Below are 125,224 nucleotides of genomic sequence, written 5' to 3'. Positions count from 1 at the left end.
ACCGAGAATTCAGTCATCGCTACCAAGCACTCAAATTCAAAGTCTGCATTGTATCAGGAAGTACCCAGACACATTTGTCTTTGCCTTTGCGACCATTTGATGACTTTCAAGAGCAGAACACTTGTCTCGAGTGTACAGGAAAAACATCGAATTTGTGGACTGACGCACCAGACAGCGAATCCCTGCCGCCCTGCCGTCCGACTCTATGCTTCTACCAGGCAAAAGAACGATGATGCGCACCTTCTCATGACTCGTTACCAAACCGCCAAGGTCGACTTCTTCCCGCCTCCCCCTTGCCTTTCTCCGTAGCCGCTGAATGTCCCCCCTGAATCTCTCCCCAACCCCATGCTCCTCCGTCTCGTTTACTTTGATGCTTCCACGTCTAGTAAAAGACACCCAAATCCACAACCGCATCCACCTCGGTGCTCTGCACCTCCGCCGCCGCGGAACTGGAACCCGTCTCGCCGTTGTTCGCCAAAATTAGGCTACCGCCGCTGATAACGTTGGCTGAGCCAGCCGACAGCTTGCCGGACAGGGCGGCGCTCTTGAGGTAGCTCTTGAGGGTTGCGGGGGACGAGCGCAGGCTGCTGTCGGCGGCCAAGAAGTAGGCCAGCAGGCCCGAGATGTGCGGCGTGGCCATGCTGGTGCCGCTGGCGATGGCGTAGCCCGTGTCGGACGTGTCGTAGGACGAGTAGGTCGTCAGGCCGGGCGCGTAGATGTCGACGCACGAGCCTGTGTTGCTGAAGTAGGCCACCTCGTCGTTGATGTTGGACGCGCCCACGCTGATGATGTTGCTGTTGCTGCCGCCGAGTGCGGAGGGCGTGTAGCTGCAGGCGTTGTCGGCGTCGTTTCCGGCCTGTTTCACCTGTCAGTTGGATGCTCAGGGGGCGGGTCGGTGAGTGCTTACGGCAACGGCAATGTGGACGCCGGCGCTGGAAAGCGACTTCAGCGCGCTCTCGACAGACGTGGAGCGGCCGGAGAAGCCGAGCGACATGGAGGCGACCGAGGCGACAAAGTTGCTGTCGTCGGAGCGCGAGTCGTGCTGCGAAGCGACGTAGTCGAGGCCGCTGATGAGCTGTTTTCCAAGTCAGTCAGCATACTTTCGGGGAGAATGCGGATTCGACTTACACCAGACGACGTGCCAGAGCCCGAGGAGTCGAGCACCTTGACGCCAATCAGGTTGGCGTTGGAGGCGATGCCAACCGACTTGCCGGCCGACGTGCCCGAGACGTGCGTGCCGTGGCCGTTGTCGTCGGTGTTGGACGAAAAGGCCGTGAAGCCCATTTTGGCACGGCTGCCGAATTGCTCGTGGGTGGTCCTGATGCCAGTGTCGACCTGACTCCTCCGTTAGACATTATCAGGGCGATATTCAGGGGAACGGAACTCACAATGTAAATGTCGACACCGGAGCCCAGACTGGTGTCCGAGTAGGTGTAAGTGTACGCAGCCTGCGAGACCTGGGCCGTGCTAGTAATCTCGTTGGTCTGCGAGATGCGCTGGAGTCCCCATGGGGCGCTGGAGCGGGTGGCCTTGATCTTCAGGTCGACGGCCGTGTTGACGGTCGAGACTTCGGTCACGTTGTCGAGGGCCTTGATCTGGTCGGCAGTAAAGGCGCCAGAGAATCCCTTGAAGTAGCTGTTGGTGTACGTGGCCGAGACGGACTCGTCATCCGTAGTAAGACCAAGCTGTCCCAGAACTGAGGCAACGTCGGCAGTCGAGTCCAGAATGACATCGTAGTTGGAAGTATCCCGTCTCTGGGGAGCAGCTTGGGCGCCGAGGGCCGCCGCGAGGGCGAGAAAGGTGGCAGACTTCATATTGGAAAGGCGTGCTGCGGCAAAGATGGTTCCTCGAGGAGTGACTTGAGTGACGGAGAAGGTGGCGAGAGCGGGATGACTTGAAAGTAGACCATGGTGAATACAAACAGCAAGACTTTATACAAGTCAAACAAACCCCACCCTACCAGTCCGTCCTGCAGTCAACATAACCACCTCCTTCTATCAGGTCATTCGCCGAATGCCCAGAAACACCATGTCTCCCGTGCTTCTACACGACGGAGTCCGTGCACATGCAGTTCGGTTTGGGTCATCTGGCGCATGAGGAACTAGTACAAGGCACCATGAGCACCCAGTCGCGTGGGGAGCAACATGGGAATTCCCAAATGCGAACGAATCGCTTAATCCGACCAGTGGACAGCCAGCCACATACAAGGCCGTGGTTGGTAGACTAGGCCAAAAGTGACATATTCGATGGTCCTCAAATGGCCATGGATCGCGGGGCTGGACTGGACTCACGTCGAGCTGCGGGGACAAAGGTTAATCCAGACCATCGACGGCGCACAAGAATGGGCACGACCATAGAGGGGTAGTATCCTGTTGGATGGGGCGAGGTTGGGGGCGGTTGGCGGGCCAAGACCGGAGCAGTTGCGGAAAGCTCGAGGCATGCTCATGCAGGTGGAACTTTTGTCCACGAAGTCCTTTGGTCGAGCGGATCAGCAGTGCCAAGAAATATCTGGACAGCAGAAAAGGGCAGGTATCATGGCTGGTAACCCCATGCTGAGTGCGCCATGGGCTCTTGATCTCAGCCGACGACTGATTTTTGTGATAAGAAAAATTCGACGAGGCGCGACGATTGGTGCAGACTGCATGGTGTTGGCGCCAGACGCAGTACTTGAAGTGGAGTCGCACTGCAGGGCTTCCCGTCGGATGAGGCTATCAGCCGCTGACGATGTCCGCACGAGCGCCAGACGAGGCCCAGATAAGCAATGCTGGGTTAGCGTGCCGCACCCACGCTTTTGGGGATCCACGCCAGAGTCACGCGAGAGAGCGCCATTGCGGGGAGTGACCGAATCGATCATATGCGTCGTGCAAATGTATTGCAATTCGGCAGCGAGGTGGTGGCAGCGCCTGTTGGGAGAGGCGTCCAGTATTCGATCAGAGGACTGGTTTGCTCATGAGGTGGTGACGGGCGCCTCGATAACGGTCCTCGCCTAGTTGGTTTGCATTGTCGGACCAAAACTTGCGAGTTTCCACATCAAGCATCGCGCGCAGGGGTGTCCCGCCCTCCGCCCGGTGCCTTGCTGCCATGTGCATAAGCCATGCCCGTACTAAAAGTCTTGGGCACGTCTTTTTGCCATCGAAGCGCTCGTGTTGGTAGACAAGCTTGCTTGGCAGGCAGTCTAAACAGACGGCGTCCCTGATGCAGCTGCCAAATGCTGCGTGCCGAAGCGCAAGCGATGGCGAAACCATCATCTCGTATCTAGGACCGTGCCGAAAACCTTGTTGAGCCTTCTGCGGGAGGAGCTCGATCTTGGAGGTGGCGTTCCGTACTTGCCTGTAAAGATTTAGCATTTGCCACGAGAATTGAGGAGGTTGAAAATGAAACGCCCATGATGCACTGGATATCCAGACAAAAGGCTACAGCTGTGACAATTGACCTGTGCAAACTGTCAATCCTTTTTTGGCAGCTGTTGCAGTCGTTCCAGAGTCTTCAAAGTAGCTGGTTGTTGGTTGCGCAATTCTCGATGCAGGTGGCATATCAATAGCCAAGACTCAACACGTCGAACAGTCGATATTAACTGATCTCGCAATACGAGGCCTTTTCGTCCATTGAGTGATACGAAGATGGCTCTGTTTGGAAGCTCCAAGTCCGCTTGGCTCTGCAACTTTGCGCCGTCGAGCCTGGAAACAACCACGAAAGGAATCTCATCCGGAGCTCTTCAAAATTGGAGGTCAGGGACCAGCCAGTGTAACGTCAAAGGCTTTGCGCAATTTTCCCATGTCATTTTGAGGCCAGTCGCTCCCACGACAAGAAACGGGACTGGATCTGTAGCTGCCACCGAAGGAAAAGCGCGCAGACGGAACGACTTTGCCACGCGAGTTGAAATCAGACCCGATGACTATGGCGCACTGAAATGGATGGCGGGACACAGTCGCTAGAATTTGGGACTGCTGCAAACGACTTTTTGAGGGATAGCTTCACAAGATCCAAGGTCGTGTTAGACTGTAGGATCAACTTCAGTGGCTATAAGGGTCCCAGCCACCGCCTTATCTGATGTCTCGGTAGACTTTGTTTGCCAATCTGGTGTGACCATGGTCGCTTCGAGCAAGGTGTGTTGCGAACGAGGTATTTGCCATTGACACAACATCCCACGCGGGATAGAAACAACTCATGACCAGAGATTGAAAAGGAGGGTACGAGAAAGGGAGGCACAAAGTGATGAGGATAGCAAGACGACAAGTTTCAGACGCTTATCGGCCATTGTCCCGCAGGTCGACAGCGAAGTTCTCCTGGTTACTTGGGCGCGTCGACAGCGAGTCAGACTTTGGCTGCAAAGTGGTGTTGCAGTGCCATTTGGCGCTCTTGATAAGATGTCTGCTCCGGCAAATGGGACTGTCAATGGCAGTCGAAGCTGTGTGACGAAGGAGATGGGGACGGCGAGCAGTGAAGTTGGAAGAAGAAGTGTGGTCCGAAAAGATTGTCTGGGAGAGGCCGGCAGCGAATACGGACCGGCTCTCCGGACGGCCGACCCGCGCGGCCCGAGGCTCAAGTCGAAGCTTTCGGCTGCTGCTGATCCCCCGCTTTCGTCATTCCCCCAGCCCGCGACCACAACCATCACCATGTCATCCAAACACACCCCTCCCTTTACAAACATCTCCAACCATGTCGACCTCATCCCTCCGCTGCGCTCAATCCGCTCCCCTCCGCCGTCTGGCGCAGCAAAAGGCTCACATCGCCCCGGCCGGCACTCGCCTCTTTAGCTCCACCGGCCCTCGTCCTCAGCGCGAGGTTGGCGATGCTTACATCCTCAGTGGTTCGCGGACACCGACGGGTGTGGTGAGTCACTTGTATACATCAGCATGATATTCCCTCTGACGATTTCAGTTCAATGGCGCCTTCATAACCGTCCCCGCTCCCAAGCTTGGAGCTACGGCCATCAGCTCCGCCCTGTCGAAATCCACCGTGCCGGCCTCATCCATCAAGACCGTATACATGGGCCAAGTCTTGCAAGCTGGAGCGGGCCAGTCGCCAGCTCGACAAGCCGCCATATTCGCCGGCCTGCCATCGTCGTGTGAAGCCACGACAATCAACAAGGTGTGCGCGTCTGGCTTGAAAGCTGTGACGATAGGGGCACAGGACATTGCATTGGGGCAGGCAGATGCCATCGTGGCTGGTGGCATGGAAAACATGAGTCGCGTGCCGTACTACATGGCGAGGGCTTCGCAACAGCCGCCTTTCGGTGAGCAAAAGCTGGCAGACGGACTCATCAGCGACGGGCTGTGGGACGTCTACAACCAATTCCACATGGGCAACTGCGCAGAGGCGACGGTCAAGAAGCTCAACATCACGCGCGAAGAGCAAGACGAATTTGCCATCTTGTCGTACAAGCGCGCGCAGGCCGCCTGGTCCGCCGGTCACTTCAAAGACGAAGTCGTGCCCGTTTCGGTGCCAGGAAAGAAGGGCGACGTGACCGTGACTGAAGACGAAGGCTACAACCGCCTCAAGCTCGACAAGGTCAAGACGCTCAAGCCCGCCTTTGTCCGCGACGGCTCGGGCACCGTCACCGCAGCCAACAGCAGCTCGTTCAACGACGGCGCCAGCGCGCTGGTCCTCGGCTCCAAAGCCATCGCCCAAGCCCACGGCTCCTCCTCGCGCGTCCTCGCCCGCATCGTTTCCTACGCCGACGCCGCTGTCGAGCCCGTCGACTTCCCCGTCGCTCCCGCCAAGGTCGTCCCCTTGATCCTCGAAAAGGCCGGCCTCAACGCCTCCGACATTGCCGTGTGGGAGTTCAACGAGGCCTTCGCCGCCGTCATCAAGGCCAACGCCAAGATTCTCGGAATGGGAGTCGACAATATCAATCCGCGCGGCGGCGCCATTGCCCTCGGCCACGCCATTGGAAGCTCCGGCGCGCGAATTCTGGTGACTTTGCTGCATCAGCTCGAGGTCGGTCAGTATGGCGCCGCGGCTATTTGCAACGGCGGTGGAGCTGCGACAGGCATTGTGGTTCAGCGGGTTGCCCACAGTGACTTGTAAGCCGTCGATTTTTTGTCGGCGTGGAGCTGTTGGGATTGTAAGGGCGGAAGGCGAGGTCGCCCCATTTTGTAGGAGGAATTTTGGCGTCTCCCTGTAAGCTGTTTGGTAGTTTGTGCATGTACCTGTCGGTTTCATGCAATCCAAATCCCAGCCTTCGCTGGACTTTTTGACAAGTCTCGCTCACCGCGCAGCCATCCAGGAGCCACCCATCGCAAAAGAAATGTCAACTCCGGGGCAGGTTTCTCGAATGCTCCCCGTGACTGTATGCTTGGACTTTTTCGTTTGCTGACCTGACATCATGTCTCCGAATCGTTGAAGTCAAGATGCATGTGTGTCGCAAGCGTTCAAGCAGTGCTGCCTTGCAGTGAACATCTCATTCGCAATCCACTGCGGCGCCATGTGCCGAAGAGGCAAGGGAACTACATATCTGGAAGCCTACGACAATCGGATGACACCTCGCCATTGGCCCATCCCAACATCACCGCATCCCCCCGATTCGCTCTCGCCACGTCACATTTTGCTGTCGGTCAGTAGTCGGTCAGTCAGGCTGATCCCACCTCCCACATCCCTCACATCCGTCGGCGCGTTGCGTCCACGTGGCGATGCAATGCATGCGCCATGCGACTGCCGGTCGACCGGTTCTGGGGTAAAGCGTGGCTTGCATGGTTTTGAGGTGGTGCCTCCTTGCTGATGAGTGACTGCCGAGTTGCCTCGGTCGGCTCTTGGGGCGTGGTTTGCGTCTGTTGTGACCGGTCCGGTCGATTGGGGAAGTGGATGGTTGGACGTGGATGGACGCCCTTGCTTGGGTGCGTGGATTTGAGCGCTGTGTAGCAGCTGCAGGCAGGCGCGATGCGATGCGATGCGACTTGTGTGTCGTGTTTTCGAGATCGTGTCTTTGGGACCGCGTTTTTTCGGATCCGGCATCTTGTGTGGCTGGGAGCTGAGTTTGCAAATTGTGTACAGTGGGTGTCTGGCAAGAGTTTAATGGTTGGTACGATTGCTTGACTGGCTAGAAGTGAAACAGTAAATGGTGAGAGTTCGGAGTCTTCAAGGAATGGGCTGCAAAGACAAACAATGTGACTATCAAGAACGTGGGCGAGTCGTCGAAGTGCGTTCATTTGATGCCGGGCATTGTTGTTTACCTCTTGTTGCTTGGTACCCGACTTCTTGCTTAGTTGGCTTGAGAATGAAGATGTATCATTGGAAGAAAAAATCGAAATCCTGAATGAAGCTTATTGGCTTTTATATACATTGATTGCGCTTTTAGGAGGAGTGGAGAATAAGTGTTCAGATGAGTTTGATCTCTCTTTCCTGAAAATCTTCCAGTCTGTGCCTTTCCTCGAAACAACCAGTTCCAATCCTCTTGTACACGCCTTTAGTTTCTGTTTCAGCCAAAAGGAGACCTTCCATGTGGTCGATCAGAAGGAAGTCGCACTCCCTGTTTTTATGCCATATACGGTCATTCTCTGTGTCGAAGCAACATGATATCTCAAGCGTTGTGCCAGTGTAGTGAGTTGTAGGAATGCTTGAGACAAGAACACCGTCGTCCCATCTGCTGTGCCAGATCTGTTCACCGCCCCATATCTCTGGACCGTCCCACAAAACAAACCCCATGGGCCCTTTGATACGAAGTGATCCGGAACTGACCAATCCATATCTGTTTTCCTCATCCACATATTTCAAGTTGATCTCTAGAACTTCTGCAACGGCATCATGACACACCGGACCGAGATGCAAGCGGTCAGTGCCGTTCAAACTAGCCCAGCTCCAACTTGGCGCTTGGTACTTTGCTGGCCGTGTATGTGGTTGAAATGGAGACCAGAGCAAAGCAGCTGGAAGCTCGCCTTTGAAAAGTCCAGCCACGTATTCATCGTCCTTCGCCTTCTCCATCTCCCGAGCGACCGCCGCAAATGCGACAAGCTTGTCTTTATCGGGCCTGGTCAAAGAACGAGAGCAATACTTCTGCACCAGAAAATTCATCTGCTTGTTGTCCGTGAAAAACGGATCCGGATCAATTTCTTGGTCCTCACTTGTGGAGCCCTCGGCACGACTCACAGAATGACACTCCCACCAGATTCGATCAGTGCCAAAATGGAGCACCCTTGGTGACAAATATCTTTCTTGGAAAGCCCAGGCGCGTCTTGAAAGAGGCGTAAGCTCTATGCATTCGAATTTATCCAAGACCCCGCAGATCTGATAGTAGCCAAGCTCGTTTTCTGGAAAACTTGTTGCAACCAGTGCAAAGCAAGGATCAAGGAGTCTGGGGGGTCTTTCCGCAAATGCACCCTCGTAAGGATTGGCCGCCCGATCAATGGAAATGTTGAGCAAACAGTTCTTGTATATGTCTGCCATCGTTCTGGCATGCTCTAGCCAGTCGTTGTTAATCTCTTCTTTGCTTTGTATTATGCAAAGACTGTCAATCCAAAGGTATTTTATATCAAGCCTCTTGCAGATCAAAATGGCATCTTGAAACGATTTTGGAAGCTTCGCGACCGGTACTGTGTCCATTAAGTCATCCAGATTTCCTTCCGACAAGGTAAAAAAGTCATCTTGGCCCCAGCAGTGACTTAGAGTCGCGTAAGGATGACGCAAATTTTGATCGCGAGTCTCAATCAAGGACGGCTCTCCGTTGCGCAATTCGAGAAGCCGTTTAGGATAGAACTCGGAATTGGAATATTTGCAGACTTTGTGATCTTCTCGACACTTGCTTAGCCATGTTTTTGCCAAACTGATGACGGCTGGATCACCAGTGCTTGCCGGGGAATCGGGCATCCTTGCAAGGTCACGAAGCTTCCAAGAAACCATCGAAACATCTTCCTTTGCTTCTGACACAATTTCATCGATGTGGGTAGGCTTGATCCATTCTGGGAGGGGAAACAAGGCGAAGTGTCTTTCTTCAGATTGACCACGATCCCACACGATACGCAGGTGCAGTCCGATTTTGCCAAATTCTCTTCGAACTTCAGGTTCGCATTGGCGATAGTATTCCGCATCGAGCTGGTATGCAATCTTCCACAGTTCAGACCCAGCGGTCTTAAGATCGTCCGGAAGTGTCTTGATGTAACCAAAGACGTCCCAGCAAATCTTGCACCCCGAATTCGCGGATTCTTGTAGTTCACAGAAAGTGCGGTCTACACTGCCTCTTCCGAGTTCGAATCCCTTTTGGCAGCTTATACTCAGTCTCCCATTTTGATTCAGGAGAGTTGTGGTGCAGAGTGGGCAAAGCATTTTGAGTGATTTGGTGGACTGATCACGTGGGGAATATGCTTGTGACCTTCGCAGGACTGGCCGTAACCAAAGAATTTTGCTGGGAAAGGTTATCTTCAACGTCACAATGAGTTCATGAAAGTGTGATTGTTGACTCACAGATTGGTCAGAGCCCATAGAATGCCTGATTTTCGAGGTGATGCCTGTCTAGTCGTTCTGGATGACGGCGAAAGGAGTTGTCAGACAGACATTCCTGGAAAGTGCCGAGCTTTAAATAATTGAAGGAGGTACGAGTCTGCGAAAAAGCCCCTCTTCTGTCGTGTAATACGGGGGCCAAAATAACGATTTGCTGCGAGCGTAAGCGGATCCCATAGTAAGCACAGGCGGCAATAAGGGGGTCAGCCATTCTATCAGTCAGCCCGAAAATCGAACCATCCTCCGAACCACAATCAGCACTCCATCCCCCTCTCTGGAAGATCCCAGCGAGCAGTGAAAAGTTCATCTCGTATGAGTTGCTCGCACGGCCGTGCGGCCAACAACAAGGGGAAAGTGATGATACTGATGACGGCGAGGCGCCGCAACCTTTCGTCCGACGTTTGCGACTGCGAGAGCATCGCGGCCAAGGATGGCCACGTGAATCGATATTGATATGTTGGTTCCTTCGATGACGAGAGATAGATAGCGTGGCTGGTCAGGTCGATCGACGCCTTTGCGGACTTGTGCAGTCATCGTTCAGTAGAGCTTGGAGCTGCCGCGCAGGATACCATTGTCGACCACCGAAGGAGTTCAGCCTGGGGTGAAACTTACTGTCTTCACTGCTCTACCAAACGTCAGTCAGCCCGTAAATCTGATCGCAGCAAAAACGAGCTACCAAACACAAGTGCATCCAGCTGAGGCACTGAAAAAGTCGAGCCAACGAAGACAAGTCGGAGCCGCACGAGTCCTACCTGGCGTACCACAAGCAATCGCCTCGTCACGAAGACTCTCCCAACTCACTTACTCACCATCTGCATGCGCGCGCAAGCGCAAGCGCAGCGACAAACACAGCCGGCATCGACGCCGAAGCCTCGGTCAAGGCCTCAGCACCAGCAGCTTGCCACCAACAGCTCGCGCTCCAGCAGAATCCAGAAGCGGACATTGCGCGCGTGTGCGACAAAGCGCACTGTTCCCGTCAAGGAAAGTCGTCTTCGGTAGTCGGGTCGTCGGAATTAGGTTGGGGCGGCGGGTAGATGGGCGGGTAGAAAGGTTGCATCACCGGGTCGGGACGAGTTGCTTGTGTTGTCGGGCGGGCTGGCTTGGTGGTGTTTGCGGCCGGGTTGCTGACTCGGCGGAAGGAGGCCATGTGCGCCGCTGCGTGCGCTTAGCGGGCGGGCGGCTCTCTACTGCGGGCGAGAGAGGAGATTGTTTGTGAGGTTGTGAGGTTGGAAGCTGTTGGTGCGGGGATGATGGCTGGGCTTCATGACGATGAAAGAGGTGGTGAAGGTAACAGTGATGCAGATGCTTGCTTGCTCCAAAGATGTGCATTTGATATGTTCCTGGTTTCTCATGTCAATTTGCCCACTGCATGCTGCAAAAACGACAGACCAGGCCATCCTCCCAACGTCTGTATTTCTGAACGAGTGTTTTCTTGCCTTTCAAAACCCTCTCGTTCCTCTGAGTGTCCCAAGTCTCGGAAAGAATCCCCGTTGCCTCGCTCTTGTCCCGTTCTCGCTATGATCATAAGTCATGATGTCCCATAAGTCATGTCCCATGATGGCCTTGACCCCTGCCTAGCCACTCCGTCAAATGCATATGCTCCCCGACAACCCGGTCATATGCCCATGAATGTTCCCTAGTGCTTGTAGAAGAATGACGACAAAGCGATGGGCTGATGTAGAAATATGTACAGATGCGATGCGAGCGTGCTGTTTCAAAAAATGTGCATCCATTGCGGCGTCCAAGTGAGAGAATGTGGACGACCGAATAGAATGTAAAAGTGGCATGGTCAATATCGACAAGAAGCGAAGAAGAGGAGGCGCGAGGTCGACTCGGCCAGGCCAAAGAGCCTGCTCCTTAGTCGACCGAGTAGACCTTCAAGCTGTTGATGAGCCAGTAGCTGTTGGCAAAAGCGCCAGGGTTGTTGGCGACGTAGTCATTGCAAGAGCTGTAGCCAGTGGTCGAGGGACAGCTGCTGCTCGACCAGACGTTGCCGGCCCATTGCCCGCAAAAGGTTGTGTCAAAGACAATGTTGTTGTTCTTGATGTAGTTGTCGAAGCTGCAGCCGGCAAAGTGCGCCATGGGCGTGCCCCATCCGGACGGCGCCGGAGCACCGTTAGTGATGTCGGATGGCACGCTGCTCCGCGGCCAGTACCACATCTGGATGCTGCCGCCGTTCCAAAAGGTCGCGTACACACCACCACCGGCGTTGTTGAAGCCGGTACCGTAGCTGTTGGCTGTGGAAGAGTAGACGGGGCAACCTGGGGACAATGTCAGGAGACCTTCTTTGTTGGAGTAATAACGTGCTGTGGGGTGGGCATGCTATCGACGCTACAAGGAAGAGGGATCTTGCTTGGGGTCTTGGCTAGTGGACGAGCTTACCGTTGTAGCCACTATTGTCGTTGCAGTTGCTACTGCCGGATGACCCTGATTGGCCGCCCTCGCCGACCGTGACGGTGCACCCGGCTGTCGTGTGCAGGGTCATTTGGTTGGTAGATTGGAGATTGACGCCCTAGTCCAACCAGACACGCAATGTCAGTCATGGGGTTCCTCATGGTCGCAACTCCGGATCGCCGAATGGGGCATCTCACCTCGATGATGTCAATCTCGCCATTGTTCGGCCAGCTCGGCCCGTACATCCAACTGTGCACCCATGTCAGCCATGTTCCTCTGTGCGATGTGATGCCGCAACTTCAATCCGCGACAGTGACAGACTCACAATGCAGGCCAGCTTCCACAGATGCTCGATGGCATGTGAGCCAAGTCCAGGATGAACAGTCCGTGAGTGTACGCAGCACTGCTCTCGATTCGCACACTGTTGCGGCCCGTCGAAGTGACGCTGGTGGAGTCTACTCCCATGTACACTTGGCCATTCTGAATTTTGTACAAGCCCGAGCTCTGGGCAACTGACTGAGAGACGTAGTTGACGAAACCTCCAGTTGGGTCAGCAGTCTGGGTAGAGGTTAGCGTCGAGTGTGGAAGTCTTGATCAGTGACTTACCCCGAGAGCTTGGACGACAAAACTGTCAAACCAGTTGGAAGAATCGTAAGTTTTGAGCAGATTATAAGTGACGGCGGCGTCCACAGCAGCCATGCTGACATTTTGAGTGGTCGTGGTGCCGTCGAAACCGGAAGATCCAGCAGAAGTCGACAAAGTGTCATCGACGGCTGGCAACGCCGTAACTCCAGCGGCGAGCAGCAAGCTCGAAATCGTGACGCGAACCATATTGACAAGACCCTGGGGTTGCTCCTGTGAAAGGCGGTACACCTCGGCAGCGTAGCACCCGTCAAATGAATGGAACCTGGACGCAAAAGTAGTGTGATATGAAAGGAATGTCAGATGCGCTGGGGAAGCTCCCTGTCCTTTGCTGGCTTGAATGAATGACTCCGGACTGGCGGATTGGAAAGCTCTTTATACTGCTCTCTACGTGGCAACAAGAAAGCGATTGTTCACCTTGGACCTAACTAGACCCCAGGCGGCTGAAAGTAGGTCATCCATGTCGCAGGCCAATGTCACCAGCCAAAAGCCATGTGCGACGCTCTTCGGAGCGGTCCATTTCGGACCAAGAACAACCAGCCGTGGCGCTGACGGGATAACGGTGCGATGCCCGGCCAGTTGCTGTACTGAATTTCGTTACCACGTCATGGGGATAGTAGTCATTCGGGGCCGAAAGGGTCCCAGACCATCCCCAGAAAGGCACAGCAAAAGAAGACGGACTAACGCGGGGAGCTCCATGGCTGAACCTGCGTCGGTGGCAGAGTTGACGTCAATGTTCAGCGAACTCGTCCAACGTTCAGTCTTGCCAGGAACATGAGCATAATCCGATTGATGGAGAAACGTGTCCAGGGCGCTGGTACAAGTGTTTTGGAAGACTGACATTGCACTGACTCTGCACCGCAGACAAGTTTACAATGCTGGAAAGGAGAAGGCGATTACCGCCACAACAATTCCATTTCGTCTGTAACGTTGAAGAACCATCAAGATGATACCCGCGCAGTTGCAAGCATCAAATGCGCCGCGTGAGCAATAGAGGTTTCTGCAACTGGCTTACTGGATTGCCATGGTCAACGTGGACTTGGCCAGCGGCGGTCTAGAAAGGAAGAAACTATTGCAATTGGACAAAGACTGAAGAGAAAGAAGATGAAATGGCCAATGAGGAGCCTCAAAAGACCTTTGCTTACCGGGAAATGTGCCTTTTTGCCTAAAAGAGACGTGTAGAGAAGAGCAGTGAAGGATTGCTTTGACGGCGGCTCGAATAGGACGTGTATTACGCAACAAAAAGGGCGTCCCACGCGACTAGATGTGTGGGAGAAGAAGCACCAAGTCAATAGCGGTCAATCCAACAGGGCAAGGCACGTGTAGGAACTCATGACCGCAGCGCTCGGGGGGACGGCATGCGGACGGGCAGAATTGGCCGTGTCCGGGACCTGAGTGGCTCTGTCAACACAAAAGGATGACGACTCGGGCCGCGTGATTAGTCACGGGCCGTCTTGCGGGGAAGAAGCTGGCCTCTGTCGACGACGGCATTACCACCTTCTGCATTGGAGCTTCGGGCGCCATGGCGAGCCAAGTCGGTGAATGGTGAAGGCTGAGACGGAGCAACTGGATTGCAGAATGACAGACGTCTGGCGTTGGTGTGGCACGTCCTGACGTGTGTATGGCGTACTGCGTGGGTGGTGGATTTTGTGTGCGTGGTGTTGAAGCGGGGGAGGAGTTGGTGGTCGTCGTTGTGGTTCGGCTGGCGCCCCGGATCGACTTGCCCCACGGCCCGTCCGCCAACTGCCTGTCGCGACACGGCACCTCAACACCATCACATCCACATCCACCAAGCTCCACACGCTCATGTCGCACGCTTCCTCTCGATATCACATGAAATCCAAATCTTTCGCTTTCTCGCTCCGTCGCTCCGCATCGTTCGCGCCCGTTGCTCAGCCCTAGGATATCTCATTTCGCCTGCCGCCCGACTCATCCGCCTACGTGGCTGGCCTCGCGCATGATGCTTCGCAGCGTGAAGCCCTAGAAAGGGCTGCATTCGACGTGAGCCAGTCTCATCCACCGCGTTGGCTCGCACGACCCCCTTGCGTCCACCCCGACAAAGCCCTACGGCAGCCCGGGGTCAGCAGGGCACACAGTGAAACCAATCGGACAAGTTTCTCTTTTGGCTCAGGAACAATCCTCAAGTACCTCTCGAGTCCCATCCACCGCGGTCACTGGCTTCGACGCCCTCGATGACCTCCAACACATGGCGACCATTCTTCGGTCAGCGGCCCTGTCGATTCAGCAACAAAAGGCATGTAAAACGCGTCGCCAGAGACAGCGCTAGCCGCAACTGCCCGCCCGCAAAGGATGCCTGGAGGCCACGGCATCACAGCAGATGAGCAGTCGCAGATTTGCGCGCTCACATCTGCATGGTCCAGCGGATTCGACAGTGTGCGAGCTGCCACGGACTCACTCTGGGGGCCTGCGATGCAACCTTGTCACGCGTCACAAGAAAAGGTTGGTATACCTTTTAAAAACGTTGCAGCAGTCTCTTGTCCGCGCACACCAACAAGTTGACTTTCTTCAGGGACTACGCTGACAGCATTGGCTTACTGAGAGTACTTTGGATAGGGCTCCCGGGGGGCTGCGTGGGTACGAGAGACGCTCTGCATGGCTTGGTCCCAGGGGCGATGGCCTGTGGAGGATCTGCATCAGTCTTACCCCGTCAGTCTCGCGGGGGTGATGCTCTGGGCCAGAGAATGTTGAGACTGGAGCCAGAGACGTGGCGGGGCAGTAGAAGACGTCAGCGCGCGCTGTTCCGGAACCGTGGACTACAGCCATTCGAGGAGCAGTCGACGAATCGAAAAAGCAAGCTGCGCGGCGGAACCAACAGCGACCGGGGCCTTGGGAGGACGGGATAAATTCGCGCACATCTGACGGGGTGCTTGCAGCAGGAGCATGCGCGCAACATGTCGTGGGCCAGGAGAGAAGAGGGGGAGAAAGGCGGTGGAACAGTGAGGCGTGGGCATGATGGACGACGAGCGACCTGGAGCCGCGCGGATTGGCAAAAGGCCCCAGACGACGCGTACCTGCATTATCCTTTATCAATTCTGACTGGAGACTGCAAGGCACATCACGTCGCCGGAGTCGCCCAACAGCGGTTCTGTCATTTCCGAGGCGGAGGACGGCATTGTTGGGCGGATAACAGCGTCGATGAGGGGGCCGAAAAAGAAAAGGAAATGATGATGATGTGGACGGCGACGCTGCAAAGTTCCGGTCAGTCAGCACTCAGCATCAGCAACGCACCCACCGAGCGACATGGCCTCTTGGTGTTCTTGTCCCCAAGAATCTGGAAGCATCGAAGAAGAAGAACAAGACCAAGAAGTCTGTCGAGCCGGGAAGTGGATTTGCACGTGAGCGGGTCCGGGGCAGGGATGAAAGGAAATGGGCCTGCCGGACCGCCGCCGCGCCTGCAAGGTCCCGTCGTTGCGAGCAAAACATCCAACCAGCTCCAACGCCAACGTCGTTGTTGAGGGCGCCAGCACATGAACTGTCTCTGCTGCTGCTGTGTGCCTGACTCTGCAACGCATCCATGGTGGTGTTTTGAAAGATGACAGCTGCCATGCCACGTCCGCCGGCTCCACCATGACCGCGCCGTCCGCCTGCTTCTCTTCCTTCTCGTCGCTTTGCAGACCGACCGCATGGGGGCTGCATACTGCCGCCTCGCCCTTCCCCGTCTGCCAAAGATCAGATGCCGCCGTTTGCTGTTCTTCCTGCGCCCTTGGCGGTTTGATGCGCACTCTGTTGCGGATCCCGCGATTCAGTTGGCGCTCATCGCTAGCCAGGGCCGGCGTGGGTCCGCCACCCTATACGGCCCGGCCATGGCTCCTTTTGCGCCAACACTGGCCGCGGCACCCTCGCTCCACGTCCTCCTGAACATGCCATTCGTCCGCTGCGCAGCCACCGTGAGCCGCGTATGAGTTCATGGCCCGGGATTCGTCATCCCAAGTCTTCGCGACGGCCGTTGCTCCCGCTTGCCCTCTTTCTCCCCTGACCTAGCCGCTCAGACTCCTCATGGCCCTGTTTTAATATCACTCCCCCGGCCCCCTCGAAAGCATCTTTCCTCTCCAACTGCTCTCCTCCAGAATATCGCATCACTCTTTTACGCGTTATTCTATCAGTCACTCTCTCGAAACTACGAGTCAAGCAGTCAATCTTTGCAAACCACGCAAACCACACTCTCTACAACATGCGCTTCTCCACCATCGCCACGGCCGCTATGGCTGCTACCGGTGCCGTCGCTGCCCACGAGCACAACCACGCCCGCCTCCACAACAGGCGCGCTGCCAAAGAGGCGTAAGTTTTCTGTGAATGACTCGCATTTGACGGGTTTGGCAAGGGTGCAAACACTAACTTTTTCGCAGTGAGCTTACTGCCATGAAGGAGCGCTCCCTCGGAAGCGTTCTTCTCGCCGTCGCCGACGAGGCAAAGATTCTCGCCAAGGGTCTCATCGCCATTGGCGAGAACGCCGTCAGCAGCGCCAGCTCCCAGGTCTGGATCGGCTCTGATGGCAAGTGGACCAACACCTACCACAACCAGGCCGACGAGGACGTCGTCCTCGTTGTCTGGGGCTCCGCCGGCTCGTGGGTCAACGCCAAGACTCCCCTTGTCACCGTCAGCATTCCCTCCGGCCAGAACAAGACCCTCTCCTTCGCCGATGGCGCCAGCGGTGCTTGGGCCGTCATGTACAACGACACCGACCTCGTCAACGGTCAGATTTCCCAGACCTGGGGCGAGTACACCTTCGGCTCCTACGGCGTTGTCGACGTTTCCCGCGAGGTCAACATGGTCGGCCGCAACATGACCATCGTCACTCCCAACTGCGTGACGGACATGGAGACCTGCGTCTTCGTCTGCAAGGACACCAGCTCCACCTCTTGCTGGCTCGAGTACGAGCTCAAGAACTGCGAGAACGGCAGCCAGGCGGGTGCCAACAAGGGCACCTACGACGGTGCCGACTCCGGTGGATGCGGCAACATGGGCGACGCCGCCGACCTCCACACCTACCTCGGTTAAGAATCCGCGCATTCATGTCTTATGAGAAGCGACGGGGACAAGAAAAAAGAAGGACGGAGGCAGGGGATTTCTTCTAGCGGCGCATTGAAAGGCGTTGGTTATTGGCTTTTCAACTTTTCTCATGAGACCAACGTCCGCGCCGTTCTGTGGGAGAATTTCCGCGTCGATATTCCTTTCGACCACTTTGCACCTCTCCGCGCACACCTCGAGCGAGCATTGTTCATACATCTTAGCATTTAGCCCACCTTTTTTCACACCACCTTTCTGTGTACATATTATAGTTTCTTGATACCATCCGAATGACACTTCTGCCATCATCAACTCCATCCCTCGCAACTACCGGATCTCCGATTTCGACTCCAACTCGATACCCCAGGCGCACACTCCTCTGTAAGGTCTCAGTCGTCGAAAAGCGATCCGGCTCGCCATCGCGGTCACTGTTGCTCTCCTGCCTCTCCTACCGGTCAGCGACGAGGCGATCAGGAGATCCCAGTCACATCAATCTAACTCATCACAACGCACAGACAGTCCACCACCACGAACCTTCCACCCACTGGCCCCCTGACGGCCTCCCCTTTCTTTGTCTCTCTCCTTCTTCCCCACCCAATTATATTTCCGACTACCGGCCACGCTGTGCTCCTCCCACCGTGGCGCGCCCCCCGTTGCGGTTGTGATCGCTCGTCTGCTCATCTTAACGTCGGCACCGATTAGATATGTAGCGAGCGCGGCCGTCCCCCTCATTTCGCGTCCGACTTCTTTTTGCGCTCGCGCACGTCGTCAATTTCATGGCATCGCTGCCAAGCGGAAACGTCTCACACCGCATGCCGACACACGCAAGCTGGCCGGTCTTTGGTCTCTTGGGGACTTGCCGCTGTGCAAGCGATGTCTCGTTGCAGTCGGCTACCTCCTTGGCTCTGTATGTCGGCGACCCCTGACACGCAGCATGGTCCGCCGGAACAGACAGACGTGGAGAGTGGCATTTATCGTCTCGGCACCGATGTGGAAGGTGGTCATCTGGCAGGAAATTGAACCCGGCGTGCAGATAGATGGCGGTGAAAGACTCGAAGTGCAACTAGCCTTTCCCCCATCCCTCGCAGCCGCTAACCGCGTATAGCAACTTTGTCGCGCGGGAATCCTGCCAGTCGGGGCGCGGCTGTCACAGTGTCAACAAAAAGTTTAAAGTCAAAACAGACGACCGCCTAGATAGAGGGTCTCGTGGCTCACTTTAGCGAGTAGGCTGTGGCTGAAGAAACTATGCATACACATGGCGCCCGAGCTATTTTGACTCCTGAGGCGCCGCCACCGCCATCACCAACACCAGATTGACAATAGCAACCGTAACCATAGTCCCAGGTACAAAGCTGCCAAGATCTGGAAACCACCAACAACAGCAGCAACAGCACGCAAAACCGCGCAAACAAGCAACGATAGGCGTTCTCTCCCCCCGTTTCCCTTTTTAGCTTCCGCTCATCCATCCCTCGACGGGTGCTGCTGCTGCCGAATGATGCGAGGTGCACTGATGGGATGGGCGTGTCCATCGCGGCGGCGCTGACTGCTCTCGGTAGACAGTACTGCGCCTGGTCCGGCCATCTTGTGGTCACTTCACCATCTCTGCTCATCACTAGGTACATACCCATCAGTTTGGTGTGGGAGCGGCGAGGTGGTGCTCGTGTGGGCTGCTAGCCAGCCAGCCTGCATGTCTGCATGCACGCACGTTGACGCTCCTCCCGCCCGTTCGCCTGCCTGCTCCTCTTGCCCTGCATGAGGGATTCATTTCGCGAGCGAGCGCTGCATTGATTGCATTTTACCGTCGGCCATTAACATCATTTCCTGCCGTTCGACTCGATGCAGTTTGGGTGGGTTTGTGCTGCAGCGGTTGCTCTGACACCGCGACTCTTTGACAGACAGCCGCATTGCGCACGCCCTCCGCGCGCGCGCCGCTTCTGGAAAAAGATGATCCGATAGAAGAAAGGGCGGGCGGGCCAGACCATTGGCACATCTGCTCAGGGGTAATTCCTTTTCTGTCTATCCATCGAGGACGAGCACCTACTCCCGGCGTGAATCCCTGACTCGACGTACTAGGTATGTGCTTGCCGTCAATCATTATTGGCCGTTGATCATTGGTGGGCTGGGCCGTCTGGATATTGTTGTGAAAGTTGAGCCATTCCTCTTCTTCGCCCTCCAGCCAACCACTCGTGCACGAGAGGGCGCCGAGGCGTGGCGAGCGCTTCGTTTTGCAATCTGTGGCGATGCCGTTGGCCGCGAGGGAGTGCGCTCGTGGCCCGCGATTCGCTAGCGTCTTCTGGGATTTGGGTGTCCTTTTGAAGACTTTGTAGAACGAGACGTGGTAGCAAGTCATGGTACGTGAAGGGCGCTAGAGGTGTCGACAGCGTCCATAATTGCAATGCGCAACCACTGATCATTAGAGGCCTTCGTGCACGTAAAAACTCGGAGCAGTCATCAGCAGCACCAAGACACCTCAACGCGAAAAGACGGCGAGCAACCGTTGCTGAGAGCCGCGAGTCTTGCCATAGTACAGTGCCAAGCTCCGGACCCTGAGCGAAATGACAAACACCTTTGCAAAATCCTGGCTCCTTGTGGCGTCGACTAGCTGGACGCCCGCCCGCACTTGCGAAGAGGGAACATGTTCCGTTGCTCTTGGTCTCCGCATTGGTGAACACTCGCTTGGTGGCGCGGCTTGGCGGTCTGGCGGGGAGTCTGCGCTCTTCTTGCTGCATTGTTGTGGCTCCGCTGTGTTGCGCTGGTTTTGGTGACTTGCAAATGGCATGACATAGTGGGTGGTGGAAACGGTAAACCTGGGACCTGAAGAAATGGATACTCGCCTTGTGCTGCACGACTTTGTCACTAAGTCGAGACGCATGTGTGGAGGGAGCATTCAAACGCCTTGTTGCCCAAGGAAAGCCACGGGGAGCATTCGAGCATGTGTACCATGACTTGTACTTGATGGTGACACTATCATGGCTGCGAAGTGCACCAGGCTAGGTTGCTGGTCGGTGGCCGGAGACAAGCTTGCTTGAAAATCTGAAATTGCTGTTCACTAGTTGCGTCCAGGCCACGAGCAGGCGGCTCATGGACTTGGACAAACGAGGTCGCAAGGTGGAAAGTGAATATATTTCCTCTTTCTATACAGTCATTTTTTCTCCCGCGTTCTTGAACTTACACGGCCATCGAACTCTAGGCGTTCAATAGCGCCATATTGCATCTGCCGCTCTAATAGGAGCCATTATTGAAGGCTGGTGATGGAGCCTGATAATGTCAGCTCCTTGCTGAATGGCGGCCGCCGTCGTGATAATCGTCGGCCCATCGCGCCTGTCCGCCTTGCTCACGCGAGCAATCTTTCCAACGAAGCTCTTGCGACTCGCGCCGACGAGCCATGCGAATCCCTCCAGGCCTGGCCACGCTCTCAGCTCTCCAAATCTGCGGAGCAGCTCGACGTTCTGCTCGACCGTCTTTGCGAAGCCGAAGCCCGGGTCGAGGATGATGCGCCAGCGCTTGATGCCTGCCGCTTCGGCGGAGCGGATCCGCTCTTTCAGCTCCTCCGCCACTCCCGCGACGATGCCATCTGGGTAGTCTGTCATATCACCCATCGTTTGCGGCGTTCCGCGCATGTGCATCAGGCAATATGTGCAGCCAAGCTTCGCGACTGTGGACAGCATGAGTGGGTCCATTGTTCCAGCGCTCACGTCGTTGACAATGTGGGCGCCCGCTTGAATGGCGCGCTCGGCAACACTTGCGCGGTACGTGTCAATGCTGATGGCAATCCCTCCGGAGCTGGGTAACAAGCGGATAAGCTCAACGGCAGACTTGACGCGTTTCCACTCGGCCTCAGGGTCAATGTCCGGTGCGTTGGGCCGCGTGGATTGGCCGCCAAGGTCGAGTATTGAGCAGCCGGCGGCCATGAGACTCTGAGCAAGTTCCACTACTGCCTTCTCATTGAGGACGAACTGGTCCCGCTTCTTGGGGGCTTTGGGAGGTCTCCCGTCAGGCCTCGCCTTGCTAAAGGTTCCGCCGTCTGAAAATGAATCGAGGGTCAAGTTGATGATGGCCATTCCAAGAGTCTTGCGATCCTTGCGGAGTGCCATTATCGGGGGCAGAGTGGGCGAGAGTGGAGTCATTGTCGAAATGGCTTCTGACGACGCTGGTAGCATTTCAAGATGCTCAGACAACGTGTTTGCTCCATCATCGGGCAATGGGTAAATATGGTTTGGGATCATCCTGCAAGACATTGTCAGCCCGCGACGAATCATCAGAACGCAGACTCCATACTGGCATAAAGGTCGCAGGACAAATTCTCGCTCAAGCATGAGCGGATGGGGAATCGTAAGCCGGGGCTCATCAATGCGCTGGTCTTCGTAAAGAAGGATGTCTAGATCAATGGTACGAGGTCCTTTGTCAATGGTCTTTTTCCGGTCGAGCTCCTTTTCAATTTCTTGAAGTCTGTCGAGAAGCGGGATCGGTTCCAAGGTCGTCTCAATCTATGACATTGTCAGTATGAAAAGGAGATAGATGCACTGTCTGTGTTAAGCGGAAAAACGTATGGGGCACCCGATTTGGGATCAATTCTCAAATACAGAGGTGGGAATGATCTGACTGCAGAATCCCCGCTGTCTCTGGTAGGTAAGGGCTCAGAGAATGAGGTCGAAGCAGGGAGCAAGGCTTGCACTGTTTGAGACTAACCTCACAAGCCCCATTGACAAAACTGTCCTGGTCTTCGACATACATGGGTGCCGTCTCCCAAAGACTGCTCGTGCGGAGAATCCTGATGTCGCCGGCTCTTTCCATAGCCCGGCATGCTTTTTCAATCATGGCAATGCGATCTCCCATATTGCTACCGAGAGCGATGAAGGCCTTCTTCAGCGTCTGGCCCGGCCGAGACGAGCTGGCTGGCTCTTCTGCAAAATCAAACTCTCCATTTTCAACAACGTCGCTGCGGAGTCTGCTGGCGCATGACAGATTCCGTAACGTGACCTTTGGAGATCTTGGTCGTGAAGACAGATCCAAATTTCTTCCGGCGTGGAGTCCATGGAGTCTCGGGGTCTGGCGAGCCGAAAGTGAGAAGGCTCTATGCAAAGGACGATGAGTGAATCTGAGGCATTGTCTGGCAGACATTTGCACAATGATTGGCGCGAAATGGTGGCGGAGGTGTAGGTGGTGTACGGGCGCCGGACGGTCGGCCCAAAAACTCCGACGGATTTTGCTGAGTCAGCGGCATTTCAACATGTTTGGGCAGCCGATCGTGTCACCTTACCGCCCGCTTTTGGACCATACCCGGACGGTCGTGTCGTCCCCTCTGTTGACTGCCGAGGCTCGTTGGCCATTATGGCTGACCTCCACCATCCAAGCCGAGGACCCCTTCTAATACACCTCTCTTTTGCCCCTCGGTCTTTTCCACCATAAATCTGAGCAGACTGCCCTTATCTCACAGTCCAATTTGTTCCATATCAATCGTTCACCATGGCCTCACCTCGTACGTTCACGGCTCCTTGTTTGAGTGTCCTTCGGTATGGCTAACGAAATGTTTAGAGCAGCTCCGTACCACCGCCACCGATCTGCTCAAGATCAACCACCCTGTGCTCCTCGCGGGCATGAACGTGGCTGCCGGCCCCAAGCTGGCCGCAGCTGTCACGAACGCAGGCGGACTCGGCGTGATTGGTGGAGTAGGATACACGCCGGACATGCTGCGGGAGCAGATTGCGGAGCTCAAGGGATTCTTGAAAGACAAGAATGCGCCTTTCGGTGTGGACTTGCTGCTCCCGCAGGTCGGAGGTAGCGCGCGCAAGACCAAGTAAGCTACTTGTAGCTCTCTCTTCCACCGGTGTACTTACAGTCGCAGCTATGACTACACCAAGGGCAAGCTCGACGAGCTCATCTCCATCATTATCGAGGAAGGCGCAAAGCTCTTTGTCTGCGCCATCGGTGTCCCTCCCAAGCACGTCGTCGAGCGTCTCCACAAAGCCGGAATCTTGTACATGAACATGATCGGTCACCCCAAGCACGTCAAGAAGTGTCTCGAACTCGGTGTGGATCTCATCTGCGCGCAGGGCGGCGAGGGCGGCGGTCACACGGGCGATGTTCCCACCACAATTCTCATCCCCACAGTCGCGAAGCTCTGCGAGGGCAAGAAATCGCCTTTGACAGGCGCGCCGGTACAGGTCATTGCTGCTGGTGGAATCTTCAACGGACAGTCGCTGGCTGCTGCTTTGATGCTCGGCGCTTCCGCTGTTTGGGTCGGCACGCGCTTTGTCCTTTCGGAGGAGGCTGGCGCTCCCAAAGCGCACCAAGAGGCTGTACGCACCGCCGGCTTTGACGACAACGTGCGCACCATCATCTTCACTGGCCGCCCGTTGCGCGTCAGGAGCAACCCGTACATCACGAACTGGGAGACCAACCGCCAGGCCGAAATCAAAGAGTTGACTTCAAAGGGTGTCATTCCCGTTGAGCACGACCTCGAGAAGCTGGGCGACGAGCTTGACGACGATACCATGGACAATGCACGTCCATTCCTGATGGGCAAGGCTGCTGCGGTTGTCAACGAAAGGAAGAGCGCCAAGGTCATTATTGACGAAATGGTCGGCGAGGCCGTGGAGCAACTGAGCAAGGGGAGCACTGCCATTATTCCCAAGTCGAAGCTCTAAATCTCTCATTTGGAGGAGGATCTACTGCCATCTACTACCATTTCTGCCATTTCCTGTCGATTCTAGCGCTTGCAATGTCAGCATTTCTTTGGATCAGTCTTTGGTCAGTCTTTGAATCTCTCAGGTTTCCAATTGTATGACATGGGGATTGTATGACAAGGGGGTTTCCACCTCTCATGAAGCTTCATTTGGTGGTCCTTCACGAATACCCCAGGAAATCTGTCTCCCATGAATACTCGGCACAAAGTACTTGCCCATCAAAGGAAAAGTGCGCGCGTGCTTGAATGACTAGGTGACGACGCTCTGAGCAGGAACTATGCAAGCCCTCCTTCTATTCGCCCGGGCGACTACAAACTTGTCATGACTGCCAGGCCAGAACTTTGCTAACCAACTGCTCTAGGCGCGATTCGATTGGTTCGCAAGAGAATCCAATTGAGGCGCGTCCTTATCCAAATAGTAAGCTCCATGGAACTTCCGCGGGTCGCAAACGCGTTGGCATTCTTGGCTTCCTCCTTGATGCTCTGCTGCTGTCTCGTCCGTAATGAGGGCGGGGAAGCCTGCGCATTGTCAGATCGGTCTCAGCATCTTGCACAAGCAGATACAAATCAGGCAAGTGCTGTCATTGCGTGAAAATTACCCGAAAAGAAAATGTGTGCCCCTATTCATTACTTTCACACTTGCTCTTGTCTAGTACATGGCCTTGGCAATTCTCTCTTGATGCGCATTTGCGGTCTTCGACACGGCCTAAACACATCTGTTTTTCTATTCGAAGAGCGTCTTCACCAGTCAGTGTTTTGTCATGGCTGACGAACAGCGCAAAATGCACCAGTCTCTCAACCCCACAAATGCCGTCGGTTGATTGTACCACAGAGCCACGCTATAGTTGTGTCCGTACGATGCCATGGAACCAGCGGCCCCCAAAAACACAAGCCTGTCGTGCGACAACCCACCTCGTATAGCAGCAGGATGAGATCCAGCAGCCAACAGAACGGATCTCCACGGCTCTCGAGCCAAAGTAGACCGAGAGCCAGCAAGCCTCGCCACTTTTCTCACCCGTCTTGAGATGGACGCGCCGCCCACGTTTTCGCGTCTGAAGCCCTTGCCGGCACTTGGAATTCTGTCAAAATTCCTCACAATCGTTGCAGCCAATGCTGCCGTTGGTGTCGCGCAGAACCAGAACGGGTCCGTCCCGAGATGCTACTACCCAAATGGCGACATTGCGACAAATGACTACGCCTGTTACCTCAACACCACCGAGTCGTTTTGCTGTACACAAAACGTAAAATGCTTGGACAACAAAATCTGCGACAGCATCGATCCGGTGCACTATCGCTACAATCGCGGCACTTGCACGGATAAGACTTGGACGTCGGATGCATGTCCAAACTTTTGCGTGGGTAAGTTGCCCTCTCTTGAACGACTAGGACAGTAGCTCAGACTGACGCGCCTCCGTCTTCAGGGCAGAGTGCAGATTACGGCTCCGGCGTCGTGAAGTGCCCCGGGACTTCCCAAGTGTGCTGCGACAACGGCAATAACGACTCAAATGCGACCTGCTGCTTCGACGACTCCTTGTTCAACTTGCCGGGAGACTGGGATGCCTTTCGCACCATCAATGGTACGGCATCTACAGCCGTACTCGACATCCAAGCCTCCACAAGCATCTCCACAACCTCCACGACTGCTTCTGCAACATCTTCACCACAGAATGACAGCGAAGGTGTTGGGGCTGGCACTATTGCAGGTGCGGCGATTGGCGGCGTGGCAGGCATCAGTGTGCTGATTCTTGCTGCGCTGCTCTACCTAAGGCGCAGGAAACGACTTGGTCGCGGCGGTGATTCAGAGACTACCAGATCCCGACTGATGCTACCATGGAGAAAGAAAAAGCAGGGCGAGTCTGCGGAGCTGGAAGGTCGTACAACACTCATTCACGAGCTGGCTCCCACCGAGTCGCGGCATGAGCTGGGTGTCAAGGAGTCGCCGGCGGAGCTGAGCGGTGCGGGAGAGAGCACAGTGCATGAGATGGAGGGCTCTTCTCCGTTGGGTAGGGACAGAGACGCGAAGACAGTGGGCGCGGGGAACGACTTCCAGCACTGAGATGAGTCTTGTTGTAATATTAGACATTTAACTTTATCGGCGTCTCTTTCTCTCCCTACTGATTCCTCTGAAGACTTAGCGACAACGGCATCACGACGACCCATTACTTCACGACCCCTACAGCCGCACGGAACTCAGACCGCACTCAGAGCCCAAGACCCGCAAACAATGCCCCGAAGACCAAGACAACACCTGCATTAGAATACGGCACGGCTACCACATTTGCAACACCCGTCTGCGTCGCCGAAGCATTGGTCGCAGACGCAGATGCCGTTACTGTCACCGTCGCAGCAGCAGACGAAGTGCTGCTGGGGTCTCCACCGGTACATCCACTCTGGCAGCCTTTCTGGATCTCGCAATGGTCTGAAGTGTTTCCGCAGAACCTGCTTGTGATCAGCAAGACGTCTCTCCATATTTCCAACCAAGAGTTCGCAAAAAAGAGAGAACAGGAAGCAATCATACCCAGAGCTGCTACAACAGGGCCCGTAGTTGAACACGCCAAACTCGGCCAGCGCATCGGGCCCAAAGCTCGCGTCGCATCGCGCGTTGTTGTTGTCGCTGCCGCACTGCCCGTCGCAGCGCGGACTGGTCCCCTGGTCGCTCCAGCTGCACGCCGGGTTCCCCAGCGTCGTGCTGTTGGGGATGGCGCAGTTGCCGAAGGCCGACTGGCAGCCGTCGCCGCAATAGCGCTTGTCGCCGCCGCAGAATCTGATGGCAATGGTCAACGGGGCGCAAAGTCGAGAAGAGAGGATGGAGCAAGACTTACCCCTTGCTGCTGCAACATGGCAAGATTCCGTCAATGACGCAGGACATGTTGCCGTACTGGGGACCGCAGTAGTCACTTGTAGTTACAGGCTGCGGCTGTGTCGTCCAAGTTGTGTTTGCGTTTGTCGTCGCATTGGCCACGGTGGTGTTGTTGGAATCGAGCGTGCCGTTCATCGCTTGACCAGCCGCTGAGGCTGCCAAAGCCAGGGTCGCTATGAGGAGCGACGGAGCAGGAAACGCGAGCATCGCGGAGAAGGTCAGTTGTAAACGAGTGAATAGGAGACCAGTCAAGCGAACGCTGGAAGACGCTGGAGTCTCTCGTCTGACTGACTGGGCAAGACGCGGACGAAATGAGGCAAGAATTATGACGAAGTAAGACCCAGAAGCTACTTTAAGCAGGAGCGATGCTGAAGAGTGACATGAGATCCAGCGCAACCCAGTCCAATCCAATCCCCCTCCACCCGCACTCGCACAACGACTTCATATCAGGTCAGCGCAGCGACAGGCCCGTCCGGGCGCTCGCTCAAGCCGTCTCAGGAAACACAGAGCCTCGTGCTGCGCATGCATCAAGCTCGTCGACGGCGTCCGTCTGCGTCATGACCGCTAGGTTTCGACACGTTTTTTCTGCTTGGCCTGGGTAGCCACTGCGCTGCTGCGCTGCTAGGCCGGACGCTGTTGTCACCTCTGCCTGTCTAGTCCCGAAGCGGAGATTGCTCGTTGCGTCGCCAAGACAGCGCTGGACGTCTCTGGCTGCGGCTTGCTGATGACTGGCTTATGGCATAACCCCGCAGCTGACGCCTGCATGGCCTGAGATGCTGTGCCACTGTGGAGGCGGGAGGAGAGGCTTTGGGGTATGCCTGTGGATAAGATGTGCGCGAGGCTGGAGTTGGGGGCCCAATGCCCACTTCAGCTCACAGTGGGCTACCAAAGAGAATTCCGACCAGCCAGAGCTTCATGGCAAGTCATGCAGTATGTAAGCATACGATTGCTCCTTGTACCTTTCCTTCTTCTGGGTGGATTCTCTCCATCTCCTGGCTCTGAGGAGCTTGAGTGCTCCCTATCTTGCTAACTTTTATCGTAGCCGCCCATGAGCGGTAGTTCTTTTCGTCATCCACTGTGAGCCTTGTTCAATTGATCACTGTGACACTGTTGTTGGAACACCAAGTGGGTACAAGGCTGGCCAGCGCAAGGAAGAACCGTCTTTAAACAGTTGGGTAAGCCTCTCACTCCATCGGGACAGCTGGGACCGATCAAGTAGTCCATCCTCAACATTTCTCAAGCCCTCGAAGGGAATTCAACCAGATGGACCCGCTCAGTGTAATTGCCAGTTGTATTGGCATCTGCGATGGGTTGAGCAAGGTCTACGCACTTGCCAACAAGCACATCCATCGGGACAAATCGCTGCGCAAAGAGCTGGGTGTCTTGGTCGCCAAATTGCCTCAATACAGAGGCGTTATTGAAAGCATCAAAGTTCAAGCGGAGCTCGACAAAGATAGCGAAGATCATTTGCGCCTTTCCGCGCTTGGCCTTGCTGATGGACCTCTTGAGTCCTGCAAATTAGCAACTCAGCGGCTCAAGAAAAGACTTGAAAACTTGCCACACAAGATCGTGGCCGGCAAATTCATCTTTGGAAAAGTCATCGATGATGAAACGGCCGAGGCGTTGAAGATGTTCGAAGGGACATTGCCGGTTCTCCAATTGGCAGTCGTTTCTGACCAAAAGTAGGTGTATTTTAATCGTGCCGACCAGGGTGATACCACCGATTACAAGTTCGGAGCCGACTGACATACAAGTCCCTAGAACGATTGCTTCGAAGGTTCTTGAGTACATGAAGGATGTGGGAAAGGAGCTTCAGAGCTTCGTAACTCAGCAACAAGACAAACAGAAAGCAGAAAGCGAGGCCAAAGAAAGACAGGACCTCAAGGACTGGCTGACACGTCTCGATTCGACGACGACGTGTCAAGAATGCCTCAAGGGAAAGTCGGAAATGTCTGGAAGATGGTTTCTGGACGAAAGATTTGGCCCCTGGGCCAAATCCATGAATGTCAACGACCAAAAAACAATCATGTGGATGCGAGGAGCTTCGGGCATGGGAAAAACGACGCTTCTGTCGCTTTCCATCAGATATCTCTTGGAGGAGATTGGCCTGAAAACGGATGAGGGACTCGCCTATTTTTACTGCTCTTCTTCAATATCCGAGTCCCAGAGCGCTGAGAACATGGTGAAGTCCTTCATTGAACAGCTATGCGTTCGAGGACTCCCAGTCGCCTGGGATCACCTACGGGGGCTTCGCGAACGCTGTCAAGACAAGCAAGATCCAAATGTCGTCAGACAACCTTCCATTGACGAGTTGACGAAGACTCTCCAAAACATTTTGGCAGGATGCGGAAAGGTCGTCTTCTTCCTGGACGCACTCAACGAAAGCGAGCACCACGATAGCCTTGTCAAGGTGATCAAAACGCTCTCGTTCGCTTGGAATGTTCGAATTTTGGTTTCGAGTACCCAAGCACTTGACCTCATCGCCCTTCTCGAAGACGCAGGTGTTGATCACGGCTCCAATTTTGTTGATCGAGTGGATCTACAGGCCTCGATGGTAGACCTGGACATTGCGGACTACATCAGCACGGTCATCGCCAGGGAGCGACGACTCAAGAGAGTTTCTTCCAGCGTGAAGCAGCAGATATACATCAACATCGTTACTAAAGCAAAAGGGTCGTAAGTGAAAGGATGGACCATCCACTTTTGATGCCGACACTAATTATCGCAAGCTTTCGTTGGGCTGAGTGTCAAATCAACGCGATTTTCCAACGTTGTCGGTCGCCGGCAGCAATCGAATCCGCCTTGAGTTCGATGGCACTTGATCTTGGGAGTTTTTACATGGACATTCTCGGGCAATTTCCGACAGATGACTCTGGACCTGCGCGCATGGCACTGCTCTGGCTGGCTTTTTCGATCCGACCGCTTTACATCGACGAACTTGCAGAGGCAATGGGCCTCGGTGAGTCGTCTCAGTTTGCCGACCCGTCGGGACGACTGTTTCGCGAAACAGCGGAGGACATTCTGAGGAACTGTCGTGGTCTCGTCGACTACAATGCAACCACGAAAACCGCAAAACTGGAGCATGATTCCGTGAAACAGTTTCTCTTTTCCTCACGACTTGGGGACAGTTCAGAGTACAGCTACTTCTTCATCGATCAAGTTGAAGACCTTGGGCTCTTGTGCTCGTTGATGCTCCGATATCTCAACTTGCCACGTCTGAGCTCTGGGTACTGTCGGAAACGTGACTTGGACGCGCGATTTGAGGTTTCGCCTCTTTTGCGGTACGTCTCAGTCGCTCTCCCACAGTACTTGGAGTTCACAGCATGGGAATCCAGCTCTTATGGCGGGATGGTGGTGGACGGGTTGAAGAGCTTGATCGAGTCCGCGCATCTCCCGCGCGGTGGAAACTGGGGAACATGGGCTCAAGTCAACGCCAACCCCGGAAGTAACATACCACAATCCCCAATCTCACCGTTCTATGATGCGGCGAGCCATGGTTATGTCCGCATCTTGAAACTAATCATAAGCTGGGAGGGCGACAAAAACATGGAAGTGCCAGGAGGGAGGTTTTCTTCGACACCTCTCCATGTTGCGTGCGCCCGTGGACGTACGGAGGTCGTGCGTTTGCTTTTGTCGATGGGAGCCAATACAAAAGAAGTAAATGCGATCGGCACAAGTGGGATAGGATGGGCCCAACGGTGGGGCTTCAGTGAGATTGAGCAGCTCATGTTTGAAAATGGAGCTCCTGCAGAGCCTGAACAACCGGAAGACTACGACTACGATTCAGACTGTTCACTTCACAAGCCGCGTCTTGAATTGCCAGAACTGCCAAGACTACGGGTTCCAGAGCGGGATGATACACGTTACCGACGTCATGGAGTTTTGCGAAGACGGCACGAATAAGGGTGGAAAAAAGAGTTTGTGAAGAGACTCGGACCTACCCCACATATAGACCTTCCAATTCATCTTGAATTCACTCTTCCATAACAAAAAGCCTTGGACTGGTATCTCCTCTCTGAACACTGACACTTGCTTTTCAGTGAGCACTTCTCGCGACTATCTATAGCTGCCGGGTCAGCATGGGAACACTCAATAACCCCTAGAAGAGAAATTTAACTTACAGATGCAATGCTGCTGGGTTGAAATATTGGTTGCCGAGTGCAACTAAGAAAGATTCAAAATTGCAAATTTGGATATTGGAGGGCTTCCACAAAAAGGAAATGTTTGATCGGGATTGACTTGTTGATTGAGTGCCGATGAATGCCAGTGCCGGCTAATAGATTCGCATCTGCTCTAAGATGCACAATTGCAAAAGAGACTGGATACCTTTGACAAGGAGATAATGTTTAATTATGATTGTATATTTCCAATCAATGACTGGGTTTGCCAGACATTTAGAAAGTGGAAGGGGGAGAGGACAGACAACGCATAATGTATGAAAGAACGATGAGATGGGTACGCAGAAGTCGCAAAGGACAGCAGCGGTCGGCGTACTTCACCTCGCAGCGCCTTGTAGACTCTTCTTCAGCGTTTTCGGACATTGAATCCAGAAAGTAAGTCCAAGCAGAGCTCGATGAATTCTGTGGTGACACATACTGATGATTAGCAATGTACATGTAGACATGGCCGCGACGCGTACATTTCGTTTCCTGACCGCGACACAAGTCGCGCGCATCCACCTCCGATACATAGCCAAAGCACTCCCATCGCAGCCCGAGATGCTGGAATCGGCGGTCGCGTCCCCGATAAATGCAAAGTTGTACGGGGCCTCCTCAGACGTCTTCCGGCTTGCCGGCATTCTGTCTGTGAAAGTAATTAAAAACCACGCGTTTCCTGATGGCGACAAGCGGACGGCCCTTCGCGCGGTCGACATTTTTCTGAAAATCAACGGACATCAGCTCAAGGAGCATTCGTGGTCCAGCGCCATGTCCGAATCTGACATAGTCAAAAAGTTGGAAAGCGCCCACAGGGCAGTCGCCGAAGACAATATGGGCGAAGAGGAGTTGGGCGATGTGTACGAGGAGTCATCAGCCCCGATGGACAAGGAGTTGGATGTAGAGACGGCTGAGTACCAGAAGGAAGCCGAAGAGCACTAGAGACTTCTTTTTCCATGAACAATCTTAGCAGTCCTTGAGTTGCTCAATCACTGGACCAAGTCTCTTCTCCGTGTCATTCATTAATTTCGCGAAACCGTCTACGCAGAGTCAGTCAGCAATGTCCGTCGACTGAAAGAAAGCTTACTGTCGGCCGTTCCATTCAGCGCAATGCAGTCCGAGACCGGGGATGCCCACAGCGTCGCCGCGCTCTTTTCGCCACTGCAATGGCGCGGCACTGGGAGAGGCTGTGGAAGTTCCAGGCGGGGATACTCAAACTTGTCTGCGCCGTCTTGGTCACTTGATCTGTAGACTCAAATGCGCGCCAAACACTGAGGATACCGGAATCAAAGTGGCGCGAAGTGTGATGGAAGGTCAAGGGCAGCGTCTCTGCGCCGGCAGCGTTTGCCGCTGCTCTCAACTCATCGCCAACTCGCCTGTCGATCAAGACGTAGCTCTCATGCGCGTCGCCGATGAAGATTTCGATGATACGGCTGGCTTCGGATCCGTCTTGGTCATTGCGCGTGACGAAGTGCGCCGTTTTGCGGTGGAGAGCGCGGCGGAATAGGCTAGGGAGAGCGCGGCTGGAGGGACGCAAGATTGGTTTTCTGAAGGACTGCAACATCGCAGACGACACGAGGGGGCTCAATGTCATGTCGAAGGAAGCTAGTGCGAAGGATGATGCGTTCGGTGCGCTGGTGGTCGAAACGAAAACTGATTGTGGTTTGTGTTGTGCGATAGAGGTGCCCGCAGCGGTGCCGTGGTTGAGGCAAGAGGCCCGAGCGTCTGTGGTCTTCCAGTTTTTGCGCGGCTCGATGTTGAAGCATCACAAACGTCCCGAACGTTCCACTTGACTGTGCTCTTCAACTACCTCACCTTATGGCAGCTGAATAACGGACCCTACCTTTTGAATAACTGACCCTACTTTTTGAATTACTGACCCTACCCCCCTGTTTTGGCTTAGCCAGCGCGCGCTTGCGCACCTTGCGCCCACCTTCCGACGTTCAAAGTTGCAATCCTGCGCCCTCATTGGCGCAATAGACGTCATAGGTGACTACTCCCATCTGGATAGACCTGCCGGCGTTCAGACAGGACCTCCACCTCTTGATCTAACCAACCGCGCAACTGACCGCACGACTAACTGCAGGACTGGCTATCACTAGCTACATAACCAGCTACGCAACTGGTAACCTCACTTGCTACAAGACTGGCTGCGCGACCGACTGCGCGACCGACTGACTGCGCGACCAACTGATTGCGCGATTGACTGACCGCGCGATTGACTGACCGCGCGTCTCTGGCTGCACGATTGGCTGACTATACAACTGGCTACATAACTGGCGGCGCGACTGGCTGCGCGACTCTGGCTGCGCGACTCTAGCCGCGCAGCTGCTGAACGCGATAGCTATGACGTCAGAGGTGATTATATTGGAAGGTGTATTGGCAGTCATTAGGTGATAGAAGTGTGGCAGGCGCGTTGGCAGATGTGTCAGTGCTCGCGTTGGTGGGCGTCAAGTGGGTGAGTAGTGCGGACTGAGCTAAAAAAGGGGGTAGGGTCAGTCATTCAAAAAGTAGGGTCAGTTATTCAAAAGGTAGGGTCAGTTATTCAGCCGCCCACCTTATTCACTTCTTACAGGTTCTGGCCAGTACGGTAGAGATCTTTCGTCTCAATCCTCCTCATCTAGGTGGCTCACGCGCCTACTCAGTACACAGCAAGTTGCTGACAGCAACTTTCTTTCAACTCCAAGACAAATCCAACTTACCCCACACCCTTGGATTACAAACCAAAGCCCAAAAAGTCACGTACGCATTCTGCTGCATGCTGTATAATCATCGAATTCAAATTCCTAACTAAGCAGATAGCTGCTGACATGTCAAGGTCCCTGACACGAGTGGATGCAGAGAATTATTGAAAGCGAGCCCTGGACCGGAAAGTATCAGCAACCAGAAGGAGCAAGAAGTGTGAGTGGAGCGCTTACTGATGCTATGGTACGTGAGCAAATATTCTCAGAGTATTCTGCGTGTAGCCACCCTTTGGACAGCGACTGGTGTGACTTGTGATGGTGACGAGGAAGCAAGTTGCAAACATTGTAGCCATGCTTCTCCGTAACGAACACGCGTCCATCATCTCAACCCAGATTTGACGCGTTTCGGAGTCTTTTCCATTGTTCCGGTCGTACGGATAACTGTTGGTGTTTGAGGATAGGCGAGTAGGAAGATTTCGAGAATTCTCTCGAGACTTCCGTTCAGCTGACGCCTCCAATACAGATATAGCCTTGTGCGAGGTAATGAGACGGAAAACTGCCGTATCAGAGGCCCAGCTTCTCTGCCTGCCGCTGTAAGTGGCAACGATGCATATCGGTAACAGCGGATGGGATGTCGGAAAGGACTTCATCGAGTTCCTGGTCAATTCGTGCCATGATATCGGCGTTCCTGCAGGCATCCTTGTCGAAGCGCGACGTGTGAGTCCAAGTCTGTACCTCAATGTCTCGCAATTTTGCGGCGACCTCGTTGACGCACACCTCCTCAGGGATGCCCTCCTCAGTTGGAAGACCCGCGTTCTTGAGGGCAAGGGTAAGAGAGCCGTACGCCATCGAATCGCACATAGACGTTCTATTGTCTCCGGTCACCCTGCATCTTGTCTTACCACTGCGGCCAGCGGCGACGAATTCTTCGAGCTTTTGGTGATATATGGAACAGATTGAAAGAAGTACTGTCTGTCGCACTTCAATGATGCTTTCTGTAAGTAATCAGCTTGGCACACTAGATGTAGATGAGGAGGTGACGTACCCATGATTTCTGGAGGAAGATACAGGTCCTTCAAATTCGGATGCAGGACATCGCCCTCCTTGTTCATGAGCCGATAGTCAAAGTCAAGCCGCGTCGATTTCACCAGATGACGTGAAAGATTCTCGAAAGTCTGCACTAGACCAAGCTCCCAAGCAATCCAAAGCCATTCTTCGTATCCAGTCTTGTGAAGGTATTGACGGGCGCTCTCCAGCCAGGATTTGAACCACGGGCGGAGAAGATGCGTCGCTCCATACTTATCTGTCAGGACGGTGATCCCGACAAGCTGATGAAATTTCATCTCCGACTCCTGCGGTACCTCATGAAAGCGAAGATGGGCAATGCTGAGGAGAGTTGCCAGTGCCTCGGGATTATCATCTTGAAACTCGATGCCCTCGTCCCGACTACGGCTAGACTCTCTGAAGCGACCGCTGAACATTGCCTTCCAAATATCGCTGGCGAGTGACAAGGCTCTTGAATTGACGAGGAAATCCTTCCGTACTGTGTCGTGCTCCACGCTGTCGTAGATGAGGAGGCGAACATCGCCATCAGGATCGAAAACTTTCACGGTCGAGTCTCCCATGATTGACTTGTTGCCCGGGTCAAGTTCTCAGCGGCAAATGTTTGGTTGCGAGTGTCGCCTCAAGCCGTTGATGCAAGCGCACAGGCTTCAGAGATGCAGGACAGTCTGCAGTGACAGAAAGGCGAGTAACGATGGCAGCGATCAGATGCGGTCGACGTGCAGGGTAGGAGAATGATCGCTGGGCGCAATCAACGAGATGCGACTGTGGGCGCAGAAGCAGAGGTGAAAGACATGAGCCGCGTCGTGCGCACAGCTACTCGAAGGAGCGAAGCCGGGAAGGTCGTTTTTGCGGTGATGCGAAGGTGATGCAGTAAGGATTGAAGACGAGAGGTGTGGGATGATGAGAAGATGAGGTGGAAGGGTGCCGGTTGTTGTGTGAGGCTCCTTCCTCCAAAGCGACTGCCTTTAATGCGTGGAAAGAACTTGGAAATGGCAGGCGCGTCCTCGCAGGCGCGCACACCCACGCTGCAACACCAACTCAACAAAAAGATACTTGTACCTTGTCCTCCACCACATCATGAGCTGGGGGGAGACTGTAGTTGCTCCAGCTCACAATTTTCTTTGCCTTCGCCAGCTTGAAGACCATTTGAGTGTCTCGAGCCGAAGACTCTTCTAATACCACGTTACATCGAATGACCATTGCAAGCAGCCAGCCTAAAATTTCGCATTTCTTTGAAGGCTTTGACCTACACGACCTGTGAACTACCATTTGAGGAGTGTCGACATGCCCTAACGGAAGAGGGACATACTGACCAAGCCGAATCTGAGTCGGACATGCCCGCGATCTCCCGCTCGAGCTACAACTTGAGATGCCCCGGGAATTTCAGTGTCGGTCGCCTGTTCATCATGAAGGAGATGGGTCTCATCGAAGACACGCGGATCCAGTTGTGTACACCACCCAGACGCAGACGCAAGATACTACCCAAACCTACACGTCAATTGAGGAGGCTATCGCCAGCGAGATGAACAGAACACTCCGGAGGGCTACTGCCGGCGAAAGGGACGCAACCACTGAAACCGCCCAAGGTTCCCCACCGACTTCCTCTCATCAAGCGCTGGTGCGAGGATTGGGAAGCAGCCTTGACTTCCAAGGTGCAAGACGTCGTCTTGTGGCAATGGATGGCCTCAAAGCAATGCCAATTCCAAGACGACGAAACAGTCTGGACGCTCAGTCTTTTGGGGAGAAAAGTCCCACTATGCGCACAGAAGCCTTGATTACGAATATCTTTACTCACCTGCTATGCAATGCCTGTGATGACATCGCGAACCAATGGTTGACCGAGACTCTGTAGCAAGAGTCGTGGCACACAGTAGAGAACGATCGCGGACACATGGAAGTCTATGTTGAAGTGCGCGGACAGGAAACATGAAAGCCCTGCAGATGCAACGATGGGAAAGCGACTATGTACCAAAAGACTTACAAGGCGCATAGAGAATTCGAGCCGGACCTTTAAAATGGCGAAGATACATAGGGTTGTAGGTGTGCCACGATTTTTGCTACTAAGTCTCGGGCCCTCGCACATTTGCTTGATCGATCAGACTTTCATTAGCGAGCGAGGATAGCAGATTCCTGATTCTTCTGATCTCCGCAATCATTGAGACCATGTGCAAATTGGCCCTGTGCATTCCCTGCTCTTGTGACACCTACCTCATGTCCTTGACTGTCGCTCCTTACCAGAGCAAAAACCCATCCATCAATGATCCTGACATCTCAACCGGCCTTACCTCTGACGTTGACTAGTTGATGATTTCTGACTGCCTTTTGAGATGACGGTTATGGCTGTCGAGCAGAGCGGATGGAATCGAGTTGACAATTTTCGACACCGAGTCTTTGATTTTGTCAGAAGTCGACGCATTCTTGCAGTCTGCAAACGCAGAACATCGTTCTTGGCTGTAAGGCGTGCGAATGGCTTTGATCTGGTCATGGAATTCATTAATGCTCGTTGTGATCTCGGCCTCTCTCATTTTCTCGAGGCGGAGTCCAGCCTTCTTCAAAGAGAGACTTAGGGAGCCGAATGTCAGTTGATCGCAAACAGGGTCGCACTGAAATTTGCCGGAGCCGCTGATATCGATGTATTTTTGAAAGACAGTGTAGACGGCGTCCAGCATTTGTGTAATGGTCTTCGCCCGCACGGCCAGGATGTTCTCTGTAGTCGATTAGCCTGATGCACCCGACTCAAGAATGGGCCACATGTTTCATAGATGTTACTTACCAACAATATTAGGAGGAAATTGGTAAGATGGGGAGAGCAGGTCGAGGCCTCTTTTGCCTGGTGCCAGACACTTTCTGTCCCGAACCCGTACTGTGCAGACAAGGTGAGCGACAAGGCGCTTGAACAGTGAGATTTGGCCAAGCTCCCATGCGACCCAAAGCCATTCCTCATAGCCGGGTTGCGTCAGACGACTCTCGTGTTTTGACACCCACTCTTTGGCCCACGGTTTCAAAAGGTGCGTTGCTCCATACTTGTCCGTGAGAATGGTAAGATTGACAAGACGATCAAAGTCGAGCGATTCAGGCACTTTCTTGAAACGTAGGTGGGCAATGTTCAACAAGATGCTCAGGCTGATTGAATTGTCATCGTGGAAACAGATCTCATGTTCGTTATCGGACGCAGAATGGTCGAATTGGGATTCCTTGAAGCCTCCGTTCAGCATTGCATTCCAGGCTTTGCATGCATTTGACATTGATTTCGAGGACACAAGAAAAACCCTGGTAGTGTAGGCCCCGTTCGTCTTTCTTTCTTTCACCAAAAGCCGGATGTCTCCCAGGGGATCGAATGTTATGACGCCTGGACGAAATGTAGGAACTGGCACTTCGAAGTGGAATACCTCAGCAGGATCAGGGCGAGCTGCGTCTGGAGAAGCGTTTGCGGAAGTCGAGGAACCAGACTTGGATCGCGTACTGGCAAGATCTGTGCTGTGCATGTTGAGTACAGGAGCTTGAACCAGAGTTTGGGCATGTGAAAGTCTTGTGCTTGAGGCATTTGAAGCACTAGCCCCCAAAAGAGACTGTCCATTGTCAGGGCTCGCGGTGTCCCGACCAAAAACCCTGTTGATTTCGGCTATGAGTGGCTCGAAGAGGCGGGAGTCTTGGTAATCCGTTGGGCTGGGATTGGGATTGGGATTGGTTGTTGATAGAGCCATGTTGCTGTTAGCTGAGGTAGATTGCTGGGTACGCAGAGAAGCGAATGCGCGCGTGGTTAGAGTGCCCCAACCCAACTTCACCACTTGGGCGATGATGGGGCTTGAAGAAGCTGGAATGTCGAGACCATTCGCGGTGCTGGAACTGAGGTCGAGTGGAGTTTGCCGAGCGATCTTGAAGAGCGGAGGCAGATGGAAGGCGGCGTAGAGCCCTAGAGGGTGCATGAGAAGCGGATGTGAAGTGAGGACGAGCGTTGGGAGACGCGACAAGGTTAATGAGGGAGTCGCGAAAACACGTGATCTTACTAAGCATTCTCAGCGCGATCGTATTCGGATTGTTTCTAGCCGCCCGCGCTGCACAACACCACGACATCCGAGCACTTTACGCGTCAACGCTTGGCCAAAATTGCCTTGCCCCATCTCTTTAGCGACTCAGTCTTTTTGTGTTTCTCGAGCGAAAGAGCATAGTAGATTTCGAAGATGCTATTTTTCGTCCTCCGCTCGACGTGTGCCGGTGCGACCAACGACGCGCTTTGCTTTCTATTTTAGGCAGCTCCAAGCGGACAACCCAGTCTTGCAGGGACACAGGGGACACAACGGAGCGATCCGGTGTGCGTGGCGGGCCTTCGACGTCCCGCTCCCCCGCAATTCAATCTGTCTTCAAACTCCCCGTACAAATCTTCAACATTCACCATTGGCGACTCTTTCTGGCGACGACTTGACGTAAACGCAGCGGTCCCCGTCCGAAGAGGCAAAAACCCGGCGATGGACTTCGTCTTGATCCCTGTCTACAAGTTCCTGAAGACCATCTGGACCGGTATCAGGGAGTTCGTCAGGCTCAATTCGGGCTACATTGAAATACTGGTGCGCGCCAGCCGGAATCCTGGTCTTCCTGTTCTGTCACCAACCCGGCCGTATTGGCTTGAAAATCCACCATATCCTGAGCTGGTCAACATTCAGTCGCGTCGCCTGCCAAATGAAGCTGACATTGTCATCATCGGGAGTGGAATCACGGGCGTCGCTATAGCGCGAACCCTGCTTCTGGAGGCCGAACGAAGAGGGGAGAAGAAACGGATTGTGATTTTGGAGGCTCGGCAGATTTGCAGCGGAGCCACAGGCCGTAATGGCGGACACATCAAAGCCCCAACCTACGACGGCCTTGCCCTTTTGAGGAAAAGGTTCAGTGTACAGAGGGCAGCTGAGTTGGTCAGATTCCAAGCGAAGCACTTGGAAGTTTTGACCAGGCTTTGTCAACAGGAGAGAATTGATGCAGCGGAGTGTCGCGAAGTGGAAACTGTCGACCTCTTCTTGGACGAGGAGTCTTTCAAAAAGGCCCAAAAAGAAGTCGAGGATTGTCGACACATTGTCCCTGAGATTCCCTTCAAAGTCTGGAGGGAAGAAAAAGCCAAGGAGGTAAGTGAGCTTGGGCATTTCCGTTGCAGTATTGACGGTTATCCAAGCATTTCCATGTTGGCGACCATGTCCATGGAGCGATATCGTACAAAGCCGGTGCCCTGTGGCCTTACCGGTTCGTGACCTCAATATGGAAAGACCTTACACAACAGTTTCCTTCCAGCATATCCATCGAAACCAACACACCAGTGGATTCCATCGAAGTAGATGAGTCTACTACGCGCCCTTTCAAAGTTCAGACTCCGAGAGGAGACCTTCGCTGCCGCCATGTTGTCCACGCAAACAACGCTTTTGCAAGTCATCTGATTCCCGGATTGAAGGGTAAAATGACTGGCCTGCGAGCCCACATGACCGCACAGAGACCAGGACTGCACTTCGAAGATTGCCAAGGCAACCGGTCCTGGAGCATCATCTACGGCAGTGGTTTCGACTACATGACGCAACGCCCATCCTCTGGAGCCGGCGCCGGCGACCTGATGATTGGCGGAGGCTTCTTCCGTTCTCCCAAAGCGGGACTGGACCAATTTGGAGTCTGGGACGACAGCAAGCTCGAGCCGATGACCTCGACGCATTTGAATGGAATCTTGCCGACAGTATTCGGTCTAAACTGGGGCCCCGACTCACCCGAGGGACGCTTGAAGCAAATGTGGTCCGGCACCATCTGCTACACAGCAGACATCCTTCCATATTGTGGTAAACTGGATCCGCGTTTGACCAGCCGGAAAACCAAGCAGCAAGACGCCGGCGAATGGATCTCTGCGGGCTACCACGGGGACGGCATGGTCCACGCTTGGCTTTGCGGTACTGCGGTTGGCTTGATGATGTCTGGCTCAGAAGAGGAGCAACTTGAAGAGCGACCTGGAATTCCAGCCGGTCCATTAGCAGAGTGGTTTCCACCAGAGATGCGTATCACCAACAAGCGCATTCAAAGAGCGAACCTGGCCGACATTGCCGACGAGATTTGAGCAACGACGTTTCCCGAAAGCACGAGCCACGACAAGGTTCAAAGGACGGCAATGGCAATTCTGTGCATTAGTGAGGGCTTGGACCAGAGCTTGGTTTCCTCTCCGAATTTCTTAATCCCGTTCATCTTTCTTCATGTTTCTTGATCATCAACATTTCCTATGTCTTCATCGTCGCGCGTTCTGGTAACATCTTGACGGTCATAGACAGGAAAGAAGCAGGAAGTGGCTCACATTCCCATCTCAACAGAGATACGAGCAAATGTTTGGCTTTTTCGAGCAAGAAATTAATTGACAATTCAGACTTCTTTCAGGTCTTTCCTGGGCTTCTGCCTCTCGCTCTCTCGCCCTGTCTCTTACCGCATTCGTCCACCTTCTCACACCACTTGCGTCCAGCTCTACCAATAATTCCAGTCAATACCACAGTCAAGCGACACAGACCGAGTACCGCAGCCACGCTCTCGAGTCATCTGACTTAGTCAAACATCCAGGCCATGGCCATTCTGCGTTCCTGAAACGCAAACTTCCGTCATATTCGCACACCTAAGCGCTTGCGCTCCGCGGCGGAATCTCGTGGCACCAAATCGCGGCGCACGTGGCGAGGCAGACAACGACAAGTCCCAAGGGACCTGACGACCTCACCAGCCACGCGGAACGTCTCCTCTCACAAGGGCTCTTTTCCGACAAATCCGAGAAGAGATACTGAATTGTATTGCGGCGGTGCTGCTGGTGCTACCGAGGCTGCGAGACAGATGTATCCACCAACGACGACAGTGCCGACGAAGCGATGAAGATGTGCGCGCGTAAATCAACAAGACCAAGTGCCAGGTACAATCTGTCCGCCCGTTCAACACAACAAACAAAATGATTGGCTGCGCTTCAGGATTCCGCCAAGTCTGACGACGCTGACCACTGCAAGGCGAGGAAGGAAAGAAACGTCAACTCCAAGACTCGATGACCGACATTTGAGCTGATGCGGAGCACTGAGATCGCCAAACGATGAAGTCCGACGAGACGACCACAGGGAGCATTCGAGCACCTCGCCTTGGAGTTGAAATTCTTTTTGTCAACTGTGCTCTGCTGCCACTTCTGTCAGGCGCACTCCTTGGTTCCTTCCTTCTGAGGAGAACTCACCTAAAACCACCTCGCCTCAGAGCATTGTGCCGACTTGAGCTACTGAGTCGCGGGCACAGGCGCAGGCTCCGCAACAGCCTCAGGGCCACGCTTCTCCTTAATGTAGCTATGGTACACACCATAATTTTCGTACTGGGGTGGTGGAGAATAATTTTTATAGTCAGAGTAGGGGATGTAAGAACCATATCCGGTGCCCTCCTCAGCATCTGCCGCTTCGGGAGCAGCTTCAGGGACCGGCTCGGGCTTCGGAGCGCGCTTCTCGATGTTGGAATAGTCCCCGTAAGAATCGTACGGCCGGTACTCGCCGTAAAGTTCGCGTTTTTCGACATCCTGGACCGCGCGGGCTTCGACGGGAGCCGCAAGGACGTCAGTGATGGAGCCTAGGGCCAAGAGACCCACGAGGATGTTGACGAGAAACATGATGACTGATTGGAGCAGAAAGATTGAGAAGATTGTCAGTAGATTGAGCTTTCAGGCTTGGTTGTGGATCTGATCCGGCAAAGCGATGGGAATTGCTCGACTTTATACACCTCGCCGGTGCTCGACTTCCCCCAAGGGTCTTCACGATTCCAAAGGATCCTGCGTGCCTTCGACAGCCTCGACTCCTGGTATCCCGCTGATGGCTTGAGCATCCTTGGTGTAAGCGCTCGACATGTCTCCGAGTTTGTGCCTGATGTTTGGTCAGCCAGCACGTCTTTCCATGTAACGCTCCCAGGTACAAGCTGCACAAGAAACCTCGAGATACAACCCAGACGCCCAAGGAAGCAATCCACGTACGTACCTTGATGTTTGTGGGCCTCGGCTGCATGCCCCCACGCCTCCACAGATGTCATGGCAACTCCAAGGCGGTGCTGGGTTGCCTGAATGCTCCCTGTGCCCATCCTACTCTGGGCCCAAACGACTAAGTCTTCCGGTGGCAAGGCGATTGAATGCTCCCTGTGTCCATCCTATTCTACGCTCAAACGACTAAGTCTCTCGGTGGCAAGCTGCCTGAATGCTCCCTGTAGCAATCCTTCTACTCGCTCAAACGGCCAAGTCTTTTGACATCTAGGCATTCGAATGCTCCCAATGCGTACGCTCTGCGACTTCAAGATGACAAGATTTGCCGTATGTTGCGCGAATTTGGTACCAAACATCGGAGTTGCTCCGCCCGCCCCCGAACTGCCTTGTCGGCAAGCCATGAGGTCGTCGTGTTGCCTGGGTCTGTGCAACGACCACACGATTCCTTCGTCAGGCGGAGTGACGGTTTGTACCATTGAGGAATCTGAGAAATACTCTCCGCGCAGCTGCCGGTGATGTTCTGGGTCAGACCACCGCTGTCGAGTTCCGAGGCTCCTACGACTGATGACATCAAATCCGTCGCGCTGTGTTGAGACAAAGAATACGCCTCCGCGAGGTATGACAAGGCGGAGCCCCCAACTGCCCGACCAGGAAAACGCGCTAATGCAAAAGTGCCATCGCTATAGCTCTTTTTTGAGCTTGACACCACGCTGTTTATGGCATGGTTGGAGCTTTGCCATCTGGTACGTGAGGCTGGCATATCCATCCTGCTTTCTCTGTTTGCGCCTTTGTGAAAATCTCACGTCGGTTTGTTTGCGCTGTCAGAGCTCATGGTACTTGGGGTTGTTTGCGCAGTACTGACTGACTGGGCCCTAAGAGTGCGACTTGACCTGTCATCTGTCCACACGCCGGAAAAGCTTCTCTTTCCCCTCCTTTTGTCCTGTTTCCATGCGTCTTTTGGAAAATTGCAGTCCAAACTCTGACAGACACAAAAGCAAGCCTTGTCGAAACCCATGCGGTCAGTGGTCAGCATGCGGAACATCGTCCCAAGGCCCGGCCTAACACAAAGAGAGTGTACCACAGCCGGCGCGCGTCTATTCTTAGGTCACGTCCCGAACAGCCGCTTGGACGACGTTCGAAGAAGCTCCAAGGTTGCATTCGAGAATCCGCAACACCACTCGGGGGCATGTGGTCGAGCGGCGTGAGGCTGTCGAGCTGAAAGGCACAAGCATGGCACGAAAGCGGGTTTGTGACTCCAAGCGGGCGCTGCCACTGACGCGAACGCTTTGCTGGACCTCGGACCTCTGTTTCTACTGATGCTTCTTTTTCCCAATCTTTGAAGCCCCCCGCCATTGTCTCCGTCGAAACTCTTTCTCCATCTCGCTTCGACATCGAGAACAATCAATTGTTATGGCTGGGAAATACTCGCGCCTCAGCATGGACGAGAACACGAAGGGGGAAGACGATGAGCGGCTGCTCCCAGACGCTGATGGCTCTCCCGGCCCCAGGAACAAGACGACAAGCTGGCCCCTGTCGTCTCTCGTCGCTATGTGGGTAGCATCGTTTTGCTTTGCCGGGTTCGCCGGCGCGTTGATAGGGGTCCGCCAGTCGCGGGACCCGCAGTCGGTCATGAGCAAAATCTCGGAGTACTGTAGGTCGTCGACAACTCCTTGGACCGATGCCTAGGGTGCTAACTGACAGCCGACAGCTCCAATCGTTGACGAGCTGGGAGTAGAGTTCAGCACGATCCGCTTCAACGGCTCGCTCATGAAAGAAAATGTCTTTCGAAAAGGCCCCGGGCCAGAGGTCGACGCAGCATGGGAGTCTCTGGGCGTTGGTTGTGCGTCGACTCTCCGCCTCATTCCCCAGCCCCAAAACCAACGACGTCTTTTTCTCCTTCGTTGACTGACATTTCCATTCGCAACGCCAGACCGCGCCCTCGTCGTGCCGCCCGAGAAGGCCGCCAGGTCCAACCTGCTCCCCGACCAGGTCAAAGTGCGCGACAAGTACGGCGGCGGTTTCGTCGCAAACGTCCAGGGCCTGCACGACCTGCATTGTTTGAACCTCTTGCGGCAGGGCCTTTACTTTAATTACGACTACTACCATGGCAAGCGCGAGGGCGCCTGGGTCAATTCGGACGAGGTCGTTCGGAAGCACGTTAGTGAGTAGTACCTAGCGCCTCCACAAGAACATAAAGGCAGAGCAAAGCAAAGCAAAGCAAAGCACAACCACCACAACACGTCCCCTCTCCTTCCACAAGCACATCTTCAAGCAACAACCCCTCTAACCACACACACCCTCCCTCCGCAGCACACTGCCTAGACAACCTGCGGCAAACACTCATGTGCAACACGGACGTCGGGGTGATGGGGCAAGTGTGGGTACGGTTCAAGCCGGCCGACGAGCCCTTCGCCTACGTCGACTTCAACACCCGCCACACGTGCCGCAACTTCGACGCCATCCGCGAGTGGGCCCGCAGGCACCAGATCCCCGAGCCCGCACCCCGCGACTTTGTCCAGCCGCCTGTCGAGGGCGATACTATTTATAGTGAGTTGCCGTAGGGGGATGGAGGGGAAGGGGCAAGGGGGGAGGGATGGGTTTGGGGGGAGAGTGTGAGTATGACTGTGACTTGGGATACCGTGGGAATGATTTGGTAGATGATTGTGTCGAGTGTGTACCTAAGCTTGAATGGCCCCTCGATGCGTACATTTTGACATGGGAAGTTTTCTCCTGCTCTACGGCTTCTGCTTAGCTGCATCCTCTTGTCCAGGCTCCTTTGTGTGCCACACCTTTTGCTACCATGCCTCTCCAGCGGGTCGCATTTCGCAAAAGAGATAGCCAACTCTATGACGGGGTGCTCGAATGCTCCCTATCGTTATATCCTTCGACTTGGTTGTTTCGTGACTTGACCTCACCCAAATTTCTGAGTTCAGATGTATACAGGGAGTGATCAAAAACAACTTACTCCCCCAAGACTGAGACGATTGAGCACTTAAAAGGATCGTCATAGGGAGCACTCAAGCATCCCATCTCGCCCTGGAGTAGCCATTTCTTTTGCGGCCGGCTGAGCCTTGGAGGGTGGTGGTGGTGTGATTGTGCGGGACATGGTCAAAAGCCCGAGCTCCAATGCAGATGCCTAGGGAGTGACCAACTGCAAAGCGCGCCGGACATGTTTAAAATCACAAGTATCAATGCAGACAGACAGGGAGTGATCAGCTACATGGAGCCTCGCTCGACATACCTAGTCAGAATCCTGAGCAGTGAACGTAGACGCCTAGGGAGTGATCGGCTGCGAAGCGGAGGTGCCTCAGGCTGACACTGTGAGTTGCACTGTTGGAGCAAGCGGGAATGGGAGTGATGACCATCATTCATCTGTCTTGGATGGATGCGAGTACGTAGTTCATTCGTTTCATCATTTGGGCGGTTACTGTATGTATGCCACCCATTGGATCCACTGAAAAAAGGGTGCCCCAGCGAACCCCAACTCCCAACATGCTCCACGCCATGCACTATGCATGCACCACCATGCCCCTGAGGCAATCTCTCCCGATGCGAGCGTGCCAGGCAGTCCATCCGGTGCGACTCGTAGGAGAACCACGAATAGGGTGCGCAGAAACGCGACGACTCCAGACCTTTTGTTGTGAGAGGCCCGCTCGATCCCAAAGCATCTAGCTTTCTTGGTCCGGCGAAAGACTATCGAGAGAGTAAATCCGTGCCCGACGAACTGACGACGGGAGGACGACCAACAAGCCTTGGTGCTTGGTAAAGGCTGAGAAACATCCGCGCCCAACCGCCTCGTTCCGAGCGAGCGCTGCCAACCTTAACCTTGCGTCCCTCAGTCAGAGACGAGCACCACCCGTCTCGGCACTTCAACGTCGTCGTCGTCGCCATCCGCATCTGATGACTTCTTGGGATCACCCTCATCCAGCAGATCTTGCAGCCGCACCTCGACGCGGAGCGTCCTCGTCTTCTTGAAGCTATCGCGGCGCTCCAGGCCGGCGACGAAGGCGGCCAGATGGGCAAAGCGTGCGCGCCAGCCGGCGAGTGTCGCGACGCCCTCGCCGCCGACTACGACGTCGCCCCGCGCCCACGCGTCCAGCAGCCCGCCCAGCACGCCCACGACCAGGTCCGCGACGCCAAAGTCGCCGCCCTCGCCGTTCAGGAACACCGCGTGCCCGTCCGCGCCCACTTCGCGGACGACCGCCTCGAGCCGCCGCAGTCCCTCGTCCACCTTGTGCCACATCTTTTGCTGCCATAGGTGCTGGTACGTGCCGTTGGCTACGCCGCCGACGCCGCCCCCGCCGCTGCTGCTGTCTGTTCTGGCGGTTGGTGTCTGCGGACACGCATCTGCGTACGCGAGCAGCATCAGTGTCTCGGTGACGCCGTCCGCCAGCGCCTCGATGTGGCGCTCCCAGCGCTCGTCTTCCGGGCGCGTCGCCACGAGCGGCGGCGTAGTCGCAGCGGCATGCTCAGTTCCGTCCGCGTTTGCGCTGTCTCTGCGCTGCGACGCCTCCAGGTAAGCCAGCAGGGGCCGGAAGTCGTGGATCGGAAGCGCGTGCGTCAGGCCGGCGGGTGGGACCAGCAAGGCCAAGGTGGTGGGGGGAGAGGGCGGGTAGGAGGAGCACGAGGTGGAAGACGTAGAGGGAGAGGGCGACGGCGGGCGTGCGATGAGAGTGGTCGGGATTGTAGGGACGGCACCGGGGGCGGTCCAGGGTACGTCGGTGCGGATCGTGTACGGGAGGTGTTTTTCGTGAAGAGCAATGAGGACTTTTCGGGCAGCGGGCGAGAATGGCGAGCCAGTTATGAGCGTGTACTGGAGTGGCTGTCGACTGGTCGTGGTGTATGCAGGGAGCCGGCCTCTGGCGTCGGTGGTCGTGGTGTCAGCATGTGATTTGGTGGTGGAGTGAGAGGCGAGGCGGGTTGGCGTTTGCGCCTTCGGCGTGGTGGCTTTTGTTTGTTTTTCTTCCAGAGACGTCGTGTACGTCAATTCGAGGATGGAGCTTTCCCATGTGCTGTCGTTTTGCTGCGGCTTGCGTTTCAGAAACTCGGTGAAGGGGCAGAGGACAGAGTCGAACAAAAAGCAAAGCGCGCCCATGAGGGCTGGTGGTGAAGGTGGTTTTCCGTTGTTTGAGAGGCAAGGGAGTGATCAGTGTCCACAGCGTCAATCGACTTAAGAGTCGCGTGGTGTTGGCGAATCAATCGTTGTTGCAGGGATGTCGCAGGGCTGACGTGGATGTTGGCTCGCGCCTGCAGCCCAAAATTGGAATTTGGGACCTCTCGCTGCAGCAAAGTTTGAAAAAATAGAATTGCGGAGACAAAAGTCCTTGAGGTAGGGTAAACATTTCCAGAGTCAGTAGAAAGAGCCTCTGCCGGCCGGACGAAATCTATATGTACTGTAGGCTCGGGCATCTTGTCCTCTGTCAGTCGGGCTGTACAGGAATCTGAAGCACCGAGCGTTTGGACCAATGTAGGCACCTGCAGCGGAAGAATAAGTAGAAACATCGTACCTTACCAAGAGTCTTGTCGCTGACTCGTTGCCGACCACAAACTCATCCGAGTGCCGAAGTTGTAGAGATCTCCATATTCAGGGTCCAAAGTTAGCTATTGCAGAAAACTCTACCAAGTCGTTGTGTGATTGGACCAGAGCTACCGACGCATTTATGTAGTTGATCGAAAGCCTCAGGCAGCGAAAAGTGCATTGAAAGGCAAAGATGATCTTGCTCAATCACAAAGTCTGTGCCGCGAGACGGCGTTTTGGGGAAATATGTACCCCATTTATGTGTCAGTGTAGGATTGGGAAAAATGCTGATGCCGCTATCCACAGCTTCCGGGCATTTCTTGAACCTACTCGTCGTCAGCAACAGCCAAGACGAGTAAACCAGCGCCTGCCGCAAACTGGAAAATTTCCAAGGATTCCAAGGAACGATCACATCGCCATCTCGTCCCGACACGCTGGCTGAACCCTACTCGCGGATCTCGGAAAACTGATCCTCGGTATCGGAGACTAGCACCATTCGGGGGTTTCTCCCGTTCCTGCGAGTCGAATGAGCGAGTGTCAACAAAGATGGGAGACAGGCAAAGTCGGTGGAGCTTTTCTGTCGAGAGGTCACAAACCCCTGTGGAGAGATGGGCGTTGAGCTCCCTTCGTGATGAGAACATGCAGGTGGTCGGCGGCCAAACCACTTTGTCAGCTCCTGTGAAATCCAGTCTTTACTTGAGCTTCTGTATCTTCAAATCTAGCATCTGTGCAGATGAGTTGGTGAGACAGGGTCCAAGGGTCCAAAGTTCAGAGGAAGATGCGGAAACAGGGGTCCATATTAGCTGCCGGCGGGTATCTAACGGTCTTTGGCTTGGTCTTGGATGATGTCATAGCCACCCCTCTTCAAGCATCGGGTTCAGCAATTTCATACTTGTAGTCCGCCCGCCGTGGGTAGCATGTTCTGAGCGGTTTATTTTCGCAAAGGCGAGACCGGCTGGTGGTCGTCGAACGGGAGTGGATGATAGGAAAAACGGAGAAAGAGGAAGTTGACCGCATTCACAACAAAACTCGAGTTCGCAATAGATGCAAAGTCTGTACCCAAGCAAGATTTGCCGCAGCGAGAAGTGGAGTTGCTCCTATAAAAAAAAAAAAAAGGCGCGAATATTCGAGAGAAAGGAGAAAACACGAGGCAGAAGTGGCAGGCTTACGACCTGTTCCCACTTCGACAGCCAAAAGAACTGCAAGATGTTGAAAATACAAGGCTGGGCGCGTGTGCCACAGCTTGTGGCGTCAAGCCGAGGTGTCGCAATGGGAACGTCATGACGTTGTACGACGTTTGGCTGGAAACCAGTTCTCCGACGACCTTGTTCAATGGTCTCGATGACTCTTCGTGTGTATATGGGGCATTGTATATTTTTCTTTGTTGTCGTCCGTCGGAGGAGATGCTGGGAGAATCGCCGAGAATGAAGCTGCAAGCCACGGTCAAAGGCTCAGGGGTATGCGTCAGGGGGCGCAGACGACGTGGACTATTTCAGCATGTTGTGAGAAGCTGCAGCGGCAAAAGTCACGATGCACGACAGGCTGGCGGGTAGAGAGCAGACCAATGGCGAGGGTGTCATTGTCGGTCGAGAGGGGGCCAGTCGAACAACAAGTTGGAAGGGGTGACGTGCGCTCTTAGCGCTACGGGGGAGTTTCGTCATAGCCGAGCGGGCTGTGTGTGATGTGGGTGGAGAGTCCGGGTGGTCGCGCGACCTGAAATCTTGCCCACTGTTGCTTCTGCGTCTGCGACTGCTTCTTCTCCGTCAACCTCAACACCACTCTCCCTCAACCTTCTCATCCTTTGACAACCCTCCTCTCCCCCTGCGCGCCATGTCTTTCGACGAGCAACCGCCGCAAATTCCGACGCCTGCCGACATTGCTGGCAGTCACAATGTCGATCTCGATCCCATGCACTTCCAGCAGCCGCTCCAGCCTGAGATCAATGAGAGCGAGGCCAGCGACGCCAACGGCAGCTCAGCAATCCAGAATGCAAAGAGCTCGGCCGTAACCAGTAAGGTGCGTCTGGCGTTGGACCATCTGGCTTGACCCCGGTCGCCGAGCGGCAGCTAACGCTCGTGCTTTACAGTTTCCTTATCTGCCCTCCCACACCACCATCCCTCTTCTCTCGACCTCAGACATCTCCTCTGACACTCTCGACAAAGCCGCCCAATCCGCCATGGACTCTGTTCAGAACCACCCCTTGACCCAGCAGGCCATCAACGGTGAGGTATGTTGCGCAACCCCTCTCGACTTCAAATCCCGCTTCTCAGGCTGACCACGCGACAGACCCCAGCGCCCGCGCCAAAAATACCACACGCACTTTCTAACCCACAGTAGGCCCTGTCGCTCAAAACATCAAGTCGGAGGCCGTCAAGACTCAGTCGGAATTTGGTGATCTCGCCAGCTCTCGTCGCACTCCCGAGACGCCCGCCGCTACCGGCCAGCACCTCACCCACTACCACTCCATGTTCTACAGGCTCCTCAGCGTGCGTTTCTCCTGCCCCAGAGCTCCGTCTCAGGCTAACAAGAACCAGTGGAAGAACCCTCGCGCCACTGGCATTTCCTTTGCCCTCTCTATCCTCTTCATCTTCGCCGCCCGTTACCTCAACATTGTCCGCTACATTTTCAAGCTGCTCTGGGTCATTCTTGGAAGTACGTGAAGCTGTCAAGCTTTTTTGGGACACCTCTGACTCTCTTACAGCTACCGCCATCGCCGAGGTTGCCGGCAAGAGCGTTCTGGGCAATGGCCTGGCCTCTCAGATGCGCCCCCGCAAGTACTACATGATCAGGAAAGAGTCCCTCGAGCGCTTCACGGACGACCTCGAGCAGCTCATCAACTTCTTCATCATCGAGTTCCAGCGCATCGTATTCGCCGAGAACATCTATGTCACCGTTTCTGTGAGTGCCAAAATCCAGGGAGCAAAACTATCGAAAGGGCTGGCGCTAACATGATCGGCTTGACTAGGCGTGTGTGGCGTCCTTTATTTCGTACTTCCTGATCAAGTGGCTTCCGCTCTGGGGTCTTAGCCTGATTGCGACTACTTTCGTCTACCTCGGTCCCCTCGTCTACATTCAGAACAAGGAGTACATTGACGAGCAGCTCCGTCTGACCAACGACATGCTCAACGAGCAAGCCAAGCAGCTCAAGACTCTGGCCAACGAGCACGCGACGACTGCGCAGAAGCAGTTCAAGACTTATGCGCAGGAATACAGCGTCAAGGCGCAGGAGATGATCGGCCAGGCAAAGAACAGGGCCGTCTCTGCCACCTCTCGTGGCCAGACCTCCAAGCCGAGCATGGAGCAGGTCAAGGCCCCTGCTGAGGCGGAGAAGCCTGCGGAGCCCGAAATTGTCAAGCAGCCCGAGTTCCCCGTCGCCCCGACTGAGGAGCCAAAGGCGGCCGAGCACGCGCCCGCGTCTGAGGGTGCTGTTGCTGAGCCAGTTCCTGCCATTTAAGCAGCTACCCCTGTGTAGCTGAAGCTCGAGACTGGTTACAATTGGCGAGCGCCACAGTGCAATTGCTTTTGCAACCAAGTTGAACGGATCTTGACGGTGGACGAAGGAAGCGGACTGCCATCTCCGTACCCGCTCTTCTCTTTTCTCATGTGGAATACCTGCAGCAACCGCTGCTGTACTCAATTACCTTTTCCTTCTTCGGCAAAAAGTCTCCTTCCTTTACCTCAACATGACCATTTCTTTGCACGTGGCCCTCGTCCTTTTGCATGGCGTTTGCTTTTTGGTCGACGTTGCTGGAGCAGTTGAGCGAGCGTTTGATGGGGTAGCTGTGTATTGGGGAGTCGAAGTGAACACTGAAGGAGCGAGTACAGAGGCCGTTGGGGTTTGCCGGCGGTAATCGGGGTAGACTGAATGCATGTTCCTTTGAAGGGGGTTGATACTCGCAGCTCTCTGTCTTCTTCAACTTCACTATGGATTTGAGCGAGTTTTTTTCCCGCCTCGGTTCTTGACGGTCTATGCAGCGATGTCTCATACAATCATTGAAATGCCTTTTACTTATCCTACCATGACTCCCTTGTCCTTGTCGGGGATCCATCTCAGGGCCTCCTTTTCACACCAGTTGTAAAATCTTTCGGCTGTCCCGTAGCCGCCCTCAGCGGCCAGCTTCATGGCCTGTTGCAGGCTCCTCCTGGGCTGCCACAAGCGGCCCCACGGTACCACGAGGCACCCATTGTTGTGCAGTCCGACCTCTGGACTGCACGCGGCAAAAAGCTCCGTATAACCACCCAGCTTGGCCGGATACAGCAACCAGGAAAGACATAGCATCTCAAACCAACTCGCGTGCCTCGTCAGCTCTGTCGCCAAGTTTCCCGGATTCCAGGCAACGCTCACAACTGGACCGCCAGGGTTGTTCTGATCGGTCGAGGCGTGGCCGTAGCGGCGGGCAAACTCGGCGGCCAGCAGCAAGTTGCCCGCCTTGGACTGGGCGTAGTTGAGTCCCTGGGCGCTGTGCTTGACGGGGCGGCCGCGCTTGTCAAAGGCCACGCCGTACGTCGGGCTGCCGTCGATGGCGATGCTGGCGCCCCAGGTGACGCGGACCGAATTGGGCGGCGCGGTCAGGGCCGTCTGCCGCAGCGTGGGGAGCAGCAGGTGTGAGAGTAGGAAGGGTCCGACGCAGTTGGTGCCGAGCTGGAGCTCGTAGCCCTGGGGGATCACGGTCAGTACTAGCAGAGGAAGCGGTTGAAGAGCTCAAACGCACCTCCTCGGTGACGCTGCCCTTGGGCGGCATCATGACGCCAGCATTATTCGTCAAGACATGCAACCTCGTCTCCCTCTTCAAAAACTCCTCGACCGTCTTGGGAATCGTCGACAGGTCTGCCAGATCGAGGTGCAGAAACTCGAGGCGGCCGTCGGACGTGGGGTGCGCGTCCTCGCAGGCCGCAACGGCGACGGCCGCCTTTTGCTTGCTGCGTCCGGCTATGTAGACGGTGGCGTTGCGCCCGTATAGCATCTTGACGAGTTCGAGACCGACGCCCGTGTACCCGCCCGTCACGATGTGCACGCGTCCCGTCTGGTCGGCGACGTGGTCTTCAGTGTAGGTTGGCGCGGGGATGAAGAAGGACTGCGCCCACATGTTGCGCCCGATTTCGAGCCATTCGGCGGGGGAGATCATGGTGAGTGCGTGGATGTCGAGGAGATGGGATGGACGGAGAGAGAGGATGAGTGGAACAACCTAATGATATAGGTGGTGGTAGGCAGTGTTGAACTGTCGATGGACAAGTCAAACGGCGCGGACAACATTTCCGCGTCTTTGCGGTGACGCCATGCCGCTTCTGGGCGAGCTGGAGCTCGGAGACCCTGGAGCAGATCCGTGCGCACGATCCGATTGTGCTACCCATTGCTCAGTCCTTGATTAGCTAGCCATTGCCTCTTTGGGAAAATACTACGCGAGGTTGTGGTGTTGAATCTCACTTTTGACGGCGTCCTGTCAGCTGCAGAGGATGCCACCCGTCAAATTGCGGCGTCGAATCCTTCACATGCAAATCTGAGCTCGCATGTTGGGGCTGGCCCATGCTCCTAAGCTTGCAGGGATCCATCGGCGCAGGTTTTTCCGGCCGCGGGGCGCTAGCCGTGGGTGTGGCCGTGCAGGTAAAATAATGTCGACTGCCGCCGACGCTGCATGTTCACCAAAGCAACCCCACAGTTGCTCCCACGCCTCCCCTTTTCAATTCGCACTGTTGTCATGGCTCGTGGTCGCGGAGGTCGAGGCGTACGTATTCCACGCGATTTACTCTACAAAACATGCTGACAGCTTCCAGGGCGGACGCGGCAGAGGTCGCGGCGGTGGCCGTGGTGGCCGCGGAGGAGGATATTCGAACAACGGACGCTCCGACTGGAAGGACATTGAGAAGAAGAACGAGCACTTTGAAAAGTACTACAACGAGCTCAACATTGTCCCCGAGGAGGAGCGCGAGGTCTTTTGGTCGGCTCTGAAGAAGGAACTGCCCAACAGCTTTCGCTTCACTGGATCCAAAGGGTAAGTTGAGATGGACAAGTTTGCGACTCACCGCGCTGATTGGGATAGCCACGCCCTCGCCGTCCAGAAGCGCCTGATTGAGCACTACATTCCCGAAATCACAGACGTCACGTTCGAAGGCAAGCCCGTGCCGCCGCCCACTCAGATCGAATGGTTCCCCGAGAAGCTCGCATGGCAAATGACGACGCCCAAGAATGTCATTCGCAAGTTCCCGCCGTTTGCCTCGTTCCAAAAGTTCCTCGTCTCTGAAACCACCGTCGGCAACATTAGCAGGCAGGAGATTGTCAGCATGATTCCGCCGCTGCTCATGAACATCAAGCCGTGGATGACGGTTCTGGATCTTTGCGCCGCGCCTGGAAGCAAGTCGGCTCAGTTGGCCGAGGCCATCCACCTGGGCGAGGAGGTGCGCGTCCGCAAGGCGTTGCGCAAGCTCGCCCCGGAGCTCAAGCGCGAACTCAGCCCAGATGGCGCCGAGGAGGAGGCCGAAAAGGACCTTGCCGACGAAGGCGACGACTCGGACTATGGAAGGTCCACCGGCTTGCTGGTTGCCAACGACGTCGACAACAAGCGTGCCCACATGTTGGTCCACCAGGTCAAGCGCCTCAACTCGCCAAACCTTATTGTCACGAACCACGACGCGACTCTCTTCCCCTCCATCAGGATCCCTTCTCCCGCTGGCCAGCCCGCCAAGTACCTGAAGTTTGACCGCATTCTCGCCGATGTTCCCTGCTCTGGAGATGGAACCGCCCGCAAGAACTTCAACGTCTGGAAGGACTGGACTGCTGGCAACGGCCTCGGCCTGTACATCACTCAGCAACGCATCCTGGTCCGCGCGCTCCAGCTTCTCAAGGTCGGCGGTCGTGTCGTCTACTCGACTTGCAGCATGAACCCCATCGAGAACGAGGCCGTCGTCGCAAGCGCCATTGACCGCTGTGGTGGTATGGAGAAGGTGAACATTATCGACTGCAGCAACGAACTCCCCGGCCTGAAGCGCGTGCCTGGTCTAACTTCGTGGAAGATTATGGACAAGTCTGGACGCATGTGGAGCTCGTGGGAAGACGTCGAGGCCAAGAAGAAGGAGGATGGAGAGGAGGGCCTCAGCAAGCTTGTCGAGGGCATGTTCCCCCCCAAGACCGAGAACGAGGCGGAGCGCATGCCCCTTGATAGGTGCATTCGCGTATACCCTCACCTTCAGGACACCGGCGGTTTCTTCATCACTGTCCTCGAGAAGAAGTCTGAGATTCGGGCTCGTCCCGAGGGCGCAGGTGTCCCTGGTGGCAGCAAGACCGCCACCCCAGCACCCATCACCAAGGTTGTCGACGAAATCAACCAGAAGACGGAGAATGGTGAGCCTCTGGAGGGCATCAAGGCTGCTGAGGAGTTGCAAGAAACGACCAACGGAGACGTCCCCGCTGCCGAGTCCAGCGAGCCCACGCCCGCCCCTGCGAAGCGCAGCCTGGACGAGACCGAGGTTGAGGATTCTTCTTCCAAGAGGGTCAAGGTTGAGGAAGAGCGCACCGCACCTCCTTCTGTTGCTGAGAGGGACGAGGGCGTCGCTGGGTCCGTCACGAATCTTTCCAAACCACCGAGGAGGGAGAGGGGCCAGCCTCACGAGGAGCCCTTCAAGTACCTCGCACCCGACCACGAAGCCCTGGAAAGCTGCTTCAAGTTTTACGAGATCTCGGAGCGCTTTCCCCGCGACCGGTTCATGGTGCGCAATGCCTCGGGCGACCCGGCCAAGGCCATTTACTACACGTCGGCGCTGGCCAAGGACATTCTTACCATGAACGAGGGCAAAGGCATGAAGTTTGTGCACTGCGGCGTCAAGATGTTCATGAAGCAAGACGCCCAGGGTCAGGACATTTGTCGCTGGCGCATCCAGTCCGAGGGCCTGCCCATCATCGAGCACTGGGTCGGCGAGAGCAGGACCGTGCGGCTGTACAAGCGCGCCACGCTGCACAAGCTGCTCAAGGAAATGTTCCCGCGCGTGGCCAACGACGGGTGGAAGGAGCTGGGCGAGGTGGGCGAGAGGGCCCGCGACATTTCCATGGGCTGCTGCGTGCTTCGCGTGGAGCCCAGCGACGCCGAGGATGGCTTCAAGTGAGTGAATCGCGCCAGGTCTGCTGAGAGCCGCTATGCTGACTTTTGATAGGGAACGCCTCGTCCTCCCCCTGTGGAGGAGCATCTCGTCCCTCAACCTCATGCTCCCCAAGGAAGAGCGCAAGGCCATGCTGCTCCGCCTCTACAACGACAGCTCCGAGCTCGTCGACAACTCGCCGCGCAACAAGCAGCAGCAGGAGCAGCAGCAAAACGGCACAACCACCGCCCAGGAATCGACCGAGGCCGCAACCGCCGATGTAGCCGCTGCCGCTCAGCCCGAGACCACCGAGGACAACGAAGATGGCGGCGTGCCGCTCAGCGCAGCCATGGACATCGACGTTGCGCCCGTCGCCGTCGACAACCAGCTCGAGGCCAGCAAGCAGCACGAGGCCGACACGACCAAGACGAAGGCCGAGGGCGAAAAGATCAGCGAGGACGACGACGTCGTCAACACGACAGTTTGATGCTCGAATATTGACGTGATCTTTGCCTGATCTAGGGCGAGAGCGGAGGTTGGCGGAAAAAGTTTGGGTCGCTGGCATAGGGATGGCGTTTGCTTTGCATTTTTGGAATTATCCACTTTTTCTTTTCTTTTACATTCTTCTCAATCGAACATTGACGATGGGCGGCGGCGGCGAAGTTGGTCCCCTCCGTACCTTTGGAGGTTGTCTCGAAACTGCTTGCTCTGCTCTGCTCTCCCCCAAATCATAGAGACATGCACATATCCTTTCAACTCTGTCATCCGAGACACATGTCACTGAACGGCTAGGTTATTTGGACGATTCATACAGCTAACCTGGTACACCCAGTACATAGGTTACAAAGGGTGAGTGAGAGCTTTTTCCTGGCCTGTAACAACGTGGAGCTAACCCGTCAGTCACAGACAGTAGTGATCAACCAGCCAGGCACCGCTTTGGATATGCCATTTCTTTTGCGACCCACTGCTGTGAGGCTCATCGATTTCCACCACCACCACAACCACCACCCGTTCGTCCGCTGCAGTGCTCGCCAGACGACCGGCATCTTGCTCGACGCCCCTCCGTCTCTCCGCCCGCATTACCAAGCTTTCCAGTCTCCTCTCGACGCCGCCGCACTCGATGCTGATTACTGCTGCGAATCACATCGCGTCCGCCCGCTCGCTACCGGTACCAGCCGGTGGCCGTTATCATTGGGGACAGGGACAGGGCCCTCCCTACAGCGGCAGTCTGGGTGCTCACTCTTGCCGCTTACACGCAGTAGTCAGGCACGCTTATTTCATCAGACAGACCGGTTGGTTGCTCTCACTCCAAGGGGCAAGCAAGCGAGCGTCCGCGGAGGCTTCATGCCCACGCATACGGCTGTCCCATGACCTCCGTCCTTTCGTCAGCTTCTTCCAATCCGCAGTCTCACGCTTTCGTCGAACAGCGCGAGTAATCGCAAGGCCAGACTCTTAGGAGCTTCCCGGTATTGAAGGTCGGTCGCGTTTAGAGTTGCAGTTGAGAGTTTGGCGAAGTTAGACCCCCGCCCCGCGCACCCCCGTCCGTCCGCCCCGATGCGGTTGCGCCATGCGCGTGCCCCGCACTACCTCACCTGCTCAAGACCCACGCAGGTAGGTACCTCCACAGCCTCCGCTGTTTTTCGCAACAATATTAAGTGCTAGTTCGCTCTGCCACGAAGAAGCAACCAAACAGCAAGACGCGTGACAAGGCGATTGACACGTTTCAGCAGCCATTCTGCCATAGACGGACAACATGTCCGTCCGTACATGTTTTCAAAAGCATACTACATCTACGTACAGTCCAGGCGGTGCCCCTGTCACCAGCACACCGATTCGGCAGGAACGCACACGCAGCAGGCAAAAAGTTAGGTTGCGTGGTCTGGAGGGCGGGGTCCAGCATTATTTTTGAGTTCGCGCAAGGGCTGGCGGGGATGTGCCTTGTCTGCCAACCCGAGCGACAAGTGGGGTTGGTCAAGGGTCTGTCTGGTGTCCGCAAGTTGTTGGCAGACCAAGACGAAGCAGTGGGTGGGTGGGTATTTCTTGGGAAAGCCGGCCGGGCTGGTTCCTTTTTGCTGCGGCGCTGCTGTGCTGCTGTGCAAGTGTTGACTGACGCACGAGGGCTGTTCTGTACCGCAGCATCTGTTATCTGGCTTGCGTGCTGGCGTCTCCATTCCTCTTTCTCCCCCTCTTTCTCTCTATCCTATTTCCGTTTTATTTCGTCCCCGCTGCCTTTGGGTTTTCAGTTTCAAATCGCGCCGGTTTTGGTGCCCCATCAAACGGCGGGCGCGCTCGCGGACTGTTGTCGACGCGGAGAACTCCATCTTCACGAACCGGTCGACTTTCTTCATAGGGACGTTGCCAATTATCACTGCCAGTCGAGCGGCGCGACCGATTGGACGGACGGAGCGGGACAGCAATCATCAATCTACCTACCTACCTCCTCAACCGACCTCGGCTGCTGGGGGAGGGGTTCGCTGTATAGCACAGAAATAGCGACGATCCGCGACGAGTAGGCGAACGATCTGCGGCGTGCAGACAGACGAGAGATAGGCAGACTGTCCAAGAAAGAGCTGAGGGGATTCGGGGCCGGCAAAACGAAGCGACCAACTGACCACAAGCGGAGAAAACACCAAAAGAGAAGACGAGAGAACCGACCGAGTGAATAACAAAACGGTCTCGACACACACATACCTACCTACCTCCCTGTACCTGGAGCAGCATACATACTGGACGACCCGACGACAACCCACCACCACTACGACCGCATCCACACGCTCCGCAAGCGCAGCGACGCCGTCTCGCCCACGCCCTCCTTTCTGACGTTCCACTACCAGCGGGACGACTCCGTCGCCGACACCAACGCAGCGCAGCACCTCGAGCTCGACCGCGCCGTCTCGGCTCTCAGCGCCTCAACCGACGCCGCCGTCCTCGAGTCGGCGTACGACGGCTGCTTGGACCTCTCTCCTCGCAGCTCGCTCTCAGCTTCTGCGAGCGGTGGTGCTAGAGCTGGTAATAAGCCGACGCCGACGCAGACGCAGAGTTTGTCGGTGAGTGGCGGTAAGGAGAGAGTCGTTTGGGCGGAGTACGATCCGTTTAGGTACGATAAGGGGGACCGAGAGAAGGGAAAGAGTAGGAGGAACAGCGGCGACGAGAAGGAAAAGGATAAGGACGACGCGTCCGGACAGCAGCATCGTGTGCCAGAGAGTGATCACGACGCAGGCGCACAGAAGAAAAAGAGTTGGCACCGAGTGAAAGTGAGAGCGAGCGGCGACGGCGCCAACGCGGCCGAAACGAACGGCTATCAGCGCTGCAGAGAGCGGCTGGCAGTCGTGTTTGGCGGCCACGGCCACGGCCTCGACAGCAGCGGCGAGAAGAACTTGGTCGCTGCACAGGGAAACGCCGACGACGACGTTGATTCCGGCTTGGAAGATCGCATAGGAGAAGCAGAAGGAGAAGTCAAACGTCCGGACGACAAAGAGGCTGGCGCAGCAGAAACACTCGCAGACGGAGACGCGCGCGAAAGAGGGCTGGAAAGGTCGTTTCTCTTCGACGCGACGCCTACGCCTACACCGACGCCTGCAGGCGTGAGGAGCACGCTGAATAGCACGCCTCTTGCGCGTCTTTCTCCCATCCCGTACACGACAACGACGACGACGACTTCGACGGGCGCGGAAACTGAAGAATACGACGAGGAGGACGTCGACAAAGACGACGCGAATCCAACTGCAAAACCGAATTCAAACACGAGAAAAAAGGCGACTTCAACCGTGAACACAAACCACCCACACCAACACCTCCCCAACATGGCATCCACCGACCAGCAACCACCCACCGCGCCCTCGCGCTCGCCGCCCCCTCCCCCCTCCCCCAAACCTTCCAAACTGCACAACCTCACCACGCGCCTCGGGCGCATCCTCTCCGCCAGCGCCGCCACACCGCTCAACATCCTGCGACTGGCCCGGCTGATCCTCGCCGCGGCGCTGCACTCGCCCAGCGTGACGGGGGTCCTGCTGGTGCTGCTCACGCGCGGGCCGGCGCGCGTGCGGGCGCGGCTGCGCGAGCGGGTGGGCGCGGGCGTGGCGGCGGCGACGCGCGGCAAGGCGAGCGAGGAGGATGGTGTGAGAGGGGCGGTTAGAGTGCTGGGCGTGCTGTTTGCGCTGGGACTTGTCAGGCGCGCGAATGAGGCGGCGAATCGCTGGGCGTTGAGCGGGTTTGCTGCGCCGCGGCTGCTGGGCCGAGGGAAGGGAGATGAGGGTGGCAAGTGGGATTTTGGGGTTGAGGAGGGCGGCAGGGGTAGGAGGTGGGGAATCAGGGGGAGCAAGGCAACGGAGAAGACGAAGGGGGTGGCTGGCGAGGAGCAGATGGGGGGAGTAGCGCCAGGGGGCGAGATTGTGGTTGTGACGGGGGGTTGCTCGGGGATAGGAGCCGAGATTGTGAGGGCGCTGCTTGAGGGGGCGGGCAGGGGGAAAGTGACGATTGTCGTCGTCGACGTGCAGGTGTTGCCCGAGGAGTTTGAAGAGCGTGAGTATCGTACCCCTTTCCTCTCCCCTTCCACAATCTAACAAACGCATCCCCCTCCAGGCGACGAAGTCGTCTTCTACTTCTGCGACCTGGCGTCGACGGCGTCGATCCACGAGGCGTGCGCCGCGATCCGCAACGAAGTCGGCGACCCCAGCGTGCTCATCAACAACGCGGGCATTGCGCGGTCGTGCGACCTGCTCGACGACGACGACGCCTACAACGACCGCCTGTTCCGCGTCAACGTGCTGGCGCTGTTTACCCTCGTTCGGGCGTTTCTGCCCGCCATGCTGGATGCGAAAAAGGGCCACATCGTCACCATGGCCAGCACGGCGAGCTTCATCACGCCGCCCGGCTTGGTGGATTATTGCGCGAGCAAGGCGGCCGCGCTGTCGCTGCATGAGGGTGAGTTTCTGTCCTTTTTAAGTCGAGGTCGACTAACCAACATCCGCAGGCCTCTCAACGGAGCTGCGCACGCGCTACGCGGCGGTGGGCGGGCGGCACATCCTCACGACCATCATGCACCCAGGGTGGGTGGCGACGTCGCTCATCAACGCGTGGGAGTCGTCGCTGCACTCGACGGGGCAGGCGATTGCGACGCCGCGCAGCGTGGCGGCGGCCGTGGTGGGCAACGTGCTCGGGGCGCGGGGCGGGCAGCTGTTTTCGCCGCAGCACGCGTGGGTCGTGACGGCGCTGCGCGCGACGCCGCACTGGCTGCAGAATGCCTACCGCGACGGCATCGGCAAGCAGACGGTCATTGTTGCGCCGACGGTCAAGGGCAAGGAGAGGCAGATGCAGATGCAGGCGCAGGCGGCGGAGAAGGGGTATGAGGTGTTGGAGGGTTAGAGGGCTGTGGGGTGTGGAGTAGTCGACTGTGGAGTGTGGAGGATCAGCAGAGTTTCAGGGTCGTGCGGAGTGGGATGATGAAGGTAATTTTGCGGGTCCTGCACAGAGAGGGAACTGACAAGTGACGTGCTGACAGCTTTTCTTTTTTTATTTTCCTTTTTTTATTTTCGCGACTGAAATTGTCGGCTCGATTGTGTCGCTCATTCTTGTCGGAAGTCGGCACGAGGAGGGAGGGAGGGAGGAATGGATGACGACGCGGGTGGTTTCTAGAGGGACCTTGGTGATGCTTTGTTCTTGCAGTTGCCAGGGACTCCCCCGCGTCTTTGCACGTTAAGCCTCTGGGCGCAAAAGCTTGGAAAAGGCTTGTTCTTGACTGCATACAACACCACTGATGCTCTGACACTGTGCTGTAACAGAGCAACCAGTAGTTCCAGGCCCCCGCATCCCATCGTATCGCCTCCCCTGCCTGCGCCGCCCCCATCATGGCTCGCTTTGGGCCTGTCAGTGTCAGCGCTTGTAGCGTACCAAAGACCAAAGACTGTCTAAGCCTTGCCCTTTGCGGCCCTGTCTTGGCTTACATTATCTACTCTGCACCTCCCATTGAGCCTTCCTTCGTCATCATCTCAGTCTATTTTCAGCCTCCTGCGAAACTCCACGCCCCTCCACTTCTCCTCCTCTTCTTTGTCCCAACCAAGCATTCCACCGCCCACACTTTCGACTGCCATCCCACTTTTCCACTCGCTCGCTCCATCCATCGCTGCACCGAGCAGCCCACAGGCCTTGAATGACCTGACTCCACCACAATGCGCCTCTTCGCTCCGGCTGCGCCGCGCCGGCGACGCTCATCCTCGCCTCTCCTCTCGCTTTCGCTCAGCCTGTGGTCCTTGCTGCTGCTGACCATTCAAACCTCCGCGCTCGACCTGAACCTCGACGATGCAGGTGCGGAGTACCTCCTGTCATTTGCGCGCTCCCCGATTTACTGTTCTTGCTGACGCCCCAGTGCTTTGCTTCAGACAGCATCAAGCAGGCAGCCAGCACAGTCGCTCATGGTCTCGTCTCATATTATCATGGCAATGAGACGGGCCAAATTCCTGGCCTCCTTCCCGGCCCATATTACTGGTGGGAGGCAGGAGCAATGTTCATGACTGTAAGTCTCGAGCCAAATTTGGTAGACACCAGTCTGACACTTGCAGCTCGTTGAATACTGGTACTACACGGGCGACACCACGTACAACGACATCACGACCCAGGCGCTGCTGTTCCAGACAGGCCCCGACGCCGACTACATGCCCGCAAACCAAACCAAATCCGAGGTACCCCTTGCGCCGAGCTCCTCTCTCGAACCCCCCCTCTAATCTCATCCAGGGAAACGACGACCAAGTCTTCTGGGCCTTTGCCTGTCTATCTGCCGCCGAACTCGGGTTCCCCAACCCTCCCGCCTCGTCGCCGCAATGGCTAGCCCTCGCGCAGGCAGTCTTCAACACCCAAGTGACGCGGTGGGACGCGGGGACCTGCGGCGGAGGGCTGCGCTGGCAAATCTTCACCTTTAACAACGGCTACGACTACAAAAACACCATTTCCAACGGCGGCTTCTTCCAGCTGGCGGCGCGCCTGGCGCGCTACACGGGCAACGCGACGTACGGCGAGTGGGCCGAGAAGATGTGGGACTGGATGGCCGACTCGCCGCTCATGATGGCGGCCAACGGAGCTGCCACGACCGGCGCTGGCGGCACCCCCGCGACCCTCAACATCTACGACGGCACGTCGACGAGCGGCAACTGCAGCGAGGCCGACCACCTGCAGTGGACGTACAACTACGGCACGCTGATCGCCGGGTCCGCCTACATGTACAACTTCAGCAACTCGACGGACCAGCAGGCGCTGTGGAGCGCGCGCCTGTCGGCTCTGCTCAGCGGCGCCGACGTCTTCTTCCCATCCGACTTCGGCTCGCAGATCATGAGCGAGGTGTCGTGCGAGCCCGGCCAGACGTGCAACAACGACCAGCCATCCTTCAAGGCGTACCTATCGCGGTGGATGGCGGTGGCAGCACAACTCGCCCCCTCGACCGCCGCGGCCATCTCCCCCCGCCTGCGCGCCTCCGCCGCCGGCGCCGCGAAGCAGTGCTCGGGCGGTGCCAGCATCTGCGGCCGCCGCTGGTACCAGGACACGTACGACGGGACGGCGGGGGTGGGCGAGCAGATGAGCGCGCTGTCGGTCATCGGCTCGCAGATGCTTCACTTGGATGCGGCGGGAGCGTGGAGCGCGCCGCGCCCACCCCTGACGGCGTATACGGGCGGCAACAGCACGGGGAATGCGAGCGCGGGGACGGGCGATGGCGGCGCGACGGGCTTGGGCCTCGGCAGCCATGAGATCACGACGGGCGATAAGGCGGCCGCGTGGATCTTGACGCTGTTTGTTGCGTGTGGCATGGTGGGTATTGGCTTTTTTATGCTTAAGTGAAAGGGGTGGAAAAGGGGGGAAGGGGGGACGAGGGGGAAAGGGGGAAGTTCAAGAACGGAGAATGTGCAAGTCAGGAAGGAATAGCATGGCAGAGCGTGGTTGAGCGTGGCATGGCATGGCATGGCATGAGTGGAGCAGGATCCACGATAGGTCTGGTTTGGCGTTGACAATTGACACTTGACGGGCGAGAGACTGGGCTAAGATGGAGCCCTTGTCTTGTGTCGCGGATAGGTATGGTCCTTTCATGTAGCTCTGTACGGATATAAATTTTCTCTTTTCCCTTTTTACATCTTCCCCCCCTTTTTTCTTTGACGGCAGAAAAATCCTCTTCTGAGAAACCAGCAGCACAATAGTCAGCAAAAGAAATTGTCAATCCAAGACTCTCTATCACCAAGTTAGCGCAACTAGAGATGAGGAGTCTTTGAGCGCTTGATGCCTCCAACATAGAGAGAATTTTTCTCTTGGTGGATGGTCGCAAGGAGCATTCATGCGCTTGCGTCTGAGTGTGCGAAGACTTGAAGGAAAGCCTAAGTTGGATTTCTTTTGTCGCCCATTGTGGTGGTGTCTGAATATCTGACTCTGTCTTTTAAATGGCTGAATGCACACACTTAAGCGCTTGAGTGTACTGTCTGCTGTTACGCTGTAGTAGTCCAGCCAGTCTGCTCTGCCCGCGTCAGAAGTTGGGCATGCCTCCCAGAGATGTCTGCAGTTGCGTCATGGTTGCCTAATTAGGCAATGATGCCCAGAAACATCCGCTTTTGTGATGAAGCAGATGGCGGAGAGTAGAGAGTTTTAGGTTTCCGATTCTTTTAATACAGAGAGAGCGTTTCGAGGCGTACTGTAAATTCGTGGAGGGATCAAAAGCGCGGCAGCTTGTGGGGTTGGTGGGTAGACCCGACACACTGGACGCGACGCGTTTGCGAGTCGTGTCGCGTTTCCTTGCCGAACGATCCACTTGCAAACCCGACTTCAACTCCATCCATCAACTCCCTCCACGACAGTTTCAACCACCGATGATACGACTTGACGTTCAATAAGGGAGAAACGCACACAACGACGTCATTATGGACGCGGACCTCTCCGAGCCTGCAATCACGCGCTTTGACGATAATGGCGACCTTCGACTCATCCTCCAAGACCGGACCTCGAAGGAAAAAGAGGTCTTCATTGTATCCTCCAAGGCAATGTCCTTGGCCTGCGATGCCTGGAACTCAATGCTTAACGGCTCTTTTAGAGAGTCGCAGAAACCTTGCTCTGGCCACCGTGAGATTGAGCTACCAGATGACGACCCTGAAGCTCTTGCAATTATCCTCAATATCGCCCATCTGCGGTTCAACTCGGTTCCAAAGACGATTGAGTTTTCTCTCCTCAAAAAGGTTACCATATTGACCGACAAATATGATGCAACACACCTCCTTGTGCCGTGGTACTCAGGTTGGCTTGCCAGCGTGGGGCCTGGTCCCGACAGGCCGAAATCTGAACTTCATCCTGTATTCGACCACTGGCCCAACATCGTGTCGGGACCTGCAAAACTGAAATGGAGCCCTGAGCACAATCTCGAGGACTGGCTCTGGATTTTGTGGGAACTCGGACAAGAGGAGCGGTTTGAGAGTCTTGCCTTGAGTCTTGTAAAGACTGTTCGAGTGGGCCCGGCTGGAGAATGCCTGACAGCAAGCGGCAGGACTTTGGATCCATCGTCAGATTTACAACATATTCCTCCTGATATCATTGGTATGCATGGCCGATCGCGTTTTGATCGACCGACACTGACCAGAAATAGAAAGTATCATGGAAGTCCGAGAAAAGACTGTCAGCGCCATTCTTGAAGTCTTGCACGACATACTAGACACGTATATTCAGCCTAATGGCTTCAGACAAGCTCTTTGCTGCCATGGAAGTCCCCATGTAACAGAGGAACAATTGGATTGCGACTCCATGACGATCGGATCGCTTTACCAGTGGCTGAGGGGAGCTGGGCTCGACACCCAAAGGATGGACTCTTCTTCTTCTTCGGCGACCAACATGAGCATCAATGACCTCTCGGCAAAATTCGAGACAGTCAAGACAAGACGCTACGCGGGCCACGGCTCCTGCTTGAACAGCGGCATCAGCGACGGACTTCGGGAAGATTTGTCGTACCTGGTACAAAATATCCCGTCGCCTCTCCGGCAAATCCATCGTAGCCACCTCCAGCGCCAAGCCAAAAAGCTGCGGCCTTCATAGACGAATTGGCAGACGCAGTCTCTGAGACTGTGTGCATTCTTACAGCTCAATTTCATTGCCATTGCGGTCAGTCCTGTAACATGTCCGATGGGAAGAGAAGGGCTACGTTTCTTGGAGAGAATGCACTTATGCTGTCAAGAGTGGCCGCGGTGAAACAATCGAGGACTTCGAAAAGAGAAGATTCGAAAGGCTGCTGAGCAAGAGCGTCGAAAGTGTCGCTTGGTGTAGAGGTCAGTGGTAGAATTCAGTTGCAAGAAGACTTGTGCCAACAACCACTCCACCACTCTGCCTTCGGTCCACATCTGACCGCCACTGGCGTTTTCTGCCTTCAACCTAAATGTGCCTTCGAAACTGATGGAAGTGGAGGTCTGAGCGCCTTCCAACAGTCACCAAGTGACGTCATTAGTCATCGTTGCGGTCCGAGTAGATAGGTAGGCGCGTTCTGGTGGGCGCGCAAACCTCGACAGAACAACCAACTGGCTTGACCATCGTCAGGTCATAAGCCTGAGCTTTTCCAGCTGCTACCATTGCGCTTGACTCGATCCAACTGACCTCGCTGGATCAATTCCACTTGCCAGGTTCGCGCTCAAGGAGCTCTTGGCCGACTCGCTCTCACTTTGATTCCGGTCAACAACTGCAACCGGCGACACCGACCTTGCAGCAACCATCCATGATCTGAGCCCGCCCTACCTCATCGTCGTCGAACCTTCTTGTCATCGAACCCTTCTACCGCCCACCGAGTATTCCACGCAACAGCGATCCTGAACCCTCTCGAGCGCAGCGGACCACACACACCGGACTCTTCCGCCACCCTCCATCCTCAGAAATTCCTCCGCTCACCTGAGAGTGTGAAGCGACAATCACGAAAAGCCGGCTTCCACTGCGCAATCGCGATCTCCATTGGCTACTTCTACCACGAGTCGAGCTCGACCAGCACCACATCATGGACAACTCAAGCGTCACGGTGTTTGACCCTGACGGCGATGTCCGCCTTCTCGTCTTCGACCACCCCTCCGACCAATCCGGGGATGAAGCGGCCCAGAAAACCTTTCTCGTCAGTTCCAAGGCCATGTCGCTGGCCAGTGACGTGTGGAAGGCCATGTTCAACGGCCATTTCAGAGAGGCGCAACAGCCGAGCGGCACCAATCAACAACGCGAAGTCAGCTTCCCCGATGATGATGCGCGAGCCCTCGAGATCTTGCTTAACATTGCTCACATGCGGTACGACCTGGTGCCGCAGAAGCTTTCATTTTCCAGACTTGTCCAGGTCACGGTTGCGACTGACAAGTATGGCGCAACGAAACTTCTCCGCCCATGGTATAAAGCTTGGATGGGCGACGTCATCTATCTCCTCACAAGGCCAGGTCACGAGGAATGGCTCTGGATCGCTTGGGAGCTGGGACAGACCGAGACCTTCAAGACTCTTGTATCACACCTTGTGAGAGTGACTTGGGTGGATAAGGACGGATGCCTGCGCAACTCGGAAAACAAAGTTCTCTATCCCTGCGCGGACTCTGTGCGTCTTCCTGCAGATATCGCTGGTATGTGCGGTCCTCTTATGCGTCTGCCCCTCTGACTTATGAACAACAGAACACATCATTGCATTCCAAAAAAGAGCTACGCGGAGGCTTTGCTCGACCTACTACGATCTTTTGGAAGAATATGTCTCCAAAGCCTTAAACTCCGATACACGATGTCGCAATGGCGATTACTCAGAGAGGGTCTCATGCGATGCCGTCGCGTACGGTTCTCTAGGCTTCTCACTTCGCAAGCTGAAGATTCCTGCCGAAAAGAATGAAAGGAGAGACCACTTGGCAATGTGCATACCGACGCTTGCCCAGAGAGTCAAGGAAATCCATGTCGAAGCACACCGCCACCAGGGCTCGCGCAGGTGCGCAAATTTCGCTGTTGATACGGAAATTTTTGCAAAAGCTTCCAAGATCCTGAAGGAGTTTGAGCCTCCTCTCCTCGACATGCACCATCGCCATCTCGACCGTCAAGCCGAAATATTGGGAGCTGTGACCCGTTGAAAGAAGAATCAGATATTCTTAGGCGACGCAAACGATTCCTCTTCTCAGCACCTACATTCTTTTTTATTGAGGCCCAAAGAGGCAGACAAGTGCCAAATCGAGAGGATCGAAATCAGCGACGGGCTTTGAATTCGATTAAGGCGCCATGGAATTCATTAAATCAGCTGGAGCGCTCCGAATCGCTTTGAGAATATGGGAAGTCATTAGATTCGCCGGGGTGAGCATGTGGCTAGGCTTTTAGATTTGCTTTAGCTGGGGCTGGGACTGACAGAGAGAAGAACAATTTTCAGGGGAAAAGTAGACTTAATAGACCATCATGCAGTAGAATAGGGGTAAAAGAGCCAAAGATGTGGACAACTATATCATGATTGCCTTATTTGGTGATATCCGTGCATCTGAAGCTGTTCTAAAAAGGGGGAACGCATAAGTGGATACTTGCTCCCTGTGCCTTCTAATATTGTTTAGAGTTAAGTGGGTCACGTTTGAGGTTGGAAACCTGAGCCGCTGGGTTTATAGTCAACTCCAAGTGCAGTGCGCCAAGTGTAATGTGCTACTAGAACTAGAACACATCTCCTTACTCAACTATTCCCCTTCACACTCAAGAATATTTTAACTAACTAAGTCTTATATCTCCACAATATACCTCTCTCCCAATGACACAACTCAACCCACAAGAAACGGCGAACGAGCAAGGAGTTGCACATCAAGAAGTTAAAATTCAAGAAATAGCAAGCAGACAAGAAGAAGCCTCTAAAAATTGAGCAGCAGTAGGTAATCAAGAAGAAAGAGATAGGTAAGAAGCAGAAGCACAGTATAAAGCCAACACTCCAGAGCCGGAGGTTATTATATAGGGCAGGATCAGTAACCTCAGACTTCTTATAAACAAAAAGATACCTAAAGGACTAGTTCTAAAAGTCTTCGCTATCTCTTCCCACGCAATTTCAATAGCCTGTAACACCTGGTACTCAATGCTCAATAGTGGATTCAAAGAAGCACAACAGCAGTTATCTGACATCCGCGAAGTGGCTCTCCCCAAGGACGACACTGAGGCCTTGACGGTGTTGCTCAACATTGCGCACCTGCGCTTTAACCGAGTGCTGTTGCAGCTGGAGTTTGAATTGCTCCTCAAGATCACGGTGCTGACGGACAAGTACGACGCCACGCGGCTGGTCAAGCCGTGGGCGTACAGATGGATTGAACGCTGCGAGTATTACGCGGGATGCAAAGCACAGTGGCTTTGGGTTGCGTGGGAGCTCGGGCATGTGGGGATATTTGCAGATATAGTCAGAACTCTTGTGATGACGGTTTCGGTGGGGCCAGAAGGCGAGTGCGTGAACGAGGACGGCAGCATTCTCGACCCAAAGTCGAGCTCGCAGCACTTGCCCCCAGATATCATCGGTGAGCATGCCCCCCCCCTGGTTTGCAGTGTGGTCCTGGTTGGAATGCTGACTGGAATTAGAGAGCATCATGGATGTCAGACAGGCCATTGTGAAGAAATTACTCAACGTTTATTACTCGCGGCTCGAAGCCATTGTCGACAGAAACACGGCCGGACAGACGTTTTGCTTGGGCAGCTACCCGGACTATTCCGTCAACAGGGAGGAGTGCGACAACCTGGTGTACGGGTCCCTTTCAATTGCGCTCAAGAAAGCCGGATTAGGGGGCGAGAGGACACAGAGCGCGGCACCCGTCACGATCAGCATTGCGGCCCTCGTCTCGAAGCTGAGTCTTGTAAAATCTCGAATCTACCATACTGAAAGATGCTGCAACCATGACATCAGCGAAAGACTTTGGGCAGAGGTGGCGGCCATCAAAGGAGCAATACCGTTGCCGCTCTTGCGTAGCCACTGGATCCACCTCAGGCGTCAAGCTGATGCACTGGGCTTCCCTTTCGGGCAGAGACACATGTCTACAACGCCTCAAACATCAACGACTCAACATAGGCTGCCGATGTGACAACAAAAAGGAGGGCGGCCGCACGAGAGGAACCTGTCCCTGCGTCCATTGTAAATAGAGCAATCGACTTTGGTAGCTAGTTGGGACAGCTGACAGACAGCTTTGCTTTCTTGTTTTTAGCCGCCGGAGTGGTCTACTAAAAGTATAGACGACGACTATTAGCGATTTATTTATTAATCAGTAGAGTTGGATAGTATGTAGTCTGGTAATCGTCCTGGAAACGGATGCCGGTCGGCTTGAAGCTCGAAGCATAGGCATGTATGTCTCCATCCTTTCTAGGAAAACGGAAAAGCCAGACCTGGTTCGGGTCGTGCGTCTTTGAAGTATGTAAAGAGAAGAAAGGAAGCTGATGCCGCCCGCCCGCCATGCATGCATGCAAGTCATGAATCGTTTCGTTCGTCCTTCGTCGTGGTATCGACGCTCCTCGTCAGGCGTGAAGCCTTTGGGTCGTCTGCATCCACCACCGCTTGAATTCGCAACTCCACGCTCGCTCCTTGTGCGCATCTCGCCTACCGTCCCCTGCGAACTCTTAATGGTAAAACTGGCGGTCGTCATACGGAAGCGCATAGGGTCCCCTCGCAGCACCACCACCACCGCCAGGCGGCGTCGGCGCAAACGGCGGTCTCCTCGCCCGCGCAACCGCTCCACCACCAGCACCAGCACCTCCTCCTCCCCCATGATACCCCGGCGGCTCTCTCCTGCGCATGCCCGGCCGCAGCGGCGCCGGGGTCTGGTCCCTCACAGCCCTCGCATGATTCTTCTTCACACTCGGCGCCTTGCCCAACCTGCCCCCCTCAAACCCCTGATCCGCATAGCCGGCGACGGCAAACGGGGGCCGCGCAACGCGGGCGTCGCGGTCGGGGGGCAAGCCCAGCTCGACCAGCCCGTAAAAGTAGTCGAGCACCTCGGGGTAGCGCAGCACCGAGAGGCGCCAGTCGTTGTCGATGCCGCGCTTCAGCTCGGCGTTGGCCTCGGCGATCTGCGCGCGCAGCGTCGCGAGCGCTGTTGGATGCAGCGGCGGCGCGCCCGCGTATTGCACGAAGATGGAGTAGAAGGGGAGCGAGGAGAGGTAGGCGTTGTGTGCGGTTTTGCGCCGTGAGCTGAGCCGCTCGAAGGCGGACAGGATGTGCGTGCGCGCGTGGTTGACGACCCAGTCGCTGTTGGTGCGGTGTGATGTTAGCGGGGAGCAAACGCGATGATGACGGTGACGAAGGTATGTACCGACCGGATCTCCTCGAGACGTTTGTCCATGGAGCGCTGCTCGGCCTGTCGCACGGCCAGCTCGAGGCGCTCGGCCTCGCAGGAGCACTCCTGGCCGCGCACGGCGGGCTTGTTGCAAATGCAGCAGTTTGGCGCCGACTCGGGATCCATGACATAGGTCAACATGGTGGGGGGAGGGAGGGGGAGTCAAGAGAAAAGACGATGAGGGGGCTCAAGTAACGGTAGGCCGGCCAGCGCCTACGTGGCGGGCTGATGTTGGCGTCTTTGGCGACAGCAGCAGGCGAGTTTGGCAGGCATGGGGGGATGGTAGGTCAAGTCGCGAGGTCGGTGGTCGGTCGAGGAAAAATCCAGGGTCGGATTGGCAGCGCAGTGTGGCAGCAGCGATAGCAAACAGCTCGCCGAGGAGGAGCATGCACGTCAGGCGTGGACGACAGGTGTTGGTCAGCGTCAAGTCAGGATACGATTCGCCGCCTTGTATTTGTCTCGGTCTGGCCCGGTCTGCTTCCTTCGAAAAGAAAAGGGAAAACTTCAGATGTTCTCCGAACGAATGGCCTGGCTCGGGCAAGATGCAGAGTGTTTGGCTGATGTGCAGAGGACAGCTAGGCCATACAAGGCAAAGCGGGGCTTGTGTCTTGATGCCAGATGCAGTCGTCGGATGTTTGTTTCTCATGACGGCGTGGCTTGAAATGTTTCTTCTATTATTTCATCCATCATATCAGATCGATCTCGATGCAAACAGCTCAAGGACCCACAATGAACGAAGAGGGGTCTCGAAGTGGAGACTTGGGAGCTGGGGACAGGAGCTGCACCGGCCGTGGTTTTTGGTGTGGAGAAGTACAGCAAGGTGTGTGTGTTCGATATCGACGGTGGCATGGGTGGTAGACTCGGGCCTCCCGCCTTACCGTCAGCGGCGCGTCGACCGGGTCGAGAGAATCTGTAGCAGAAAATAGAACATGTCCATGTGCATGTTGTTGAGAGAAGATTTGGTATAAAACCGTTGCGGACCCTTGAAAGCCGATAGACCGATGGCGTCACGGACAGAGTTAGCGCAAAAATGTCATGGGAAAATCCACTCGTCGGGTCCTTCTACACCGGCAACAAGACATCGTCACCTCTTTTCTTCCTCAACCGACTCCCTCGCTCTCCTGCCTAGACCACCAGCCATTTCTCCAGTCCATCGCTATTCCGCTGCCTCTGTCCGTCGGCACCTCGTCCGTATTTCCGAAACGCCGGACTTCTTGAATTTGCCCCTGCGCCAAGATTTCAACCTGTTGGCTCCGTCTTCGATGCTTTGAGGAAATCCCGTCCCCAAGTCGTTGATTGATTGTCCATCTCTATCCCACTTCGCAACAATGGGTCCATCGCCCGCCATCATCATCATTGCTAGGCAAGCTCTTCGTGTCCCTCTGACAGCTCGAGTCTAACCACTTAACCGTTCAGACACGGCGCTCGCCTCGATGCCGCCGACAAGACATGGCACCTCACGTCTCCAACGCCCTACGACCCGCCTCTGACTTATGGAGGATGGTCCCAATCGCGAGCTTTGGGAACTCGAATCGCCAGCATCCTCCACGCGCGCGAAGAGGCCGACGAGGAATACGGAGGACATAGCCGGAGCCACAGCCTCGACGGCAACATTTCCGACCCTCGTCCCAGCGCCAAAAAGAAGCCCCGCAAGTACAAGGTCGTCGTTCACAGTTCGCCATTTATACGCTGCGTCCAGACGTCGGTCGCCATTTGCGCTGGCATTGGTCAATACCAAAAGGGTTCTTCTGCGGCCCCAAGTCCCAATCTGTCTCGGAGCAACTCTCCGCACAGGAGGCGGGCTACCATGGCGACGGCCAATGGCCGCAACTCCCCAGACACAAAGATTATTCCCGAAGCCGAGGAGAATCCCACGCGAAACGTCCTTGGCAAGGCTCTCTTGAAGAAGGGAATTGAAAAGACTACCCTAAGAATTGATGCGTTTTTGGGAGAATGGCTCTCGCCCGACTACTACGAGTCAATTACGCCGCCGCCACCTTCCACAATGATGGTTGCGTCGGCAAAGGCCGATTTGCTTCGACGCAGCGAATACGTCGACTCCCGTCCGAATTCTCGGAGCGGCAACTTTCCGGGCGGTTGGGGTTCGGAAGCAGCAAACCATGGACGCGGAGGATCTTTGTCGGCACTGGGCAGCCTTGCGCAAGCCCTCCCGCTTCGCGATCGCGCTGGCAGTCAAGACTCGACCCACTCGACACGGAAGCGCGCCGCGCCGATTCCAGCGCCTAACAAGTCCGATCTGAATACGTACAAGGCGCCAATCCCTTCCTACGCCATTTCGCCTGCCGAGCCGATCCCTCGAGGTTATGTCGCACACGCCAGGGACGCCTGCGTCGATATTGACTACCAGTGGGACAGCATGCGCGAGCCGCAGGAATGGGGTGATGGTGGTCAACTGCCCGAAGAGTGGAGCTCCATGCACAAGCGCTTCCGCCGTGGCCTGACCAAAATGGTGGACTGGTACAAGACCCATGGCGCTGTCGAACACCCAGAGGACGCTGTGGTCGAGACTCACGACGACCACGAACAAGTGGAAGAAGAGCTTGTTCTGGTTTTGGTCACGCATGGTGCCGGGTGCAATGCCTTGATTGGCGCTCTTACCAGCCAGCCTGTCCTGCTAGACGTTGGAATGGCGTCTCTTACAATGGCAGTTCGCAGGGATGCGCCGGACCAAAGTGAGCCCAAGTCGCCGACCAACACCGAGTTGCCATCTCTGGAGCGGCATAGGTCTGGCAACGCTCGACTATCGGATGAATATGACATGGTGCTTGTAGCTTCGGCAGAACACTTGCGCATGGGAGCAGACCCAGCCAGATTGGGACCGATGCCTGCCCCACAGCTCATGACACAATTTGGAGACCGACGATACTCGGCCAACGCCATTGGCGGCTCTGCTGATGGCGTTGGAGAGCCTGCGCGTAGAACGAGCTCATCTCTCGGAAGCATCCGCCGCAGCTCCACCATCCACAACCTTACGAGGAGCTACACCCCAAGCCCCGGCCGCAGCACGTCCGAGAGCCCTGTATTCACACCGTCGGCGGGTCTCTGGAGCAAACGCATCAAGCAAGACGACTCGGCATCGACCGGCACCAACACGCCCAACACGGAATTTTCTCTCAACGAGCAAGATAGAAAGAACAAAGAGAACGACAAGATCAAAGAGCAAGAAAAGATTAGAGAGCAAGAATCTAATGAGCAAGAGGAAGCGGTAGACGACGTCAAGGAGCTGCCGCCCCAGATTGGCCGCTCCATGTCGCAGCACGGTCTCTGGGGCAGCCTGCCGACGGGCTCTCGCAACGAACGCGTCCTGGGGCCTAAGCGGCGATGGACCATTGACCAGCGAGAGGCGTAGTTTTTGACGTTTGGATTGCATGACTTGGGTTACGGTTGCATGAATAGAGCGTCGGCGTTGGGGACATTTCAGATCTTTTGCATTCGATTGTAGTCGTCGTAAGAAAGACGTAGAAGTATGAATAGATGCCCGGAGCTCCAAACAGCATGTGGTCGTAGCGCGGCTGACACGGGATTGGCGAAAATCCCAGCAACGCCGTTGGATGGCGGGCCAGGGGCAAACGTCACCAACGGCCAGACCAAACCACAGTCTACAGCTGCACCAGAGTCCAACCCTTTGCGCGGCCCATGCCGTATCCCCATGCTCCCCTTGATGCTCAGCCACTGCTGCTGCACCCCTCGCCCAATCATGGCGCCTCAATTCGCTCTGCGCGCGCCCTCTCAGCTGCCACAGCCAAGGCCGCCCGTGTCCGTATCCTGGCTCTGGTCTGACAACAATCCATCTCCTATACCCTCGAGCTCTACCTACCCCTGCCTTTTTCTATCCTTTGTTTACCTAGCTCCTTTCATTCTTCTACAACATGTCTGTCGAAAATCCCACCGCAGAAGACGTCATTACCTATTCCAGCGGCACCACCCACGAGGCTCCTCCGGATCTGCGCTTCGTGCACTACAATGACGTGTACCACGTCGAGCCCTCCTCTGCCGAACCCGTGGGCGGCATCGCCAGGTTCCAATACCTTGTGAACCACTACCGGAATGACCCCAAGTTCGAGGGCCAGCCCGACCTCGTCACCTTTTTCTCGGGCGATGCCTTCAACCCTAGCTTGGAGAGCTCCGTCACAAAGGGCGCCCACATGGTGCCCATACTCAATGGCATAGGGACCGATGTTGCTTGCGTTGGGGTACGTATTGCGGTCCTGCAGCTTGGAGACGTGCTAACACGCCGCAGAACCACGACCTCGACTTTGGCATCCGCCAGTATCGCCACCTCACCGGCCAGTGCAAGTTCCCGTGGCTGCTCGCCAATGTGCTCGACCCAGACCTAGGCGAAGGCGAATCGCTCGCCAACGCGCCCAAGACGACCATCCTCACAAGCTCCAACGGAATCAAGATTGGCGTGATTGGGCTAGGAGAAAAGGAGTGGCTCGACACAATCAACTCGCTGCCGCCGAATCTGATATACAAGTCGGCGACGCAGACGGCAAAGGAGCTGGTGCCCGGGCTGCGGGAGCAAGGCTGCGAGATCATTGTTGCGGTCACGCACCAAAGAGAGCCCAACGACGACAAGCTGGCGCGGCAGACGGACGGCCTCATCGACATCATCCTCGGCGGCCACGACCACTACTACTCGCACTCGCTCATCAACGGCACCCACGTGCTGCGCTCCGGCAGCGACTTCAAGCAGCTCAGCTACCTCGAGGCATGGCGCAAGCCGGACGGCAAGTGGGACTTTGAAATCGTCCGCCGCGACGTCGTGTCGTCCATCGCCGAGGACAAGCCCACCATCAAGGTCGTCGAGGGCCTGACGGCGAAGCTCAAGGCCAAGCTGGACAAGCCTGTGGGGTACACGGCCGCGCCGCTGGATGCCCGCTTCACCACTGTCCGCACGCGCGAGTCCAACATTGGCAACTTTGTTTGTGATTTGATGCGCTACACGTACTCGGGCGACTGCGCCATCATGGCGGCGGGGACGATTCGGGGAGATCAGATCTACGCTCCCGGCGTCTTGCGGCTGAAAGACATCATGAACTGGTAGCTTCCACACGCATTGTTTTCATCACCCAGCTAACACATCCCAGCTTCCCCTTCGAAGACCCCGTCGTGGTCATCAAAGTCAAAGGCGCCGCCATCGCCGACGCCCTCGAGAACTCCGTCTCCAAATACCCCGCCCTCGAAGGCCGCTTCCCGCAAGTGTCCAACATTGAATTCACCTTCGACCCGTCCAAACCACCAGGTTCTCGCGTCTCGGCCGTCTCCATCGCGCACGCCCCGCTGGACCCCGCCCGCGAGTACACGCTCGTGACGCGCGGCTACATGGCGCGCGGCAAAGACGGCTACGACAGCCTGCTCATCGAGGCCGAGGGCGGCCAGGCCAAGGAAATCGTCTCCGAGGAAAACGGCATCCTCATCTCCATGATGCTGCGCCAGTACTTCATGAGCCTCAAGGTGCTGGGCCGCTGGAAGCAGTGGGGCCCGTCCATGGGCCGCCACTGGAGCGGCGTGCAGGAGAAGATTTCGAATCACCACCCGCACCTCGAGCCGCAGCGGCCCAGCGCGAAGGCCGTCGAGCGTCTGCTTGCTGCCAATGGCGGAGCAGCGAGGAAGAGTGCGCAGAATGGCGATGGCGATGGCCGTCGCACGCCGCTGGGCACGCGCCCCGAGGGCGCCGAGACGCCCCTGGCCGAGAGCGAGACGGACGAGACGGGGACGGACGACGAGACGGACGACGAAGTCGCTCTCCACACTTCTCATCCTCCCCATCACCCTCACCACCACAGCGCCCGCGCCGACGCCGAAGCCGCGGCGGTGGCAGCGCGCGAGCGCCAGCTATCCATCATGCGCCGCGTGATGCGCAAGTGGTGGCGGTTGACGGGGCTGCCCGGCCACCCGGCGCTGTGCGACGGGCTGCAGGAGGGCGAATTTACCGTTAATTGGACAAAGGCCATTGCGCCGCGCTTGGAGGGGAGGATTAGGATGGTCGAGGGATGAGTAGGGAGGGGAGAGAGGGAGTGGAGTTTGAGTGGGAGGGGTGGATTGGTTGACGGGGTTTACGTGCGTGGGCCATGCATAACATGATGAGACTCTCGACTCTAGACTCGCATCCGCATCTATGTAGACACGGGGTTGGAAAGGAGGATATGCAAGAGGCAAGCGGGAGCTTCCATGGCGTCAGTGGGAATGGCACAGGCACTTGTAAACGGAGGGCGGCGATGCATACAAGGACAGACAGACAGACAGGGACCACCACAACGATTTAGATGCGGAAAAAACATCTTCACCCTACCTAGGTTAGGTGGCATGACATGATAGCATAGAGTAGGAGACAGCACAGCACGTAGGCACGCACCTAGACGTAGACGTCTAGGATACAATATAGCACAGCGGCGGGCGTCCTCGTTTTCATCATCGTCGTCGTCTTGTTTTCTATATATATATATATATATATATATACACTGTTTGTCTATCTATCTCCTTAGGGAGGGCCTCTAGTCTAGTTAGTCTATCAGTACATTGAGGCTTCATTAGGTATGAGCATCAATGTATCTACGATATAGTATTTAAAAGAGCAATAATGCTGCTGCTGGTGTTGTGCGTGTGTTGTTTCCTATCCTAGATAGTTCTCCTCTTCTTCTACCCTCTCTGCCTACATGTTACCTACACATGTATTGTACCGACGATCGACTGAACGATATATACTGAAACAGCTGCCAGAGACACTTTCTCTTTTTTGCCCAAATCAACTGCACTTGTTACATGGCCATCTCCCTCGCTTCGCGTGCGTCGCATGCCATGCCATCGCATCTCGCCCCCGGCCGGTATAATCCAGCCAGCCAGTCCAACCTAACCAAGCAAAGAGCTGAACATCCTCGACTGTCACGAAAGCTAGTCTTGTTTGTCTCTTTGCCTTTACTTCTGCCTTTGCGCCAGGGCGCGCCCACCACTCACTTGTCATGTCAAACATGACGATAAACTTTCCTCTCCCGCCGTCCCGCCCGCCGTTCCGTCGCCCAGCGTCCGGGATATCCTTCACGGGGTGTTACTAATCACCACCTCTCGTACAGTACCTCTCGCACCCCGCGCGTGCCCCTCACCAGCTGCTCCCCGCGGTTAGTAGTTGGTCTCCGTGTTCGGCCATCGCGCGTACTCGGCAGTCAAATCAGCCAGCCAGATGCTCAGTCAATCGCGGTGATTGGCGTTGGTTTGGTTGTTGGACGTGACGGGTTTGGGGGGAGGTAAATAGTCGTCATGTCAAGAGCCACGCCCTGCGAGGGTCGTGGGCCGGCTGGAGCCGTCGCGAACCGGAACAGTTCGTGGACGTGACAAACCCGCAGTGCATGGTTGGCTGGCGGGGGAGAGATCTACTGCTGTAGCCAGATGGGAAGCATGGAGCTGCCTAGTAAGTGGCGGGGAGAGAGAGGGAGAGCAGGGTAGCTGTCGGCTGTCCGTCGCCAATGGTGGTGGACATATATACCGTGCATGCATGCATGCAGTGCTGTCTCCACTCTCCGCTTTGAGAACGACCTACGAGAGGACCGACGGCTATCAGATTGGGCGGACGACGAAGGCAGACGACGACAACAAACGACACCGACGCGCTTCAAGATCAGTTGAATATCGATCTCACCTCGGCCATCATCCCAATACCTTTACCACTCCAGCTTCAAACACATCCGGACAGACCTACCTTTTCGCAGGACAAACCGGCAACAATGGCTCCCCCACCCCCGCCCCCACCCTCGGCTGTCGAGGTCGTCAATGTCGACTCCAGCGACAAGACGACGACGACGATGCGCCCGAAGAATGCGCAGCACGAGGACGAGCATGAGCAGCAGCAGCATCATCATCCGGACGTCGTCAATGTCGATGGCTCCTCCACCGACGACAAGAAGGAGCCAGAGGAGCAACATCATACTGACAACGGCGCAGCGCCGGCGGTGCAGCCACCCCCTACACACCAAGCTCCCGACGAGCACGTCTCCCCCGGGTCGACTGCCGGTCCATTTTCACAAGAGCCTTGTTCCGAGAAGCCGACGTACCAGCAGCTCAACGAGCAGCAGGGCAAGGACATACCGCGGCCGCTGGTGTTTGAGGACAAGCTGGTCGAGCGCGCCTATCTGAAGCAGCGGCTGGCGGCCGCTTTCCGCATCTTTGGGCGCCACGGGTTCGATGAGGGCGTTGCGGGGCACATTACTGTCAGGGTGAGTACATGGCTGTTGGTTAAGTGGTTGGGTCCGGATTTGGCTGGTATGGGATCGACGTTGCCATGGACCCTGAAGAAACAATGTTTTGTCGACAACCACGCTGACACACCGCCAGGACCCCGTCGAGCCAGGAACCTTCTGGGTGAACCCCTTCGGCGTCGCCTTTAGCCAAATAACGTCGTCGTCACTCCTCCACATCTCGTCTACGGGCAGCATCCTGCCCTCGCCATCGCCGTACAAGCTGCTCAACACGGCGGCCTTTGCCATCCACGGCGCGATCCACCACGCAAGGCCGGACGTCGTTGCCGCGGCCCACAGCCACAGCATCCACGGGCGCGCTCTCTGCGCTCTCCAGGTGCCGCTCGACATGCTGACGCAGGACTCGTGCGCTTTTTACGAGGACCACGTCGTGTACCCCAACTTTGGCGGGGTGGTAATGGCGACGGAGGAGGGCAAGCGCATCGCGGCCACGCTGGGGCAGAAGAAGTGCGCGTTACTTGGGAACCATGGGCTGTTGACCGTGGGCGGCACCGTCGAGGAGGCCGTGTGGTGGTTCGTTGCGATGGAAAAATGCGCGCGCGTTCAGCTGCTGGCGGACGCGGCGGCAGCTGGGAGAGGCATCCAGACGGTCAAGATTGGAGACGAGGAGGCCAGGTTGACGTGGACGAGCATTGGGTCGCGGGTGGCCGGGTATTTCAGCGCGAAGCCGCTCTTTGACGTCGTGGAGAAGCAGGAGGCGCACGAGTACATGGACGAGGGAAAGCCATGGGTCGGAAAAGCCGAGGGTGTTTGATGTGTCAAATTGCGTGTGGGGACGGTTTTCCGTCGTTCTCGAAAGTGGGCCAGCTTTGAAGGGGGTTGTCCCGCGTGGCACCCCCTGTCCGCACTCAATGGTATTTGCCGTATCACCTTCACATGCGAATAAGCTGCTGCCGCCATCATGGTGAGCTTACGTCTAAAGTCCAGGAACGGCAGGTCCATCCGGCGTTGAGGTAAAGTTTGTCCAGCTCTTGTCAAAACAATAAATTGACCTCAGTAATAGTTGGTGGCACACCGGTCTTCTGCATAGAGGATGCAACTTTTGTGGATTCATGATGCTGTCCCAGGTCAGCTGTGGGTCGTCGATGGATATCAGACCAATGAATCGCTGGATCTGGATGTTGTTCAACATTCGGCTTGGATGAAGGGGCGCCGGTAGCGCGGGGCCACTATCACGATGCGGGGAACATGGTGCAGCGGGGCCGATGTCGCAATGAATGGCGCGTGATGGAGACTTTAAAGGTTGGTGTAGACGAGAGAATCGTGTACGGCAGGAGGATGCGTGGTAGACGGGTATTTGGCCGTCACTGGGACGAATCAAAGGGTGGATGAGTAATCGGGGCCAGACGGACCGATGTCGGCCGGTGTCCGTTCCACCTTGTCAACGCGCCCTACGCCTTCCCGTTCGGGCTAAATGACTGTTCTTCGCCTTGGCCGCACAGGGCCGCCTATAGACCTGCCACTAGCATGACCTCCAACTCTTTCGTCTCATCTTTTTGACAGTTTGACAACTCGCGCGCCCTTTTTCCCACAATGGAGGGAATGGACCCTGAGCAGCAGCAAATGGACTCGCTCTTCGACTTTGGCGAGGCTGCCATGCCCGACGCTCCGGCTCTGCTGAATCAATCCACCAACAACAATGTCGACGCCGCATCCACCCAATTCGGTTCGTGTTTGCTCCATCCTCACGATGATGGGTAAGTCGACATTTTTCAGTCAATGCCCAGTAGCCCGCCTGAGCCACCCAATTCCCGCCTAGCCGCCGCGCCGACTTTTAGAGCCGCTGCTTTTTTTGCCCGATTCATCACCACAACTTCAATCTTTACCTTTATTGGCTACAAGCCACGACTCCAGGACCCATGAACAATCACGTAGCAGAGACCGCGTCCAAACACTACCACACCCCTGGATTCGCCCGGCCAAAATCGGTTAGTTAACCTCTTCCAGTTGCCTGTGCGTTGGAAATGCTGGCCAGATCGATCTGGCCGACACCTCCCTCGCTACCCAAGACCTTGCTACCAACGGTGACTTGAACAACGACTGGACCATCAATTTTTCCAATTACATTATTGGATATTCCAAGCCTGAGCAGCCATGCGAATACTGCCGCGTCCGACAGTTTGACTGCTTCATGACTTTCGAGGGTCAGACTGGGTGTGTATTCCAGGGAGAAGAAAATTTTTTACGACTGCGCTGAAACCTCCCTAGATGCAGTCCATGCAATGCGTTGTTCCGGACCTGCAGCTTCAACAAGCCGACACAAGAGCGTCGACAAAAGAACGTTGTCGACACTCTTCATGTTGTCGCCGAGGACCAACAGCAAGTACGTGTCAGTATTTTGACCAAGGAACCAATGCTTACCAAGTCAAGGAATTCGGCACCCTCACCGGAACCAAGGTCCTGACCGGCATCAAGACCCATGAGGATCGTGCCATGCGAAAGAGTGGAGTGAGGTTTGCCAAGTCTGCCATCAGGGCCTTGACAGAATGGATCGTCAACCACAGTGATCATCCTTATCCCACGGAGCAGGAAAAGGATGATTTGAGGCAGAAGACCGGGCTGTCCGAGACTCAAATGAACAACTGGTTTGCCAATGCACGGCGCCGGAAGAAGCACATGCCCAGGCGGATGGACTCTCCTGGAACTGCTGCCATTGACATTCCCAACAATCCGAGCTGGAAAGACTTGAACCCCATGGAGCGATGGAAAATTTCTCCCCCTGAAAACGAACCGGCTCCTCTGACTGCCATTGCGCAGGCCGTGAGGCAGCAGACTCCGCCCTTGGATAACAGTTCTTCTACCCACACTAGCCGTCATGGATCCAGTGCCAGCTCTGGACCTCAATCTCGTCGGGCACCGTCGTCCGCAAGCCTGGAAGTAACCTCGGTCAACTCGGCTGTTTCCAGCCAGGATGATTCTTTTGGTTCCATCTTTTCATTCGACTCGGGAAATTCTCGCCACTCGTGGGGCTCTTTTGGCTCGTTTGGATCTTTTGGCCCAAGTGGCATTCGGAAGGACCGTCGCCGCCGACGTCGTCAGGAGGTCAAGCCCAAGCCGGTTGCGGATGAGGGGCGGAGAATGTTTCGTAAGTCTCGCAACCCATTGAAGAGTGATTGAAGCTGATTGATGTAGAATGCACATTTTGCACGGACACGTTTCGTTCCAAGTACGACTGGAAAAGACACGAGCTCAGTCTCCATCTTAGCCTGGAAAAATGGATATGCGCACCGCTGGGGCCTGTCATCTGTACCGAGTCTGGTCAGCGCAAGTGCGTCTTTTGCGAAGAGCTCAACCCATCCAAGGAACATTTGGAGAACCACAACTGGACTGCCTGCGAGGAGAAGAGTCCGGAACAGCGAACCTTTTTCAGAAAAGATCACCTTCGTCAACACATGCGCCTGATGCATGACTGCAAGCTGAATGGGTTGATGGAAAGTTGGAAGTCGGAAACGACCTACATCCGCTCAAGGTAAGGCATCTACCTATCGGGCTCCAACTCTTGCTAACAAGGACAGGTGTGGGTTCTGCTGCAAGACCTTTGACACTTGGCAAGACCGCGTCGACCATCTCGCCAAGGAATTCCGCAATGGAGCCCAGATGAAGGACTGGAAAGGATGCCGCGGATTTGACCCTCAAGTCGCCCTTCTTGTGACCAATGCCATGCCACCGTACCTGATTGGGAGCGAGTCCAAGACTCCGAACCCATTCAAAGCATCAGAGCCTGCCTCGTTGCAATGGCACTTTGACCTAATTCCGGATCCTGGAGCGAGCAGATTCGAGGCTGCGGCGAACGCGGGATTCTTCCATCCTGATCAAGAGTACGCGTGGCACAGCATTCTCCAACAAGAGGGAATCGGACCAGACATCAGCCTACCTTCCAACAACGTACCTGGTACAACAAGTGCGACCTGTTGGGAAATTCTTACTGTTCGCCTGGGAAGATTCACCAAGTTGCAAATGTCCCGAGGCATCATGCCAACCGATGAGATGTTGCAACGAGAAGCCCGCAGAATCATCTACGACAACGACGATGGCTGGGAACAAACGGCGGCGGACAACCCAGAGTGGCTGGAGCTTTTCAAGAAGGCGCACGGAATCATGGAGGTCGGCAAGGCCTTTGACCGAGTGGACACCCTCGAGGACCTTGGTATGCTTGGAGACGTCCAGCAGTATTTGACCGACAATCCGCTTGCAGGCTACGTTCCTGCAACTCAGCCGACTTCACTGCAGCCTTCTCCCGCGACCATGTCTTCGGGCCTGCCGACAGCAACAACGCCCCTCGCAAACTGTCCCGACGACATGGTGAACACGGCCGACAACTTTTGCGCCAAGATGATGCTCGGCGGTCCCAACAACTGGAGCGACTCGTTTGGATTCGGGACATCCTTGGACGGAGGAGGCGATCTCTCAGGCGGAGGTCTGGATTTTCAGATGGACGGCTTGGATATTGGGACCGGAGAGGAAAACGGACGGCGTCAGACCTGGAACGGCTTTCCAAACTACCTGCCAACGAGCAACAGCATGCCGTAGGACGAGAACGACTGGAGAGCCTAATGTGGAGAAAATTGTAAGAGGTGTAATGTTTCGGCATGGTTTGGAAACGGGGATTTCTTCTTCTCATGTACACACGTTTTAGACACTCGGCGGCGTTTGGGGAAATGGAGGAGTTGCGTGTGGAAAGGTGGCTCAACGGTGATGTTGTAATGACAAGGGCAGAAACGCTCTCCAAAAATGGACGTCGGTAGAGGGTGAATGGAGTTTGAAATAGCCCACTTTGCTCCGCCACTTTTGTGACTCACTTGGCGTGCCTGAGGCATGAGATGACATGGTCTGACGGTCTCGCTTGTCACGCAATCCTTCCCAATATGTCAAAGGGCGTGAGTTGCTCGTGAGCCAATCGCTTTGCTCACGTTGTTCGCTGTTTGACATGACTGATTGGTCTCGGGAATAAGATTCCTGGAGATGACCTGCTCTTCTTAGTCCATCTCTTTCGGCCTGATCGTCGATTCACTTCTTCAAGTAATTCTTGCCATGAGGTCGACCTAATCGCCTAATTGGGAAGATTGTATACCGGAGTTTTTCCGACATGTGACAGCGCGATCCTGCTGACCAAGCATTCTCCGGGTAACCTGCTACCATCCCCAGATCACCCTCGCTCTCCGCAGGGCAGCTCGACCAGACAACAACACCAGCTGCCTGCAAGCAGCACACCACCAAAATGACCAACATATCCGTCTCGCTATGGCTCCTGCTAGCCCTCGTGTTCCTTGCGTCCGCCGAGCACACATCCAACTGGGCCGTCCTGGTGTCGACATCCCGCTTCTGGTTCAACTACCGCCACCTTGCCAACGTGCTCTCGCTGTACCGGTCCGTCAAGCGGCTCGGAATCCCCGACTCGCAAATCATCCTCATGCTGCCTGACGACATGGCGTGCAACCCGCGCAACGCGTTCCCGGGGACCGTCTACAACAATGCGGACCGGGCGCTCGATCTTTACGGTGACAACATCGAGGTCGACTACAGGGGCTACGAGGTCACGGTCGAGAATTTCATTCGTCTCATGACGGACCGTGTGGGTGAGGATATGCCGCGCAGCAAGCGGTTGTTGACGGATGAGAGGAGCAATATTTTGGTGTACATGACGGGACATGGAGGGAATGAATTCCTCAAGTTCCAGGACGCCGAGGAAATCAGCGCGTTTGACCTGGCGGATGCGTTTGAGCAAATGTGGGAAAAGAAACGGTTCGTGCTCATCTCTGCCACGACTTGCGCAAGCTAACACTCCCGCAGCTACCACGAGATGCTCTTCATGATCGACACGTGCCAGGCCAACACCATGTACAGCAAGTTCTACAGCCCCAACATCATCGCGACGGGGTCGTCGGAGATTGACCAGTCGTCGTACTCGCACCACGCCGACAACGACGTGGGCGTGGCCGTCATCGACCGCTACACGTACTACAACCTCGAGTTCCTCGAGACGCAGGTGCACGACACGTCGTCCAAGCTGACCATGGGCGACCTGTTCGACTCGTACGACGAGGCCAAGATCCACAGCCACCCGGGCGTGCGCTACGACCTGTTCCCCGGCGGCGAGGCGGCCGCCCGCGAGCGCCTCGTCATGGACTTCTTCGGCAACGTGCAGAACGTCGAGATGGAGGGCGTCGGCCGCAACGAGACGAAGCTGCGCGAGGAGCTCGAGTACCTCAGCCGCGTGATTGACGAGGCCAAGAGGAGGGCCGCCAACGAGTCGGACGCGCCCCCGGTGCCGGCGTACACGGCCGCAGGGCTCAGCGAGGAGGTCCGCGTCGAGCCCCAGCGCGTCAAGAAATTTGAGGGCCCGGCGCGTGTGGAGAAGGAAGGCGGCTGGAGCAAGCAGGTCGTCGGTGTGTCGGCGTTGCTCGGCCTGGCTGGGCTGTGGACTGCGGCTTCGTGGTTGGAGTCGTAGTCCAGTTGTATGCTATCGAGGCAAATATCACTCTTTTGCCCTGTCGCCTGGCTCATCACAAGTCATGAACTTGCCCGGGAGCCGCGCCGCTTCTGCCTTTCGACAAGAGGGACCGAGTCCTCTCCAACCTAACTCTCCTTTGGGCTACGGAGAAAACCCCAGCGTCCTCGCAGAGACGAAAACACCAAGGATCCGCTCACCAGTCGGCACGCAGAACAATCTCCCTGGACCAAAACCTGCCGCCACGAGAATCCGACGGCGCATGAAGCCTCGTAGTCACCGGAGGCTGTGTCTAGCGGCAAGTACCAGAGTCACAACGTGCTTGGAGAGCGCGCTAGTACGTCCGCCAAAGCACCTATCCAGACCGATAGCAAATGGCTTGGCATGAACCGCAGCGAGTCGTTGGTGTGGGCGGGCGAGCTGGGTCTGAGTGTGGTTGTTGGAGAGGCTATGAGATGGATGGCGGAAGATGGGAGATGGGAGACAAGTCACATTGTGCACCAAAGTCAGCCAGCAACGTTCGGTTTGAGTCGCAAAGAGCCACTGCCGTCGTCGACTGGGGAGATCTGATCTATCAACGTTTTTCGATCCATCTCGGCGAGCAAACAAGCGAGCGGTAGGTGTTGGCGCAGGAGTGCAGTCGCAAGAGTCTAGCAGCTCCAACCAGTCGCCGGGCATCAGCGCCTCAGCTAGCTTGTGGCTGACGGACGCCCCCGTATGGTGGAATCAATGGCCAACCTCAATCCCTGTCCGTTCCAACTTCCATGTTTTCCATGCTTGCCTCCTACATCACAACCGATTATGCGGCCATGGATCAATCACGCATGCATGCATGCATATTGCGCCGACCGGCCATGATGACGCACAAGCGCGACCTACCTACCTAGCCCTGCCTGTCGGGTGCCACTCCATGTTCCCCTCCGCTAGGTCTCCAAACACAAACCAGCTGCTGCTGGCTGCAACATGTACGTCATATTCCTCCGCGAGGCGCATGTGCTGCAGCAAGATAGACTGCTGATGGTTTTCTTTTTTTCGCCATCCACCACCAACTACCCTACCACCGCTGTGCATTTCGTTATTTTGTCTCTTGTTCGTGGCTTTTCTCATTTGGATTCTTTGCGGAGCGTCGTCTACTTGCTCTCTTGGAGCGTGCCCACCGCTACCTACATACTCTACGCAAACAACGACCGCATACGCGACCTCTGCGGCGTAGTCTCGATTCTTGATCTTCTCCCTTTGCCTACCACTGCTGTCATCCGTTTTACCGACCCTCTTCATACTGTACATCCATCGGCAGTATCCTAACCGCTCCGCTGCGCCCTGCCAACAACCATCCATTTCCTTCCACCACATCACTCACTCACTCACTCAACACCGTCACGCCCAACGCAAAACGACGAACATGACGGGCGACCTCCAGACCGTCCCCGCGCGCCACGGCGTCGCGACGTTTGTGCCCGCCCGCCACACCCTCAAGGTCATCAACACGTACGGCACGCAGACGGTCGACTTGTGGGCGTTTGCGCTGCATACGCCGCCGCCGCCGTCGTCGATGAGGGCCATGCAGGCGGAGGCCGAGGAGGAGGGGGAGGTTGAGGGGGAGGAGGAGGGGGGTGGAGAAAAGGGGGAAAAGGACAAGGACAAGAGCAGTCAAGAACGTGGTCAGGGTGCCTCCGAGGCAAAGGAGGTGGTTCCTGAGCAGACGAAAGCTGCCGACGCGAAAGCACAACAGGAACAAAACGAGCTCCCCGCCGCCTCGCCGCCCTCGGACACGGACGAGACGGAGACGACGCCCAAGGCCTCGCCCTCAAAGGAGGCGCCAGCACCAAAAGATGTGGAAAAGGAGACGCAGCAAACGCAGCAACCGACGAGCCCCCCAAAGCCCGCCGCGCGCAGCTGGTCGGCCTACGCGTCGTACGTGCCTTCGTTACGGTCGAGGTCGAAGAAGGCGACGGCGGGCGCGGCAGATGCCACAAACGTTGTGGCGAGCGCGGATGCGAAGGCGGGAGAACAGAGGCCACCGCAGAGGACGGTCAGCTCGTATGCTGCGTATCTGCCGTCGTTGAGGGGGAGGGCGAAGGGGGGTGCTGCTGTGGTGGAGACGAAGGAGAGTGCGGAGAAAGGAGGTGAGGAGAAGGAGAAGGATGTGGAAGGGGAAAAGGAGAAGGAGAAGGAGAGGAGTGAGTTGAAAGAGGACGACAAGTCAATGCAGTCGACGTCGGATTATGTGTCGGCTGAAGAGGGAGAGGAGCCGCAGCAGGACGACCCCAAGAATGACGACGACTCAGGCCAAGAAACAGACACGGAGCCAAAAAACAACAACATGAGCGCTTCCGCCACGTCGACCAAGAGCTGGGGATCCTACCTGCCATCGATCCCCATCCGCAAGCCGGGCAGCAAAAAGAACATGGCGGCGGCGCAGACGCAGCATCAGAGGTTGGCCAAGGACAGCAACGCCAAAGGCTGGCTCTCGTACATTCCGTCCGGCAAGTCGTTCACGTCGTACCTGCCGCCCAAGGGCAAGGAGGCGCTGTCGGCGTTTGCCGCGTCGCATTACCGCGATCCGACAAAGTCGTATGGCGAGCAGCTGTACGAGTTTAGCAAGACGCCCGTGGGTGCGTTTGGGTTGTCTGGTAAGTCTCTCTCCCTCGCCGATTCGGTCAGCAGTGGAGAGAGTGGAAACTAACGACAAGTTTTGGTATAGCTGCTGCTGGCTCTGGTACCGCTGGGTCGCTCTACGCGGCATACAATGCGTATGTCAAGCTGCAGGCGACGCGGCGCTCGACCGAACCCATGGAGTACCTCTCTCTACCGCACACAGTGTCCGCGTCGACGCACCTGGCGCCGCAGGTGGGCGACGCGCTGGTCACCAACCTGCGGAATCCGCTGCTCACGCTGCTCGAGGACACGACGCCGGCACCCACCACCCACAACGACGACGAAATCAGCAGCGGAGTGCCCCTCCGCCACGGCACGCTGCTCCCCGCGTGCGACCCCACCGTCTACGCGCAACTGGCCTCGCTGGCCGGGGGCGCGCGCGGCGAGGAACACGGCTCGTGCGCCGAAAACCTCGTGCTGGCGCTGCAGTCGTTCAACAAGTCGACGCGGCTGGCGGGCGCGCGCGCCGTCGGCGCCGACGTCACCCTCAACTCGGTGCCGACGCCGCTGTCGCTCTTCCTCAACAGCCGCGTCGACGCCGCCACGGGAGAGGTGCGCGTCGGCGGGCCGCGGACGTACGAGGGCGGGCGCTTGGGCCGGCCGGGCCAGAAGGGCGGCTACGTCGTGTTGCGGGCGGAGCGCGACGTGGTTGTTGTGCTGTCGGCGTGTCCGATGGAGGTGGGCGAGGTCAATGGCGGGAGGTGCATGGCGGCGAATTTTGTCGTCGAGGAGCCGTCGCTGGCGGATGAGCAGGCGGCTGAGGAAGCCGACGACGAGGCGAGGGAAGAGGCCGAGAGGTTGGAGAGGGCGAGGGCGTATGGGCGCGCGCTTGGGGCTACTGCGGCTCCGAGGGGTGATTCGAGTTCGAGTCCGTCGTTTGCTGTGGGCGTCCCTGGTGGTGCTGTGAAGAGCACCGAGACGTTGGATGCGAGTGCGGGAGGGCAGTCGCTGGCTGCTGGTGAGGTCAGGAATAGGCCGAGGCCAGGGAGGAGGAAGCCAAGGAAGCTGGAGAGGCGGAATGGGAGCGCGGTGGGCAAGTCGGTGGTATAGAAGACTGTCAGTTGGTGGTGGGACGAGATTTGTGGTTTTCATCTTTGTATTCCAAAATTGATACATATCCAATTAGTATGACGGCCCAGCTTTGTCAATGGCCCGGATTGAATTGTAGGAGGCTACGGACTACTGTGTTGTACCCATCAAGTGCTACAAGCGACCGAGATGGGGTGCCTGTACCTTGGACAGAATGGTACAGTGACGTCACATCCAACAACCTCACATGTACTTTTGCCTTGGAATATCGACATTCTTGAGAAGCAAGGCGTCGACGATCCTCTGCAATTTTGCGTCTCGAGTCGTCTGGTTTGGTCGTCGAAGGGCACTAGCAGGCAAAATGGACGACCCCTTTTTCGACTGGCATATCCATGTCGGACTGGTCCCTCGGGCACGGCATTTGGCAATCCAGGGTTTGCAATATTGATCAGGTCGAGTTGGGCGTCGACCATTTTATTTTGTACCTGTCGGTCGGTCTCGTCTCCACGGACACTCCCCGCATGTGAAACAGGCCAGAAGGCGCACCTGTCCGGGCCACGGACCATAGGTAAACACCACGGCGACTGGTGATGGCATCATGGTGTTGATAGCACGAGGACGAGGCAAGGGAGAAGGTTGCCAAGCCACGGCGTCATTCTCCAGACCCGAGTGCATAGGTGAGATTGAGCAGCGGGCTCCTCCGCACATGCGGGCCGTACAGGGCAGGGAACATGAAGGATGCGCCAGTCAGAGGGGAAGCCCATCGCATGGTGCTCGCGCCCAACGACCGCAGGCACTTGACCGGTGCGAGGAGTGAGAGCCCGACTGGACGAGCAAAACAGTCTCGAGCATTCCGCAGAGTCGCATGCTTCTCTCCTAGTGGTGCTACTCCACTGCTACTGTGCACGGTCGATGACGCAGCCCGCTGCCTTGGGCGACTACCAGTTATTCCTCTTCCTCCAAGCCAACCTCGTCTTTTCATCTGCCCCTGCTCACCGGCCCTCCTCGCCCGAACTGATCCTGTCTGCTCCTTCGACACTCAAAAACATTCTCACCTCCGCTTCCCTGCCGCCCGCTGCTGTTTTACCACCCGCGCTAGCAGGGTCACCAGGCACTCGACATTCCCCGCTTTCCAACACCATTCTCTTCTTTCCATCCGTCACTGCTCTTCTGACTTGCCAATTTTCATCATGCCGCCTGGCTTTCGCTCGTCCACGAGTGCCCTGGACCGCTTCGACGACTTTGATCCGCCTCCACGGCCCATACGATGGGACCGCGAAAAGTTTGAGCGCGTCCGCAGTCGCGGCCCTCCGTACGATGAGCGCGAAGTCTTTCGCTACGAGGAGCGCGCTCCGCCGCCTCCCAAACCAGTCACTGTAGAAGAGCGCATCCCGCCCAGCCGCGTCGAGGAGCGCCGCTTCTACGAGGACGACGTCTACATTGACCGCCGGCCTGGCCGTCGACCCGACTTTCTCGACCGCGAGGAGCCATCGCCAGAAGAGCTGGCCAACCGCGCACTAGCGCCTTATCGACGCCGGACAGTGAGAGAGGTCAGCCCGCCCGCTCGCTCGTCGCGGCCGCCCATCATTCGACGGCAGTCTTCGCTCGACACGTTTGATCGTCCCTCTGTCCACCATCATCACTACTACATTGATGAGAAGGAGGACAATGGGTGGCGACCTCCGACAGGTGTGGACATTCCACTCCCCATTCGCCGGCGATCGCGCTCGCATCGCCGGCGCTCACCTCCTCCCGACCGCTACAGGGAGGAAGAGTTTGAAGAAATCAGACACAAGGATGCTGAACCAGACTTTAAAGAAGACTACAGAGAAGTCGAGATCCGGCGGGAAAAGAGCAAGGTGCGCAAGCCGCGCAGCGAGCGCAGCAGCAGAAGCAAGCACCGGGCGCCCTCGTCGACCAGCTCGTCCACTTCCAGCTTTGAGGAGATTTCCGAAGCTCCACCGCTCCCTGGAAAGCGGGGAAAGACGCGGATGCCCAAGCGTCTTGTGCACAGAAAGGCCATTGTCGAGCTCGGCTATCCGTTTGAAGAAGAGGTAGGTATCGACTAGATTGCGTCTGGCCACGCTAACTTTGTCAGGACGACTTTCTCATTGTGAAGCGAGCACTGGAGAAGCCTCAAATTGACGAGATTATCAAGATTAGCGAGACGTATCGAGTGGAGGACAAAGACAGTGAGTGATATATAAAATGCTCTGGCTCTGGCTAACCCATCACAGAAGTCACCACGTACCGCTACGATAAGGAGGAAGTGATTGAAGCACCCCCACCTCCACCTTCAGTCCACGATCCACCACCTCCCACCATCATCGAGGCGCCTCCTCCGCCTCCCTCGGTCCACTCGTCTCATGCGTCTCACCACACGCACCGCTCCCACCGCTCGCACCACACCCACAAGTCTCACCACACGCACCATTCTCACCACTCGCCGCACTCGCACCACACGCACACGGTGCGAAGCGTGTCGCCGCCGCGAGAGATTATCGAAGAGCGCATCGAAGAGGTGCGCCCCGGCCCTCTCGTCGTCGTGCCAGAGCACCACCACCGCAGCGACCGGGAGATCCGCGAGGAAATCCGCGAGCTAGAGCGCGAGCGACGAGCCCTCCAACTGGAGCGCGAAGCGCGCGACCTGCGCATCACCGAGGTCGAGTACCCAGTGACCGAGTACGAGGTGGTGGAGGAGCGCCCGCCGCGCAACATCATCCGGGTCGACAAGGACCATAAGGGTAGGTTGGCCCTTATTCGATCGTCACACTAGACAAAGGACGAAGAGTTGATTTTGATTTTTGTGGTTGGACACAGTGGTACGTTCGCGAACGCGCTCGAGGCCGCCTAACCCCAAGCTTGTCGCGGCCATGATGTCCACCCTGACTTAGGTGCGTGCGGCATTCGTCATGATGCATTATACCAGAGAAGAGGATGGTGGATTTTTTTATTGGTTGTTGTAATTCTCCTATTTTTTTTCCCTATAATTTTCTGAGTGGTGGAATGAGAGACGGCAGCAAAGAGCGGAATGTGTTTACAGGGCTAGATTTTCTTGTTGATGAAACGAGCCACGGCTGAAATCTTGAGAGAATCATTCTGATGTCATGGATACAAAAAGTGTGGTTGATGTCAGTCCAGTGGATGTAATCGGAGCGGCCCGACCAATCGGTCCCGAAATATTCCAAAAGTGGTCCGTGCGCGCAACCCCAGATTTCCATCCTGCCCAGGCGACTCCCGCGCGTCTTCCCCGAGTTTAGTTGCGCGACACCGCGACTTCAACCCGTCCAGGTAGACGACACCACCTCTGCCGCGCGAGCGATGCCGAACCATGCCACCGCGCCTCTCTCGCCGATGACGACTTTTTCGTTGATGCCGTAATCGCTTTGCGCTGCCTTAGCCTCGCCGGACGTCCGACTTGCCATTCCTTTCCATTGCCGCTGTCGTCTAGTCCGTGGACGGCCGACAGTTGACCGTCGTCGTCTTCCACTCTGCTCGCCCTGACGCGAACGACGTTGTATACCACCGACCACACGATCGTCCATCTCTGCTCTCCTCCAGTCCATCCTACCGCCTACCGCCTACCGACCCTCCTCTCCCCTCCAACAACCAGCTCAACCACCCCACCACACACCTCACTCCACAATGCCCATCTGCATCGAATGCCGCTACCCCCTGCGGACGCTGTACACGACGTACAGCAAGGCCGACGACCGCGCGCTGGGCAAGGGCGTGCGCCTGACGCAGTGTCCGCGGTGCAAGCGCTTTGGGGATAAATACGTCGAGCACGATTTTGTCGTCTTGTTTATCGATTTGGTGTTGATTAAGCCGCAGGTACGTGTTGTGAGGAGGAGAAGGAGGAGGAGGGATTGGGCTAATGAGGGGGTTACCTGCAGGTGTATCGCCATCTCCTGTTTAATCGGCTAGGCAGGGAGGACGACAGGTTTGACGTGAGTTTTCTTTCTCTTCACCTCTCGCACAACGTCGCTCAAACTGACACACAACTGCGCGCGCAGCCCTCCATCATCCGCCTCGGCATCCTGCTCCTCCTCTTCGACGTCTACCTCACCTGGGCCCGCATCGAAAAAGCGTCGCCGTCGTCCTCCTCCTCTCCCCTCGACCCTTCGTCCAACCCGTCCTCCCTCAACACCTCTTCCTCTTCCAACAGTCCTCAGAATCAACAAAACCAACAACCGCCCTTCCTCTCCACCCAGCCGCTGGTCCTGCAATACATGTTCTTCCTCGGCCTCTGCACCGCGCAGACGCTGGCCTTCCACCTGCCGATCCGTTTCTTGTGCATGCATCCGCCGCGCCTGTGGCTGCCGGGGTTCTGTGCGCGGTGGGGGAGCAGCGGCGAGGATTTGGGCGTGGCGGGGGTGGGCCATGGAGGGGGCAGTGGTGGTGGTGGTGGTGGTGGTGCGCTGATGCTCCCGCCAGCCACGGTCGCCGCGCTGGCGGGTGCCGCGTCAGGGGGGACGACGACGACGACGACGACGGCGCACGCAACGACCAGTGGTGGCGGCAATGGTGCTGGGGGAGCAGGAAGAGGCAGCAGAACGCCCTCCGCCTCCTTACCACCATCCGGCACAACAACGCCGCACACCCTCCCCTCCCCACCGCATCCAAAATACATCCCCCTAATACCGCACCACCCCTTCCCGACCCCCATCAGCACCGCCCTGCTGGTCAGCAGCTGCACCAAGCTGTTCCCGCTCCTCCTCATCATCTGGGACTACGACCTGCCGTCGTCCGCCTCCGCCGTCAGCTGGGCGGTTATCGTGAACAACATTGCCGCGCTCGAGATACTCATGGATTGCGGCTATTTGCGCGCCGGGCTGCTGGTCGGCGTGGCGGCGGCCGTCAGGGCCGTGGTGGGCAGTGCTGTGTTGGGCAGTGTGGGGTTTGCCGGGGCGTGGGGGATGGGGGGGTTGGCGAGGTGGTGGCGGCGGGGTGGAAGGGGTGGGGAGGGGGAGGTGGTGGTGGTGGTGGTGGTGTGTGGGCGTTGTTGTCGGGGGTGTGATGGGAGAGGGTTGAGAGAGGGGGAAGAGAAGACATTGTTTGGTTTTTTTTTTTTTTTTTTGTGAATGTGGCAAAAGATGGCAGAACCAGGGAGATTTTTCATGTGGCGGCTACGTCCATGTACACGGTTTGACCACGACCTCTGCTCTGTGTCAATCGATCAAGTCAAACATTTGTCGAACCCTCAAAACGCCTGCTAGTTTACTGCCTGCCTGCCTGCCTGCTTCTTCGGCTGCGAGAAAAGGGAAGGAAAAAAAGAGAAAAAGCAGAACCCCAAATATACAATTCCCCCCCTCCTCCCTCCCTCCCCTTTCTCCCAATCATCCACCACATCCATCCATCCTCAACCTCTCCTCCTTCCCCCAAAGGCACTTTCAAACTTTCAAACTTCCAGCACCACCCACACATCGCCCTTAAAAGCGGACAGCGGAACCCTCGAGCTCGGGCCGCAGGTCGGAGCGGCGCGGGTTGATGAGCGGGTGCCACTGCGCCAGGAACGTGATGGCCCACATGAGGTAGCAGGACCAGGCCGACAGGATGAGGGTGGAGCGCCAGACGCTGTTTTGCGAGCAGGGAAAAAGTTAGCTTAGGTTCGTTAGGGAGTTGGGCAAGAAAGAAAAGGAAAAAAAAGCCTTACGTCTGGTTCTCGCCCTTGGGACTGGCGAACCACGAGACGCCGCTGAAGGCGACGATGATGACGAGGCCGATGATGACGCTCCAGCTGTTTTTTGGGACGGGTGGGTCAGCCGTGCGTTCTTTTTGAGTTGTGGTGCTAGATTGCTTGCGTTTGCTTGGGTGGGCAGGAGAAGAAGAAGAAGAAGAAGAAGAAAGGGGGAAAAGACAGAGAGTGAGTGGAGAGAGCGAAGAGAAGAGGTGGGGTGCCATCGGTGCGAAATACAGCCCAAGCGTCGCGGACAGCGGTCAGCAGCAAGCAGCGAGCAAGCAGCACAGACAGACAGGCAGGCAGGCAGCGGAGCGAGCGAGCGAGCGGCAGAGCTGGCTGGAGAGGTTTGGAGAGGCAATCCAGAGGCAGGCCGACCGAAGGGCAGCCAGGATGATGGTGGAGAGGCAGTGAGAGGCAGGCGGCTGCTCTCCGCCAGCTTCAGTCGTCGTCAACCCGCCCCTCTCCTGCGAGAGTCTCTTGCTTGCTCTTCGCGCTGCCGCAGACGTGCCGCTGTCTATCTGGCTGGCTGTTTGCTCTTTGCTGCTTGCTCCCCAATCGACGCGAAAGTTGTCTATCCATGGTGAGGACGGCCCGATGGTGTCGTCAAACGAGTCCCTCGCCTCGACATGGCTCTTCTGTCAATCCTCCTCTTCTTCATGCTGCCTCTCCACGCTCTCTCCTCTCATCTCGCACTCCCAACCAAGGGAAAAGAGGCAAAGCAAAGCACACCTCCCCTCCTCTCCTCTCCTTTCCTCTCCTCTCCCTCAACCGGGGCTCAAATCAAACCAACTCACCCGTTAGCCATTTTGAAATGATATCGTATCGTATCCTCAAACGCGTCCTTCTTTTTCTTTCGCAGTCGTAAAACCCGTGTCTGTCGACGCAAACAAGCTTCTTCCGCCTTTACTTTGTGTTTCGTGCGCCGTTGGCTGGTTGTGTAGGTAGTGCTAGCTTGCCGCGAGACGGGGGGCGAAATGGAGCGGCCGCCGGCGTCTTGGTTGTTCGTTGCTCGGTAGGTAGGTAGGTTTGTAAGAAGGAAGACCCCGGGCAGGCGTACTACGTCGGATGACGAGCTTCAATCGATCTTCCGGTCGGTACGCCGGTACGTCGGTCGACAGGTCGATAGCTCGCTATCGTACTGTGCAATCGTCGTCGTCGTCGTCGTCGTCGTCGTCGTCGTCGTCGTCTGCGTATCCGTCTGCGTATCCGGTTCGTTGATTCGATCCGAGTCCAGTCGCGACGAAACGCCCAAACTGCCAGAAGCTAAACGCAGGCAAAGGGCAGACGGTCGATGCGTAGGTGGCAAGTGGCGATGGCGATAAAGTGGCAGACGTAATGGAGTGTGATGGATGGAGAGGTTCGGGTCGGGGGACGGACGGGAGCTGCAGCTGGATGGAGCTTGGCGGAGGTCGATGCGGGCGGTGGGCGGTGGGCGGAGGATGGGGCTTGGCGCTGATGATGACAGCGGAGAGGAGAGGACGGGAGTGGAGCGGAATATTGTAGAGCTCCGCCTGGGTGTGTGCCTCGGTAGCTGTCAACTTGAATGTACATTGCACTCGACAGGCTTCGCGCAAAAACATACAGACGCCAAAAGGCCATCAATCCGCGCCTCATCCCTCACACACAAGTATGTATGCATAGTCATCAATTACTACATATCTAAATGGTAAAAAAAAAAAAAAAAAAGGGGGGGTTCATCATTCCACCCTCCCTTCGCTTCGCAGTCCGCCCTAGACACCAACGAGAAGAGAGAAACGAAGAAGAAGAAGAAGAAGAAGAAGAAGAATTATAGACTACGGAATTATCTATTACCGCCCGCTGGTCCCTAGTGGCATGTGTGCATGCCTTTTGAGGCACCCATGCAACGATTCGACTCGATCCGACTCGACGTGCAAGACTACTCCTACGCGTCCAAAACGTCGATGCGAGTACGATAGAGCAGCGTCGTTGACGTCGTCGTGTGGTAGAGATATGGTGTGGTGTGGTGTGTTGTGGTGGGTATAAACTGCTGCTCTCCCCCGCCGTCCTGTGCTGTCGCAAGATCCGGCGTCTCTCATATGATCATTTCGCGCGCTTTGCCTTTTTGCCCGCCCGCAGCCCTCTTCTAGCCCCCCAATCCATGGATGCAAATGCTGTGTGGATGCCGTGCCAACAAAGAATACCTATCCGACTCAATCCTCTGCAGTCTTTGGAGCTTCTTCCGTCGCCGTCTCGTCGCTCTTCGACGGCTCCTTGGGGTCCGTCTCGGTCTTTGTGTCTGCTGCGTCTCCTTCGTCTTGGGGTTTCTCCGATGCCGACGCTTCTTGTTCAGGCTTGTCCTCCTTCTTCTCCTGCTCCGCCGTCACCGGCTCCGATTCAGCTGGCGCTGCGGCCGCTTCCGGCTCGTCCTTGGCTTCGCCTGCGGGATTGTGCTCTGCCTGTGCGTCCGAGACGACCGTCGTCGGCGAGTCGGGCGTGATCTCTGTAATGTCGACCGACGGCACGTCGGGTTGCGGCTCGGACGGCGTGGCGGCGTCGTGTTCTTTGCTGGTCTCTGTCGCGGTGGACTGGTCCGCGGGCTTTTCGGCCAACGCCTCTGCTTTGAGAGAGTCGCCCGACTCTGGCGCGCTTTCCTCTGCGGACTCGGGCTTCGATTTGGCCTCCTCTTCCTCCTCCTTTTCTTCAATCACGGTCGAGACGGAGTGGGCGCTGGACGACGCCGTGTGTCGATGTCTCTTGGTCGTGTTGCCCGTCACCACCGTGGCACTGCCTGAGATGTCCTTTGCTGCCTCGTCTCCATTCTTCTTCAAAATGGTCGGGACAGGGGTCGGCAGCGGCTCGGTCGGGGTGGGCGCCTCGATACCCTCGGCCTCGGGGGGAATGGTGTAATTGTCGTTTTGAATGAGGCTGTACGTGTCGCAGACGACCTTGAAGAACTGGTACAGGCCCGTCTTGTTCTCGACCTTCCAAAACATGTCGCGGTGCTGGAACCACGCGTGCGCGTAGATGCGGTAGACGCGCCGGAAGATGTTGGTCAGCTGCCGGATCTGCTGGTGCGCGCTGCCCGTCTCGGTGCCCAGCGCCAGCCGGCTGGGGAAGCTCTTGGGCGACGTCAGCGTGTTGGCCGCCCAGTCCAGCGTGTGGCAGCAGTAGTCAATCGCGCAGCACGACTTGGGCGGGTCGTGGACCGCACACAGGTATTGCCATTCCGAGGCGCGCATTTCGGGACATGTCTGCGCCGAGCAGGGGGGTTCGTCGGCAAAGAGAGCTATGAGGATGGAATTCGAGTGTTGTGTGAGGAAGCGGCAGAGCTCGTACAGCCAGAGAGCTCGGTCTACGCCTTCGGGAGGGCTTGCGAGCCTAATGGCAGACTGGCGGTCGAGAGAGGTGGAGAGTTTCGAGTCGGAAGGGTGGGTAGCCGCATAGTGGAGCGCTTTGAGGTATTCTTGGAGTTGAAAGGCAGACTCGATCTCGAGGTACGTCAGCATCGGAGCACGTGGATACAAGATTGGGCAAGGCCACCGGTACGCACGTCCTTGAGATCTGCGAGAGGCGGTCCCTCTGCCATGTCTGCCGCCTTGGTTCCTGGACGGATGCGTCGCGACGCGCCCTGGTCGACGGTGGATTCATGCTCGTCCGAGGCGGGCGACTTGGGACCAGATTGGTCTTCTGCAATCGGCGGCGGGCTGGGCAGCCGTGGCGAGCTCGATGGGGACATTGCAGTCATGGTGTCGATTGTGGGTTGGATGTTGTTGTCGCTGAGCTCACGACGGAGCTTGGATGGACTGCTTAGTCACGCGTGAGCGGGTAGATCATCCAGGGTTGGATGGCACGTGCAGAATGGTGCTTGAAATATACCTGAATGCTTCAAACAGTCTCCACATATTGGCGACTGATATTTCGTCGAGGATGTCAAAGGGTCTTTGAATTCTGACTGATGTGGGTGGAAGAAAAGTTGTGGCTCAAGTTTGTTTACAAGTCCCATTTTATCACCACCTCCACCGAGCAAGCCGCACCGAACCAAACCGACGTTTGCCTTTAGGTGACTGAAGCTCTCAGTGTCCGCCTGCCGTCAGGGCCTCAATCTCATTCAACGCCTTTGGCGTCTCGGTCAAATTCTCATATCCCGTCTCAGTGACCAGCACGTTGTCCTCAATCCGCACCCCACCCACATCCCAAAACTTGGCCAAGACGCCCTCGTCGATAAACTTCTTCTGCTTCTCGTCCTTCAGGAACGGATCGATGATGAACTTGCAAAAGTAGATGCCCGGCTCGACGGTGATGACGCTGCCAGCAGGCAGGTTTCCGCGCACACGCAAGTACCGGAACATGGGGTCCTTGTCGGCGTAGTTGGCGTGTCCACCGCTGTCATGCGTGTCCATGCCCAGGTAATGGCCTAGACCGTGGGGGAAGAATGCCGTCGAAGTACGCGCTTCAAAGATGGCGTCTGCGTCGCCCTTGAGGATGCCCACGTCGAGCAGACCGGCAATGGCTGTGCGGTGTGCCTGGGAGTGGACGTCGTCCCAGCATACGCCAGCTTTGAGAGATTCAATCGCCTCGATTTGCATGCGCAGGACAATGTCGTAAATGGCCTTGCTCTCGGGGGTGAATTTGCCAGTCAGGGGAAAGGTGCGCGTAATGTCACTGGCGTAGCAGTCCTTCTCGGCGCCAGCATCCAGCAAGAGGTTCAGCTTGCCGGCAAGAGGCTGGTCATTGCGGACGTAGTGCAGAGTGGCAGCGCTCGTGCCTGAAGCAACAATGGAGCTGTAGGCCTGGTTACGACAGCCGCGCTCGATGCAAGTCTTCAAGAACAAGGCCTCGAGTTCGCGTTCGTTGGTGGCCGAGTTGGCAGCCGCCATGACGGCAGTGTGTGCGGCCGTGGAGACGGTGTTGGCATGGCTGATGAGAGCAATTTCGTAAGGGGTCTTGACGACACGGCTCTCGTCAATGGCAGTCTTGAGAATCTCAAAGTTCTTCTTCTCAAAAGAAAGGAAAGAGACGGCGTCGGAAACTTGGCTTGGAATGGCATAAATAACAGACTTGGGAGTATGAGCGCCGGCCAGGAACGAGTTGACCTCGGTCGTGGGGAGACACTCGTCGACATCGAATCTTTCACAATTAGTCTACATGTCTCGCAGGGAAACATCTCGACTTACTTCTGCATAGCCTCCTCCCTGCTCATTGGCAATCCCGACCAAATGACCTCCTCGGGATCCACCGGCGGAATGAACAAGGTCGTCTTCTCGCTCTTCAAATCATACACCACAGACGAATCAGGCAAATCACAACCAGTCAGGTAGAAAAAGTAGCGACGCTGTCGGAACGGGGCCTCCTGGTCATTGTCCTCATTCATGCGAGTGCGCTGGCTCTCCAGGTAAATGACGCCGTCGGCGACGCCCTCGTCCGCAGACTGAAGGTTCGACAAGATGTACTCCTTGACCTTTTTGGCGTGAATCTTGGCCGGGTACTTGCCTTTGAGCACATCGCGGACTGAAGGCTTGGAGATGGACATTTTGAGGAGCTCGGCGCGGGCGGCGGTTTTGGCAGACTCGAGGTAGTGAGACAGGGTTTTGCTGAGGTCTAGCGACGAAGGCACTGGGGTGGCAGTATTGGTGCCGTTCTGCTGATTTTCGGCGGCCTCGTAGAATTGTTTCAGCTGATCCGTGAGACTCTGGTTGGAGCTGTCGTCGCTGCGCTGTTTGTCGCGGTATTCTTCAACCTTCTTGAGCAACTGCCTTCGCTTGGCGAGATCCGAGTATTTGGAGCCCAGACGTCCAGAAGTGGAAAAGAGGAGATGTTGCTGCCGATTGGAGATGTACTGGTTGCTGCGGGATCCTGGTGTTGTGATGAAGCTCGAAGCTGATGATGCAAGACGAGGGTCCGATGATAGCCGCGGCACAGTGGGGTGCAGACCTCTCTTTGACGATAAGAGACGACGCGAGGAGTACGCTGCTACGGACATGAAGCTTGGCTTTCAACGTCCTCGTCCAAGAACCCTCAATGGCGTTGATAATTGCAAGAGCGATGATGAAATAAACTCCACCTGGCAAGCAGTTCACGTGACACTAGATGGTCAGAGCACACTCTTGGAGGAACCATTTTGGATCGATTAGAGGACTATCCATATCTCCATCCGCTCTACAGATTAATGTAACAATGTGCTTGTATGCGTGATTCATGCGTCCCTGATGCCCCAACTCCAAATGCTTTTAATACAAAAATGCGATGCCCATGTATGCCAAACTCGTGAAGATGCTGAATGCAGTGCTCTAGTCTTTCCAGCGCGCCAAAAACTTGGCCATGTCGTCAGTGGGATTAGCGGCCGCGGATTGCTGCTCAAGTCAGTGTTGTTCAAAAAATTGCAAAGGGGAACATACCGTAGCCTCCAAACTCGTGTGCGTGTAGGTTTGACTCAGGGTCACCGTAACCTGGGCATCCGGTGCGCTGCCATAGGTCGTGTACTTGGTGAAGGAGCTGGTAGGGTAGAGCATCGAGGTTTGGCTCTTGGTAATGGTTGAGCCAGGGACCTTTTGCATGGGCGCGTATCTCGTGAGACCAGTCTGCGCAGTGTAGGCGAGGAAATAGCTCGCGTCTGCGGCGTCGGACGCGCTGACTGCTGCCGCTCCGCCAACCTGTTGACGCAGCTCAAAGTGGTTCAGGTCTCCGGGCGAAATGTCGAGGATGCTGCCCTGAAGGGATTCGGCAATGGACTCGGGAAATTTTCCGCTCATGCCCTGGAGGGTGAAGCGAGGCGAGTAGTTTGTCACCGTCTGCCCGTCCTTTGTCGTCGAGACTATGCGGAAAAAGCTACGACGCGGCGTTAGCTGGTGCGGGGAACGGATGCTAGGTCGACTAGCTAGCGTGAGGCTCACTAGGCATTGGCAGTGTCCCCGCCATCCGTGGGAGTAATGATGCCCTTGGCCGTGTTGCCCAGCGAAAAGAGGCCTTCCTTTGTGATCTTCTTGATAGACGCCTACCGAACCAGGTCAGCCAGTGTCCAGTGCGCGCCTTTTGGCTTTGCGTACAAAGTTGTCGTTTGTGCCCGCGCAAAGATCCAACTCGTACTTGTCCAAGTCTGAAATTTTGGGCTGCTTGCCCGACTCGACCCACTCAACCGTTATCGACTTGGGGCCGTATCCCACCGTCAGGACATCGCCTTCGTTGACGCTGACGAACTTGACATCGGCAAGGGCGACGGGGACGAGCGCAGCGAAGAGCGCCGGGACGGAGAATTTCATTTTCGTCCAGACTATCAGGAAAAAGAAGGCGGTCGCGAGCGAGAGACTTGAGTCGGAATGCGTGGACGGGTGCGAGTTGGAAAGGCGGGCGTTGTTTTGGGGGTTGAGGGAGAGTGGGAGGCTCAAGTTCCTTGACCGCGAAGACGCAACCAACGGTGAGGCGCGCGGCGCGCCGCTCGGGCTGCGCACGCTGCATGGAGGACCCTGCTGCTGTCAAAGCGGCCATGATTTACCTGCACGGCCACGAATGCACCACTTCTATAAATGTATTGCTTGTCAAGAACATCAACAGGTGAATTATGGGTATATAATGACAATTTTGAAGCGCCGCGCTGCAGAAAAACGAATTGGGATCCTTGGTCGCTCCATGAAGCTTCATATCGATGCTCCCCAAACTCCCAAAAAGACATGACGTTGCGAGCGCTGCTGATGCATTCAAGACAACCAGACAATATCATAAAAGACGTTGATCCGTCTTCATGCCGTAATTTCACGCTGTGCGCTCCCTGTCCGCGACGGCAGTCTTGGGCGAAAAGTCGCCGGCAGCTTGGACTGAATGGCCGCCGCCTGCAATCCTGCCTGCTGCAAAGCCATGGTCTTCCTGTAGAGGCTCTCCTGGCTTACTTGCAGCTCGAAGTCCATGAGGTAGCAAACGCTAATCTCCAGCTTGTGCAGCTCCGTCTCTCGCACTCCTCCGACTCCAGCAAATCGTTGTTGCGGGTAGCGCAGGTCCTCGAGGGCCTTCATGGCGACGCGCAGGGTCCCAAGCACGAGGCGGTGGATGGTGCGGCTGGTCAACGGGACTACCCTGTCTTCGACGGCCAGCTTGAGTATGTAGGCGCCAGCGGCGAGGTAGACGGCGGTCGACATGGGACAATATCGTTGTAGGCGCATGAGGTACTCGTGCAGGGTGATGGGCGGAGGGGATTTTGAGAAGAACTTGCGCGCAATGGCCGACTGCTGCTTGTGAACGGGCTCTGCACCGTGACCGACATCCCTGGCCGACGGCTCGTGAGCGTGGGCCTCGGGACTGCCTATTACGATTCCTCGGAAGGTGGGGGCCTTTAGGTCGTCCGAAGGGACAGGAGTCGCTGGCCTCGAGTTGCTGCGAGATCGAGAGCCTGGCACGTCCATGGATACTCTGCGCGGGGTGCCAGGGAGAGAGATGGGCGGTGTTGGAGGAACGTCACCGGCGGCGCTGGCAAGAGCCATGACGGCTCGACACAGCAGCTTCATGGCCGTCTCGGGTCGCATTGAAGCTGGGTCCCATGATGCGTCGGCAGGAGGAGAGGGTGCATTTTGGTCGGGAGAGGAGATTTTGGGAATTACTCCGGCATCAGACGAAGGGTTGGGAGGTTGCGGCAGGCGATGATGGTGCGAATCGACTGGCGAGCGACTTGCGCCAGCGGTAGCGTCCTGGGCCTCCATGGGGAAGAGTGGTTGTCGAGGAATCCGAGGGCTAGGCGGTGTTGAGGAAGCGGGACTTGGAGTGGGAGGCGGCCATGAGTAGAAGACGAGAAAGCTTGCGTGGGTACATGAGGAGGGAGAGAATGGAGAATGCTCAGACTGAAAGGGGCAATTTCCGGGGGATCTATCAGTCAGGCTTGGGTGGTGTGAAGGGACGCGGACGAGGCAGACGTGGGCGCAGTCTGAGCGTTGGCGTTGTGCCCCGACTGTCTCTGTTATTGACGACAACGACTTTGTATTGCGCCTGACCGACCCGTCGTCGACCCCGCCTACAGCCAGCCACTAGCATTGACCTCGACTCATGATCACCTGCTGAAAGCCTGCCTTGGACTCTGTTTCTGCCCTTGTGACCCTTTTTTTCTTCTTTATTCGCCTTGCATGGCCCTCTTTATTCCATCTTCCATATCGTCGCATAGGCAAGGGCCTCAGTCTGCCCATGGCCAACCTTGATTCGGAATACTCTATTCGCTAGCGTCAGGTATTTCCTATTCCAGCAATGCGTCGTCAGGAACACCTTAATCCTCTCACCACTGCGGAAATTTGTCCGCCTGCAAGCGACGCTGTCCAGCTCACCCTGCAGACCCTATTTTTGCTACTGCACATCAGGGTCCTCAGCTCAAGACACGCAACCGTGCGTCGATACATGTAGAGACCTACTAGTTCGCCTCTCCACGGTCAATGCTTGATCTTTGCATCCTCCCCAGGTTTATCGCGCATGGCCAACTGCCGAAGGATCCAGCTTGTTGCACCCGCTGATCCATGGATCCAACAAGTGCCCGGCACAAAACATCTTCATCACGCCGCTCCGTGGTCCAGAGCTTTATTCCAACGCCTTTGTCCGATTTTTCCCGTCCACAATGGCCTAGCCTGAGGTGCTGCCCGAGATTTTATTTTTGCGCCTGCCTTGCGTTCTGTGGTGTATCGTCCCTCTGCCTCAGGCGAGCTGTGTGAGTCGTCACTTTGGCTGATGGTTGTGCTGCTGCTTGCCATGTGCAACCGCCATGGCCAGAGTCACTTGAGCCTCAAGCTCAGATACACTGCATGTGTCATCATGTACAATCTGTGCAGCGTGCACCGATTTCATGCATCGGCCGCTAACAATGGTTTCTCAATGTTTCGACCAGCTGCTCTTTTCCACTTGAAGCCTCTCCACAATGCAAACGGGATGCGACATTCTCTGACGACGGAGACGCCGGGCCGCCGTTGACTGTTATGCTCAAATACTCAGTGAGACTTGCTCGCTATCATTCGCACGATTCCGGACTTTGGTTGGGTAGCAGTTGCTACACATGAAGCAGGTGGCAATTGAAGACTGGTGACAAGGATCGGACAAAAGGAAAAGCTTGGATATCTATTTTGAAGACGGCCTCGGGCACGTCTACCAGTTTGACCCGCTGGAGGGTCGTCATAGCCCCAGACCCCCGACTAGGGCGGTCTCTGACTTGCTTGGTGATGTTCTTTGACGCAGATGCGTTTGCACAATTCTCTCGTCTCAGTCGCTGGCCCTGTACTTCTCCCTGTACTCGAGAAGCTTCTTGAACTCTTCTTCCGAGGCCTTGCTCTTCGCAAATTCGATAATGTCGTCCAGGCAGAGGATCGACAGGACGGGAATGCCGTACTGCTTCCTGACTTCTCCAATAGCGCTAGGGCGGGGAGTGCCATCGTCGTCCGTCGCGCTCGGCGTCTTTTCCTGCCTGTCTACAGCAATCAGAATGCCGACAAGAGTGCCGCCCTCCTTCTTGATAATGTCAATGGCCTCGCGAATTGCAGTGCCCGCAGTGATGACGTCGTCCACAATGATGACCTTCTTGCCCTTCAATGGCGCGCCAACAATGTTGCCTCCCTCGCCGTGGTCTTTGGCCTCCTTCCTGTTGAAGCTGTAGGAAACATTGCCAAACTTCTTCACGTCAATGTCGGCGAGCTTGTCAACTGTCGTGGCGGCGAGGGGGATGCCCTTGTAAGCAGGACCAAAGACGACATCGAATTCGAACGAGGGATTCTCCGAGACTTGGCTTGTGAGCGTCTGAGCGTATGCCGAGGAGATGGAGCGCACAAGGTCGGCGCGGTGAAAGAGTCCGGCGTTGAAGAAGTAGGGCGAAATGCGCTTGGATTTGAGGGTGAAGGTGCCGAACTTGAGCGCGTCGGCGGAGACGCAAGCGTCCAGGAAGGCAGCTTTGTAGGCGGGCAGGTTGGACATGGCGGCGGCGGTGAATTGGAGGACTGGGTGCTACACGCGTCTAGCGCATCGCGGGGAGACAACTTTTTGGAGGGGCTCAAGCAAGGCCCGGAGAAATTGAAGCGCCGCAACTCCGACGACTTTTTTTCGCCCTATCGATAGCCAAGACCATTTGCCTCGCCGCTCGAATCACCTTCCTCCTCTCGTCCAACCACCAGAAAAACTCAGAGGACGGCAGACAAGATGAAGACGACTTGGAAGGACATCGCGCCGGTCCCTACCTCTCAGGAATTTCTGGACATTGTCCTGAGCCGGACCCAGAGGCGCTTGCCCACCCAGATCCGCGCCGGCTTCAAGATTAGCAGAATTCGCGGTATGTTTGGCTTGGAATTTTTGCGGCGACAGCGCCCTGACGAAGACTTCAGGTTTCTACACCCGCAAGGTCAAGTTCACCGCCGAGACTTTTGCCGAAAAGATTCAAGCCATTCTCGACGGCTTCCCTCGCCTGCAAGACATTCACCCTTTCCACAAGGACCTCCTCAACACTCTCTACGATGCCGACCACTTTAGAATCGCCCTCGGACAGCTGTCGACGGCGAAGCACTTGATTGAAGGAATCTCCCGCGACTATGTCAGGCTGCTCAAGTACGGTCAATCCCTGTTCCAGTGCAAGCAGCTCAAGCGCGCGGCGCTTGGTCGCATGGCCACCATCTGCAAGCGCCTCAAGGACCCGCTCCTCTACCTCGAGCAAGTGCGCCAGCACTTGGGCCGTCTCCCGTCGATCGACCCGAACACGAGGACCCTGGTCATTTGCGGATACCCCAACGTCGGAAAGTCGAGTTTCCTGAGGAACATTTCCCGTGCCGATGTTGACGTGCAGCCGTATGCTTTTACGACAAAGAGTCTTTTCGTTGGTCACTGTAAGTTACTCGTCCAGGTCCATGATTTTGACTAACAGGAACAGTCGACCACAAGATGCTGCGTTTCCAAGCCATTGATACCCCCGGTATTCTCGACCACCCTCTTGAAGAAATGAACACGATTGAAATGCAGAGTATTACCGCCATTGCCCATTTGCGCTCCGCGATTCTCTACTTTATGGATTTGAGTGAGCAGTGCGGCTACAGCGTGTCGGCCCAAATTGCCCTCTTCCACAGCATCAAGCCGCTGTTCAACAACAAGCTCGTATTCATCGTCATCAACAAGACCGACCTGAGGAAACCCGAGGACCTGGATCCCGAGACTCAGCAAGATCTGCAGGGAATGCTCAAGTCTGGAGAAGTCGAGCTCCTCCAAATGTCCTGCACCACTCAGGACGGCGTCATGCCGGTCAGGAGTGCCGTCTGCGACCGCCTCATTGCCCAGCGCAACGCCGAGAAGCTCAAGGCCGGCACGGCTGCCATTTCTGGCGAAGTCAGCGGCCGCCTGGGTGATGTCCTGCGCAGGATCCACGTTGCCCAGCCCATGGACGGCATCACGCGCGAAGCGTACATCCCCGACGCCGTCAAGAACAAGATGAAGTACGACCCCAACGACCCCAACCGCAAGAAGCTGCAACGCGAGCTTGAAGAGGAGAATGGCGGCGCGGGAGTCTACAACATCAACCTCAAGGAAAACTACCTCCTGGAGAACGACGAGTGGAAGAACGACAAGATCCCCGAAGTGTTCAACGGCAAAAACGTGTACGACTACATTGACCCGGAAATCGAGGCCAAGCTGGCGGCCCTCGAGGCCGAGGAGGAGCAGATGGAGGCCGACGGCAAGTACGAGAGCGAGTCGGACCTCGAGGACGCCGACGACGCCGACACGCGGTACAAGGCGGACCTGATCCGCGAGAAGCAGGCCCTGCTGCGCAACGAGGCCAAGATGCGCAAGAGCCTCAAGAACCGCGCCCAGATTCCGCGCTCGGCAAAGGCCAAGAAGCTGTCCGAGATGGAGACGCACCTCGACTCGCTGGGCTACGACACGAGCTCGCTGGCGGCGCGGGCCCGCTCGCAGACGCGCGGCCGCAGCACCACGCGCGGCCGGTCCGAGGGCGCTGGTGGCGAAGATGGAGGCGACGCCATGGACATCGACGGCGGCGACAGCAACAAGAGCGCCTTTGACCGCGCCAAGAGCCGCAACCGCAGCCAGAGCCGCTTCAACCGGCGCGACGAGGGCGTCACCAACGAGGCGGCGCGCTCCAAGGCCGAGCGCCTGGCCAAGCTGGGCCAGAAGAAGATGAACCGCATGGCCCGGCAGGGCGAGGCCGACAGGCACCAGACGGCGGCCCTCACCAAGCACCTGATGAGCGGCAAGCGTGGCATGGGCAGCACGAGGAGTCGTTAAAAACAATGGGGGATTGCATTGCATTGCATGTATGCGCACTTCTGGTCCGGTTGTACACGTACAGTACCTCATGGAGCTGGAGAGCAGGAGCAGGCGTTGGAGGGGACAAATATCTGGATTTGTGTTTTCGCTCATGACTTATTTCCCTAATTTCTTCGGGTGCTGTTTGTTTTGGGTTGTTTGTTTGGCGCTCAAGGGACGGAAACAATCGAAGGGACCGAAGAAGGATGGACATGAGATACTCCTGTCCGTCGTAGCGCAGCGCATGCCGAGCTGCCTGCTACGACGGACGTTGCCAGAATGGAACTATGTCAGTTGTATCAACTCTTGTCTTGCATTGCTCGCTGAGGGAAAGGGGTTGGTGACCGTAGGCTCACCCAAAGTCCCAAATCCTTTGTGTGAATATATCAAGTACCTAGCCTCATGGCGACCCTCCTTACTATGTACTCACGCCTTCCGTCGTACCACTACCAGGTAAACATCCCAGGGGCAGCTACAGTCAACATGCAAGATGCGCATGAGCGGCACACGATACAAGGCAAGAAGACTGGGCAAAGGAGGAGGAGCTTCGGTGTTCGGTTTATCATTCCATTCAGCTATGTCTGCAGCTAGATATAGGATAGGTACGGTATGGATAAGTATACCGCTGGTCAAGAAAGAACAAGATGAGATGCCTCTACCTACCTACCTACCTACCTACCCATGGGCGACTAATGTAACTCCGGGCCTGGCTTAAACCACATCGCGCCCTCCTCTCTCCCTTTCTCTTCTCCCTTTCTCCGGCCATGATGCTCCTCCGCTCCGCTGCTCCCCAGCAAGCAATCAGCTCGCCACCCCTCCATCACACGAAACCCTAAACCCTAAACCCAAAACCCCCAAACCCAAACAAACCCACCAACCAGCTTGCCAAATCAAATGGAAAAAGGCAAGGGAACTCCAAAAACGGACGCTCAAACAACAGACACAGACATGGACAATCCAAAACCAACAAAGCCAACACACCCAAACGGAAAACTGGGTAACGATACTCGCCTCATCCCAGTAACAATGACAAGACAAAGAAGCCTAGAACATATTCGTATGATGCCTCCCATTGATTAAGCCGATGTGGTTGGTAGGTAGTGATGATGGTAGGTGGTGATTGAACGACTAAGATGCCAGAGCACAGCGTACATGGGAAAATGGGATGCCGCGCTCTCTTCTCCTCTTCTCGCAATGTGCGCGGCAGCGGTGGTGGTGGCGGCGGTAAGCCAGAGGAGACGAGAGAGAGGGAGAAGAGAGGGAGAAATGAGAAGATAGTACTCTTGGTCAAGCAAGCTACGGACAGAGGTAGCGAGGAAATGGAGGGGCAGGAAATGGAGGAGAGGAAAGGGACGGTGCGCCAACGAACTGACTGATGCGCTTCGTTGTACAGTACACCCACGCTGGCAATCTAAGGCTGTTGGATGCCGAGGCTGAGTGTTATCTGATTGACTGACCGACTGATTGGCTGACGGGATGATGGGAGTGTGGACGGGATGCAGAGTGAGGACGAGAGGAAAGATGGGACAGGCGGGCTGCGTGCGTGCGGCGCGCCTGCCTGCCTGCTTCTTTTCTCTTTTGCCTGTTGTCGTAGGTTGGAAGAGGGGAGTCGTCGTGGAGGAAGAGGGCCCAGCACACGCAATTGTCGCGTGCTGTCTTACAACGCAACACTTCCTTCGTCCTTCGGCGCTGGGTGGTGGGTGCGAGACAGACGTGACGTGACAGACGGCGATGGAATGATCTCGCAAAAGCTGACAAGAGTGTAGAAGAGAAGCACTGACGCGATTGCTCTTCCAACAGCTCGACCACGACACACTGAGTCGATTCTCCGCGGGGAAAGAAGCAGTGAAGTGGCTCAAGATACGACACGACGTGAGGCTCAGGGGGGCGCGGGTGGGACGGGACTATTGTTGACGCCTGACAGGCGGAATGACGGTTCAATGTGAATGTCTAGTCGATAAGTGGGTAGGTAGGTAAAAAGGTAGGTAGGTAGGTCGATTGGCCGTATTAAATCGTCTCGTCTCGTCTCGTCTCGTCTCGTCTGTCTCGTCTTCCCAGTTTGCCCGCCCACTTGCGTACAACAAGACTGGTGACTTCTCCACACGTCCCTGGTGCATGGACAACAATGCCAGACACAAGCCAAGGTACATTGACATTGCCACATCTCGACAGGCAGGCGCTCATTCACCCTTGGTGCTCTTGGCCGGCGTCCCACTCCTGCCCTCCCTGCGCCTCAAATGCGCCGGTCCACCGGACCGTCCACTCGCCGCCCTTCCCCTGCCCGCCTCATCGTCCTCGTCCTCGCCAATTTCAAAGGAATCCGTCAGCTCAATCAAGTCGTTAATGTCGCCGCCCATGCCCATGGGCATGCCGCCGCCCGCACCGCCGCCGGGCCTGTTGCCTCCCGAATTCCTGCCCACCGTCGCGCCGAGGCTGGGAGACTTGACCGTGGGCATGCTGCCCGCCGGCGGGACGAGGCTCGAGGCCTTTGTCGCGACTTTGCGCATCCAGCCCTCGATCGCGCCGCCCACCTGCTCCAGGTCGAAGCCGGTGCCGCTCGTGCTGCCGCCCACGCCGCCGACGCCAAAGACGGGCGTCGCGGAGCCCGAGATGCGCTCGCCGGGCCCTTCTCCGCCGGTCCCTTCGAGGTTGGCCGGATTCCAGGTCCCGAAGTAGTCTTTTCCTGGCGGTGGCGCGAGGCTGGGCAGATGTTGGCTAAACAGCTTGTTGAGGCCGTCTTGTGCCGGGCCCGGCTTGCGGACGTTTTTGTTGAAGGTGCCGACGCCTCCAGGGCCGTCCAGTTTGAACGATTGAGATATGGATGGCGTGCGGTTGTGCCGCTGCTGCGCCGTGATGCGTGATCCGCTCGACGTTGTCGATGTGGCCGTCTCGCTCCGCTGTAGGTCCAGTGATGCCGAAGGCGTGTGAGAAGGTCCCCCAACGCTACCACCAATGCTGTCCCGAGTCGTATCGCTGTAGGTCAGCGACTTTCGTCGTGCAGGCGGGAAGAATCCTAGGTCACGGCGGTGCAGACGCGCAATCTCAACAGGAGTGTCGCTGTTGGGGAATAGTGCCCAGCCTTCGGTGCGCCATGGAGGCTCCGTATTGTTGGACGAGGCAGCGGATTGGGAGAGGTTTGCGGAGGAGACGGACGCAGGTCCATGCCAGCCATTGGTTGGTAGGCTGGTGCTGTGAACGGTGGGGTATTCGTTTTTGGGTGTGGGGAGGAGGAGGTCGTCTTCTACGTTTGACTGCGTCTGCTGTTGCGGCTGGGGTTGTGGTTTGGGAGGCTCCGGCGCAGGCACCGGTTTCCCCTTGGTCCCGCAGGCATCAACTGGAATGACGAGGTGTCGTCGCGATTGTACAGTGTCGTTTGGCCACATGCGGTTTGCTTTTCGAATGACTGCGGCCTCGCAATTGTATTTGATTGTGATTCCGGCAAGTGTGTCCTCTGGCCGGACTCGGTGAATAAAGGCGAGAGCTTCTCGATCGTCGTGCTCGGTCGGCGGGGCAGAGGCCGATATTCTTTCGTCTGAATTCCTACGCTTGAATCGACCCGTAGCATCCATGTTCAAGTGCCCATTGGCTTGCAAGAGGTCCTTCCTCTTCATGGCTCTTACGACGCTGGCCCGGTCTTCCCCTGCTTCTGCGATCTTGGCTTCGCCCCGCGGACCCCATTCCGGAGGCACGCTGGACGTAGTCTTGCGGTTGTATGCGGAATCCAGAGGTCTCCTCCGTCTTGGTGACTCGGCCCCTCCAGCGGTGCTCCCAAGCAGGTTCGAGGCAAAGCCTGATAATGTGCTCCACGACACTGATAACGAGGAAAGCGGATCTTGCGCAAAGCCGGCAGGGCTCTGGCCACGAGCGGTAGATCCATTGTTATACGCCGACCGTGGTGCTGCGAGGGATGAGCCCGTTCTCGAGGGACCCGGGCTTGGTATGGGGGAGATGGACTGGGGAGAGAAAGGAGAAGCGTTGCGGCTGCCTTCGAGGCTGCGGACGGCGAATTCGTCCTCCTCCTCGAGGCCGGATAGAAGGCGTTTGTTCCGCGGACGCAGCGAGGACTCGGATGTCAGCTGGGAGGAAGACCGGCGGGTGGAATGCTCGGTGCTGGTGGGGTTCATGGCAGGAGGGAGGGAGTGCGGCAGCCGGCGGGGCGCGGTGGAGGAGCAGGCTGCGAGGTTGGAGGAGGGAATCTATGAAGATTACTGGCGAGCAGAGACAAAATCCATTCGTGGGCGGACCGATAAGGCTTTTTTGTTTTTTGGATGGAGGATGGTAGAGAAGCGCCTTGGGTTGGCGGCCTCCGGGTGAGACTACGTACCACGACGCAACGCACTCCTTGGCCGCCGACCTTACCGCATCCGAGAAAGCGCCACGGCCACGCCCACCACCAACCCACGTTCTCTGCATGTGGCCCGCCCTCCACTCTTTCTCCATCCTCCACTTCGACTGCAGTCGATCACGGCCTCAATTTCGGGCAACTCCATTGTTCCCGTCCTACAACACGTTGCTGGCGCGAAATCCGACGCCAGCTCGGCGCCGCCCGCCTGACAGACGTCATCGTTCCGCTCCCGCTAAAGTCCTCAACATTAAAGAATTACCATCATCCCTCAACTTTCATCGCTTGTTGGGGCTGCGATTCACAAACGTCGCCTCCCCACTCCTCCGCGAGTTTGGCCCCACTCGACATGTAAGCATAAATTGATTAGAGTACATCTCAATTCTCAGCCCCCTACCTACGCGTCCATGTGGAAGCCCTTGTCCAACTCTCCAGCCTCACCTCAGTACTCCCAGGCATAAGGACCTGGGACGCCCGGATCCTTGGTGACCAACTTGATGTCGAGACACAAGCCTTTTGGTTGATACCCGGGAATCTGCTGCACAATGTAAAGGGTGCCTGTATCATCAACCAAACAAGCCCGCCAGCCTTTGCCCCCGGTAAACACAAACTCGCCGTCCTTGTAGGCTCTGAACAGCCCGGGTCCTTCGTACGCGCCGTTGGGGATGAAGGCACTGTGTGGTATCGAGTACCCAAAGTCGCCCGACAGTTCAATCAATGCTTGCTGGCCTCCTGGGACAACCGTATCCTGCAACCAGTCAATCGTGCCCCCAAAAACCCACCGAATTACTCACCAAAGCGACACGCTTGGCAGGAAGGGCGCCAGGTTGTTGTCCAGCAAAGGCAGTGATGTTCTTGAAATCCAGGCAATTCGGAAGAGGCGGAGAAGGACATGTAATGTCTGGCTCCTGGCCGATGACAAACTTGGAGCCTTTCGCGTTGATGATTTTGCCGTCAATCATTTCAAAGTCCTTGCGCAACACCGCAACCTGGTAAGATGTTTCCAGCTGTGGCAGCTCAACAAGAAGATTGTCCTCGGTGCAGTTGTACTGCAAATCCGAGTAGCAGGACAGTCCGCATTTTTTGTATGCCTCACCAGCTACCACTGGGCACAAAAGGTCGTCAATGCAGGAATACTGGTCGACATTGTTAGAAAATTTCCGTTATTTTGTTCTCTTTCTTACCGACACGGCCTGGTAAGGCGCCAGCTGTGGTCCACAGTACAAAACTTCCTGGGCGGCCACCACACCAAGCAGCAAAGCACAGACGGCCGACGTTGCGAGAGGCTTCATGGTTAGACAGTGGATGATTTTCGTCTGAGACACGATAATCATCATCAGGCGCAAACACTCTTTTAAGCATGAGCGCAAAGGACGCGTCCGGATCTCCATCCTTGCCCGTCTTTCCCCCAGGCTCATTTTCTCGACCATTCTCACCAACCAGCGCAAGCAAAAACATACGAGGCTTGTTCGGTTAGCGGGAAGCTAAAACATCCCGAGTTGTTGACTTTGACGGTCCAAATACCCCTCCTTTGGATATTGAAGAGGCAAAATCGGGCCATATCTTGCTTTCCAGAATACGAGACAGGACGCGTGCTGCGACAGTTGTTGGCGTTTATCGACTGGCTGCTGTGTGTTTGAGGAGATGTCAGGAGCATGAGGATGAGTTTTCCGAAAACCGAGAGAGGAATTCAAACAGCTCCGGAACTCGCACCAAAATTGCGGTTTCTCCAGAAAGCTGGAAATTTAGCCGGCACGGACAAGGATGATGGTACATGGCGATACCAAGTCCAAGGTGGAGAGGCAGCGACTGCGTCTTCTTATCTGTGCCCAAAGGGTGGTGGCATGTCGACTGCGAGATGGACCGAGGAATCCGAGGCGGTTGATCTTTAAGGGCTTTTGCGCTTGAGAGGTTTAGTCTGCGGGGAGTTCATGTGGTTGGTTCGGTGAGAGTTGCCCAAGTCCAAAGCTCGTACAAGATTGTCAAGCATACACGGGGAGCTCCTTGGCAAAGACCAATTTTAGCTTCTTCGAGTCAGCCTTGCGCAAATGGGGTTGGATGATGTGCAAAGCCCGACGCCCGATGACGGGCGTGCGAGTTACCACACATGCCAAGTTTGTCGTCCCGCTTGCTCAAGACGTGGGGTTGTCGAGCAGGAATCCAGCATGTTTCGTCGAGGAATGCTAGAGCGTCATGCCGAAGACTTTGAGTGGTACGCGGCTCCAGGAATGAAGAAGCACATGTCGGAAGCGCATGCCATGGCGATCATGTTTTGACGTTCCACATGAAGCTGAAGATGCTTTGATGCTTCACGGGCAACAACGCGACGGCGGAGAGCTTGATCGCGTTGGGTGTTTGAGGAGATGTGGAAAGAGACTGGGAGCCCGATTTGAGAGACGGTATGAGAGAGCTGGAGAGACAAAAAACAAGACTGGAGATGGAGCTTGAAGTGGACGTAGCGATGGTGATAAATGTCGTGGTGTTGAGTCCCGTCGGCGTGCCCCAAGCTGTCAGTTCCGGCGCTATACCGGATTGGGTCAGCCCTATTTCTGGAGATCGTCATCGCCCCCACCTCCTTCCGCGGACGACGGACTCACACTCTCACTGCGCCATCACTGTTGCCTACCGACGCGATCCTTCGACGCATCTCTTCAAACACTACTTCTGACAGCCCTCCCCTGGATTTGTCCTTTTCTTCTTCTCATTCCTCTCGTCTTGATTTCTTGTCTTCTACAAACTCACTGCACCTGCGCTACTGACCCGTTTCATCCCGTTGCCTCTCCTTGATCTGTCTTCATCATGGGCGTATCCGACCGCCTCATGCACCACGCGGTGCGTCGCGGAGTCGAGTTCGCTCAGGCTCACCACAACCAGCCCTCGGACGCTGAAGGCCCAAAGATTTCGACGGGCTCTCTCATTATTCTCTACTCCACAGCTGTCGCCCTCGTCGTCTTTTATGCTTTGGTGCGTTACTCTCACAACCCATCCAAGACGAGCTGCTGACAGCCTCAAGGTGCAATACACACTCCGCCATGTCGTTTCCACTCTCTGCATCATCGAGACCCCCGCGACTGCCGTCACCATCACTGTCGCCGACGCCGACGACGATGAAGCCCGCGTCGATCTGTCTGACAAAGAGGCTGAGGCGCAGGCCTTCCTCGGTGGCGCGCTCCCCAAGATGACCGTCGTCAACACCAAGCCCATCACGTCCAAGATCCGCTCCACCATCAAGCACATTACGAGCCAAGCTGGATGGACCGCTCGCTTCCGCGGTATGGTCTTTGGCCTGGTCTACGTCATGACCGTGGGCGCTACGTCGTCGGTGCTCAACCTGGTCGTTCCTCACATTGTCCTGCCCGTCCGCTTGATCCTCAACAGCATCCTTGTGGCCATCATCACTGCGCCGATGCACATGATCTGGACCCATGCGACTATTGCCATGCCCGGCAAGAGCTTCGGCCTTCGCTACCAAGCCATCAAGGGTTCCTACAAGCAGCTCTGGCTCCCGGCCATGGTGTACGAGGCTGTCCAGCTCCTCGTCTTCTTCCAGGCCGGCTGCAGCGGCCAGCTCGTCCAGCGCGACCTCGCCCGCGTCTCCAACACCGACCTCGCCAACTCCGCCAGGACGCTGGCCGGCTTCCGCATCGCCGGCGTGATTGGCGCTCTCGTGACCGTCGCCCTCTTCGTCGTCCTGCCCGCCAAGGTGCAGCTCGTCCGCGTCGAGGCGTCGATGCTCCCCGAAGACGACGACACGATTGTGCCCTTCGACCGCACCTTTGACGGCAAGGTGGTGCCCAAGATCCTCGGCGGCAGCGGCGCCGTCGGCTTCATGGAGGCGTGGCGCAGCTTCAACAAGGAGGCGCGCCTCCGCCTCATCAAGCTCTACGTCAAGATCTTCATGATCTCGACGGCCATCTTCTTCGTCGCCGTGCACGTCATGGCGTTTGAATTCTGGGCGCTTGCCGGCGACGCCGCAAAGAACTTTGTCGTCTTGGCCCACGCCCAGCTCCAGCAGGCTGCGCAGAACCAGTAAGCCTGGACAGAACAGGACAAACCAAATCCTCCTCTCATCATAAATCTTTGCATGCCGGTTTGGACACATAGGTATGGGTACGATACAGGATAGGTGGTACAATACCAACCGGACCGAGGCGGGCGTTGCGGCGGCGGCTGTGAGGTCTCGAGAGATTGGAATAGTTTGCGTGTCTTGTCTTCGTGTGATTTTTTCCTTTTTGGCAACCCGTGTACATGTACTTTTGGTGGAGTGATGGGGCGTGGTGGCGAGTACTAGTAGCGTAGCTAGCTGCTTTGCTTTGTGTAATTTTGGCAACACAACATATGAAACATCTACACACGATGAATTTGGGACCGCTGCAATTGTGAAAGTGCAATGACCGTTAGGTGTTGGTGGTGATGGTGCTGCTCTGGTACATCGAAAAGACGTAGCAAAGAAAAGAGAAATACGAGTTCAAGTCATGACCGCGGCGCCGTCATCATCTCGTGTACAGACATATCGGACGTAAAAGTTTTTCTTTGCTCATATTGCTTCGTCTGTTTCGTTTTTGCTCGTATTGTGTACAAGCAAGGGGAAAAAGTTAAAACACACCCGGAGTATGTGTAAGTGTTGAGTGTTGACAGGTATATATCCACCCAAACCTGCCCAAAGCTACTCCAAGGGAAACGCTGACACGCTGACGCAAAGGGGAGGGGGAGGGAATATGTACAGAGGAGATGGAACGGGAAAGGGGACATGAAATGGAAAGATCCGCCAATATGATCGCGCCAAAAGGGGGAAGAGAAAAGATGGGGAAGCAGATAATAACCAAACAAAAATTCCTCCCGTCGCTGCGCTGGCTCGGCTTCAACTCGACAACCAAGATGAAAAAAAAAAGAAAAAAAAAACAATCGTCGCAAACATTCTCATCCTCGCCCTTGGCACCAGCCCCAGTGCCAGTACCAGTGCCAGTACCAGTGCTAAGGGGCAAGCAACCTCACACCTCAACACCACACGTCAATACTTCTCGCCCGGCGCCGACATCTCAATGCACTTGCCGAGCAGGCGACTCGCCTCGTGCAGCAGCTCCCAGCGCGTCTTGACAAACATATCCCTCAACAACACCAACAAGCCAATGCACGCATTGCGATCACGAATCTTGACGAGCTCATCCGGCGCCGCGACGCCGCCGACGCGGCGCAAAAAACCGCGCATGTCGCGCACCAGCGCCTCGCGGGAAGCCAGGTCGTCGTAGGGGGCGGCGAGGGGCCCGTCGAGGGCGAAGCCGTAGGCCCACACGATGAGGGCTGCGAAGTACAGCACCCAGGGCCGGTTGAGCAAAAAGTCTTCGCGCGCGCTGTACGTGAAGCCGGCGGCCGTGTCGGGCGTTTGCGGGCCGCCGCCGCTGATGGTTGCGTGCTGGTGCGCGGCGCGCGAGCTGCTGCTGAGCGACGGCGACGACGCGCTGCGGTGGTCCGCCGGCAGCAGCACCTGGCTGAGGAAGCGCAGCGCGTAGAAGGTCGCGTCGCGCGCCCGCGCTGATGGCGCCCAGTGCTCCTTCATGCGCCGCTGCGCCGCCGCGTAGTCCTGCGGTCCGATGTTGCGGCCCAGCAGGCGCGTCGCCCCCGCGTAGATCTGGCAGTCGACAATGTCGACGTGCATGGCCATGTGCGCCAGGTGGTGCAGCACGGTGCGGCTCTCAAAGACGTTTTCGTCAATGATGCCCGTGTTGTACGTGTACGCCGACGGCGGCGACGAGAGGTCGCCGTTTTTGGCCAGTGATGTGTCGAAGTCTTGCTTCCAAAAGTCGAACGCCCGCGTCAGGCTCCCCCGCCACTTGTCGCGGCCGCCGAGTGCTTGCGAGGCGCCGAGAGAGCTGACTTGGAGGTCGCGCTGTGTCATGTGCCAGCTCACGCTCAGCAGTCCTGCCATGAGAATGGTGCGGCCGAACGAGTTTGTCCGGACGGCTTGCCCGCTCAGCGTCTTCTTGAGGCCGTCGAGGAAGGTGATGGGCTTGATCCCATTGCTCCGAAGGCTCGACTCGACTCTTCCCACCTCTTGTGCGCTGGTAGCCGACCACAGTGCCTCGTCACACGGGAGCGGCAGCCGCATCTCATGCGCAACCATGACGGCAGAGTGGCCAAACATTGTTGCGTGAATCGAGTCAATCACGAAAGCCGCAAAGGCTGCTCGCCTCGTCGCTTCATTCGTGATCCACTGATCCCACCACTCCTCTTGTGCCGTCGTGGCCGAAACGGAGCCGTTCCTGCTGTCTTTTGCGCTGGGCGGCGAGTCCAGTGGTGACCTGCCAATCAAAGAGCTTCCTCTTCGCATCAATGTCAGAGTGGTCGCATGATGAATGTGCGCACGCTCGTGGAGTGGCCGTGTGGAATACATCTTTTCAAAGCACTCCAGTAGGATTAGTGCTTGAAATACCCAAAGCTTTGCCGGGGGCCTAAAGTCAGCATCCATGAATATTTCCCACCTGAGATGCCATGCAATGAAATTTGCAAGTTCAGAGCACGTCGTCGTAACGTCTAGACCAAAGCTCTTTTCCAAGCAAGACGCCCCGAGCGCCATCATTGCCAAGAGGAGCAGCGGTGGACAGCTTGCGGCATTGAATGTCGGCCGGTGGAGTATGGGAAGTTGAGTGTGAAAGTGGACCCAATATGAGCCGATATATGTCTGCATCATCTTGAGGCTGAGTACGTGATCGTCATCGTCCTTGTTGCCTTCCAGGAATTCTTCCTTGTGCTTCTTGACAGGCTGGTGATGAGTTTCGTTGAAGCGCGCCTCTACCAAGTCCAGGAGCTGCTGTCGTTTCTCCTCTGACAAGGCTGATTCTGGTAGACTGGTGTCGAGAATGCTGCTTACTGACATGGGCTGATGAGGTGGTGCGGGTTGGTTGTAGTATGCATTTGCGTTTGCGTCGAAGCCGAAAAAAGGGGTGGGCATGCCGAAATTGGAGCCAGCCCCCATATTTGGTACGGTTCCTGAAGAGTATGCCATTGGTGATTGGCCGGGACCAAAGCTGGACTCGTTGAATAACCATGCGGTAAAGTCGTCGGCCATGGCAAATGGCGAGCGGCTGTAGCCTTCTCCTCCAAATACTGGCATCGAGTAGTTTGGTGCAAAGTTGTCCAGCATCTGGACTTCGGCTGGATTGTTGATTGAAGCTGCTGACTCCACTCCATGCATATTGTTTGCAGAGGGCACGACGAAGTTTTGCGAGCTTGCTTGTGCAGACTGTACAGTGGCGAATCCTGGCGGGGGGAGAGTGGAAGCATTTTGCGCCATATTCTTTCCCTGGCCTTGGTATCCCGAAGATGAGCTGGAATGTGTGGCCGTGATTGAACCCGTGGCAAATGGAGAACTCATGTTGACCGTCTGGACGGCTCCTCCTTTATGCATTTGCGGTGAAGTGAATCCTTGGGGATTTTGATGGGGAGAAAACGGAGGTCCCGAGTTGCTATTGTCGAAACTAGCTGATCGCTGGGAGGTGCCGTAGCTGGATGAGCTTCGATGCCGCGCATCTTGCATGGGCATATTGGTTCCCCAAGCATCGATGCTGCTCCGCCGCGTCGAAGGGCTTCCTGGTACGCCGACTGAAGATTGTAATGGGGTGTTGAAGTGCCCTGTCCCCAGCCTTGCTGATGGTCCCACTGCATTGGCAGGCGATTGTGCCATGTACGACGGATCGCCGACTGGCTGATTCTGAGACTTGTTCAGCATGGTCCTGTAGATATGAGTTTGTCCACCCACCAGCGGCGAAGTGTCGGTCTTGACCATTTTTGCGTTTCGGTTGGCCATGGCGCTTGCAACAATTGGGTTGATGTTGTGCAAAAACGTATCCTTTCGCAGCAACTGCGATCCCCTTGCGGTATGTCTCTCCTTGTGTCTAGCACACAGGTCCTGTCTAACAAATGAACGGTGGCAGTCGGGGAAATCGCAATAGTATATTTGTTTTGGGTTATCTGTCCTTGTTAGCGCGAGCTCAGTAATCGACAAAGATTCGGCCCACGATTCAATTGATGCCTGTACAAATGCTCCGCTCTCGAATAACTCTTTCCGCAACCTTCGTGCGGACATTCAAACTTCTTGTCCAAGCCCTTGCGGCTCCGTCTTCGCTTTCGCGAGTTTCCGGGAGTGGCATCGTCGCCAGCCTTGATGTGGCCGTCTTGGTCCTCGGCGCTTTCGTCTTCTCTGTCGCGGCGGCGGCCTCGGCTCTGGTCGGAGTTGGGGCTCGCCATGTCTTGAGGCTGGGGGGATGATTGCGACGGGGCGTGCGTGGATAGCGACAATTGCACGTTGGACGGGTTGCCGAATGCGAGCGGATTTCCTGCCTGTGGTGGCAGTATCTGCGCCGTCATAGCTCGCGTGACGTCGCAAGAGGTAGAGGTCGTCCAAAGCTGTCTCACCCGTGGGTAGCCGCGCGGATGGTGGTTCTGGCGAGGTCGCGGGGAGGGGCAAGAGCGGAGTTTGGCGTTCGGGTAGCACGTCGACCCACACTCTGGGGAAGTTGTCGCTTGGTGGTACAAAACAGGAGGTTGGCGATGGGATGAAGCGTGGGCCAGAGAGCAGGAGGGCGAGGACGGTGGGGCGTCGTGGATAAGAGAAGAGAGCGAGCGCAAGACTGGGGACGAGGACTAGCGCAGGTTGACGTCTGGGACTGGGGCGAGACTGGGGACAGGGAAGGAGGATATCGAGGCCAAGACAGGGTCCTGGGAGACTTTTTTGGAGTTGTTTGTCGTCGATGGTCGATGGATGGACGTCTGGGTCTGGGACCGGGCGATGTCGATCCGGTGGCTCGTGCCGCAGAGCGTGGGGAGAGCCAGACTTGTCTTCAACATCAGGGACGGCGGCGGCCAAGGAAGCATTCCCGCCGCATCCGCGAATAAAACGACACTACCGCTCTCCCAGGGCCTCCCTGCCCGTCACCTCCGGCCAAGGCCCAACGCTCTCGCTCCCCCACAGTCCGCGGGATGCGTGGGGATCGTGTGGGGACGACGTTTCCATCATCATCGTCATCTGCATCTTGTCATCAACTCCATCTCCATCTCCACAGTCTCCATTATCAGATCCCGTCGGATACGATACTCCACGTGCTGCCCTTCACCGTTGGTTCGTTTCGGTCCGCCTTGCCTCGGTCAAGATAACCCATCACCATTTCGGCCTGCCTTTTTTGCTTTTCCACCACCGCAAGCCACCATCTCCCAACGCATCCCTGTGCATCTCCAAAGTCTTCACACATGAGCCCCTGACCATTGCAGTACACGTAAAAGCCACTATCAGTCCCGTCCGATGACTGTCCAGCGGCGCCACAGGACTTGTGGCAATCCATCTTGGACATGGAGAACAACATGATTCAATATGTGGTCGACTGATGGCCATTTGCTGCGTTTCACACACTCATGTCGACACGGCTCAAGGATGACTGCTCGCCCTGGATTTTTGGAAATTGACGAATTGCCAGCCCAAGCAGCTCCTCGTGCATCGGATTTTGTCCAGTTTCTCGGCCGCAGACAGTTTCGGACTCCATGTCGGGCGTGGGGCCAACAAGGTAAGCCAGATTCATGCAAGACAATGTGCATTCTGCTCGTCAGGAACAACCTAGAATCGGAGCTGGGCACGCAGATGGCATTGCTTGAGCAACCATCATTCCGATCAAGCTTTCTTGGAAAGATGTTATCGAGGTGGATGGTGTCAAAGATTTTCAAATCTGGACAGAGATTGCAAAGACGTGGGGTCGAGTATTCGGATTCGGGTTTGAGGCTTCTCCGAGTTGTTGGTCCGTCTTGATTCAGCGCTTGGCCGAGCTGGAAATCTGGAGATGTCGAGCTGGAGAGGTCGATGGATCAAAGTTGAACCCTCGAGTGGTACCAGTCCGATGGATTTCCGCCCCGAGCCAGTGGTTCACCGCCCCAGCCGACTTCGGCTCCACACAAATTCTGACGTCGGCGTCGGCACCGCCGGCATGACATAAGACTGGTGGACCGAGCATCGAGCATCACGTCTCCCTACAACAACTTTCTCTCTCTACCTCTTCATCTCACCGACAATGGCAGATTCCGCACCGCCAAACGCAAGCTTGGGGACCCGCTTGAAGTTCGCTCTGCGGCCGAAAAAGAGTCGGAGCCGCCTTGCCAAGAAGCCGCCGCCAGAGCACATGAGCCCCGACCTTGTTCGCCTAAACAGTGAGGCTTCCCGACCTCAAACGGCCAAATCGGTTCACTACCATGATGGCTCGACGCGTGCCGCCCCCGACCTCATTGACAAGTCGACCGGGGAGCGCAAGGACATTACCGCTCTCTTGCATGGTCTGCAAGACAATTCTGAATCAGGAGAACATGGATACTACACCGAGCACGACGAGAACCGCAAGCCTGGCGAGCCTCTGGTCGCGAGTCTATCTTCGAATCTGTGGATGAAAATTGTTGACTTCCTGCCACTCAGCGACGCCGCCAGCTTAGCCTTTGCGACAAAGGTGCTTTTCCAAAAGATTGGACCTGGACCCTGGGAGAATCTAAGGTTAGAAGAAAACCATCAGCATAGGGCTGAATTTTTGGCTCGGCTGGACCGCTCCATGCCTAGGCACCTCTTGTGCTTTCCATGCGCAAAGTTCCACTTGCGCATCCAACCTGGTCAGGAAACGCTCAAGCCGCCCAACATCCTCAACCCGCTGTTCGAATGTCCAAATGCGCAGAATCCTCTGCTCCCTCCTTCACGCCTCCGCCTCACTCCACACCGGAACCTCCCGTTTACTTTTGTCCAGCTGGTGATGCGGGCCCATCGATATGGACCCCGGTACGGCATCCCATGCGAGGAGCTGTTTAGACGCTGGAGGGACCCCGAAAGCGGTTGGTCGCATCAAACGCGCTACCATGTCGTCAAGGGCCACCTGCTGTTGCGAGTCATCAGCCAGAGCTTTGCGACTCCAGGTCTTCCACCCTCGGGCCAGCGCACGCTCCTCTTTTCGCGCGAGGACTACACGCCGTACTTTTCCGTATGCGCACACTGGAAGGACGGAGAGCTGACGAATCTCTGCAAATGCGCGCTGAACCACCTCCCCAAGGAACAGGCTGGGAATGGCCCCGAGCAGCAGCTCCAGCGCCGCATCGACACGGTGCGCAAAGCCAGCGCGCCTCTGACGGCGCTGCGGGCAGCCAGCCAGTGTCCCGAGTGTCGGTCCATAAGGCGGTGCCCGGAATGCCCGACAGAGTACCTCGTGGAGCTGAAGCTGGCCGAGGACAAGAGCGACAAGGCCCAAAAGTTCAAACAAGCTATTTCGGTAACGCGATGGAGCGACCTTGGGGATGGGACGACGCCAGCCACACCCGAGTGGGCAGCATGCAAGGGCGACAACGAAGAGTACGACTCGTTCAAGGCGATTGGGAGGCGCGCCATCTCGGGTACCTTTGAGTCGCAGACGGGCGACTTCATCCCGGGCCAACGAGTGCGCTCGCTGAACCCAAAGAACCAAAAGAAAGGCGACGAGGGCCACAGTTGGTACTGAGTGAGCTTAACGTGCATCTCTGCCCTACACCATCACCACCGCAGGCACGGCTCAAAAAGTCTCGCGACTCGCGGCTGGACTTGCTTTTCTTGTCGGCGTCCCCGTCGCCGAGCGAGTCGAAACGCGGCTGGCCGGACAAACACCATTTGCTTTGCAAAGGCGTGACGGGAGCCATAATGGCGTCGTAGATCATCCCGCTTCTCCTTCCCCAGCACATCCACCACGGTACACGCACGCTTCAGCGACCACCCTTGCTCGCAACCTCAGCCACACCAGCG

The 125,224-nt window shown here is 56.3% G+C and overlaps 53 protein-coding genes across 53 annotated transcripts; 30 read left to right on the top strand and 23 right to left on the bottom strand.

Moving 5' to 3' along the window:
• Positions 1-382: 382 nt before the first annotated feature.
• On the bottom strand, positions 383-1,814 carry BKA78DRAFT_254630 (peptidase S8/S53 domain-containing protein; the record flags this gene model as incomplete). Its single annotated transcript, XM_066884922.1, has 4 exons — positions 383-856; positions 908-1,075; positions 1,129-1,335; positions 1,389-1,814. The coding sequence occupies 4 exons, from the start codon at positions 1,812-1,814 to the stop codon at positions 383-385; spliced, it is 1,275 nt and encodes a 424-aa protein (XP_066742247.1).
• Positions 1,815-2,332: 518 nt separating this feature from the next.
• On the top strand, positions 2,333-3,332 carry BKA78DRAFT_181472 (uncharacterized protein). The gene has a single exon (XM_066883413.1). The coding sequence runs from the start codon at positions 2,439-2,441 to the stop codon at positions 2,988-2,990; it is 552 nt and encodes a 183-aa protein (XP_066742246.1). The 5' UTR covers positions 2,333-2,438; the 3' UTR covers positions 2,991-3,332.
• A 1,327-nt stretch (positions 3,333-4,659) lies between these two features.
• On the top strand, positions 4,660-6,030 carry BKA78DRAFT_254971 (acetyl-CoA acetyltransferase; the record flags this gene model as incomplete). The annotated part of the gene is made up of 2 exons (XM_066884952.1): positions 4,660-4,833; positions 4,882-6,030. 2 exons carry the CDS (start codon positions 4,660-4,662, stop codon positions 6,028-6,030), a joined length of 1,323 nt encoding a protein of 440 aa, XP_066742245.1.
• Positions 6,031-7,224: 1,194 nt separating this feature from the next.
• On the bottom strand, positions 7,225-9,522 carry BKA78DRAFT_321115 (heterokaryon incompatibility protein-domain-containing protein). Its single transcript, XM_066888998.1, has 2 exons — positions 9,397-9,522; positions 7,225-9,337 (listed from the first exon to the last, which is right to left on the bottom strand). The coding sequence occupies exon 2, from the start codon at positions 9,256-9,258 to the stop codon at positions 7,318-7,320; it is 1,941 nt and encodes a 646-aa protein (XP_066742244.1). The 5' UTR covers positions 9,259-9,337; positions 9,397-9,522; the 3' UTR covers positions 7,225-7,317.
• A 1,767-nt stretch (positions 9,523-11,289) lies between these two features.
• Positions 11,290-12,525, bottom strand: BKA78DRAFT_254557 (concanavalin A-like lectin/glucanase domain-containing protein; the record flags this gene model as incomplete). The annotated part of the gene is made up of 5 exons (XM_066884912.1): positions 11,290-11,693; positions 11,815-11,944; positions 12,024-12,075; positions 12,152-12,384; positions 12,433-12,525. 5 exons carry the CDS (start codon positions 12,523-12,525, stop codon positions 11,290-11,292), a joined length of 912 nt encoding a protein of 303 aa, XP_066742243.1.
• A 2,670-nt stretch (positions 12,526-15,195) lies between these two features.
• On the top strand, positions 15,196-16,028 carry BKA78DRAFT_181239 (uncharacterized protein). Its single transcript, XM_066883412.1, has one exon. The coding sequence runs from the start codon at positions 15,381-15,383 to the stop codon at positions 15,942-15,944; it is 564 nt and encodes a 187-aa protein (XP_066742242.1). The 5' UTR covers positions 15,196-15,380; the 3' UTR covers positions 15,945-16,028.
• Positions 16,029-16,848: 820 nt separating this feature from the next.
• BKA78DRAFT_254427 (uncharacterized protein) lies at positions 16,849-17,487 on the top strand (the record flags this gene model as incomplete). The annotated part of the gene is made up of 1 exon (XM_066884899.1): positions 16,849-17,487. One exon carries the CDS (start codon positions 16,849-16,851, stop codon positions 17,485-17,487), a length of 639 nt encoding a protein of 212 aa, XP_066742241.1.
• Positions 17,488-19,604: 2,117 nt separating this feature from the next.
• On the bottom strand, positions 19,605-20,225 carry BKA78DRAFT_297980 (uncharacterized protein; the record flags this gene model as incomplete). Its single annotated transcript, XM_066886845.1, has 1 exon — positions 19,605-20,225. One exon carries the CDS (start codon positions 20,223-20,225, stop codon positions 19,605-19,607), a length of 621 nt encoding a protein of 206 aa, XP_066742240.1.
• A 336-nt stretch (positions 20,226-20,561) lies between these two features.
• Positions 20,562-22,645, bottom strand: BKA78DRAFT_321103 (Dihydropteroate synthase-like protein). The gene is made up of 3 exons (XM_066888997.1): positions 22,186-22,645; positions 21,775-21,983; positions 20,562-21,723 (listed from the first exon to the last, which is right to left on the bottom strand). The coding sequence occupies exons 1-3, from the start codon at positions 22,615-22,617 to the stop codon at positions 20,691-20,693; spliced, it is 1,674 nt and encodes a 557-aa protein (XP_066742239.1). The 5' UTR covers positions 22,618-22,645; the 3' UTR covers positions 20,562-20,690.
• Positions 22,646-22,767: 122 nt separating this feature from the next.
• On the top strand, positions 22,768-24,143 carry BKA78DRAFT_345782 (2-nitropropane dioxygenase; the record flags this gene model as incomplete). Its single annotated transcript, XM_066890505.1, has 3 exons — positions 22,768-22,975; positions 23,032-23,293; positions 23,336-24,143. Exons 1-3 carry the CDS (start codon positions 22,963-22,965, stop codon positions 24,141-24,143), a joined length of 1,083 nt encoding a protein of 360 aa, XP_066742238.1. The 5' UTR covers positions 22,768-22,962.
• Positions 24,144-24,989: 846 nt separating this feature from the next.
• On the top strand, positions 24,990-25,667 carry BKA78DRAFT_181199 (uncharacterized protein). The gene has a single exon (XM_066883410.1). It carries the CDS (start codon positions 25,207-25,209, stop codon positions 25,573-25,575), a length of 369 nt encoding a protein of 122 aa, XP_066742237.1. The 5' UTR covers positions 24,990-25,206; the 3' UTR covers positions 25,576-25,667.
• A 715-nt stretch (positions 25,668-26,382) lies between these two features.
• On the bottom strand, positions 26,383-27,248 carry BKA78DRAFT_355160 (uncharacterized protein; the record flags this gene model as incomplete). Its single annotated transcript, XM_066891853.1, has 3 exons — positions 26,383-26,620; positions 26,700-26,945; positions 27,004-27,248. The coding sequence occupies 3 exons, from the start codon at positions 27,246-27,248 to the stop codon at positions 26,383-26,385; spliced, it is 729 nt and encodes a 242-aa protein (XP_066742236.1).
• Positions 27,249-28,669: 1,421 nt separating this feature from the next.
• BKA78DRAFT_181205 (uncharacterized protein) lies at positions 28,670-31,108 on the top strand. Its single transcript, XM_066883411.1, has 2 exons — positions 28,670-29,717; positions 29,771-31,108. The coding sequence occupies exons 1-2, from the start codon at positions 28,831-28,833 to the stop codon at positions 30,942-30,944; spliced, it is 2,061 nt and encodes a 686-aa protein (XP_066742235.1). The 5' UTR covers positions 28,670-28,830; the 3' UTR covers positions 30,945-31,108.
• A 364-nt stretch (positions 31,109-31,472) lies between these two features.
• BKA78DRAFT_297975 (uncharacterized protein) lies at positions 31,473-32,137 on the top strand (the record flags this gene model as incomplete). The annotated part of the gene is made up of 2 exons (XM_066886844.1): positions 31,473-31,594; positions 31,648-32,137. 2 exons carry the CDS (start codon positions 31,473-31,475, stop codon positions 32,135-32,137), a joined length of 612 nt encoding a protein of 203 aa, XP_066742234.1.
• A 24-nt stretch (positions 32,138-32,161) lies between these two features.
• Positions 32,162-32,789, bottom strand: BKA78DRAFT_355158 (uncharacterized protein; the record flags this gene model as incomplete). The annotated part of the gene is made up of 3 exons (XM_066891852.1): positions 32,162-32,235; positions 32,283-32,426; positions 32,477-32,789. 3 exons carry the CDS (start codon positions 32,787-32,789, stop codon positions 32,162-32,164), a joined length of 531 nt encoding a protein of 176 aa, XP_066742233.1.
• A 1,654-nt stretch (positions 32,790-34,443) lies between these two features.
• Positions 34,444-35,504, bottom strand: BKA78DRAFT_345778 (uncharacterized protein; the record flags this gene model as incomplete). Its single annotated transcript, XM_066890504.1, has 2 exons — positions 34,444-34,874; positions 34,925-35,504. 2 exons carry the CDS (start codon positions 35,502-35,504, stop codon positions 34,444-34,446), a joined length of 1,011 nt encoding a protein of 336 aa, XP_066742232.1.
• Positions 35,505-37,055: 1,551 nt separating this feature from the next.
• BKA78DRAFT_381867 (uncharacterized protein) lies at positions 37,056-38,871 on the bottom strand (the record flags this gene model as incomplete). Its single annotated transcript, XM_066893023.1, has 2 exons — positions 37,056-37,651; positions 37,718-38,871. Coding segments are annotated over 2 exons (1,564 nt in total), but the record flags the coding sequence as incomplete, so codon positions are not given.
• A 154-nt stretch (positions 38,872-39,025) lies between these two features.
• Positions 39,026-41,334, top strand: BKA78DRAFT_321087 (FAD dependent oxidoreductase-domain-containing protein). The gene is made up of 2 exons (XM_066888996.1): positions 39,026-40,058; positions 40,106-41,334. Exons 1-2 carry the CDS (start codon positions 39,411-39,413, stop codon positions 41,021-41,023), a joined length of 1,566 nt encoding a protein of 521 aa, XP_066742230.1. The 5' UTR covers positions 39,026-39,410; the 3' UTR covers positions 41,024-41,334.
• An 859-nt stretch (positions 41,335-42,193) lies between these two features.
• On the bottom strand, positions 42,194-42,574 carry BKA78DRAFT_297970 (uncharacterized protein; the record flags this gene model as incomplete). The annotated part of the gene is made up of 1 exon (XM_066886843.1): positions 42,194-42,574. The coding sequence occupies one exon, from the start codon at positions 42,572-42,574 to the stop codon at positions 42,194-42,196; it is 381 nt and encodes a 126-aa protein (XP_066742229.1).
• A 2,067-nt stretch (positions 42,575-44,641) lies between these two features.
• On the top strand, positions 44,642-45,495 carry BKA78DRAFT_254632 (uncharacterized protein; the record flags this gene model as incomplete). Its single annotated transcript, XM_066884923.1, has 3 exons — positions 44,642-44,774; positions 44,865-45,095; positions 45,245-45,495. Coding segments are annotated over 3 exons (615 nt in total), but the record flags the coding sequence as incomplete, so codon positions are not given.
• A 1,143-nt stretch (positions 45,496-46,638) lies between these two features.
• Positions 46,639-48,341, bottom strand: BKA78DRAFT_181037 (uncharacterized protein). The gene has a single exon (XM_066883409.1). The coding sequence runs from the start codon at positions 48,027-48,029 to the stop codon at positions 46,770-46,772; it is 1,260 nt and encodes a 419-aa protein (XP_066742227.1). The 5' UTR covers positions 48,030-48,341; the 3' UTR covers positions 46,639-46,769.
• A 2,251-nt stretch (positions 48,342-50,592) lies between these two features.
• BKA78DRAFT_255079 (Reticulon-domain-containing protein) lies at positions 50,593-51,906 on the top strand (the record flags this gene model as incomplete). Its single annotated transcript, XM_066884963.1, has 6 exons — positions 50,593-50,683; positions 50,787-50,938; positions 50,987-51,104; positions 51,154-51,350; positions 51,418-51,708; positions 51,784-51,906. Coding segments are annotated over 6 exons (972 nt in total), but the record flags the coding sequence as incomplete, so codon positions are not given.
• A 555-nt stretch (positions 51,907-52,461) lies between these two features.
• Positions 52,462-53,539, bottom strand: BKA78DRAFT_332798 (uncharacterized protein; the record flags this gene model as incomplete). Its single annotated transcript, XM_066890017.1, has 2 exons — positions 52,462-53,109; positions 53,165-53,539. The coding sequence occupies 2 exons, from the start codon at positions 53,537-53,539 to the stop codon at positions 52,462-52,464; spliced, it is 1,023 nt and encodes a 340-aa protein (XP_066742225.1).
• A 548-nt stretch (positions 53,540-54,087) lies between these two features.
• On the top strand, positions 54,088-57,205 carry BKA78DRAFT_180959 (NOL1/NOP2/sun family protein). Its single transcript, XM_066883408.1, has 4 exons — positions 54,088-54,175; positions 54,225-54,442; positions 54,491-56,542; positions 56,595-57,205. Exons 1-4 carry the CDS (start codon positions 54,149-54,151, stop codon positions 57,004-57,006), a joined length of 2,709 nt encoding a protein of 902 aa, XP_066742224.1. The 5' UTR covers positions 54,088-54,148; the 3' UTR covers positions 57,007-57,205.
• Positions 57,206-60,880: 3,675 nt separating this feature from the next.
• Positions 60,881-62,180, top strand: BKA78DRAFT_286261 (uncharacterized protein; the record flags this gene model as incomplete). The annotated part of the gene is made up of 3 exons (XM_066885713.1): positions 60,881-61,040; positions 61,101-61,442; positions 61,492-62,180. 3 exons carry the CDS (start codon positions 60,881-60,883, stop codon positions 61,881-61,883), a joined length of 894 nt encoding a protein of 297 aa, XP_066742223.1. The 3' UTR covers positions 61,884-62,180.
• Positions 62,181-62,449: 269 nt separating this feature from the next.
• BKA78DRAFT_286256 (glycosyl hydrolase family 76-domain-containing protein) lies at positions 62,450-64,372 on the top strand. The gene is made up of 4 exons (XM_066885712.1): positions 62,450-62,822; positions 62,897-63,030; positions 63,077-63,196; positions 63,249-64,372. The coding sequence occupies exons 1-4, from the start codon at positions 62,687-62,689 to the stop codon at positions 64,341-64,343; spliced, it is 1,485 nt and encodes a 494-aa protein (XP_066742222.1). The 5' UTR covers positions 62,450-62,686; the 3' UTR covers positions 64,344-64,372.
• Positions 64,373-65,407: 1,035 nt separating this feature from the next.
• On the top strand, positions 65,408-66,566 carry BKA78DRAFT_355147 (uncharacterized protein; the record flags this gene model as incomplete). The annotated part of the gene is made up of 2 exons (XM_066891851.1): positions 65,408-66,074; positions 66,124-66,566. 2 exons carry the CDS (start codon positions 65,408-65,410, stop codon positions 66,564-66,566), a joined length of 1,110 nt encoding a protein of 369 aa, XP_066742221.1.
• Positions 66,567-67,509: 943 nt separating this feature from the next.
• BKA78DRAFT_345766 (uncharacterized protein) lies at positions 67,510-68,929 on the top strand (the record flags this gene model as incomplete). The annotated part of the gene is made up of 2 exons (XM_066890503.1): positions 67,510-68,107; positions 68,157-68,929. 2 exons carry the CDS (start codon positions 67,510-67,512, stop codon positions 68,594-68,596), a joined length of 1,038 nt encoding a protein of 345 aa, XP_066742220.1. The 3' UTR covers positions 68,597-68,929.
• A 635-nt stretch (positions 68,930-69,564) lies between these two features.
• On the top strand, positions 69,565-70,552 carry BKA78DRAFT_297960 (uncharacterized protein; the record flags this gene model as incomplete). Its single annotated transcript, XM_066886842.1, has 2 exons — positions 69,565-69,994; positions 70,056-70,552. 2 exons carry the CDS (start codon positions 69,565-69,567, stop codon positions 70,550-70,552), a joined length of 927 nt encoding a protein of 308 aa, XP_066742219.1.
• Positions 70,553-71,297: 745 nt separating this feature from the next.
• BKA78DRAFT_226605 (uncharacterized protein) lies at positions 71,298-71,914 on the bottom strand (the record flags this gene model as incomplete). Its single annotated transcript, XM_066883692.1, has 2 exons — positions 71,298-71,709; positions 71,778-71,914. Coding segments are annotated over 2 exons (549 nt in total), but the record flags the coding sequence as incomplete, so codon positions are not given.
• A 232-nt stretch (positions 71,915-72,146) lies between these two features.
• On the top strand, positions 72,147-72,797 carry BKA78DRAFT_321050 (uncharacterized protein). Its single transcript, XM_066888995.1, has one exon. It carries the CDS (start codon positions 72,184-72,186, stop codon positions 72,721-72,723), a length of 540 nt encoding a protein of 179 aa, XP_066742217.1. The 5' UTR covers positions 72,147-72,183; the 3' UTR covers positions 72,724-72,797.
• On the top strand, positions 72,718-75,455 carry BKA78DRAFT_321049 (uncharacterized protein). The gene is made up of 2 exons (XM_066888994.1): positions 72,718-73,160; positions 73,214-75,455. Exons 1-2 carry the CDS (start codon positions 73,126-73,128, stop codon positions 75,165-75,167), a joined length of 1,989 nt encoding a protein of 662 aa, XP_066742216.1. The 5' UTR covers positions 72,718-73,125; the 3' UTR covers positions 75,168-75,455.
• On the top strand, positions 75,456-78,280 carry BKA78DRAFT_286252 (Metallo-dependent phosphatase-like protein). The gene is made up of 3 exons (XM_066885711.1): positions 75,456-76,011; positions 76,059-76,861; positions 76,909-78,280. The coding sequence occupies exons 1-3, from the start codon at positions 75,688-75,690 to the stop codon at positions 77,816-77,818; spliced, it is 2,037 nt and encodes a 678-aa protein (XP_066742215.1). The 5' UTR covers positions 75,456-75,687; the 3' UTR covers positions 77,819-78,280.
• A 1,556-nt stretch (positions 78,281-79,836) lies between these two features.
• BKA78DRAFT_233404 (class II aldolase/adducin domain-containing protein) lies at positions 79,837-80,785 on the top strand (the record flags this gene model as incomplete). The annotated part of the gene is made up of 2 exons (XM_066883817.1): positions 79,837-80,028; positions 80,147-80,785. Coding segments are annotated over 2 exons (831 nt in total), but the record flags the coding sequence as incomplete, so codon positions are not given.
• A 1,922-nt stretch (positions 80,786-82,707) lies between these two features.
• BKA78DRAFT_229357 (uncharacterized protein) lies at positions 82,708-84,168 on the top strand (the record flags this gene model as incomplete). The annotated part of the gene is made up of 5 exons (XM_066883748.1): positions 82,708-82,956; positions 83,086-83,155; positions 83,203-83,539; positions 83,586-83,798; positions 83,904-84,168. Coding segments are annotated over 5 exons (1,134 nt in total), but the record flags the coding sequence as incomplete, so codon positions are not given.
• A 1,120-nt stretch (positions 84,169-85,288) lies between these two features.
• On the top strand, positions 85,289-86,518 carry BKA78DRAFT_254991 (peptidase C13 family-domain-containing protein; the record flags this gene model as incomplete). The annotated part of the gene is made up of 2 exons (XM_066884954.1): positions 85,289-85,812; positions 85,861-86,518. The coding sequence occupies 2 exons, from the start codon at positions 85,289-85,291 to the stop codon at positions 86,516-86,518; spliced, it is 1,182 nt and encodes a 393-aa protein (XP_066742212.1).
• Positions 86,519-87,917: 1,399 nt separating this feature from the next.
• BKA78DRAFT_235443 (uncharacterized protein) lies at positions 87,918-89,935 on the top strand (the record flags this gene model as incomplete). Its single annotated transcript, XM_066883841.1, has 3 exons — positions 87,918-88,131; positions 88,645-89,151; positions 89,223-89,935. Coding segments are annotated over 3 exons (1,434 nt in total), but the record flags the coding sequence as incomplete, so codon positions are not given.
• Positions 89,936-91,395: 1,460 nt separating this feature from the next.
• Positions 91,396-92,981, top strand: BKA78DRAFT_355137 (uncharacterized protein; the record flags this gene model as incomplete). The annotated part of the gene is made up of 3 exons (XM_066891850.1): positions 91,396-92,259; positions 92,304-92,397; positions 92,443-92,981. 3 exons carry the CDS (start codon positions 91,396-91,398, stop codon positions 92,979-92,981), a joined length of 1,497 nt encoding a protein of 498 aa, XP_066742210.1.
• An 869-nt stretch (positions 92,982-93,850) lies between these two features.
• On the top strand, positions 93,851-95,357 carry BKA78DRAFT_355136 (Arv1-like family-domain-containing protein; the record flags this gene model as incomplete). Its single annotated transcript, XM_066891849.1, has 3 exons — positions 93,851-94,039; positions 94,222-95,105; positions 95,315-95,357. The coding sequence occupies 3 exons, from the start codon at positions 93,851-93,853 to the stop codon at positions 95,355-95,357; spliced, it is 1,116 nt and encodes a 371-aa protein (XP_066742209.1).
• BKA78DRAFT_320980 (ATPase, V0 complex, subunit E1/e2) lies at positions 95,294-97,058 on the bottom strand. Its single transcript, XM_066888993.1, has 3 exons — positions 96,683-97,058; positions 95,862-95,945; positions 95,294-95,782 (listed from the first exon to the last, which is right to left on the bottom strand). Exons 1-3 carry the CDS (start codon positions 96,691-96,693, stop codon positions 95,638-95,640), a joined length of 240 nt encoding a protein of 79 aa, XP_066742208.1. The 5' UTR covers positions 96,694-97,058; the 3' UTR covers positions 95,294-95,637.
• On the bottom strand, positions 97,052-97,565 carry BKA78DRAFT_320977 (uncharacterized protein). Its single transcript, XM_066888992.1, has one exon. It carries the CDS (start codon positions 97,500-97,502, stop codon positions 97,152-97,154), a length of 351 nt encoding a protein of 116 aa, XP_066742207.1. The 5' UTR covers positions 97,503-97,565; the 3' UTR covers positions 97,052-97,151.
• A 10-nt stretch (positions 97,566-97,575) lies between these two features.
• Positions 97,576-99,605, bottom strand: BKA78DRAFT_320975 (Mob1/phocein). Its single transcript, XM_066888991.1, has 2 exons — positions 99,400-99,605; positions 97,576-99,337 (listed from the first exon to the last, which is right to left on the bottom strand). The coding sequence occupies exons 1-2, from the start codon at positions 99,592-99,594 to the stop codon at positions 98,060-98,062; spliced, it is 1,473 nt and encodes a 490-aa protein (XP_066742206.1). The 5' UTR covers positions 99,595-99,605; the 3' UTR covers positions 97,576-98,059.
• A 166-nt stretch (positions 99,606-99,771) lies between these two features.
• On the bottom strand, positions 99,772-101,698 carry BKA78DRAFT_286234 (putative Xaa-Pro aminopeptidase). Its single transcript, XM_066885710.1, has 2 exons — positions 101,024-101,698; positions 99,772-100,976 (listed from the first exon to the last, which is right to left on the bottom strand). Exons 1-2 carry the CDS (start codon positions 101,377-101,379, stop codon positions 99,923-99,925), a joined length of 1,410 nt encoding a protein of 469 aa, XP_066742205.1. The 5' UTR covers positions 101,380-101,698; the 3' UTR covers positions 99,772-99,922.
• A 163-nt stretch (positions 101,699-101,861) lies between these two features.
• On the bottom strand, positions 101,862-103,366 carry BKA78DRAFT_320970 (uncharacterized protein). The gene is made up of 4 exons (XM_066888990.1): positions 102,893-103,366; positions 102,740-102,840; positions 102,245-102,674; positions 101,862-102,199 (listed from the first exon to the last, which is right to left on the bottom strand). Exons 1-4 carry the CDS (start codon positions 103,103-103,105, stop codon positions 102,137-102,139), a joined length of 807 nt encoding a protein of 268 aa, XP_066742204.1. The 5' UTR covers positions 103,106-103,366; the 3' UTR covers positions 101,862-102,136.
• BKA78DRAFT_320967 (cyclin-domain-containing protein) lies at positions 103,344-104,792 on the bottom strand. The gene has a single exon (XM_066888989.1). The coding sequence runs from the start codon at positions 104,531-104,533 to the stop codon at positions 103,583-103,585; it is 951 nt and encodes a 316-aa protein (XP_066742203.1). The 5' UTR covers positions 104,534-104,792; the 3' UTR covers positions 103,344-103,582.
• A 1,272-nt stretch (positions 104,793-106,064) lies between these two features.
• On the bottom strand, positions 106,065-106,769 carry BKA78DRAFT_355130 (phosphoribosyltransferase-like protein; the record flags this gene model as incomplete). The annotated part of the gene is made up of 1 exon (XM_066891848.1): positions 106,065-106,769. One exon carries the CDS (start codon positions 106,767-106,769, stop codon positions 106,065-106,067), a length of 705 nt encoding a protein of 234 aa, XP_066742202.1.
• A 169-nt stretch (positions 106,770-106,938) lies between these two features.
• Positions 106,939-109,495, top strand: BKA78DRAFT_320964 (P-loop containing nucleoside triphosphate hydrolase protein). Its single transcript, XM_066888988.1, has 3 exons — positions 106,939-107,121; positions 107,174-107,668; positions 107,713-109,495. The coding sequence occupies exons 1-3, from the start codon at positions 106,992-106,994 to the stop codon at positions 109,074-109,076; spliced, it is 1,989 nt and encodes a 662-aa protein (XP_066742201.1). The 5' UTR covers positions 106,939-106,991; the 3' UTR covers positions 109,077-109,495.
• A 1,621-nt stretch (positions 109,496-111,116) lies between these two features.
• BKA78DRAFT_320961 (uncharacterized protein) lies at positions 111,117-113,449 on the bottom strand. The gene has a single exon (XM_066888987.1). It carries the CDS (start codon positions 113,219-113,221, stop codon positions 111,278-111,280), a length of 1,944 nt encoding a protein of 647 aa, XP_066742200.1. The 5' UTR covers positions 113,222-113,449; the 3' UTR covers positions 111,117-111,277.
• Positions 113,450-113,881: 432 nt separating this feature from the next.
• On the bottom strand, positions 113,882-114,731 carry BKA78DRAFT_355127 (uncharacterized protein; the record flags this gene model as incomplete). Its single annotated transcript, XM_066891847.1, has 3 exons — positions 113,882-114,187; positions 114,234-114,575; positions 114,624-114,731. The coding sequence occupies 3 exons, from the start codon at positions 114,729-114,731 to the stop codon at positions 113,882-113,884; spliced, it is 756 nt and encodes a 251-aa protein (XP_066742199.1).
• A 1,290-nt stretch (positions 114,732-116,021) lies between these two features.
• BKA78DRAFT_286220 (uncharacterized protein) lies at positions 116,022-117,800 on the top strand. Its single transcript, XM_066885709.1, has 2 exons — positions 116,022-116,403; positions 116,453-117,800. Exons 1-2 carry the CDS (start codon positions 116,239-116,241, stop codon positions 117,470-117,472), a joined length of 1,185 nt encoding a protein of 394 aa, XP_066742198.1. The 5' UTR covers positions 116,022-116,238; the 3' UTR covers positions 117,473-117,800.
• Positions 117,801-118,450: 650 nt separating this feature from the next.
• Positions 118,451-121,683, bottom strand: BKA78DRAFT_355125 (fungal-specific transcription factor domain-containing protein; the record flags this gene model as incomplete). Its single annotated transcript, XM_066891846.1, has 3 exons — positions 118,451-121,147; positions 121,196-121,407; positions 121,509-121,683. The coding sequence occupies 3 exons, from the start codon at positions 121,681-121,683 to the stop codon at positions 118,451-118,453; spliced, it is 3,084 nt and encodes a 1,027-aa protein (XP_066742197.1).
• Positions 121,684-121,994: 311 nt separating this feature from the next.
• Positions 121,995-122,786, top strand: BKA78DRAFT_180339 (uncharacterized protein). Its single transcript, XM_066883407.1, has one exon. The coding sequence runs from the start codon at positions 122,187-122,189 to the stop codon at positions 122,736-122,738; it is 552 nt and encodes a 183-aa protein (XP_066742196.1). The 5' UTR covers positions 121,995-122,186; the 3' UTR covers positions 122,739-122,786.
• An 813-nt stretch (positions 122,787-123,599) lies between these two features.
• BKA78DRAFT_254522 (uncharacterized protein) lies at positions 123,600-124,946 on the top strand (the record flags this gene model as incomplete). The annotated part of the gene is made up of 1 exon (XM_066884910.1): positions 123,600-124,946. One exon carries the CDS (start codon positions 123,600-123,602, stop codon positions 124,944-124,946), a length of 1,347 nt encoding a protein of 448 aa, XP_066742195.1.
• Between the last annotated feature and the right edge of the window lie 278 nt (positions 124,947-125,224).

The sequence above is a fragment of the Phyllosticta capitalensis genome (assembly GCF_038381095.1).
Source record: "Phyllosticta capitalensis strain CBS 128856 chromosome Unknown BKA78scaffold_8, whole genome shotgun sequence".
Taxonomy (NCBI): Eukaryota; Fungi; Ascomycota; class Dothideomycetes; order Botryosphaeriales; family Phyllostictaceae; genus Phyllosticta; species Phyllosticta capitalensis.
Note: the sequence above shows the minus strand (reverse complement) of the source record. Positions and strands in the feature narration are given on the sequence as shown.

Coding starts and splice junctions, on each gene's coding strand:
- BKA78DRAFT_181472 (XM_066883413.1), top strand. CDS start 2,439: ATGCTCATGCAGGTGGAACTTTTGTCCACGAAGTCCTTTGGTCGAGCG.
- BKA78DRAFT_320977 (XM_066888992.1), bottom strand. CDS start 97,502: ATGAGGCGCGGATTGATGGCCTTTTGGCGTCTGTATGTTTTTGCGCGA.
- BKA78DRAFT_180339 (XM_066883407.1), top strand. CDS start 122,187: ATGGTCGATGGATGGACGTCTGGGTCTGGGACCGGGCGATGTCGATCC.
- BKA78DRAFT_321050 (XM_066888995.1), top strand. CDS start 72,184: ATGCACGTCAGGCGTGGACGACAGGTGTTGGTCAGCGTCAAGTCAGGA.
- BKA78DRAFT_321087 (XM_066888996.1), top strand. CDS start 39,411: ATGGACTTCGTCTTGATCCCTGTCTACAAGTTCCTGAAGACCATCTGG. Junction 40,059..40,105: donor GGGAAGAAAAAGCCAAGGAG/GTAAGTGAGCTT, acceptor CGGTTATCCAAG/CATTTCCATGTTGGCGACCA.
- BKA78DRAFT_180959 (XM_066883408.1), top strand. CDS start 54,149: ATGGCTCGTGGTCGCGGAGGTCGAGGC. Junction 54,176..54,224: donor GTGGTCGCGGAGGTCGAGGC/GTACGTATTCCA, acceptor GACAGCTTCCAG/GGCGGACGCGGCAGAGGTCG. Junction 54,443..54,490: donor CGCTTCACTGGATCCAAAGG/GTAAGTTGAGAT, acceptor TGATTGGGATAG/CCACGCCCTCGCCGTCCAGA.
- BKA78DRAFT_321103 (XM_066888997.1), bottom strand. CDS start 22,617: ATGTCTGCCAGACAATGCCTCAGATTCACTCATCGTCCTTTGCATAGA. Junction 21,984..22,185: donor TTGTCAATGGGGCTTGTGAG/GTTAGTCTCAAA, acceptor ACAATGTCATAG/ATTGAGACGACCTTGGAACC. Junction 21,724..21,774: donor GTCCTGCGACCTTTATGCCA/GTATGGAGTCTG, acceptor AATGTCTTGCAG/GATGATCCCAAACCATATTT.
- BKA78DRAFT_320970 (XM_066888990.1), bottom strand. CDS start 103,105: ATGAAATTCTCCGTCCCGGCGCTCTTCGCTGCGCTCGTCCCCGTCGCC. Junction 102,675..102,739: donor GGGGACACTGCCAATGCCTA/GTGAGCCTCACG, acceptor GCCGCGTCGTAG/CTTTTTCCGCATAGTCTCGA. Junction 102,200..102,244: donor ACACGAGTTTGGAGGCTACG/GTATGTTCCCCT, acceptor TGACTTGAGCAG/CAATCCGCGGCCGCTAATCC.
- BKA78DRAFT_181239 (XM_066883412.1), top strand. CDS start 15,381: ATGTCGTGGGCCAGGAGAGAAGAGGGGGAGAAAGGCGGTGGAACAGTG.
- BKA78DRAFT_321115 (XM_066888998.1), bottom strand. CDS start 9,258: ATGCTTTGCCCACTCTGCACCACAACTCTCCTGAATCAAAATGGGAGA.
- BKA78DRAFT_320961 (XM_066888987.1), bottom strand. CDS start 113,221: ATGAACCCCACCAGCACCGAGCATTCCACCCGCCGGTCTTCCTCCCAG.
- BKA78DRAFT_286220 (XM_066885709.1), top strand. CDS start 116,239: ATGGGCGTATCCGACCGCCTCATGCACCACGCGGTGCGTCGCGGAGTC. Junction 116,404..116,452: donor TCGTCGTCTTTTATGCTTTG/GTGCGTTACTCT, acceptor GACAGCCTCAAG/GTGCAATACACACTCCGCCA.
- BKA78DRAFT_286252 (XM_066885711.1), top strand. CDS start 75,688: ATGTCTGTCGAAAATCCCACCGCAGAAGACGTCATTACCTATTCCAGC. Junction 76,012..76,058: donor CCGATGTTGCTTGCGTTGGG/GTACGTATTGCG, acceptor AACACGCCGCAG/AACCACGACCTCGACTTTGG. Junction 76,862..76,908: donor CTGAAAGACATCATGAACTG/GTAGCTTCCACA, acceptor AACACATCCCAG/CTTCCCCTTCGAAGACCCCG.
- BKA78DRAFT_181037 (XM_066883409.1), bottom strand. CDS start 48,029: ATGGGCGCGCTTTGCTTTTTGTTCGACTCTGTCCTCTGCCCCTTCACC.
- BKA78DRAFT_181199 (XM_066883410.1), top strand. CDS start 25,207: ATGGACGCGCCGCCCACGTTTTCGCGTCTGAAGCCCTTGCCGGCACTT.
- BKA78DRAFT_286256 (XM_066885712.1), top strand. CDS start 62,687: ATGCGCCTCTTCGCTCCGGCTGCGCCGCGCCGGCGACGCTCATCCTCG. Junction 62,823..62,896: donor CCTGAACCTCGACGATGCAG/GTGCGGAGTACC, acceptor GCTTTGCTTCAG/ACAGCATCAAGCAGGCAGCC. Junction 63,197..63,248: donor CAAACCAAACCAAATCCGAG/GTACCCCTTGCG, acceptor AATCTCATCCAG/GGAAACGACGACCAAGTCTT.
- BKA78DRAFT_321049 (XM_066888994.1), top strand. CDS start 73,126: ATGGGTCCATCGCCCGCCATCATCATCATTGCTAG. Junction 73,161..73,213: donor GCCATCATCATCATTGCTAG/GCAAGCTCTTCG, acceptor TTAACCGTTCAG/ACACGGCGCTCGCCTCGATG.
- BKA78DRAFT_320980 (XM_066888993.1), bottom strand. Junction 95,783..95,861: donor CCCAAGGGCGAGAACCAGAC/GTAAGGCTTTTT, acceptor CTCGCAAAACAG/CGTCTGGCGCTCCACCCTCA.
- BKA78DRAFT_286234 (XM_066885710.1), bottom strand. CDS start 101,379: ATGTCCATCTCCAAGCCTTCAGTCCGCGATGTGCTCAAAGGCAAGTAC. Junction 100,977..101,023: donor AGGGAGGAGGCTATGCAGAA/GTAAGTCGAGAT, acceptor TAATTGTGAAAG/ATTCGATGTCGACGAGTGTC.
- BKA78DRAFT_320967 (XM_066888989.1), bottom strand. CDS start 104,533: ATGGAGGCCCAGGACGCTACCGCTGGCGCAAGTCGCTCGCCAGTCGAT.
- BKA78DRAFT_320975 (XM_066888991.1), bottom strand. CDS start 99,594: ATGACTGCAATGTCCCCATCGAGCTCGCCACGGCTGCCCAGCCCGCCG. Junction 99,338..99,399: donor CTCTCGCAGATCTCAAGGAC/GTGCGTACCGGT, acceptor ACGTACCTCGAG/ATCGAGTCTGCCTTTCAACT.
- BKA78DRAFT_320964 (XM_066888988.1), top strand. CDS start 106,992: ATGAAGACGACTTGGAAGGACATCGCGCCGGTCCCTACCTCTCAGGAA. Junction 107,122..107,173: donor CAAGATTAGCAGAATTCGCG/GTATGTTTGGCT, acceptor CGAAGACTTCAG/GTTTCTACACCCGCAAGGTC. Junction 107,669..107,712: donor GAGTCTTTTCGTTGGTCACT/GTAAGTTACTCG, acceptor TAACAGGAACAG/TCGACCACAAGATGCTGCGT.
- BKA78DRAFT_181205 (XM_066883411.1), top strand. CDS start 28,831: ATGAAGGATGTGGGAAAGGAGCTTCAGAGCTTCGTAACTCAGCAACAA. Junction 29,718..29,770: donor GTTACTAAAGCAAAAGGGTC/GTAAGTGAAAGG, acceptor AATTATCGCAAG/CTTTCGTTGGGCTGAGTGTC.